This window comes from Triturus cristatus, chromosome 9 (assembly GCF_964204655.1).
Source record: "Triturus cristatus chromosome 9, aTriCri1.1, whole genome shotgun sequence".
Classification (NCBI taxonomy): Eukaryota; Metazoa; Chordata; class Amphibia; order Caudata; family Salamandridae; genus Triturus; species Triturus cristatus.
This window is the reverse complement of record NC_140592.1, coordinates 614933814-615077992: the sequence shown is the minus strand read 5'-3', so window position 1 is coordinate 615077992 and position 144179 is coordinate 614933814.

The following is a 144179-nucleotide window of genomic DNA, read 5'->3' as shown; positions in this document are numbered from 1 at the left end:
TGCATAAGGTGCTGTAAATATTAAAAGCAATGTTTCATTCTAAGCATATGCGTGTTTTGAAAAACGCCAACAAGAATGAATCATAAATATATACATTTGCTGAAAAATAAAGAAGAAAGGGCCCAAACCATTTCATATCAGGTTAATGCAAATCAAATGTTGATGTGACAAGGTGGCATAATGTCCCTGGAAGAATTTAAAAGAATTCTATTCTCTATGAATAGTTCTACTATAAGCAGATTACTGTGCCAAAAATGAAAAATACAAATTTGGGAAAAAAATTTATCATAGGAAAAAGTTCCAAAGTCAGTCGCTTGTTTGAAAAGAATGAAGGCCAAATTCAGAGTCTCTTCGGAACACTGTGTGCCTGAATCAAAAGTCAGTGTGTGGGCTTGGAGAAAACATGAAATCTTCTAATCCTGTAGACAAAAAGGCATCTAGCATTGTAAGGTGAAAGTTGGAATACCTCGTTTAGAAGATTAACTGCACATAGATGTGAACTATCGCCTTCAGCATTGGTCGCTTCAGCAATTGGAAGTTACCTGCGTGCCTGTTGTCTCCTCTCGTACCTCAGCAGTAGCAATTTGCGTCTGTGAGATCTCAATGAATGCCATCCTCAAGATTGGTAGCTGCTGGGGACAACACTGAGCATGGGCCGTTACTGGGTCTAGCGGACTATCGATATCCGTAGGCATGACTGATGGAAGTGTTAGACAGATGTCTAGCACGCATTCTTCACCGCAGAGCAGGCAGCATAGAACAGGTAAGATGCAATCTTGCCAGATTGGTCTGAATGACAGAAACCATGTGGTATTTAATTCTCGTAGATGAGGTAAACCCAAAATTTGGACGATGCGCTCACGACACTTCATCTCCAATGTGATGAGGCTTGCCATGTCGTAGCAAAAATAGGATCCCTGCAATGAGTGCTAAAAGGAGCGGCAGTCCGCCAAACACAGAGTGCACGAAGTTTGGAAATATGCCGAGGACTGCTTGAAAAGATGCTAACAGTTCTGCACATACGTTTTTAAATACAGGTATATTTTCGCTCGTATCATACATGTTTAAGATACAACCTAACATTTCTGAGAAATGTACAGGCCAGTTTGTACACAAAAGGGTATGTATCTCGGCAGAAGTCCTTGCACTGTTTTCTGTAAAAGAATGTCTTTCACTCTGCTTAGAGTATCAATTCGTATAGAAGAGATGTTCAGTGAAGGCCATAAAGGCGACTCCCTGACTGTTTCTATTTGTGGAAACAAGACTTGCATATTCAGAAGCTTCTATTTTGACCAATTTCAGACAGGAATATGACTCTAAACACCCCTTTTTGGTTGAAAAAGTAATAATTCACATCCAACAGTCATTTACATTCAAAAGATTAAATATTAAAAAACCAACATTACTGACCATCTGGGGAAAGTTTGAAAGGTCCGGGTTCATCATTTTTCATCAGAAAATTGATTTTTGGACTGTACAAAAAATGATTCAAAATGTCAATTGGATTGTGCCTCATGTTGAATAGCCACTATTTAAAGCCCCACAGTGACCAAAATTGCCATTTTTACAGACTTTTCCTACTATTCAGAAGCTTTTATTTTCACCGATTTAGGGCAGGAAAATGACTCTAAGCACACTTTTATCAGTTCCAAACTTGATATTTCTCATTCAATATTTATTTACAGTCAAAAGATTTAACATTAAAAAAATTATAATTCCTGACCATCTGGAGAATGTTCGGCAGGTCTGGGATAATCGTTTTTCATCAGAAAATTGATTTTTTAGATTGCACAAAAGATTATTCAAATTGTCAAGTGGATTGTGCCTCATGTTGAATACCGTTACAACAAACAAATGATGGACGGAATGCTGACAATGCAGACATTCTCCCCCAGTCAAGAGATCTGGGTTAAATCCATCGTTCTTTTGCCCACTCCGCCACCCCAGTTCAGACATGGCCATATGCAAATCAGTCTTGGCCCTGTGCCTCATGGGAACAGTCCAGCCCGAACTGCCAAGCCATGTCTTCCCTGGACCGGAATCAAGCATCCTAGGACCGGTTTCTGGCTATCAGCCGTCATCAGCCAGGATAGCTTGACTCCAGTGGCGTAGTGAGCACGGGTCCCACGTCTGGGAATACCCATCCCACTTAGGGCGAAAAGCGTTACAACAAACAAATGATGGACGGAATGCTGACAATGCAGACATTCTCCCCCAGTCAAGAGATCTGGGTTAAATCCATCGTTCTTTTGCCCACTCCGCCACCCCAGTTCAGACATGGCCATATGCAAATCAGTCTTGACCCTGTGCCTCATGGGAACAGTCCAGCCCGAACTGCCAAGCCATGTCTTCCCTGGACCGGAATCAAGCATCCTAGGACCGGTTTCTGGCTATCAGCCATCATCAGCCAGGATAGCTTGACTCCAGTGGCGTAGTGAGCACGGGTCCCACGTCTGGGAATACCCATCCCACTTAGGGCGAAAAGCGTTACAACAAACAAATGATGGATGGAATGCTGACAATGCAGACATTCTCCCCCAGTCAAGAGATCTGGGTTAAATCCATCGTTCTTTTGCCCACTCCGCCACCCCAGTTCAGACATGGCCATATGCAAATCAGTCTTGACCCTGTGCCTCATGGGAACAGTCCAGCCCGAACTGCCAAGCCATGTCTTCCCTGGACCGGAATCAAGCATCCTAGGACCGGTTTCTGGCTATCAGCCGTCATCAGCCAGGATAGCTTGACTCCAGTGGCGTAGTGAGCACGGGTCCCACGTCTGGGAATACCCATCCCACTTAGGGCGAAAAGCGTTACAACAAACAAATGATGGACGGAATGCTGACAATGCAGACATTCTCCCCCAGTCAAGAGACTGTTCCCATGGGGCACAGGGTCAAGACTGATTTGCATATGGCTGGGTTCAAACTGGAATGGCATGGTGAGCAAAAAAACGATGGATTTAGGCCCAGATCTCTGTACTGGGGTGAATGTATGACATTGTTCTGCATTCTGTCCATCAATTGTTATTTTTGCATTTGTCACCCCGAGTGGGAAGGGTATGCTCAGACGTGAGTCCCTTGCTCTCCATGCCACTGGAATCAAGCTATCCTGGCTGATGAGGGCTGAAAGCCCGAAACCGGTCCTAGGATGCTTGTTTCCAGTCCAGGGAGGACCTGGCTTGGCAGTTCGGGCTGGATTGTTCCCATGGGGCACAGGGTCAAGACTGATTTGCATATGGCTGGGTTCAAACTGGAATGGCATGGTGAGCAAAAAAACGATGGATTTAGGCCCAGATCTCTGTACTGGGGTGAATGTATGACATTGTTCTGCATTCTGTCCATCAATTGTTATTTTTGCATTTGTCACCCCGAGTGGGAAGGGTATGCTCAGACGTGAGTCCCTTGCTCTCCATGCCACTGGAATCAAGCTATCCTGGCTGATGAGGGCTGAAAGCCCGAAACCGGTCCTAGGATGCTTGTTTCCAGTCCAGGGAGGACCTGGCTTGGCAGTTCGGGCTGGACTGTTCCCATGGGGCACAGGGTCAAGACTGATTTGCATATGGCTGGGTTCAAACTGGAATGGCATGGTGAGCAAAAAAACGATGGATTTAGGCCCAGATCTCTGTACTGGGGTGAATGTATGACATTGTTCTGCATTCTGTCCATCAATTGTTATTTTTGCATTTGTCACCCCGAGTGGGAAGGGTATGCTCAGACGTGAGTCCCTTGCTCTCCATGCCACTGGAATCAAGCTATCCTGGCTGATGAGGGCTGAAAGCCCGAAACCGGTCCTAGGATGCTTGTTTCCAGTCCAGGGAGGACCTGGCTTGGCAGTTCGGGCTGGACTGTTCCCATGGGGCACAGGGTCAAGACTGATTTGCATATGGCTGGGTTCAAACTGGAATGGCATGGTGAGCAAAAAAACGATGGATTTAGGCCCAGATCTCTGTACTGGGGTGAATGTATGACATTGTTCTGCATTCTGTCCATCAATTGTTATTTTTGCATTTGTCACCCCGAGTGGGAAGGGTATGCTCAGACGTGAGTCCCTTGCTCTCCATGCCACTGGAATCAAGCTATCCTGGCTGATGAGGGCTGAAAGCCCGAAACCGGTCCTAGGATGCTTGTTTCCAGTCCAGGGAGGACCTGGCTTGGCAGTTCGGGCTGGACTGTTCCCATGGGGCACAGGGTCAAGACTGATTTGCATATGGCTGGGTTCAAACTGGAATGGCATGGTGAGCAAAAAAACGATGGATTTAGGCCCAGATCTCTGTACTGGGGTGAATGTATGACATTGTTCTGCATTCTGTCCATCAATTGTTATTTTTGCATTCATGTTGAATACCGGCTTTTTAAAGCCTCACAGTGACAAAAATTGCCATTTTTACAGACCTTTACTCCTAGTCAGAAGCTTTTATTTTCACCGATTTCGGACAGGAAAATGACTCTAAATACACTTATTTCAGTTCTAAAAGTGATATTTTATATGCAATATTTATTTACAGTCAAAAGATATACCATTAAAAAATTACCATCCCTGACCATCTTTAGAAGGTTCGACAGGTCTGGGATCATCGTTTTTCATCAGAAAATTGATTTTTTGGACTATAGAAATAATTAATCAAAATGTCAATTGGATTGTGCCTCATGTTGAATAGCCACTATTTAAAGCCCCACAGTGACCAAAATTGTCATTTTTACAGACCTTTCCTTCTCCTCGGAAGCTTCTATTTTGACTGATTTCGGGCAGGAAAATTACTCTAAACACTCTATTAGTTCCAAAAGTGATATTTCCCATGCACTATTTATTTATAGTCAAAAGATTTAACATAAAAAAAAATTATAATTCCTGAGCATCTAGAGAAGATTCGACAGGTCTGGGGTCTTCGTTTTTCATCCAAAAATTGCTTTTTTGGACTGCACAAAAAAATATTCAAATTTTCAATTGGATTCTGCCTCATGTTCAATAACCACTTTTTAAAGCTTCACAGTGACCAAAATTGCCATTTTTACAGACCTTGCCTCCTCCTCAGAAGCTTCTATTTTGACTGATTTTGGGCAGGAAAATGACTCTAAACACGCTTATTTTAGTTCCAAAAGTGATATTTCAAATGCAATATTTATTTACAGTCAAAAGATTTAACATTCAAAATTACCATTTCTGACCATCTGGAGAAAGTTTGACAGGTCATCGTTTTACATCAGAAAATTGATTCATTCGACTGTACAAAAAAATGAATCAAAATGTCAATTGGATTGCGCCTAATGTTGAATAACCACTTTTTAAAGCCTCACTAGGACCACAATTACCTTTTTTACAGATTTTTCTTTCTAGTAAGAAGCTTTTATTTTCACCGATTTCAGGCAGAAAAATGATTCTAAACCCACTTATTTTTGTTCCAAAAGTGATATTTTACATGCAATATGTATTCATAGTTAAAAGATTTAACATTAAAAAATTACCATATCAGGAGAAGGTTCGACAGGTCTGGGGTCATCGTTTTTCATTAGAAAATTTTTATTTATTGGACTGTACAGAAAATGTTTCAAAATGTCATTTGGATTGTACCTAAAGTTGAATAACCACTTTTTAAAGCCTCATTAGGACCACAATTACCATTTTTACAGACATTTCCTCCTAGGCAGAAGCTTTTATTTTCACATATTTCAGGCAGAAAAAGGACTCTAAGAACACTTATTTTTGTTCCAAAAGTGATATTTTACATGCAATATGTATTTAAGGTCTAAAGATTGAACATGAAAAAATTACCATTCCTGACCATCTGGAGAAGGTGCAACAGGTCTGGGGACATCGTTTTTCATCAGAAAATAGATTTTTTTGGAGTGTATTAACATTATTCAAAATGTCAATTGGATTGTGCCTCATTTTGTCTAACCACTTTTTAAAGCCTCACAGTGACCAAGATTGCCATTTTTACAGACTTTTCCTTCTAGTCAGAAGCTTTTATTTTCACCGTTTTAGGGCAGAAGAATGGCTCTAAACACTTTTAATTTACTTCCAAAACTGATATTTTACATGCAATATGCATTTACATTAAAAAAACTTGAACATTAAAAAATTACCATTCCTGACGATCTGGAGTAGGTTCCACAGGTCTGGGGTCATCGTTTTACATCAGAAAATTGATTTATTGGACTGTACAAAAAAATGAATCAAAATGTCAATTGGATTGTGCCTAATGTTTAAATAACCATTTTTAAAGCCTCACTAGGACTACAATTAACATTTTTACAGACCTTTCCTCCTAGTCACAAGCTTTTATTTTCACCGATTTCAGGCTGAAAAATTACTCTAACCATACTTATTTTTGTTCCAAAAGTGATATTTTACATGCAATAGGAACATGAAACAATTACCATTCCTAACCATCTGGAGAAGGTGCGACAGGTCTGGGGTCATCATTTTGCATCAGAAAATTGTTTTTTTGGACTGTAAAAAAAGCAATTATTCAATTTGTCAATTTGAGTGTTCCTCATGTTGAATAACACTTTTTAAAGCCTCACAGTGACCAAAATTGCCATTTTTACAGATTTTTCCTCCTGGTCAGAAGCTTTTATTTTCACTGATTTTGTGCAGAAAAATGACTCTGGGGGAGAGGAGTTGGCCTAACGGTTAGGGCGCTCGACCTCGGAACAGGGGAACTGGGTTCGAGTCTCGGTAACAACGCTAAAACATCCTGTGATTCTGGGCAAATCACTTAATCTCCCCGTGCTTAAATTTTTTTTTTAAAAGTTCATGTTTGTTCTCATGTAACGTAACTGGTGCTATGTAAAGAGCTCTGATACCTGATTGGATTCGGGTCAAGTTCGCGCTATATAAAACCATGTAAAAAAAAAAAAAAACCACTTATTTTAGTTCCAGAAGTGATATTTCACAACCAATATTTATTTACGGTCAAACGATTTAACATAAAAAAATTACCATTTCTTACAATCTGGAGAAAGTTTGACAGGTCTGGGGTCATCGTTTTAAATCAGAAAATTGATTTTTTGGACTGTATAAAAAAATATTCAAATTGTCAATTGGATTGTGCCTCATGTTGAATAACCACTTTTTAAAGCCTCACAGTGACCAAACTTGCCATTCTTGCAGAACTTTACTCCTCCTCAGAAGCTTCTATTTTGACTGATTTCGGGCAGGAAAATGACTCTAAACACACTTATTTCAGTTCCAAAAGTGATATTTCAAATGCAATATTAATTTACAGTCAAAAGATTTAACATTACAAAATTACCATTCCTGACCATCAGGAGAAGGTTCGACAGGTCTGGGGTCATCGTTTTTCATTAGCAATTTTTTATTTATTGGACTGTACAAAAAATGTTTCAAAATGTCATTTGGATTGTACCTAATGTTGAATAACCACTTTTTAAAGCCTCATTAGGACCACAATTACCATTTTTACAGACCTTTCCTCCTAGTCAGAAGGTTTTATTTTCACATATTTCAGGCAGAAAAATGACTCTAAGCACACTTATTTTTGTTCCAAAAGTGATATTTTACATGCAATATGTATTTACAGTCAAAAGATTGAACATGAAAAAATTACCATTCCTGACCATCTGGAGAAGGTGCAACAGGTCTGGGGACATCGTTTTTCATCAGAAAATAGATTTTTTTGGAGTGTATTAACATCATTCAAAATGTCAATTGGATTGTGCCTCATTTTGTCTAACCACTTTTTAAAGCCTCACAGTGACCAAAATTGCTATTTTTACAACTTTTCCTCCTAGTCAGAAGCTTTTATTTTCACCGTTTTAGGGCAGAAGAATGGCTCTAAACACTCTTAATTTACTCCCAAAAGGGATATTTTACATGCAATATGCATTTACATTAAAAAAACTTGAACATTAAAAAATTTCCATTCCTGACAATCTGGAGTAGGTTCCACAGGTCTGGGGTCATCGTTTTACATCAGAATATTGATTTATTGGACTGTACAAAAAAATGAATCAAAATGTCAATTGGATTGTGCCTAATGTATGAATTACCAGTTTTTTAAAGCCTCACTAGGACCACAATTAACATTTTTACAGACCTTTCCTCCTAGTCAGAAGCTTTTATTTTCACCGATTTCAGGCAGAAAAATTACTCTAACCACACTTATTTTTGTTCCAAAAGTGATATTTTACATGCAATATGTATTTACAGTCAAAAGATTGAACATGAAAAAATTACCATTCCTGACCATCTGGAGAAGGTGCAACAGGTCTGGGGACATCGTTTTTCATCAGAAAATAGATTTTTTGGAGTGTATTAACATTATTCAAAATGTCAATTGGATTGTGCCTCATTTTGTCTAACAACTTTTTAAAGCCTCACAGTGACCAAAATTGCCATTTTTACAGACTTTTCCTCCTAGTCAGAAGCTTTTATTTTCACCGTTTTAGGGCAGAAGAATGGCTCTAAACACTCTTAATTACTTCCAAAAGTGATATTTTACATGCAATAGGAACATGAAAAAATTACCAATCCTGACCATCTGGAGAAGGTGCGACAGGTCTGGGGTCATCATTTTGCATCAGAAAATTGTTTTTTTGGACTGTAAAAAAAGCAATTATTCAATTTGTCAATTTGAGTGTGCCTCATGTTGAATAACACTTTTTAAAGCCTCACAGTGACCGAAATTGCCATTTTTACAGATTTTTCCTCCTGGTCAGAAGCTTTTATTTTCACTTATTTTGTGCAGAAAAATGACTTTGGGGGAGAGGAGTTGGCCTAACGGTTAGGGCGCTCGACCTCGGAGCAGGGGAACTGGGTTCGAGTCTCGGTAACAACGCTAAAACATCCTGTGATTCTGGGCAAATCACTTTATCTCCCCGTGCTTAAATTTTTTTTTAAAAAGTTCATGTTTGTCCTCATGGAACGTAACTGGTGCTATGTAAAGCGCTCTGATACCTGATTGGATTCGGGTCAAGTTCGCGCTATATAAAACCCTGTAAAAAAAAAAAAAAACACTTATTTTAGTTCCAGAAGTGATATTTCACAAGCAATATTTATTTACAGTCAAACGATTTAACATAAAAAAATTACCATTTCTTACAATCTGGAGAAAGTTTGACAGGTCCGGGGTCATCGTTTTTCATCAGAGAATTGATTTTTTGGACTGTATAAAAAAATATTCAAATTGTCAATTGGATTGTGCCTCATGTTGAATAACCACTTTTTAAAGCCTCACAGTGACCAAACTTGCCATTCTTGCAGAACTTTACTCCTCCTCAGAAGCTTCTATTTTGACTGATTTCGGGCAGGAAAATGACTCTAAACACACTCATTTTAGTTCCAAAAGTGATATTTCAAATGCAATATTTATTTACAGCCAAAAGATTTAACATTAAAAATTACCATTTCTGACCATCTGGAGAAAGTTTGACAGGTCTGGGGAAATCGTTTTTCATCAGAAAATAGATTTTTTTGGAGTGTATTAACATTATTCAAAATGTCAATTGGATTGTACCTAACGTTGAATAACCACTTTTTAAAGCCTCATTAGGACCACAATTACCATTTTTACAGATCTTTCCTCCTAGTCAGAAGCTTTTATTTTCACATATTTCAGGCAGAAGAATGACTCTAAGCACACTTATTTTCGTTCCAAAAGTGATATTTTACATGCAATATGTATTTACAGTCAAAAGATTGAACATGACAAAATTACCATTCCTGACCATCTGGAGAAGGTGCAACAGGTCTGGGGACATCGTTTTTCATCAGAAAATAGATTTTTTGGAGTGTATTAACATTATTCAAAATGTCAATTGGATTATGCCTCATTTTGTCTAACCACTTTTTAAAGCCTCACAGTGACCAAAATTGCCATTTTTACAGACTTTTCCTCCTAGTCAGAAGCTTTTATTTTCACCGTTTTAGGGCAGAAGAATGGCTCTAAACACACTTAATTTACTTCCAAAAGTGATATTTTACATGCAATATGCATTTACATTAAAAAACATGAACATTAAAAAATTACCATTCCTGACGATCTGGAGTATGTTTGACAGGTCCGGGGTCATCGTTTTTCATCAGAAAATTGATTTTTTGGACTGTATAAAAAAATATTCAAATTGTCAATTGGATTGTGCCTCATGTTGAATAACCACTTTTTAAAGCCTCACAGTGACCAAATTTGCCATTCTTGCAGAACTTTACTCCTCCTCAGAAGCTTCTATTTTGACTGATTTCGGGCAGGAAAATGACTCTAAACACACACATTTTAGTTCCAAAAGTGATATTTCAAATGCAATATTTATTTACAGCCAAAAGATTTAACATTAAAAATTACCATTTCTGACCATCTGGAGAAAGTTTGACAGGTCCGGGGTCATCGTTTTTCATCAGAAAATTGATTTTTTGGACTGTATAAAAAAATATTCAAATTGTCAATTGGATTGTACCTCATGTTGAATAACCACTTTTTAAAGCCTCACAGTGACCAAACTTGCCATTCTTGCAGAACTTTACTCCTCCTCAGAAGCTTCTATTTTGACTGATTTCGGGGAGGAAAATGACTCTAAACACACTTATTTTAGTTCCAAAAGTGATATTTCAAATGCAATATTTATTTACAGTCAAAAGATTTAACATAAAAAAATTACCATTCCTGACCATCAGGAGAAGGTTCGACAGGTCTGGGGTCATCGTTTTTCATTAGAAATTTTTTATTTGACTGTACAAAAAATGTTTCAAAATGTCATTTGGATTGTACCTAATGTTGAATAGCCACTTTTTAAAGCCTCATTAGGACCACAATTACCATTTTTACACACCTTTCCTCCTAGTCAGAAGCTTTTATTTTCACATATTGCAGGCAGAAAAATGACTCTAAGCACACTTATTTTTGTTCCAAAAGTGATATTTAAATGCAATATGTATTTACAGTCAAAAGATTGAGCATGAAAAAATTACCATTCCTGACCATCTGGAGAAGGTGCAACAGGTCTGGGGACATCGTTTTTCATCAGAAAATAGATTTTTTTTGGAGTGTATTAACATTATTCAAAATGTCATTTGTATTTGTGCCTCATTTTGTCTAACCACTTTTTAAAGCCTCACAGTGACCAAAATTGCCATTTTTACAGACTTTTCCTCCTAGTCAAAAGCTTTTATTTTCACCATTTTAGGGCAGAAGAATGGCTCTAAACACACTTAATTTACTTCCAAAAGTGATATTTAACATGCAATATGCATTTACATTAAAAAACTTGATCATTAAAAAATTACCATTCCTGGTGATCTGGAGTATGTTTGACAGGTCCGGGATCATCGTTTTTCATCAGAAAATTGATTTTTTGGACTGTATAAAAAAATGTTCAAATTGTCAATTGGATTGTGCATCATGTTGAATAACCACTTTTTAAAGCCTCACAGTGACCAAACATGCCATTCTTGCAGAACTTTACTCTTAGCTTCTATTTTGACTGATTTCGGGCAGGAAAATGACTCTAAACACACTCATTTTAGTTCCAAAAGTGATATTTCAAATGCAATATTTATTTACAGCCAAAAGATTTAACATTAAAAATTACCGTTTCTGACCATCTGGAGAAAGTTTGACAGGTCCGGCGTAATCGTTTTTCATTAGAAATTTTTTATTTATTGGACTGTACAAAAAATGTTTCAAAATGTCATTTGGATTGTACCTAATGTTGAATAACCACTTTTTAAAGCCTCATTAGGACCACAATTACCATTTTTACAGACCTTTCCTCCAAGTCAGAAGCTTTTATTTTCACATATTTCAGGCAGAAAAATGACTCTAAGCACACTTATTTTTGTTCCAAAAGTGATATTTTACATGCAATAGGAATATGAAAAAATTACCATTCCTGACCATCTGGAGAAGGTGCAACAGGTCTGGGGACATCGTTTTTCATCAGAAAATACATTTTTTTGGAGTGTATTAACATTATTCAAAATGTCAATTGGATTGTGCCTCATTTTGTCTAACCACTTTTTAAAGCCTCACAGTGACCAAAATTGCCATTTTTACAGACTTTTCCTCCTAGTCAGAAGCTTTTATTTTCACCGTTTTAGGGCAGAAGAATGGCGCTAAACACTCTTAATTTACTTCCAAAAGTGATATTTTACATGCAATATGCATTTACATAAAAAAAACTTGAACATTAAAAAATTACCATTCCTGACAATCTGGAGTAGGTTCCACAGGTCTGGGGTCATCGTTTTACATCAGAAAATTGATTTATTGGACTGTACAAAAAAATGAATCAAAATGTCAATTGGATTGTGCCTAATGTTTGAATAATCATTTTTTAAAGCCTCACTAGGACCAAAATTACCATTTTTACAGACCTTTCCTCCTAGTCAGGAGCTTTTATTTTCACCGATTTCAGGCAGAAAAATTACTCTAACCACACTTATTTTTGTTCCAAAAGTGATATTTTACATGCAATAGGCATTTACAGTCAAAAGATTGAACATGAAAAAATTACCATTCCTGACCATCTGGAGAAGGTGCGACAGGTCTGGGGTCATCATTTTGCATTAGAAAATTGTTTTTTTGGACTGTAAAAAAAAGCAATTATTCAATTTGTCAATTTGAGTGTGCCTCATGTTGAATAACACTTTTTAAAGCCTCACAGTGTCCAAAATTGCCATTTTTACAGATTTTTCCTCCTGGTCAGAAGCTTTTATTTTCCCTGATTTTGTGCAGAAAAATGACTCTGGGTGAGAGGAGTTGGCCTAACGGTTAGGGCGCTCGACCTCGGAGCAGGGGAACTGGGTTTGAGTCTCGGTAACGACGCTAAAACATCCTGTGATTCTGGGCAAATCACTTAATCTCCCCGTGCTTAAATTTTTTTTTAAAAAATTCATGTTTGTCCTCATGTAACGTAACTGGTGCTATGTAAAGCGCTCTGATACCTGATTGGATTCGGGTCAAGTTCACGCTATATAAAACCCTGTGAAAAAAAAAAACCACTTACTTAATTTCCAGAAGTGATATTTCACAAGCAATATTTATTTACAGTCAAACGATTTAACATAAAAAAATTACCATTTCTTACAATCTGGAGAAAGTTTAAGAGGTCCGGGGTCATTGTTTTTCATCAGAAAATTGATTTTTTGGACTGTATAAAAAAACTATACAAATTGTCAATTGGATTGTGCCTCATGTTGAATAACCACTTTTTAAAGCCTCACAGTGACCAAACTTGCCATTCTTGCAGAACTTTACTCCTCCTCAGAAGCTTCTATTTTGACTGATTTCGGGCAGGAAAATTACTCTAAACACACTTACTTTAGTTCTAAAAGTGATATTTCAAATGCAATATTTATTTACAGTCAAAAGATTTAACATTACAAAATTACCATTCCTGACCATCAGGAGAAGGTTCGACAGCTCTGGGGTCATCGTTTTTCATTAGAAAATTTTTATTTATTGGACTGTACAAAAAATGTTTCAAAATGTCATTTGGATTGTACCTAATGTTGAATAACCACTTTTTAAAGCCTCATTAGGACCACAATTACCATTTTTACAGACCTTTCCTCCTAGTCAGAAGCTTTTATTTTCACATATTTCAGGCAGAAAAATGACTCTAAGCACACTTATTTTTGTTCCAAAAGTGATATTTAAATGCAATATGTATTTACAGTCAAAAGATTGAACATGAAAAAATTACCATTCCTGACCATCTGGAGAAGGTGCAACAGGTCTGGGGAAATCATTTTTCATCAGAAAATAGATTTTTTGGAGTGTATTAACATTATTCAAAATGTCAATTGGATTGTACCTAATGTTGAATAACCACTTTTTAAAGCCTCATTAGGACCACAATTACCATTTTTACAGATCTTTCCTCCTAGTCAGAAGCTTTTATTTTCACATATTTCAGGCAGAAGAATGACTCTAAGCACACTTATTTTCGTTCCAAAAGTGATATTTTACATGCAATATGTATTTACAGTCAAAAGATTGAACATGACAAAATTACCATTCCTGACCATCTGGAGAAGGTGCAACAGGTCTGGGGACATCGTTTTTCATCAGAAAATAGATTTTTTTGGAGTGTATTAACATTATTCAAAATGTCAATTTGATTGTGCCTCATTTTGTCTAACCACTTTTTAAAGCCTCACAGTGACCAAAATTGCAATTTTTACAGACTTTTCCTCCTAGTAAGAAGCTTTTTTTTCACCGTTTTAGGGCAGAAGAATGGCTCTAAACACTCTTAATTTACCTCCAAAAATGATATTTTACATGCAATATGCATTTACATTAAAAAAACTTGAACATTAAAAAATTACCATTCCTGACGATCTGGAGTAGGTTCCACAGGTCTGGGGTCATCGTTTTACATCAGAAATTTTTTATTTATTGGACTGTACAAAAAATGTTTCAAAATGTCATTTGGATTGTACCTCATGTTGAATAACCACTTTCTAAAGCCTCACAGTGACCAAACTTGCCATTCTTGCAGAACTTTACTCCTCCTCAGAAGCTTCTATTTTGACTGATTTCGGGCAGGAAAATGACTCTAAACACACTCATTTTAGTTCCAAAAGTGATATTTCAAATGCAATATTTATTTATAGTTAAAAGATTTAACATTAAAAAATTACCATTCCTGACCATCAGGAGAAGGTTCGACAGGTCTGGGGTCATCATTTTTCATTAGAAATTTTTTATTTATTGGACTGTACAAAAAATGTTTCAAAATGTCATTTGGATTGTACCTAATGTTGAATAACCACTTTTTAAAGCCTCATTAGGACCACAATTACCATTTTTACAGACCTTTCCTCCAAGTCAGAAGCCTTTATTTTCACATATTTCAGGCAGAAAAATTATTCTAAGCACACTTATTTTTGTTCCAAAAGTGATATTTAAATGCAATATGTATTTACAGTCAAAAGATTGAAAATGAAAAGATTACCATTCCTGACCATCTGGAGAAGGTGCAACAGGTCTGGGGACATCGTTTTTCATCAGAAAATAATTTTTTGGGGAGTGTATTAACATTATTCAAAATGTCAATTGGATTGTGCCTCATTTTGTCTAACCACTTTTTAAAGCCTCACAGTGACCAAAATTGCCATTTTTACAGACTTTTCCTCCTAGTAAGAAGCTTTTATTTTCACCGTTTTAGGGCAGAAGAATGGCTCTAAACACTCTTAATTTACTTCCAAAAGTGATATTTTACATGCAATATGCATTTACATTAAAAAAACTTGAACATTAAAAAATTACCATTCCTGACGATCTGGAGTAGGTTCCACAGGTCTGGGGTCATCGTTTTACATCAGAAAATTGATTTATTGGACTGTACAAAAAAATGAATCAAAATGTCAATTGGATTGTGCCTAATGTTTAATAACCATTTTTTAAAGCCTCACTAGGACCACAATTAACATTTTTACAGACCTTTCCTCCTAGTCAGAAGCTTTTATTTTCACCGTTTTAGGGCAGAAGAATGGCTCTAAACACACTTAATTTACTTCCAAAAGTGATATTTTACATGCAATATGCATTTACATTAAAAAACATGAACATTAAAAAATTACCATTCCTGACGATCTGGAGTATGTTTGACAGGTCCGGGGTCATCGTTTTTCATCAGAAAATTGATTTTTTGGACTGTATAAAAAAATATTCAAATTGTCAATTGGATTGTGCCTCATGTTGAATAACCACTTTTTAAAGCCTCACAGTGACCAAACTTGCCATTCTTGCAGAACTTTACTCCTCCTCAGAAGCTTCTAATTTGACTGATTTCGGGCAGGAAAATGACTCTAAACACACACATTTTAGTTCCAAAAGTGATATTTCAAATGCAATATTTATTTACAGCCAAAAGATTTAACATTAAAAATTACCATTTCTGACCATCTGGAGTATGTTTGACAGGTCTGGGGTCATCGTTTTTCATTAGAAATTTTTTATTTATTGGACTGTACAAAAAATGTTTCAAAATGTCATTTGGATTGTACCTAATGTTGAATAACCACTTTTTAAAGCCTCATTAGGACCACAATTACCATTTTTACAGACCATTCCTCCTAGTCAGAAGCTTTTATTTTCACATATTTCAGGCAGAATAATGACTCTAAGCACACTTATTTTTGTTCCAAAAGTGATATTTTACATGCAATAGGAACATGAAAAAATTACCATTCCTGACCATCTGGAGAAGGTGCAACAGGTCTGGGGACATCGTTTTTCATCAGAAAATACATTTTTTTGGAGTGTATTAACATTATTCAAAATGTCAATTGGATTGTGCCTCATTTTGTCTAACCACTTTTTAAAGCCTCACAGTGACCAAAATTGCCATTTTTACAAACTTTTCCTCCTAGTCAGAAGCTTTTATTTTCACCGTTTTAGGGCAGAAGAATGGCGCTAAACACTCTTAATTTACTTCCAAAAGTGATATTTTACATGCAATATGCATTTACATAAAAAAAACTTGAACATTAAAAAATTACCATTCCTGACGATCTGGAGTAGGTTCCACAGGTCTGGGGTCATCGTTTTACATCAGAAAATTGATTTATTGGACTGTACAAAAAAATGAATCAAAATGTCACTTGGATTGTGCCTAATGTTTGAATAATCATTTTTTAAAGCCTCACTAGGACCAAAATTACCATTTTTACAGACCTTTCCTCCTAGTCAGAAGCTTTTATTTTCACCGATTTCAGGCAGAAAAATTACTCTAACCACACTTATTTTTGTTCCAAAAGTGATATTTTACATGCAATAGGTATTTACAGTCAAAAGATTGAACATGAAAAAATTACCATTCCTGACCATCTGGAGAAGGTGCGACAGGTCTGGGGTCATCGTTTTGCATTAGAAAATTGTTTTTTTGGACTGTAAAAAAAAGCAATTATTCAATTTGTCAATTTGAGTGTGCCTCATGTTGAATAACACTTTTTAAAGCCTCACAGTGTACAAAATTGCCATTTTTACAGATTTTTCCTCCTGGTCAGAAGCTTTTATTTTCCCTGATTTTGTGCAGAAAAATGACTCTGGGTGAGAGGAGTTGGCCTAACGGTTAGGGCGCTCGACCTCGGAGCAGGGGAACTGGGTTCAAGTCTCGGTAACGACGCTAAAACATCCTGTGATTCTGGGCAAATCACTTAATCTCCCCGTGCTTAAATTTTTTTTTAAAAAATTCATGTTTGTCCTCATGTAACGTTACTGGTGCTATGTAAAGCGCTCTGATACCTGATTGGATTCGGGTCAAGTTCGCGCTATATAAAACCCTGTGAAAAAAAAAACCACTTACTTAATTTCCAGAAGTGATATTTCACAAGCAATATTTATTTACAGTAAAACGATTTAACATAAAAAAATTACCATTTCTTACAATCTGGAGAAAGTTTAAGAGGTCCGAGGTCATTGTTTTTCATCAGAAAATTGATTTTTTGGACTGTATAAAAAAACTATACAAATTGTCAATTGCATTGTGCCTCATGTTGAATAACCACTTTTTAAAGCCTCACAGTGACCAAACTTGCCATTCTTGCAGAACTTTACTCCTCCTCAGAAGCTTCTATTTTGACTGATTTCGGGCAGGAAAATTACTCTAAACACACTTACTTTAGTTCTAAAAGTGATATTTCAAATGCAATATTTATTTACAGTCAAAAGATTTAACATTACAAAATTACCATTCCTGACCATCAGGAGAAGGTTCGACAGCTCTGGGGTCACCGTTTTTCATTAGAAAATTTTTATTTATTGGACTGTACAAAAAATGTTTCAAAATGTCATTTGGATTGTACCTAATGTTGAATAACCACTTTTTAAAGCCTCATTAGGACCACAATTACCATTTTTACAGACCTTTCCTCCTAGTCAGAAGCTTTTATTTTCACATATTTCAGGCAGAAAAATGACTCTAAGCACACTTATTTTTGTTCCAAAAGTGATATTTAAATGCAATATGTATTTACAGTCAAAAGATTGAACATGAAAAAATTACCATTCCTGACCATCTGGAGAAGGTGCAACAGGTCTGGGGAAATCATTTTTCATCAGAAAATAGATTTTTTGGAGTGTATTAACATTATTCAAAATGTCAATTGGATTGTACCTAATGTTGAATAACCACTTTTTAAAGCCTCATTAGGACCACAATTACCATTTTTACAGATCTTTCCTCCTAGTCAGAAGCTTTTATTTTCACATATTTCAGGCAGAAGAATGACTAAGCACACTTATTTTTGTTCCAAAAGTGATATTTTACATGCAATATGTATTTACAGTCAAAAGATTGAACATGACAAAATTACCATTCCTGACCATCTGGAGAAGGTGCAACAGGTCTGGGGACATCGTTTTTCATCAGAAAATAGATTTTTTTGGAGTGTATTAACATTATTCAAAATGTCAATTTGATTGTGCCTCATTTTGTCTAACCACTTTTTAAAGCCTCACAGTGACCAAAATTGCAATTTTTACAGACTTTTCCTCCTAGTAAGAAGCTTTTTTTTCACCGTTTTAGGGCAGAAGAATGGCTCTAAACACTCTTAATTTACCTCCAAAAATGATATTTTACATGCACTATGCATTTACATTAAAAAAACTTGAACATTAAAAAATTACCATTCCTGACGATCTGGAGTAGGTTCCACAGGTCTGGGGTCATCGTTTTACATCCGAAATTTCTTATTTATTGGACTGTACAAAAAATGTTTCAAAATGTCATTTGGATTGTACCTCATGTTGAATAACCACTTTCTAAAGCCTCACAGTGACCAAACTTGCCATTCTTGCAGAACTTTACTCCTCCTCAGAAGCTTCTATTTTGACTGATTTCGGGCAGGAAAATGACTCTAAACACACTCATTTTAGTTCCAAAAGTGATATTTCAAATGCAATATTTATTTATAGTTAAAAGATTTAACATTAAAAAATTACCATTCCTGACCATCAGGAGAAGGTTCGACAGGTCTGGGGTCATCATTTTTCATTAGAAATTTTTTATTTATTGGACTGTACAAAATATGTTTCAAAATGTCATTTGGATTGTACCTAATGTTGAATAACCACTTTTTAAAGCCTCATTAGGACCACAATTACCATTTTTACAGACCTTTCCTCCAAGTCAGAAGCTTTTATTTTCACATATTTCAGGCAGAAAAATTATTCTAAGCACACTTATTTTTGTTCCAAAAGTGATATTTAAATGCAATATGTATTTACAGTCAAAAGATTGAAAATGAAAAATTTACCATTCCTGACCATCTGGAGAAGGTGCAACAGGTCTGGGGACATCGTTTTTCATCAGAAAATAATTTTTTGGGGAGTGTATTAACATTATTCAAAATGTCAATTGGATTGTGCCTCATTTTGTCTAACCACTTTTTAAAGCCTCACAGTGACCAAAATTGCCATTTTTACAGACTTTTCCTCCTAGTAAGAAGCTTTTATTTTCACCGTTTTAGGGCAGAAGAATGGCTCTAAACACACTTAATTTACTTCCAAAAGTGATATTTTACATGCAATATGCATTTACATTAAAAAAACTTGAACATTAAAAAATTACCATTCCTGACGATCTGGAGTAGGTTCCACAGGTGTGGGGTCATCGTTTTACATCCGAAATTTCTTATTTATTGGACTGTACAAAAAATGTTTCAAAATGTCATTTGGATTGTACCTCATGTTGAATAACCACTTTCTAAAGCCTCACAGTGACCAAACTTGCCATTCTTGCAGAACTTTACTCCTCCTCAGAAGCTTCTATTTTGACTGATTTCGGGCAGGAAAATGACTCTAAACACACTCATTTTAGTTCCAAAAGTGATATTTCAAATGCAATATTTATTTATAGTTAAAAGATTTAACATTAAAAAATTACCATTCCTGACCATCAGGAGAAGGTTCGACAGGTCTGGGGCCATCATTTTTCATTAGAAATTTTTTATTTATTGGACTGTACAAAAAATGTTTCAAAATGTCATTTGGATTGTACCTAATGTTGAATAACCACTTTTTAAAGCCTCATTAGGGCCACAATTAGCATTTTTACAGACCTTTCCTCCAAGTCAGAAGCTTTTATTTTCACATATTTCAGGCAGAAAAATTATTCTAAGCACACTTATTTTTGTTCCAAAAGTGATATTTAAATGCAATATGTATTTACAGTCAAAAGATTGAAAATGAAAAAATTACCATTCCTGACCATCTGGAGAAGGTGCAACAGGTCTGGGGACATCGTTTTTCATCAGAAAATAATTTTTTGGGGAGTGTATTAACATTATTCAAAATGTCAATTGGATTGTGCCTCATTTTGTCTAACCACTTTTTAAAGCCTCACAGTGACCAAAATTGCCATTTTTACAGACTTTTCCTCCTAGTCAGAAGCTTTTATTTTCACCGTTTTAGGGCAGAAGAATGGCGCTAAACACTCTTAATTTACTTCCAAAAGTGATATTTTACATGCAATATGCATTTACATAAAAAAAACTTGAACATTAAAAAATTACCATTCCTGACGATCTGGAGTAGGTTCCACAGGTCTGGGGTCATCGTTTTACATCAGAAAATTGATTTATTGGACTGTACAAAAAAATGAATCAAAATGTCAATTGGATTGTGCCTAATGTTTGAATAATCATTTTTTAAAGCCTCACTAGGACCAAAATTACCATTTTTACAGACCTTTCCTCCTAGTCAGAAGCTTTTATTTTCACCGATTTCAGGCAGAAAAATTACTCTAACCACACTTATTTTTGTTCCAAAAGTGATATTTTACATGCAATAGGTATTTACAGTCAAAAGATTGAACATGAAAAAATTACCATTCCTGACCATCTGGAGAAGGTGCGACAGGTCTGGGGTCATCGTTTTGCATTAGAAAATTGTTTTTTTGGACTGTAAAAAAAAGCAATTATTCAATTTGTCAATTTGAGTGTGCCTCATGTTGAATAACACTTTTTAAAGCCTCACAGTGTCCAAAATTGCCATTTTTACAGATTTTTCCTCCTGGTCAGAAGCTTTTATTTTCCCTGATTTTGTGCAGAAAAATGACTCTGGGTGAGAGGAGTTGGCCTAACGGTTAGGGCGCTCGACCTCGGAGCAGGGGAACTGGGTTCAAGTCTCGGTAACGACGCTAAAACATCCTGTGATTCTGGGCAAATCACTTAATCTCCCCGTGCTTAAATTTTTTTTAAAAAAATTCATGTTTGTCCTCATGTAACGTAACTGGTGCTATGTAAAGCGCTCTGATACCTGATTGGATTCGGGTCAAGTTCGCGCTATATAAAACCCTGTGAAAAAAAAAAACCACTTACTTAATTTCCAGAAGTGATATTTCACAAGCAATATTTATTTACAGTCAAACGATTTAACATAAAAAAATTACCATTTCTTACAATCTGGAGAAAGTTTAAGAGGTCCGGGGTCATTGTTTTTCATCAGAAAATTGATTTTTTGGACTGTATAAAAAAACTATAGAAATTGTCAATTGGATTGTGCCTCATGTTGAATAACCACTTTTTAAAGCCTCACAGTGACCAAACTTGCCATTCTTGCAGAACTTACTCCTCCTCAGAAGCTTCTATTTTGACTGATTTCGGGCAGGAAAATTACTCTAAACACACTTACTTTAGTTCTAAAAGTGATATTTCAAATGCAATATTTATTTACAGTCAAAAGATTTAACATTACAAAATTACCATTCCTGACCATCAGGAGAAGGTTCGACAGCTCTGGGGTCATCGTTTTTCATTAGAAAATTTTTATTTATTGGACTGTACAAAAAATGTTTCAAAATGTCATTTGGATTGTACCTAATGTTGAATAACCACTTTTTAAAGCCTCATTAGGACCACAATTACCATTTTTACAGACCTTTCCTCCTAGTCAGAAGCTTTTATTTTCACATATTTCAGGCAGAAAAATGACTCTAAGCACACTTATTTTTGTTCCAAAAGTGATATTTAAATGCAATATGTATTTACAGTCAAAAGATTGAACATGAAAAAATTACCATTCCTGACCATCTGGAGAAGGTGCAACAGGTCTGGGGAAATCATTTTTCATCAGAAAATAGATTTTTTGGAGTGTATTAACATTATTCAAAATGTCAATTGGATTGTACCTAATGTTGAATAACCACTTTTTAAAGCCTCATTAGGACCACAATTACCATTTTTACAGATCTTTCCTCCTAGTCAGAAGCTTTTATTTTCACATATTTCAGGCAGAAGAATGACTAAGCACACTTATTTTTGTTCCAAAAGTGATATTTTACATGCAATATGTGTTTACAGTCAAAAGATTGAACATGACAAAATTACCATTCCTGACCATCTGGAGAAGGTGCAACAGGTCTGGGGACATCGTTTTTCATCAGAAAATAGATTTTTTTGGAGTGTATTAACATTATTCAAAATGTCAATTTGATTGTGCCTCATTTTGTCTAACCACTTTTTAAAGCCTCACAGTGACCAAAATTGCAATTTTTACAGACTTTTCCTCCTAGTAAGAAGCTTTTTTTTCACCGTTTTAGGGCAGAAGAATGGCTCTAAACACTCTTAATTTACCTCCAAAAATGATATTTTACATGCAATATGCATTTACATTAAAAAAACTTGAACATTAAAAAATTACCATTCCTGACGATCTGGAGTAGGTTCCACAGGTCTGGGGTCATCGTTTTACATCAGAAATTTTTTATTTATTGGACTGTACAAAAAATGTTTCAAAATGTCATTTGGATTGTACCTCATGTTGAATAACCACTTTCTAAAGCCTCACAGTGACCAAACTTGCCATTCTTGCAGAACTTTACTCCTCCAGAAGCTTCTATTTTGAATGATTTCGGGCAGGAAAATGACTCTAAACACACTCATTTTAGTTCCAAAAGTGATATTTCAAATGCAATATTTATTTATAGTTAAAAGATTTAACATTAAAAAATTACCATTCCTGACCATCAGGAGAAGGTTCGACAGGTCTGGGGTCATCATTTTTCATTAGAAATTTTTTATTTATTGGACTGTACAAAAAATGTTTCAAAATGTCATTTGGATTGTACCTAATGTTGAATAACCACTTTTTAAAGCCTCATTAGGACCACAATTACCATTTTTACAGACCTTTCCTCCAAGTCAGAAGCTTTTATTTTCACATATTTCAGGCAGAAAAATTATTCTAAGCACACTTATTTTTGTTCCAAAAGTGATATTTAAATGCAATATGTATTTACAGTCAAAAGATTGAAAATGAAAAAATTACCATTCCTGACCATCTGGAGAAGGTGCAACAGGTCTGGGGACATCGTTTTTCATCAGAAAATAATTTTTTGGGGAGTGTATTAACATTATTCAAAATGTCAATTGGATTGTGCCTCATTTTGTCTAACCACTTTTTAAAGCCTCACAGTGACCAAAATTGCCATTTTTACAGACTTTTCCTCCTAGTAAGAAGCTTTTATTTTCACCGTTTTAGGGCAGAAGAATGGCTCTAAACACTCTTAATTTACTTCCAAAAGTGATATTTTACATGCAATATGCATTTACATTAAAAAAACTTGAACATTAAAAAATTACCATTCCTGACGATCTGGAGTAGGTTCCACAGGTCTGGGGTCATCGTTTTACATCAGAAAATTGATTTATTGGACTGTACAAAAAAAATGAATCAAAATGTCAATTGGATTGTGCCTAATGTTTAATAACCATTTTTTAAAGCCTCACTAGGACCACAATTAACATTTTTACAGCCCTTTCCTCCTAGTCAGAAGCTTTTATTTTCACCGTTTTAGGGCAGAAGAATGGCTCTAAACACACTTAATTTACTTCCAAAAGTGATATTTTACATGCAATATGCATTTACATTAAAAAATATGAACATTAAAAAATTACCATTCCTGACGATCTGGAGTATGTTTGACAGGTCCGGGGTCATCGTTTTTCATCAGAAAATTGATTTTTTGGACTGTATAAAAAAATATTCAAATTGTCAATTGGATTGTGCCTCATGTTGAATAACCACTTTTTAAAGCCTCACAGTGACCAAACTTGCCATTCTTGCAGAACTTTACTCCTCCTCAGAAGCTTCTAATTTGACTGATTTCGGGCAGGAAAATGACTCTAAACACACACATTTTAGTTCCAAAAGTGATATTTCAAATGCAATATTTATTTACAGCCAAAAGATTTAACATTAAAAATTACCATTTCTGACCATCTGGAGTATGTTTGACAGGTCTGGGGTCATCGTTTTTCATTAGAAATTTTTTATTTATTGGACTGTACAAAAAATGTTTCAAAATGTCATTTGGATTGTACCTAATGTTGAATAACCACTTTTTAAAGCCTCATTAGGACCACAATTACCATTTTTACAGACCATTCCTCCTAGTCAGAAGCTTTTATTTTCACATATTTCAGGCAGAATAATGACTCTAAGCACACTTATTTTTGTTCCAAAAGTGATATTTTACATGCAATAGGAACATGAAAAAATTACCATTCCTGACCATCTGGAGAAGGTGCAACAGGTCTGGGGACATCGTTTTTCATCAGAAAATACATTTTTTTGGAGTGTATTAACATTATTCAAAATGTCAATTGGATTGTGCCTCATTTTGTCTAACCACTTTTTAAAGCCTCACAGTGACCAAAATTGCCATTTTTACAGACTTTTCCTCCTAGTCAGAAGCTTTTATTTTCACCGTTTTAGGGCAGAAGAATGGCGCTAAACACTCTTAATTTACTTCCAAAAGTGATATTTTACATGCAATATGCATTTACATAAAAAAAACTTGAACATTAAAAAATTACCATTCCTGACGATCTGGAGTAGGTTCCACAGGTCTGGGGTCATCGTTTTACATCAGAAAATTGATTTATTGGACTGTACAAAAAAATGAATCAAAATGTCACTTGGATTGTGCCTAATGTTTGAATAATCATTTTTTAAAGCCTCACTAGGACCAAAATTACCATTTTTACAGACCTTTCCTCCTAGTCAGAAGCTTTTATTTTCCCCGATTTCAGGCAGAAAAATTACTCTAACCACACTTATTTTTGTTCCAAAAGTGATATTTTACATGCAATAGGTATTTACAGTCAAAAGATTGAACATGAAAAAATTACCATTCCTGACCATCTGGAGAAGGTGCGACAGGTCTGGGGTCATCGTTTTGCATTAGAAAATTGTTTTTTTGGACTGTAAAAAAAAGCAATTATTCAATTTGTCAATTTGAGTGTGCCTCATGTTGAATAACACTTTTTAAAGCCTCACAGTGTCCAAAATTGCCATTTTTACAGATTTTTCCTCCTGGTCAGAAGCTTTTATTTTCCCTGATTTTGTGCAGAAAAATGACTCTGGGTGAGAGGAGTTGGCCTAACGGTTAGGGCGCTCGACCTCGGAGCAGGGGAACTGGGTTCAAGTCTCGGTAACGACGCTAAAACATCCTGTGATTCTGGGCAAATCACTTAATCTCCCCGTGCTTAAATTTTTTTAAAAAAAATTCATGTTTGTCCTCATGTAACGTTACTGGTGCTATGTAAAGCGCTCTGATACCTGATTGGATTCGGGTCAAGTTCGCGCTATATAAAACCCTGTGAAAAAAAAAACCACTTACTTAATTTCCAGAAGTGATATTTCACAAGCAATATTTATTTACAGTAAAACGATTTAACATAAAAAAATTACCATTTCTTACAATCTGGAGAAAGTTTAAGAGGTCCGGGGTCATTGTTTTTCATCAGAAAATTGATTTTTTGGACTGTATAAAAAAACTATACAAATTGTCAATTGGATTGTGCCTCATGTTGAATAACCACTTTTTAAAGCCTCACAGTGACCAAACTTGCCATTCTTGCAGAACTTTACTCCTCCTCAGAAGCTTCTATTTTGACTGATTTCGGGCAGGAAAATTACTCTAAACACACTTACTTTAGTTCTAAAAGTGATATTTCAAATGCAATATTTATTTACAGTCAAAAGATTTAACATTACAAAATTACCATTCCTGACCATCAGGAGAAGGTTCGACAGCTCTGGGGTCACCGTTTTTCATTAGAAAATTTTTATTTATTGGACTGTACAAAAAATGTTTCAAAATGTCATTTGGATTGTACCTAATGTTGAATAACCACTTTTTAAAGCCTCATTAGGACCACAATTACCATTTTTACAGACCTTTCCTCCTAGTCAGAAGCTTTTATTTTCACATATTTCAGGCAGAAAAATGACTCTAAGCACACTTATTTTTGTTCCAAAAGTGATATTTTACATGCAATATGTATTTACAGTCAAAAGATTGAACATGAAAAAATTACCATTCCTGACCATCTGGAGAAGGTGCAACAGGTCTGGGGAAATCATTTTTCATCAGAAAATAGATTTTTTGGAGTGTATTAACATTATTCAAAATGTCAATTGGATTGTACCTAATGTTGAATAACCACTTTTTAAAGCCTCATTAGGACCACAATTACCATTTTTACAGATCTTTCCTCCTAGTCAGAAGCTTTTATTTTCACATATTTCAGGCAGAAGAATGACTAAGCACACTTATTTTTGTTCCAAAAGTGATATTTTACATGCAATATGTATTTACAGTCAAAAGATTGAACATGACAAAATTACCATTCCTGACGATCTGGAGTAGGTTCCACAGGTGTGGGGTCATCGTTTTACATCCGAAATTTCTTATTTATTGGACTGTACAAAAAATGTTTCAAAATGTCATTTGGATTGTACCTCATGTTGAATAACCACTTTCTAAAGCCTCACAGTGACCAAACTTGCCATTCTTGCAGAACTTTACTCCTCCTCAGAAGCTTCTATTTTGACTGATTTCGGGCAGGAAAATGACTCTAAACACACTCATTTTAGTTCCAAAAGTGATATTTCAAATGCAATATTTATTTATAGTTAAAAGATTTAACATTAAAAAATTACCATTCCTGACCATCAGGAGAAGGTTCGACAGGTCTGGGGTCATCATTTTTCATTAGAAATTTTTTATTTATTGGACTGTACAAAAAAGTGTTTCAAAATGTCATTTGGATTGTACCTAATGTTGAATAACCACTTTTTAAAGACTCATTAGGACCACAATTACCATTTTTACAGACCTTTCCTCCAAGTCAGAAGCTTTTATTTTCACATATTTCAGGCAGAAAAATTATTCTAAGCACACTTATTTTTGTTCCAAAAGTGATATTTAAATGCAATATGTATTTACAGTCAAAAGATTGAAAATGAAAAAATTACCATTCCTGACCATCTGGAGAAGGTGCAACAGGTCTGGGGACATCGTTTTTCATCAGAAAATAATTTTTTGGGGAGTGTATTAACATTATTCAAAATGTCAATTGGATTGTGCCTCATTTTGTCTAACCACTTTTTAAAGCCTCACAGTGACCAAAATTGCCATTTTTACAGACTTTTCCTCCTAGTAAGAAGCTTTTATTTTCACCGTTTTAGGGCAGAAGAATGGCTCTAAACACTCTTAATTTACTTCCAAAAGTGATATTTTACATGCAATATGCATTTACATTAAAAAAACTTGAACATTAAAAAATTACCATTCCTGACGATCTGGAGTAGGTTCCACAGGTCTGGGGTCATCGTTTTACATCAGAAAATTGATTTATTGGACTGTACAAAAAAAATGAATCAAAATGTCAATTGGATTGTGCCTAATGTTTAATAACCATTTTTTAAAGCCTCACTAGGACCACAATTACCATTTTTACAGACCTTTCCTGCTAGTCAGAAGCTTTTATTTTCACCGATTTCAGGCAGAAAAATTACTCTAACCACACTTATTTTTGTTCCAAAAGTGATATTTTACATGCAATAGGAACATGAAAAAATTACCATTCCTGACCATCTGGAGAAGGTGCGACAGGTCTGGGGTCATCATTTTGCATCAGAAAATTGTTTTTTTGGACTGTAAAAACAGCAATTATTCAATTTATCAATTTGAGTGTGCCTCATGTTGAATAACACTTTTTAAAGCCTCACAGTGACCAAAATTGCCATTTTTACAGATTTTTCCTCCTGGTCAGAAGCTTTTATTTTCACTGATTTTGTGCAGAAAAATGACTCTGGGGGAGAGGAGTTGGCCTAACGGTTAGGGCGCTTGACTTTGGAGCAGGGCAACTGGGTTCGAGTCTCGGTAACAACGCTAAAACATCCTGTGATTCTGGGCAAATCACTTAATCTCCCCGTGCTTAAATTTTTTTTTAAAAAGTTCATGTTTGTCCTCATGTAACGTAACTGGTGCTATGTAAAGCGCTCTGATACCTGATTGGATTCGGGTCAAGTTCGCGCTATATAAAACCCTGTAAAAAAAAAAAAAGAAAAACACTTATTTTAGTTCCAGAAGTGATATTTCATAAGGAATATTTATTTACAGTCAAACGATTTAACATAAAAAAATTACCATTTCTTACAATCTGGAGAAAGTTTGACAAGTCCGGGGTCATCGTTTTTCATCAGAAAATTGATTTTTTGGACTGTATAAAAAAATATTCAAATTGTCAATTGGATTGTGCCTCATGTTGAATAACCACTTTTTAAAGCCTCACAGTGACCAAACTTGCCATTCTTGCAGAACTTTACTCCTCCTCAGAAGCTTCTATTTTGACTGATTTCGGGCAGGAAAATGACTCTAAACACACTTATTTCAGTTCCAAAAGTGATATTTCAAATGCAATATTTATTTACAGTCAAAAGATTTAACATTACAAAATTACCATTCCTGACCATCAGGAGAAGGTTCGACAGGTCTGGGGTCATCGTTTTTCATTAGAACATTTTTATTTATTGGACTGTACAAAAAATGTTTCACAATGTCATTTGGATTGTACCTAATGTTGAATAACCACTTTTTAAAGCCTCATTAGGACCACAATTACCATTTTTACAGACCTTTCCTCCTAGTCAGAAGCTTTTATTTTCACATATTTCAGGCAGAAAAATGACTCTAAGCACACTTATTTTTGTGCCAAAAGTGATATTTTACATGCAATATGTATTTACAGTCAAATGATTGAACATGAAAAAATTACCATTCCTGACCATCTGGAGAAGGTGCAACAGGTCTGGGGACATCGTTTTTCATAAGAAAATAGATTTTTGGGAGTGTATTAACATTATTCAAAATGTCAATTGGATTGTACCTAATGTTGAATAACCACTTTTTAAAGCCTCATTAGGACCACAATTACCATTTTTACAGATCTTTCCTCCTAGTCAGAAGCTTTTATTTTCACATATTTCAGGCAGAAGAATGACTCTAAGCACACTTATTTTTGTTCCAAAAGTGATATTTTACATGCAATATGTATTTACAGTCAAAAGATTGAACATGACAAAGTTACCATTCCTGACCATCTGGAGAAGGTGCAACAGGTCTGGGGACATCGTTTTTCATAAGAAAATAGATTTTTTGGGAGTGTATTAACATTATTCAAAATGTCAATTGGATTGTGCCTCATTTTGTCTAACCACTTTTTAAAGCCTCACAGTGACCAAAATTGCCATTTTTACAGACTTTTCCTCCTAGTCAGAAGCTTTTATTTTCACCATTTTAGGGCAGAAGAATGGCTCTAAACACACTTAATTTACTTCCAAAAGTGATATTTTACATGCAATATGCATTTACATTAAAAAACTTGAACATTAAAAAATTACCATTCCTGACCATCAGGAGAAGGTTCGACAGGTCTGGGGTCATCATTTTTCATTAGAAATTTTTTATTTATTGGACTGTACAAAAAATGTTTCAAAATGTCATTTGGATTGTACCTAATGTTGAATAACCACTTTTTAAAGCCTCATTAGGACCACAATTACCATTTTTACAGACCTTTCCTCCAAGTCAGAAGCCTTTATTTTCACATATTTCAGGCAGAAAAAATATTCTAAGCACACTTATTTTTGTTCCAAAAGTGATATTTAAATGCAATATGTATTTACAGTCAAAAGATTGAAAATGAAAAGATTACCATTCCTGACCATCTGGAGAAGGTGCAACAGGTCTGGGGACATCGTTTTTCATCAGAAAATAATTTTTTGGGGAGTGTATTAACATTATTCAAAATGTCAATTGGATTGTGCCTCATTTTGTCTAACCACTTTTTAAAGCCTCACAGTGACCAAAATTGCCATTTTTACAGACTTTTCCTCCTAGTAAGAAGCTTTTATTTTCACCGTTTTAGGGCAGAAGAATGGCTCTAAACACTCTTAATTTACTTCCAAAAGTGATATTTTACATGCAATATGCATTTACATTAAAAAAACTTGAACATTAAAAAAATTACCATTCCTGACGATCTGGAGTAGGTTCCACAGGTCTGGGGTCATCGTTTTACATCAGAAAATTGATTTATTGGACTGTACAAAAAAATGAATCAAAATGTCAATTGGATTGTGCCTAATGTTTAATAACCATTTTTTAAAGCCTCACTAGGACCACAATTAACATTTTTACAGACCTTTCCTCCTAGTCAGAAGCTTTTATTTTCACCATTTTAGGGCAGAAGAATGGCTCTAAACACACTTAATTTACTTCCAAAAGTGATATTTTACATGCAATATGCATTTACATTAAAAAACATGAACATTAAAAAATTACCATTCCTGACGATCTGGAGTATGTTTGACAGGTCCGGGGTCATCGTTTTTCATCAGAAAATTGATTTTTTGGACTGTATAAAAAAATATTCAAATTGTCAATTGGATTGTGCCTCATGTTGAATAACCACTTTTTAAAGCCTCACAGTGACCAAACTTGCCATTCTTGCAGAACTTTACTCCTCCTTAGAAGCTTCTAATTTGACTGATTTCGGGCAGGAAAATGACTCTAAACACACACATTTTAGTTCCAAAAGTGATATTTCAAATGCAATATTTATTTACAGCCAAAAGATTTAACATTAAAAATTACCATTTCTGACCATCTGGAGTATGTTTGACAGGTCTGGGGTCATCGTTTTTCATTAGAAATGTTTTATTTATTGGACTGTACAAAAAATGTTTCAAAATGTCATTTGGATTGTACCTAATGTTGAATAACCACTTTTTAAAGCCTCATTAGGACCACAATTACCATTTTTACAGACCATTCCTCCTAGTCAGAAGCTTTTATTTTCACATATTTCAGGCAGAATAATGACTCTAAGCACACTTATTTTTGTTCCAAAAGTGATATTTTACATGCAATAGGAACATGAAAAAATTACCATTCCTGACCATCTGGAGAAGGTGCAACAGGTCTGGGGACATCGTTTTTCATCAGAAAATACATTTTTTTGGAGTGTATTAACATTATTCAAAATGTCAATTGGATTGTGCCTCATTTTGTCTAACCACTTTTTAAAGCCTCACAGTGACCAAAATTGCCATTTTTACAGACTTTTCCTCCTAGTCAGAAGCTTTTATTTTCACCGTTTTAGGGCAGAAGAATGGCGCTAAACACTCTTAATTTACTTCCAAAAGTGATATTTTACATGCAATATGCATTTACATAAAAAAAACTTGAACATTAAAAAATTACCATTCCTGACGATCTGGAGTAGGTTCCACAGGTCTGGGGTCATCGTTTTACATCAGAAAATTGATTTATTGGACTGTACAAAAAAATGAATCAAAATGTCAATTGGATTGTGCCTAATGTTTGAATAATCATTTTTTAAAGCCTCACTAGGACCAAAATTACCATTTTTACAGACCTTTCCTCCTAGTCAGAAGCTTTTATTTTCACCGATTTCAGGCAGAAAAATTACTCTAACCACACTTATTTTTGTTCCAAAAGTGATATTTTACATGCAATAGGTATTTACAGTCAAAAGATTGAACATGAAAAAATTACCATTCCTGACCATCTGGAGAAGGTGCGACAGGTCTGGGGTCATCGTTTTGCATTAGAAAATTGTTTTTTTGGACTGTAAAAAAAAGCAATTATTCAATTTGTCAATTTGAGTGTGCCTCATGTTGAATAACACTTTTTAAAGCCTCACAGTGTCCAAAATTGCCATTTTTACAGATTTTTCCTCCTGGTCAGAAGCTTTTATTTTCCCTGATTTTGTGCAGAAAAATGACTCTGGGTGAGAGGAGTTGGCCTAACGGTTAGGGCGCTCGACCTCGGAGCAGGGGAACTGGGTTCAAGTCTCGGTAACGACGCTAAAACATCCTGTGATTCTGGGCAAATCACTTAATCTCCCCGTGCTTAAATTTTTTTAAAAAAAATTCATGTTTGTCCTCATGTAACGTAACTGGTGCTATGTAAAGCGCTCTGATACCTGATTGGATTCGGGTCAAGTTCGCGCTATATAAAACCCTGTGAAAAAAAAAAACCACTTACTTAATTTCCAGAAGTGATATTTCACAAGCAATATTTATTTACAGTCAAACGATTTAACATTAAAAATTACCATTTCTGACCATCTGGAGTATGTTTGACAGGTCTGGGGTCATCGTTTTTCATTAGAAATGTTTTATTTATTGGACTGTACAAAAAATGTTTCAAAATGTCATTTGGATTGTACCTAATGTTGAATAACCACTTTTTAAAGCCTCATTAGGACCAGAATTACCATTTTTACAGACCATTCCTCCTAGTCAGAAGCTTTTATTTTCACATATTTCAGGCAGAATAATGACTCTAAGCACACTTATTTTTGTTCCAAAAGTGATATTTTACATGCAATAGGAACATGAAAAAATTACCATTCCTGACCATCTGGAGAAGGTGCAACAGGTCTGGGGACATCGTTTTTCATCAGAAAATACATTTTTTTGGAGTGTATTAACATTATTCAAAATGTCAATTGGATTGTGCTTCATTTTGTCTAACCACTTTTTAAAGCCTCACAGTGACCAAAATTGCCATTTTTACAGACTTTTCCTCCTAGTCAGAAGCTTTTATTTTCACCGTTTTAGGGCAGAAGAATGGCGCTAAACACTCTTAATTTACTTCCAAAAGTGATATTTGCCATGCAATATGCATTTACATAAAAAAAACTTGAACATTAAAAAATTACCATTCCTGACGATCTGGAGTAGGTTCCACAGGTCTGGGGTCATCGTTTTACATCAGAAAATTGATTTATTGGACTGTACAAAAAAATGAATCAAAATGTCAATTGGATTGTGCCTAATGTTTGAATAATCATTTTTTAAAGCCTCACTAGGACCAAAATTACCATTTTTACAGACCTTTCCTCCTAGTCAGAAGCTTTTATTTTCACCGATTTCAGGCAGAAAAATTACTCTAACCACACTTATTTTTGTTCCAAAAGTGATATTTTACATGCAATAGGTATTTACAGTCAAAAGATTGAACATGAAAAAATTACCATTCCTGACCATCTGGAGAAGGTGCGACAGGTCTGGGGTCATCGTTTTGCATTAGAAAATTGTTTTTTTGGACTGTAAAAAAAAGCAATTATTCAATTTGTCAATTTGAGTGTGCCTCATGTTGAATAACACTTTTTAAAGCCTCACAGTGTCCAAAATTGCCATTTTTACAGATTTTTCCTCCTGGTCAGAAGCTTTTATTTTCCCTGATTTTGTGCAGAAAAATGACTCTGGGTGAGAGGAGTTGGCCTAACGGTTAGGGCGCTCGACCTCGGAGCAGGGGAACTGGGTTCAAGTCTCGGTAACGACGCTAAAACATCCTGTGATTCTGGGCAAATCACTTAATCTCCCCGTGATTAAATTTTTTTTAAAAAAATTCATGTTTGTCCTCATGTAACGTAACTGGTGCTATGTAAAGCGCTCTGATACCTGATTGGATTCGGGTCAAGTTCGCGCTATATAAAACCCTGTGAAAAAAAAACCACTTACTTAATTTCCAGAAGTGATATTTCACAAGCAATATTTATTTACAGTCAAACGATTTAACATAAAAAAATTACCATTTCTTACAATCTGGAGAAAGTTTAAGAGGTCCGGGGTCATTGTTTTTCATCAGAAAATTGATTTTTTGGACTGTATAAAAAAACTATACAAATTGTCAATTGGATTGTGCCTCATGTTGAATAACCACTTTTTAAAGCCTCACAGTGACCAAACTTGCCATTCTTGCAGAACTTTACTCCTCCTCAGAAGCTTCTATTTTGACTGATTTCGGGCAGGAAAATTACTCTAAACACACTTACTTTAGTTCTAAAAGTGATATTTCAAATGCAATATTTATTTACAGTCAAAAGATTTAACATTACAAAATTACCATTCCTGACCATCAGGAGAAGGTTCGACAGCTCTGGGGTCATCGTTTTTCATTAGAAAATTTTAATTTATTGGACTGTACAAAAAATGTTTCAAAATGTCATTTGGATTGTACCTAATGTTGAATAACCACTTTTTAAAGCCTCATTAGGACCACAATTACCATTTTTACAGACCTTTCCTCCTAGTCAGAAGCTTTTATTTTCACATATTTCAGGCAGAAAAATGACTCTAAGCACACTTATTTTTGTTCCAAAAGTGATATTTAAATGCAATATGTATTTACAGTCAAAAGATTGAACATGAAAAAATTACCATTCCTGACCATCTGGAGAAGGTGCAACAGGTCTGGGGAAATCATTTTTCATCAGAAAATAGATTTTTTGGAGTGTATTAACATTATTCAAAATGTCAATTGGATTGTACCTAATGTTGAATAACCACTTTTTAAAGCCTCATTAGGACCACAATTACCATTTTTACAGATCTTTCCTCCTAGTCAGAAGCTTTTATTTTCACATATTTCAGGCAGAAGAATGACTAAGCACACTTATTTTTGTTCCAAAAGTGATATTTTACATGCAATATGTGTTTACAGTCAAAAGATTGAACATGACAAAATTACCATTCCTGACCATCTGGAGAAGGTGCAACAGGTCTGGGGACATCGTTTTTCATCAGAAAATAGATTTTTTTGGAGTGTATTAACATTATTCAAAATGTCAATTTGATTGTGCCTCATTTTGTCTAACCACTTTTTAAAGCCTCACAGTGACCAAAATTGCAATTTTTACAGACTTTTCCTCCTAGCAAGAAGCTTTTTTTTCACCGTTTTAGGGCAGAAGAATGGCTCTAAACACTCTTAATTTACCTCCAAAAATGATATTTTACATGCAATATGCATTTACATTAAAAAAACTTGAACATTAAAAAATTACCATTCCTGACGATCTGGAGTAGGTTCCACAGGTCTGGGGTCATCGTTTTACATCAGAAATTTTTTATTTATTGGACTGTACAAAAAATGTTTCAAAATGTCATTTGGATTGTACCTCATGTTGAATAACCACTTTCTAAAGCCTCACAGTGACCAAACTTGCCATTCTTGCAGAACTTTACTCCTCCAGAAGCTTCTATTTTGACTGATTTCGGGCAGGAAAATGACTCTAAACACACTCATTTTAGTTCCAAAAGTGATATTTCAAATGCAATATTTATTTATAGTTAAAAGATTTAACATTAAAAAATTACCATTCCTGACCATCAGGAGAAGGTTCGACAGGTCTGGGGTCATCATTTTTCATTAGAAATTTTTTATTTATTGGACTGTACAAAAAATGTTTCAAAATGTCATTTGGATTGTACCTAATGTTGAATAACCACTTTTTAAAGCCTCATTAGGACCACAATTACCATTTTTACAGACCTTTCCTCCAAGTCAGAAGCTTTTATTTTCACATATTTCAGGCAGAAAAATTATTCTAAGCACACCTATTTTTGTTCCAAAAGTGATATTTAAATGCAATATGTATTTACAGTCAAAAGATTGAAAATGAAAAAATTACCATTCCTGACCATCTGGAGAAGGTGCAACAGGTCTGGGGACATCGTTTTTCATCAGAAAAAATTTTTGGGGGGAGTGTATTAACATTATTCAAAATGTCAATTGGATTGTGCCTCATTTTGTCTAACCACTTTTTAAAGCCTCACAGTGACCAAAATTGCCATTTTTACAGACTTTTCCTCCTAGTAAGAAGCTTTTATTTTCACCGTTTTAGGGCAGAAGAATGGCTCTAAACACTCTTAATTTACTTCCAAAAGTGATATTTTACATGCAATATGCATTTACATTAAAAAAACTTGAACATTAAAAAATTACCATTCCTGACGATCTGGAGTAGGTTCCACAGGTCTGGGGTCATCGTTTTACATCAGAAAATTGATTTATTGGACTGTACAAAAAAAATGAATCAAAATGTCAATTGGATTGTGCCTAATGTTTAATAACCATTTTTTAAAGCCTCACTAGGACCACAATTACCATTTTTACAGACCTTTCCTGCTAGTCAGAAGCTTTTATTTTCACCGATTTCAGGCAGAAAAATTACTCTAACCACACTTATTTTTGTTCCAAAAGTGATATTTTACATGCAATAGGAACATGAAAAAATTACCATTCCTGACCATCTGGAGAAGGTGCGACAGGTCTGGGGTCATCATTTTGCATCAGAAAATTGTTTTTTTGGACTGTAAAAACAGCAATTATTCAATTTATCAATTTGAGTGTGCCTCATGTTGAATAACACTTTTTAAAGCCTCACAGTGACCAAAATTGCCATTTTTACAGATTTTTCCTCCTGGTCAGAAGCTTTTATTTTCACTGATTTTGTGCAGAAAAATGACTCTGGGGGAGAGGAGTTGGCCTAACGGTTAGGGCGCTTGACTTCGGAGCAGGGCAACTGGGTTCGAGTCTCGGTAACAACGCTAAAACATCCTGTGATTCTGGGCAAATCACTTAATCTCCCCGTGCTTAAATTTTTTTTTAAAAAGTTCATGTTTGTCCTCATGTAACGTAACTGGTGCTATGTAAAGCGCTCTGATACCTGATTGGATTCGGGTCAAGTTCGCGCTATATAAAACCCTGTAAAAAAAAAAAAGAAAAACACTTATTTTAGTTCCAGAAGTGATATTTCATAAGGAATATTTATTTACAGTCAAACGATTTAACATAAAAAAATTACCATTTCTTACAATCTGGAGAAAGTTTGACAAGTCCGGGGTCATCGTTTTTCATCAGAAAATTGATTTTTTGGACTGTATAAAAAAATATTCAAATTGTCAATTGGATTGTGCCTCATGTTGAATAACCACTTTTTAAAGCCTCACAGTGACCAAACTTGCCATTCTTGCAGAACTTTACTCCTCCTCAGAAGCTTCTATTTTGACTGATTTCGGGCAGGAAAATGACTCTAAACACACTTATTTCAGTTCCAAAAGTGATATTTCAAATGCAATATTTATTTACAGTCAAAAGATTTAACATTACAAAATTACCATTCCTGACCATCAGGAGAAGGTTCGACAGGTCTGGGGTCATCGTTTTTCATTAGAACATTTTTATTTATTGGACTGTACAAAAAATGTTTCACAATGTCATTTGGATTGTACCTAATGTTGAATAACCACTTTTTAAAGCCTCATTAGGACCACAATTACCATTTTTACAGACCTTTCCTCCTAGTCAGAAGCTTTTATTTTCACATATTTCAGGCAGAAAAATGACTCTAAGCACACTTATTTTTGTGCCAAAAGTGATATTTTACACGCAATATGTATTTACAGTCAAATGATTGAACATGAAAAAATTAGCATTCCTGACCATCTGGAGAAGGTGCAACAGGTCTGGGGACATCGTTTTTCATAAGAAAATAGATTTTTGGGAGTGTATTAACATTATTCAAAATGTCAATTGGATTGTACCTAATGTTGAATAACCACTTTTTAAAGCCTCATTAGGACCACAATTACCATTTTTACAGATCTTTCCTCCTAGTCAGAAGCTTTTATTTTCACATATTTCAGGCAGAAGAATGACTCTAAGCACACTTATTTTTGTTCCAAAAGTGATATTGTACATGCAATATGTATTTACAGTCAAAAGATTGAACATGACAAAGTTACCATTCCTGACCATCTGGAGAAGGTGCAACAGGTCTGGGGACATCGTTTTTCATAAGAAAATAGATTTTTTGGGAGTGTATTAACATTATTCAAAATGTCAATTGGATTGTGCCTCATTTTGTCTAACCACTTTTTAAAGCCTCACAGTGACCAAAATTGCCATTTTTACAGACTTTTCCTCCTAGTCAGAAGCTTTTATTTTCACCATTTTAGGGCAGAACAATGGCTCTAAACACACTTAATTTACTTCCAAAAGTGATATTTTACATGCAATATGCATTTACATTAAAAAACTTGAACATTAAAAAATTACCATTCCTGACCATCAGGAGAAGGTTCGACAGGTCTGGGGTCATCATTTTTCATTAGAAATTTTTTATTTATTGGACTGTACAAAAAATGTTTCAAAATGTCATTTGGATTGTACCTAATGTTGAATAACCACTTTTTAAAGCCTCATTAGGACCACAATTACCATTTTTACAGACCTTTCCTCCAAGTCAGAAGCCTTTATTTTCACATATTTCAGGCAGAAAAATTATTCTAAGCACACTTATTTTTGTTCCAAAAGTGATATTTAAATGCAATATGTATTTACAGTCAAAAGATTGAAAATGAAAAGATTACCATTCCTGACCATCTGGAGAAGGTGCAACAGGTCTGGGGACATCGTTTTTCATCAGAAAATAATTTTTTGGGGAGTGTATTAACATTATTCAAAATGTGAATTGGATTGTGCCTCATTTTGTCTAACCACTTTTTAAAGCCTCACAGTGACCAAAATCGCCATTTTTACAGACTTTTCCTCCTAGTAAGAAGCTTTTATTTTCACCGTTTTAGGGCAGAAGAATGGCTCTAAACACTCTTAATTTACTTCCAAAAGTGATATTTTACATGCAATATGCATTTACATTAAAAAAACTTGAACATTAAAAAATTACCATTCCTGACGATCTGGAGTAGGTTCCACAGGTCTGGGGTCATCGTTTTACATCAGAAAATTGATTTATTGGACTGTACAAAAAAATGAATCAAAATGTCAATTGGATTGTGCCTAATGTTTAATAACCATTTTTTAAAGCCTCACTAGGACCACAATTAACATTTTTACAGACCTTTCCTCCTAGTCAGAAGCTTTTATTTTCACCGTTTTAGGGCAGAAGAATGGCTCTAAACACACTTAATTTACTTCCAAAAGTGATATTTTACATGCAATATGCATTTACATTAAAAAACATGAACATTAAAAAATTACCATTCCTGACGATCTGGAGTATGTTTGACAGGTTCGGGGTCATCGTTTTTCATCAGAAAATTGATTTTTTGGACTGTATAAAAAAATATTCAAATTGTCAATTGGATTGTGCCTCATGTTGAATAACCACTTTTTAAAGCCTCACAGTGACCAAACTTGCCATTCTTGCAGAACTTTACTCCTCCTCAGAAGCTTCTATTTTGACTGATTTCGGGCAGGAAAATGACTCTAAACACACACATTTTAGTTCCAAAAGTGATATTTCAAATGCAATATTTATTTACAGCCAAAAGATTTAACATTAAAAATTACCATTTCTGACCATCTGGAGTATGTTTGACAGGTCTGGGGTCATCGTTTTTCATTAGAAATTTTTTATTTATTGGACTGTACAAAAAATGTTTCAAAATGTCATTTGGATTGTACCTAATGTTGAATAACCACTTTTTAAAGCCTCATTAGGACCACAATTACCATTTTTACAGACCATTCCTCCTAGTCAGAAGCTTTTATTTTCACATATTTCAGGCAGAATAATGACTCTAAGCACACTTATTTTTGTTCCAAAAGTGATATTTTACATGCAATAGGAACATGAAAAAATTACCATTCCTGACCATCTGGAGAAGGTGCAACAGGTCTGGGGACATCGTTTTTCATCAGAAAATACATTTTTTTGGAGTGTATTAACATTATTCAAAATGTCAATTGGATTGTGCCTCATTTTGTCTAACCACTTTTTAAAGCCTCACAGTGACCAACATTGCCATTTTTACAGACTTTTCCTCCTAGTCAGAAGCTTTTATTTTCACCGTTTTAGGGCAGAAGAATGGCGCTAAACACTCTTAATTTACTTCCAAAAGTGATATTTTATATGCAATATGCATTTACATAAAAAAAACTTGAACATTAAAAAATTACCATTCCTGACGATCTGGAGTAGGTTCCACAGGTCTGGGGTCATCGTTTTACATCAGAAAATTGATTTATTGGACTGTACAAAAAAATGAATCAAAATGTCAATTGGATTGTGCCTAATGTTTGAATAATCATTTTTTAAAGCCTCACTAGGACCACAATTACCATTTTTACAGACCTTTCCTCCTAGTCAGAAGCTTTTATTTTCACATATTTCAGGCAGAAAAATGACTCTAAGCACACTTATTTTTGTTCCAAAAGTGATATTTTACATGCAATATGTATTTACAGTCAAAAGATTGAACATGAAAAAATTACCATTCCTGACCATCTGGAGAAGGTGCAACAGGTCTGGGGACATCGTTTTTCATCAGAAAATAGATTTGTTTGGCGTGTATTAACATTATTCAAAATGTCAATTGGATTGTGCCTCATTTTGTCTAACCACTTTTTAAAGCCTCACAGTGACCAAAATTGCCATTTTTACAGACTTTTCCTCCTAGTCAGAAGCTTTTATTTTCACCGTTTTAGGGCAGAAGAATGGCTCTAAACACTCTTAATTTACTTCCAAAAGTGATATTTTACATGCAATATGCATTTACATTAAAAAAACTTGAACATTAAAAAATTACCATTCCTGACGATCTGGAGTAGGTTCCACAGGTCTAGGGTCATCGTTTTACATCAGAAAATTGATTTATTGGACTGTACAAAAAAATGTTTCAAAATGTCATTTGGATTGTACCTAATGTTGAATAACCCCTTTTTAAAGCCTCATTAGGACCACAATTACCATTTTTACAGACCTTTCCTCCTAGTCAGAAGCTTCTATTTTCACATATTTCAGGCAGAAAAATGACTCTAAGCACACTTATTTTTGTTCCAAAAGTGATATTTAAATGCAATATGTATTTACAGTCAAAAGATTGAACATGAAAAAATTACCATTCCTGACCACCTGGAGAAGGTGCGACATGTCTGGGGTCATCGTTTTGCATCAGAAGATTGTTTTTTTGGACTGTAAAAAAAAGCAATTATTCAATTTGTCAATTTGAGGGTGCCTCATGTTGAATAACACTTTTTAAAGCCTCACAGTGTCCAAAATTGCCATTTTTACAGATTTTTCCTCCTGGTCAGAAGCTTTTATTTTCACTGATTTTGTGCAGAAAAATGACTCTGGGGGAGCGGAGTTGGCCTAACGGTTAGTGTGCTCGACCTCGGAGCAGGGGAACTGGGTTTGAGTCTCGGTAACAACGCTAAAACATCCTGTGATTCTGGGCAAATCACTTAATCTCCCCGTGCTTACATTTTTTTTTTTTGAATTCATGTTTGTCCTCATGTAACGTAACTGGTGCTATGTAAAGCGCTCTGATACCTGATTGGATTCGGGTCAAGTTCGCGCTCTATAAAACCCTGTTAAAAAAAACCCCACTTATTTTAGTTCCAGAAGTGATATTTCACACGCAATATTTATTTACAGTCAAACGATTTAACATAAAAAAATGACCATTTCTTACAATCTGGAGAAAGTTTGACAGGTCCGGAATCATCGTTTTTCATCAGAAAATAGATTTTTTGGACTGTATAAAAAAATATTCAAATTGTCAATTGGATTGTGCCTCATGTTGAATAACCACTTTTTAAAGCCTCACAGTGACCAAACTTGCCATTCTTGCAGAACTTTACTCCTCCTCAGAAGCTTCTATTTTGACTGATTTCGGGCAGGAAAATGACTCTAAACACACTTATTTTAATTCCAAAAGTGATATTTCAAATGCAATATTTATTTACAGTCAAAAGATTTAACATTAAAAAATTACCATTCCTGACCATCAGGAGAAGGTTCTACAGGTCTGGGGTCATCGTTTTTCATTAGAAATTTTTTATTTATTGGACTGTACAAAAAATGTTTCAAAATGTCCTTTGGATTGTACCTAATGTTGAATAACCACTTTTTAAAGCCTCATTAGCACCACAATTACCATTTTTACAGACCTTTCCTCCTAGTCAGAAGCTTTTATTTTCACATATTTCAGGCAGAAAAATGACTCTAAGCACACTTATTTTTGTTCCAAAAGTGATATTTTACATGCAATATGTATTTACAGTCAAAAGATTGAACATGAAAAAATTACCATTCCTGACCATCTGGAGAAGGTGCAACAGGTCTGGGGACATCGTTTTTCATCAGAAAATAGATTTGTTTGGCGTGTATTAACATTATTCAAAATGTCAATTGGATTGTGCCTCATTTTGCCTAACCACTTTTTAAAGCCTCACAGTGACCAAAATTGCCATTTTTACAGACTTTTCCTCCTAGTCAGAATCTTTTATTTTCACCGTTTTAGGGCAGAAGAATGGCTCTAAACACACTTAATTTACTTCCAAAAGTGATATTTTACATGCAATATGCATTTACATTAAAAAACTTGAACATTAAAAAATTACCATTCCTGACGATCTGGAGTAGGTTCCACAGGTCTAGGGTCATCGTTTTACATCAGAAAATTGATTTATTGGACTGTACAAAAAAATGTTTCAAAATGTCATTTGGATTGTACCTAATGTTGAATAACCACTTTTTAAAGCCTCATTAGGACCACAATTACCATTTTTACAGACCTTTCCTCCTAGTCAGAAGCTTTTATTTTCACATATTTCAGGCAGAAAAATGACTCTAAGCACACTTATTTTTGTTCCAAAAGTGATATTTAAATGCAATATGTATTTACAGTCAAAAGATTGAACATGAAAAAATGACCATTCCTGACCACCTGGAGATGGTGCGACAGGTCTGGGGTCATCGTTTTGCATCAGAAGATTGTTTTTTTGGACTGTAAAAAAAAGCAAATATTCAATTTGTCAATTTGAGTGTGCCTCATGTTGAATAACACTTTTTAAAGCCTCACAGTGTCCAAAATTGCCATTTTTACAGATTTTTCCTGCTGGTCAGAAGCTTTTATTTTCACTGATTTTGTGCAGAAAAATGACTCTGGGGGAGAGGAGTTGGCCTAACGGTTAGGGCGCTCAACCTCGGAGCAGGGGAACTGGGTTTGAGTCTCGGTAACAACGCTAAAACATCCTGTGATTCTGGGCAAATCACTTAATCTCCCCGTGCTTAAAGTTTTTTTTTTTTTTAAATCCATGTTTGTCCTCATGTAACGTAACTGGTGCTATGTAAAGCGCTCTGATACCTGATTGGATTCGGGTCAAGTTCGCGCTATATAAAACCCAGTAAAAAAAAAAACCCACCTATTTTAGTTCCAGAAGTGATATTTCACACGCAATATTTATTTACAGTCAAACGATTTAACATAAAAAAATTACCATTTCTTACAATCTGGAGAAAGTTTGACAGGTCCGGGGTCATCGTTTTTCATCAGAAAATTGATATTTTGGACTGTATAAAAAAATATTCAAATTGTCCATTGGATTGTGCCTAATGTTGAATAACCACTTTTTAAAGCCTCACAGTGACCAAACTTGCCATTCTTGCAGAACTTTACTCCTCCTCAGAAGCTTCTATTTTGACTGATTTCGGGCAGGAAAATGACTCTAAACACACTGATTTGAGTTCCAAAAGTGATATTTCAAATGCAATATTTATTTACAGTCAAAAGATTTAACATTAAAAAATTACCATTCCTGACCATCAGGAGAAGGTTCGACAGGTCTGGGGTCATCGTTTTTCATTAGAAAATTTTTATTGATTGGACTGTACAAAAAATGTTTCAAAATGTCATTTGGATTGTACCTAATGTTGAATAACCACTTTTTAAAGCCTCATTAGGACCACAATTACCATTTTTACAGACCTTTCCTCCAAGTCAGAAGCTTTTATTTTCACATATTTCAGGCAGAAAAATGACTCTAAGCACACTTATTTTTGTTCCAAAAGTGATATTTAAATGTAATATGTATTTACAGTCAAAAGATTGAACATGAAAAAATTACCATTCCTGACCATCTGGAGAAGGTGCAACAGGTCTGGGGAAATCGTTTTTCATCAGAAAATAGATTTTTTGGAGTGTATTAACATTATTCAAAATGTCAATTGGGTTGTACCTAATGTTGAATAACCACTTTTTAAAGCCTCATTAGGACCACAATTACCATTTTTACAGATCTTTCCTCCTAGTCAGAAGCTTTTATTTTCACATATTTCAGGCAGAAAAATGACTCTAAGCACACTTATTTTTGTTCCAAAAGTGATATTTTACATGCAATATGTATTTACAGTCAAAAGATTGAACATGAAAAAATTACCATTCCTGACCATCTGGAGAAGGTGCAACAGGTCTGGGGACATCGTTTTTCATCAGAAAATAGATTTTTTTGGAGTGTATTAACATTATTCAAAATGTCAATTGGATTGTGCCTCATTTTGTCTAACCACTTTACCACTTTTTAAAGCCTCACAGTGACCAAAATTGCCATTTTTACAGACTTTCCTCCTAGTCAGAAGCTTTTATTTTCACCGTTTTAGGGCAGAAGAATGGCTCTAAACACACTTAATTTACTTCCAAAAGTGATATTTTACATGCAATATGCATTTACATTAAAAAACTTAAACATTAAAAAATTACCATTCCTGACGATCTGGAGTAGGTTTGACAGGTCCGGGGTCATAGTTTTTCATCAGAAAATTGATTTTTTGGACTGTATAAAAAAATATTCAAATTGTCAATTGGATTGTGCCTCATGTTGAATAACCAATTTTTAAAGCCTCACAGTGACCAAACTTGCCATTCTTGCAGAACTTTACTCCTCCTCAGAAGCTTCTATTTTGACTGATTTCGGGCAGGAAAATGACTCTAAACACACTTATTTGAGTTCCAAAAGTGATATTTCAAATGCAATATTTATTTACAGTCAAAAGATTTAACATTAAAAAATTACCATTCCTGACCATCAGGAGAAGGTTCGACAGGTCTGGGGTCATCGTTTTTCATTAGAATTTTTTTATTTATTGGACTGTACAAAAAATGTTTCAAAATGTCATTTGGATTGTACCTAATGTTGAATAACCACTTTTTAAAGCCTCATTAGGACCACAATTACCATTTTTACAGACCTTTCCTCCAAGTCAGAAGCTTTTATTTTCACATATTTCAGGCAGAAAAATGACTCTAAGCACACTTATTTTTGTTCCAAAAGTGATATTTAAATGCAATATGTATTTACAGTCAAAAGATTGAACATGAAAAAATTACCATTCCTGACCATCTGGAGAAGGTGCAACAGGTCTGGGGACATCGTTTTTCATCAGAAAATAGATTTGTTTGGCGTGTATTAACATTATTCAAAATGTCAATTGGATTGTGCCTCATTTTGTCTAACCACTTTTTAAAGCCTCACAGTGACCAAAATTGCCATTTTTACAGACTTTTCCTCCTAGTCAGAAGCTTTTATTTTCACCGTTTTAGGGCAGAAGAATGGCTCTAAACACTCTTAATTTACTTCCAAAAGTGATATTTTACATGCAATATGCATTTACATTAAAAAAACTTGAACATTAAAAAATTACCATTCCTGACGATCTGGAGTAGGTTCCACAGGTCTAGGGTCATCGTTTTACATCAGAAAATTGATTTATTGGACTGTACAAAAAAATGTTTCAAAATGTCATTTGGATTGTACCTAATGTTGAATAACCACTTTTTAAAGCCTCATTAGGACCACAATTACCATTTTTACAGACCTTTCCTCCAAGTCAGAAGCTTTTATTTTCACATATTTCAGGCAGAAAAATGACTCTAAGCACACTTATTTTTGTTCCAAAAGTGATATTTAAATGCAATATGTATTTACAGTCAAAAGATTGAACATGAAAAAATTACCATTCCTGACCATCTGGAGAAGGTGCAACAGGTCTGGGGACATCGTTTTTCATCAGAAAATAGATTTGTTTGGCGTGTATTAACATTATTCAAAATGTCAATTGGATTGTGCCTCATTTTGTCTAACCACTTTTTAAAGCCTCACAGTGACCAAAATTGCCATTTTTACAGACTTTTCCTCCTAGTCAGAAGCTTTTATTTTCACCATTTTAGGGCAGAAGAATGGCTCTAAACACTCTTAATTTACTTCCAAAAGTGATATTTTACATGCAATATGCATTTACATTAAAAAAACTTGAACATTAAAAAATTACCATTCCTGACGATCTGGAGTAGGTTCCACAGGTCTAGGGTCATCGTTTTACATCAGAAAATTGATTTATTGGACTGTACAAAAAAATGTTTCAAAATGTCATTTGGATTGTACCTAATGTTGAATAACCACTTTTTAAAGCCTCATTAGGACCACAATTACCATTTTTACAGACCTTTCCTCCTAGTCAGAAGCTTTTATTTTCACATATTTCAGGCAGAAAAATGACTCTAAGCACACTTATTTTTGTTCCAAAAGTGATATTTAAATGCAATATGTATTTACAGTCAAAAGATTGAACATGAAAAAATTACCATTCCTGACCACCTGGAGATGGTGCGACAGGTCTGGGGTCATCGTTTTGCATCAGAAGATTGTTTTTTTGGACTGTAAAAAAAAGCAATTATTCAATTTGTCAATTTGAGTGTGCCTCATGTTGAATAATACTTTTTAAAGCCTCACAGTGTCCAAAATTGCCATTTTTACAGATTTTTCCTCCTGGTCAGATGCTTTTATTTTCACTGATTTTGTGCAGAAAAATGACTCTGGGGGAGAGGAGTTGGCCTAACGGTTAGTGCGCTCGACCTCGGAGCAGGGGAACTGGGTTTGAGTCTCGGTAACAACGCTAAAACATCCTGTGATTCTGGGCAAATCACTTAATCTCCCCGTGCTTACATTTTTTTTTTAAATTCGTGTTTGTCCTCATGTAACGTAACTGGTGCTATGTAAAGCGCTCTGATACCTGATTGGATTCGGGTCAAGTTCGCGCTATATAAAACCCTGTTAAAAAAAACCCCACTTATTTTAGTTCCAGAAGTGATATTTCACACGCAATATTTATTTACAGTCAACCGATTTAACATAAAAAAATGACCATTTCTTACAATCTGGAGAAAGTTTGACAGGTCCGGAATCATCGTTTTTCATCAGAAAATAGATTTTTTGGACTGTATAAAAAAATATTCAAATTGTCAATTGGATTGTGCCTCATGTTGAATAACCACTTTTTAAAGCCTCACAGTGACCAAACTTGCCATTCTTGCAGAACTTTACTCCTCCTCAGAAGCTTCTATTTTGACTGATTTCGGGCAGGAAAATGACTCTAAACACACTTATTTTAGTTCCAAAAGTGATATTTCAAATGCAATATTTATTTACAGTCAAAAGATTTAACATTAAAAAATTACAATTCCTGACCATCAGGAGAAGGTTCGACAGGTCTGGGGTCATCGTTTTTCATTAGAAATTTTTTATTTATTGAACTGTACAAAAAATGTTTCAAAATGTCATTTGGATTGTACCTAATGTTGAATAACCACTTTTTAAAGCCTCATTAGGACCACAATTACCATTTTTACAGACCGTTCCTCCTAGTCAGAAGCTTTTATTTTCACCGATTTCAGGCAGAAAAATTACTCTAACCACACTTATTTTTGTTCCAAAAGTGATATTTTACATGCAATAGGTATTTACAGTCAAAAGATTGAACATGAAAAAATTACCATTCCTGACCACCTGGAGAAGGTGCGACAGGTCTGGGGTCATCGTTTTGCATCAGAAGATTGCTTTTTTGGACTGTAAAAAAAAGCAAATATTCAATTTGTCAATTTGAGTGTGCCTCATGTTGAATAACACTTTTTAAAGCCTCACAGTGTCCAAAATTGCCATTTTTACAGATTTTTCCTGCTGGTCAGAAGCTTTTATTTTCACTGATTTTGTGCAGAAAAATGACTCTGGGGGAGAGGAGTTGGCCTAACGGTTAGGGCGCTCAACCTCGGAGCAGGGGAACTGGGTTTGAGTCTCGGTAACAACGCTAAAACATCCTGTGATTCTGGGCAAATCACTTAATCTCCCCGTGCTTAAAGTTTTTTTTTTTTTTAAATCCATGTTTGTCCTCATGTAACGTAACTGGTGCTATGTAAAGCGCTCTGATACCTGATTGGATTCGGGTCAAGTTCGCGCTATATAAAACCCAGTAAAAAAAAAAACCCACCTATTTTAGTTCCAGAAGTGATATTTCACACGCAATATTTATTTACAGTCAAACGATTTAACATAAAAAAATTACCATTTCTTACAATCTGGAGAAAGTTTGACAGGTCCGGGGTCATCGTTTTTCATCAGAAAATTGATATTTTGGACTGTATAAAAAAATATTCAAATTGTCCATTGGATTGTGCCTCATGTTGAATAACCACTTTTTAAAGCCTCACAGTGACCAAACTTGCCATTCTTGCAGAACTTTACTCCTCCTCAGAAGCTTCTATTTTGACTGATTTCGGGCAGGAAAATGACTCTAAACACACTGATTTGAGTTCCAAAAGTGATATTTCAAATGCAATATTTATTTACAGTCAAAAGATTTAACATTAAAAAATTACCATTCCTGACCATCAGGAGAAGGTTCGACAGGTCTGGGGTCATCGTTTTTCATTAGAAAATTTTTATTGATTGGACTGTACAAAAAATGTTTCAAAATGTCATTTGGATTGTACCTAATGTTGAATAACCACTTTTTAAAGCCTCATTAGGACCACAATTACCATTTTTACAGACCTTTCCTCCAAGTCAGAAGCTTTTATTTTCACATATTTCAGGCAGAAAAATGACTCTAAGCACACTTATTTTTGTTCCAAAAGTGATATTTAAATGTAATATGTATTTACAGTCAAAAGATTGAACATGAAAAAATTACCATTCCTGACCATCTGGAGAAGGTGCAACAGGTCTGGGGAAATCGTTTTTCATCAGAAAATAGATTTTTTGGAGTGTATTAACATTATTCAAAATGTCAATTGGGTTGTACCTAATGTTGAATAACCACTTTTTAAAGCCTCATTAGGACCACAATTACCATTTTTACAGATCTTTCCTCCTAGTCAGAAGCTTTTATTTTCACATATTTCAGGCAGAAAAATGACTCTAAGCACACTTATTTTTTTTCCAAAAGTGATATTTTACATGCAATATGTATTTACAGTCAAAAGATTGAACATGAAAAAATTACCATTCCTGACCATCTGGAGAAGGTGCAACAGGTCTGGGGACATCGTTTTTCATCAGAAAATAGATTTTTTTTGGAGTGTATTAACATTATTCAAAATGTCAATTGGATTGTGCCTCATTTTGTCTAACCACTTTACCACTTTTTAAAGCCTCACAGTGACCAAAATTGCCATTTTTACAGACTTTCCTCCTAGTCAGAAGCTTTTATTTTCACCGTTTTAGGGCAGAAGAATGGCTCTAAACACACTTAATTTACTTCCAAAAGTGATATTTTACATGCAATATGCATTTACATTAAAAAACTTAAACATTAAAAAATTACCATTCCTGACGATCTGGAGTAGGTTTGACAGGTCCGGGGTCATAGTTTTTCATCAGAAAATTGATTTTTTGGACTGTATAAAAAAATATTCAAATTGTCAATTGGATTGTGCCTCATGTTGAATAACCAATTTTTAAAGCCTCACAGTGACCAAACTTGCCATTCTTGCAGAACTTTACTCCTCCTCAGAAGCTTCTATTTTGACTGATTTCGGGCAGGAAAATGACTCTAAACACACTTATTTGAGTTCCAAAAGTGATATTTCAAATGCAATATTTATTTACAGTCAAAAGATTTAACATTAAAAAATTACCATTCCTGACCATCAGAAGAAGGTTCGACAGGTCTGGGGTCATCGTTTTTCATTAGAATTTTTTTATTTATTGGACTGTACAAAAAATGTTTCAAAATGTCATTTGGATTGTACCTAATGTTGAATAACCACTTTTTAAAGCCTCATTAGGACCACAATTACCATTTTTACAGACCTTTCCTCCAAGTCAGAAGCTTTTATTTTCACATATTTCAGGCAGAAAAATGACTCTAAGCACACTTATTTTTGTTCCAAAAGTGATATTTAAATGCAATATGTATTTACAGTCAAAAGATTGAACATGAAAAAATTACCATTCCTGACCATCTGGAGAAGGTGCAACAGGTCTGGGGACATCGTTTTTCATCAGAAAATAGATTTGTTTGGCGTGTATTAACATTATTCAAAATGTCAATTGGATTGTGCCTCATTTTGTCTAACCACTTTTTAAAGCCTCACAGTGACCAAAATTGCCATTTTTACAGACTTTTCCTCCTAGTCAGAAGCTTTTATTTTCACCGTTTTAGGGCAGAAGAATGGCTCTAAACACTCTTAATTTACTTCCAAAAGTGATATTTTACATGCAATATGCATTTACATTAAAAAAACTTGAACATTAAAAAATTACCATTCCTGACGATCTGGAGTAGGTTCCACAGGTCTAGGGTCATCGTTTTACATCAGAAAATTGATTTATTGGACTGTACAAAAAAATGTTTCAAAATGTCATTTGGATTGTACCTAATGTTGAATAACCACTTTTTAAAGCCTCATTAGGACCACAATTACCATTTTTACAGACCTTTCCTCCAAGTCAGAAGCTTTTATTTTCACATATTTCAGGCAGAAAAATGACTCTAAGCACACTTATTTTTGTTCCAAAAGTGATATTTAAATGCAATATGTATTTACAGTCAAAAGATTGAACATGAAAAAATTACCATTCCTGACCATCTGGAGAAGGTGCAACAGGTCTGGGGACATCGTTTTTCATCAGAAAATAGATTTGTTTGGCGTGTATTAACATTATTCAAAATGTCAATTGGATTGTGCCTCATTTTGTCTAACCACTTTTTAAAGCCTCACAGTGACCAAAATTGCCATTTTTACAGACTTTTCCTCCTAGTCAGAAGCTTTTATTTTCACCGTTTTAGGGCAGAAGAATGGCTCTAAACACTCTTAATTTACTTCCAAAAGTGATATTTTACATGCAATATGCATTTACATTAAAAAAACTTGAACATTAAAAAATTACCATTCCTGACGATCTGGAGTAGGTTCCACAGGTCTAGGGTCATCGTTTTACATCAGAAAATTGATTTATTGGACTGTACAAAAAAATGTTTCAAAATGTCATTTGGATTGTACCTAATGTTGAATAACCACTTTTTAAAGCCTCATTAGGACCACAATTACCATTTTTACAGACCTTTCCTCCTAGTCAGAAGCTTTTATTTTCACATATTTCAGGCAGAAAAATGACTCTAAGCACACTTATTTTTGTTCCAAAAGTGATATTTAAATGCAATATGTATTTACAGTCAAAAGATTGAACATGAAAAAATTACCATTCCTGACCATCTGGAGAAGGTGCAACAGGTCTGGGGACATCGTTTTTCATCAGAAAATAGATTTGTTTGGCGTGTATTAACATTATTCAAAATGTCAATTGGATTGTGCCTCATTTTGTCTAACCACTTTTTAAAGCCTCACAGTGACCAAAATTGCCATTTTTACAGACTTTTCCTCCTAGTCAGAAGCTTTTATTTTCACCGTTTTAGGGCAGAAGAATGGCTCTAAACACTCTTAATTTACTTCCAAAAGTGATATTTTACATGCAATATGCATTTACATTAAAAAAACTTGAACATTAAAAAATTACCATTCCTGACGATCTGGAGTAGGTTCCACAGGTCTAGGGTCATCGTTTACCTTCAGAAAATTGATTTATTGGACTGTACAAAAAAATGTTTCAAAATGTCATTTGGATTGTACCTAATGTTGAATAACCACTTTTTAAAGCCTCATTAGGACCACAATTACCATTTTTACAGACCTTTCCTCCTAGTCAGAAGCTTTTATTTTCACATATTTCAGGCAGAAAAATGACTCTAAGCACACTTATTTTTGTTCCAAAAGTGATATTTAAATGCAATATGTATTTACAGTCAAAAGATTGAACATGAAAAAATTACCATTCCTGACCACCTGGAGATGGTGCGACAGGTCTGGGGTCATCGTTTTGCATCAGAAGATTGTTTTTTTGGACTGTAAAAAAAAGCAATTATTCAATTTGTCAATTTGAGTGTGCCTCATGTTGAATAATACTTTTTAAAGCCTCACAGTGTCCAAAATTGCCATTTTTACAGATTTTTCCTCCTGGTCAGATGCTTTTATTTTCACTGATTTTGTGCAGAAAAATGACTCTGGGGGAGAGGAGTTGGCCTAACGGTTAGTGCGCTCGACCTCGGAGCAGGGGAACTGGGTTTGAGTCTCGGTAACAACGCTAAAACATCCTGTGATTCTGGGCAAATCACTTAATCTCCCCGTGCTTACATTTTTTTTTTAAATTCGTGTTTGTCCTCATGTAACGTAACTGGTGCTATGTAAAGCGCTCTGATACCTGATTGGATTCGGGTCAAGTTCGCGCTATATAAAACCCTGTTAAAAAAAACCCCACTTATTTTAGTTCCAGAAGTGATATTTCACACGCAATATTTATTTACAGTCAACCGATTTAACATAAAAAAATGACCATTTCTTACAATCTGGAGAAAGTTTGACAGGTCCGGAATCATCGTTTTTCATCAGAAAATAGATTTTTTGGACTGTATAAAAAAATATTCAAATTGTCAATTGGATTGTGCCTCATGTTGAATAACCACTTTTTAAAGCCTCACAGTGACCAAACTTGCCATTCTTGCAGAACTTTACTCCTCCTCAGAAGCTTCTATTTTGACTGATTTCGGGCAGGAAAATGACTCTAAACACACTTATTTTAGTTCCAAAAGTGATATTTCAAATGCAATATTTATTTACAGTCAAAAGATTTAACATTAAAAAATTACAATTCCTGACCATCAGGAGAAGGTTCGACAGGTCTGGGGTCATCGTTTTTCATTAGAAATTTTTTATTTATTGAACTGTACAAAAAATGTTTCAAAATGTCATTTGGATTGTACCTAATGTTGAATAACCACTTTTTAAAGCCTCATTAGGACCACAATTACCATTTTTACAGACCGTTCCTCCTAGTCAGAAGCTTTTATTTTCACATATTTCAGGCAGAAGAATGACTCTAAGCACACTTATTTTTGTTCCAAAAGTGATATTTTACATGCAATATGTATTTACAGTCAAAAGATTGAACATGAAAAAATTACCATTCCTGACCATCTGGAGAAGGTGCAACAGGTCTGGGGAAATCGTTTTTCATCAGAAAATAGATTTTTTTGGAGTGTATTAACATTATTCAAAATGTCAATTGGATTGTGCCTCATTTTGTCTAACCACTTTTTAAAGCCTCACAGTGACCAAAATTGCCATTTTTACAGACTTTCCTCCTAGTCAGAAGCTTTTATTTTCACCGTTTTAGGGCAGAAGAATGGCTCTAAACACACTTAATTTACTTCCAAAAGTGATATTTTACATGCAATATGCATTTACATTAAAAAAACTTGAACATTAAAAAATTACCATTCCTGACGATCTGGAGTAGGTTCCACAGGTCTAGGGTCATCGTTTTACATCAGAAAATTGATTTATTGGACTGTACAAAAAAATGAATCAAAATGTCAATTGGATTGTGCCTAATGTTTGAATAACCATTTTTTAAAGCCTCACTAGGACCACAATTACCATTTTTACAGACCTTTCCTCCTAGTCAGAAGCTTTTATTTTCACGATTTCAGGCAGAAAAATTACTCTAACCACACTTATTTTTGTTCCAAAAGTGATATTTTACATGCAATAGGTATTTACAGTCAAAAGATTGAACATGAAAAAATTACCATTCCTGACCACCTGGAGAAGGTGCGACAGGTCTGGGGTCATCGTTTTGCATCAGAAGATTGCTTTTTTGGACTGTAAAAAAAAGCAAATATTCAATTTGTCAATTTGAGTGTGCCTCATGTTGAATAACACTTTTTAAAGCCTCACAGTGTCCAAAATTGCCATTTTTACAGATTTTTCCTGCTGGTCAGAAGCTTTTATTTTCACTGATTTTGTGCAGAAAAATGACTCTGGGGGAGAGGAGTTGGCCTAACGGTTAGGGCGCTCAACCTCGGAGCAGGGGAACTGGGTTTGAGTCTCGGTAACAACGCTAAAACATCCTGTGATTCTGGGCAAATCACTTAATCTCCCCGTGCTTAAAGTTTTTTTTTTTTTTAAATCCATGTTTGTCCTCATGTAACGTAACTGGTGCTATGTAAAGCGCTCTGATACCTGATTGGATTCGGGTCAAGTTCGCGCTATATAAAACCCAGTAAAAAAAAAACCCACCTATTTTAGTTCCAGAAGTGATATTTCACACGCAATATTTATTTACAGTCAAACGATTTAACATAAAAAAATTACCATTTCTTACAATCTGGAGAAAGTTTGACAGGTCCGGGGTCATCGTTTTTCATCAGAAAATTGATATTTTGGACTGTATAAAAAAATATTCAAATTGTCCATTGGATTGTGCCTCATGTTGAATAACCACTTTTTAAAGCCTCACAGTGACCAAACTTGCCATTCTTGCAGAACTTTACTCCTCCTCAGAAGCTTCTATTTTGACTGATTTCGGGCAGGAAAATGACTCTAAACACACTGATTTGAGTTCCAAAAGTGATATTTCAAATGCCATATTTATTTACAGTCAAAAGATTTAACATTAAAAAATTACCATTCCTGACCATCAGGAGAAGGTTCGACAGGTCTGGGGTCATCGTTTTTCATTAGAAAATTTTTATTGATTGGACTGTACAAAAAATGTTTCAAAATGTCATTTGGATTGTACCTAATGTTGAATAACCACTTTTTAAAGCCTCATTAGGACCACAATTACCATTTTTACAGACCTTTCCTCCAAGTCAGAAGCTTTTATTTTCACATATTTCAGGCAGAAAAATGACTCTAAGCACACTTATTTTTGTTCCAAAAGTGATATTTAAATGTAATATGTATTTACAGTCAAAAGATTGAACATGAAAAAATTACCATTCCTGACCATCTGGAGAAGGTGCAACAGGTCTGGGGAAATCGTTTTTCATCAGAAAATAGATTTTTTGGAGTGTATTAACATTATTCAAAATGTCAATTGGGTTGTACCTAATGTTGAATAACCACTTTTTAAAGCCTCATTAGGACCACAATTACCATTTTTACAGATCTTTCCTCCTAGTCAGAAGCTTTTATTTTCACATATTTCAGGCAGAAAAATGACTCTAAGCACACTTATTTTTGTTCCAAAAGTGATATTTTACATGCAATATGTATTTACAGTCAAAAGATTGAACATGAAAAAATTACCATTCCTGACCATCTGGAGAAGGTGCAACAGGTCTGGGGACATCGTTTTTCATCAGAAAATAGATTTTTTTGGAGTGTATTAACATTATTCAAAATGTCAATTGGATTGTGCCTCATTTTGTCTAACCACTTTACCACTTTTTAAAGCCTCACAGTGACCAAAATTGCCATTTTTACAGACTTTCCTCCTAGTCAGAAGCTTTTATTTTCACCGTTTTAGGGCAGAAGAATGGCTCTAAACACACTTAATTTACTTCCAAAAGTGATATTTTACATGCAATATGCATTTACATTAAAAAACTTGAACATTAAAAAATTACCATTCCTGACGATCTGGAGTAGGTTTGACAGGTCCGGGGTCATAGTTTTTCATCAGAAAATTGATTTTTTGGACTGTATAAAAAAATATTCAAATTGTCAATTGGATTGTGCCTCATGTTGAATAACCAATTTTTAAAGCCTCACAGTGACCAAACTTGCCATTCTTGCAGAACTTTACTCCTCCTCAGAAGCTTCTATTTTGACTGATTTCGGGCAGGAAAATGACTCTAAACACACTTATTTGAGTTCCAAAAGTGATATTTCAAATGCAATATTTATTTACAGTCAAAAGATTTAACATTAAAAAATTACCATTCCTGACCATCAGGAGAAGGTTCGACAGGTCTGGGGTCATCGTTTTTCATTAGAATTTTTTTATTTATTGGACTGTACAAAAAATGTTTCAAAATGTCATTTGGATTGTACCTAATGTTGAATAACCACTTTTTAAAGCCTCATTAGGACCACAATTACCATTTTTACAGACCTTTCCTCCAAGTCAGAAGCTTTTATTTTCACATATTTCAGGCAGAAAAATGACTCTAAGCACACTTATTTTTGTTCCAAAAGTGATATTTAAATGCAATATGTATTTACAGTCAAAAGATTGAACATGAAAAAATTACCATTCCTGACCATCTGGAGAAGGTGCAACAGGTCTGGGGACATCGTTTTTCATCAGAAAATAGATTTGTTTGGCGTGTATTAACATTATTCAAAATGTCAATTGGATTGTGCCTCATTTTGTCTAACCACTTTTTAAAGCCTCACAGTGACCAAAATTGCCATTTTTACAGACTTTTCCTCCTAGTCAGAAGCTTTTATTTTCACCGTTTTAGGGCAGAAGAATGGCTCTAAACACTCTTAATTTACTTCCAAAAGTGATATTTTACATGCAATATGCATTTACATTAAAAAAACTTGAACATTAAAAAATTACCATTCCTGACGATCTGGAGTAGGTTCCACAGGTCTAGGGTCATCGTTTTACATCAGAAAATTGATTTATTGGACTGTACAAAAAAATGTTTCAAAATGTCATTTGGATTGTACCTAATGTTGAATAACCACTTTTTAAAGCCTCATTAGGACCACATTACCATTTTTACAGACCTTTCCTCCTAGTCAGAAGGTTTTATTTTCACATATTTCAGGCAGAAAAATGACTCTAAGCACACTTATTTTTGTTCCAAAAGTGATATTTAAATGCAATATGTATTTACAGTCAAAAGATTGAACATGAAAAAATTACCATTCCTGACCACCTGGAGATGGTGCGACAGGTCTGGGGTCATCGTTTTGCATCAGAAGATTGTTTTTTTGGACTGTAAAAAAAAGCAATTATTCAATTTGTCAATTTGAGTGTGCCTCATGTTGAATAACACTTTTTAAAGCCTCACAGTGTCCAAAATTGCCATTTTTACAGATTTTTCCTCCTGGTCAGAAGCTTTTATTTTCACTGATTTTGTGCAGAAAAATGACTCTGGGGGAGAGGAGTTGGCCTAACGGTTAGTGCGCTCGACCTCGGAGCAGGGGAACTGGGTTTGAGTCTCGGTAACAACGCTAAAACATCCTGTGATTCTGGGCAAATCACTTAATCTCCCCGTGCTTACATTTTATTTTTTTAAATTCGTGTTTGTCCTCATGTAACGTAACTGGTGCTATGTAAAGCGCTCTGATACCTGATTGGATTCGGGTCAAGTTCGCTCTATATAAAACCCTGTTAAAAAAAACCCCACTTATTTTAGTTCCAGAAGTGATATTTCACACGCAATATTTATTTACAGTCAAACGATTTAACATAAAAAAATGACCATTTCTTACAATCTGGAGAAAGTTTGACAGGTCCGGAATCATCGTTTTTCATCAGAAAATAGATTTTTTGGACTGTATAAAAAAATATTCAAATTGTCAATTGGATTGTGCCTCATGTTGAATAACCACTTTTTAAAGCCTCACAGTGACCAAACTTGCCATTCTTGCAGAACTTTACTCCTCCTCAGAAGCTTCTATTTTGACTGATTTCGGGCAGGAAAATGACTCTAAACACACTTATTTTAGTTCCAAAAGTGATATTTCAAATGCAATATTTATTTACAGTCAAAAGATTTAACATTAAAAAATTACAATTCCTAGGGGAGGAGCCAAGATGGCGACCGGAGCAGACGCTTGAGCGCCCGGCTCCGTCGGCCCTTGGCCTCGGACTATCATCCTGATTCCTATCCTTGCCGATTTTCGAGGTGCAACGTGTGCGACGACGCGCTGACCGCGCCGCCGCTTTTCCGGAGTCTTAGCCCGCCCGGATGCCGGAGTTCTTGGTGCCCTTGTTCTCCGCACTGGACCCCTGCTCTACTGTGGCCTCGGCCGGCCCCCTGGAAGCGTCGCAGTCACCGGACCCGCTGGTGCAAATCTGAGCCCCGCGGTCCCGATCCCGCCTCACGCCACGGACTGTCGCCAGAAGAGCCGGGGAAGAGACGCCCGGACACCCCCTGCACCCTGCACCTTACGGGCTGGAGCTAGAGGGTAAGCCCCGGCGTGGCGGGTCTCCTACCCCGCTCTGTGGACCACGCTGTGGAAGGCTACGGACCCCCCTTCTTCTATGGCCTAGTCGGCTGCAAAGAGAGCCCGAGGGAGGGGGAGCGACTGTTGGCTTTCACCTGTTGCGGCGCAGACCTGTTGGGAATTGCCTCCTTGTCACGACCCCCCCCCTGGCCACGGTACCGTTCAGCGGTAAAACATGGCGCTGATTGCCTGCTCGCTGCTGGGGGGTGATGCTCCGGTCTCGCCCGCTGCCCGCTTCGCCCTCCCTCTACCAGACTCCAGCTCCCCAGTGCCGTCCCGGATTGCTGCCGCTGTGGGGGCGCAGCTTCCGCTGACATACGGCTCCGTTCTGGCTGCCCTGCGGGACTTTCGTCTGCAATTGTGTGACGGCTTGCAAACGCTGAGTGAGCGGTTCGACTCTATACTCTCTGCTGCGGGTCGTGAGCGCCCCGTTTGTGATCAACAAGACGTGAGTCTGCCAGTGCTTTGGTCCTCCCGCGGGGAAGCAACGACTGGGTATAACGGTGCTACACTGGTGTCTGCATCTGGCTTTCCCGGCACCCAGGATCAATCGCTCTCCTGCTTAATGGCGGATACTTTGTTTCCCCGGTCATTGCTGCCTACCTTGTTGTTGCCTGCCTCACCGTGCCCGCAGGAGTCTCCAGCTGAGCTACACCTGACGTCCTCGAGGAACCGTTCACGGTGGCCTACGGCTCCTTTTATGTGGAACTCATGTACTTTACAAGCCAGGTCTGGATTTTATTTAGTGTGCAAGGGGACCTCAATAGATGATCGGCGGCCATTTTGTGACTCTACTTCTCCATCTTCTTCTAAGCGGCCATATTGTCTTTGTCTGTTCGGGATGCGAGGCCTTCACGAGGGGGCGGGTCTAATCGTAAGCCCGCGATCGGGCCAGGGCTAAATTACTTTCTATCATCATGGTTTCACGGACGGGCTGGACTGGGACTGGAATTGTTTGCATATGTTGTGCGCACTCGTCGCGATCTGTCTGCCTTCATTTCCTTGTTGTTACATGCTATCTTCACACGACCGCCTTTGGGTGTAGTGGGGTTTCAGTGTGTGGAGGCTCGGTTGGCCGGTGGTGTCGGGCGCTCCGAGTTTACGTGGGCTCCTCCCCGCCTTCTCTCTTCTTTCTTCTCTTAGTTTCTTTACTCTATTCCTACTTTCTCTCTCGTCTATATTTCGGGTTCATTGGGCGACAGGCACTATGCTGGGGGGGGGCAGGCCGTAGCCTCCGCATTGGTGTAGGGTGGGGGGTAATTTACTGTTTCTTTTTAGTTCTATGGGCCTCTTTCTTTCATGTCTCTGCGCTATACTTGTTTCGATTCGGGGTCCGGGTGTGGGGTGGATTGAGTGGGGGCGGCTTTTAGGGGGTGCGTATTTACTAATGTGACGATCCTGTTATCTAACTGCATCGCCTTACTGTATGAGATTTTCTATGGCTGTTTTAATGATGCTGCTGCTCTCCAGTGTATGAAGCCATCTCGCGGACTCGAATCTCCTTGTTTCTATCCTTTACTGACTTTTTTCTCGATAAAATTATTTTGAAAACCTTAAAATTAATCTTCACTTCTCCTTCCCCTGGTGTCAAGGATCCCTCCAGTGTATGAATCCTGAATCGTTGCTAATCTTGACCATTGACGCGCAGGGGATGTACTGTTTGTTTCTGTGCTCAACCGTATTGTGGCCGGCCTGATGGTTGTAGGCCCGTATTTGTTCTTTTATTATGCACAAATAAAAGTTTTAAAAAAAAAAAAAAAAAAAAAAAAAAATTACAATTCCTGACCATCAGGAGAAGGTTCGACAGGTCTGGGGTCATCGTTTTTCATTAGAAATTTTTTATTTATTGAACTGTACAAAAAATGTTTCAAAATGTCATTTGGATTGTACCTAATGTTGAATAACCACTTTTTAAAGCCTCATTAGGACCACAATTACCATTTTTACAGACCTTTCCTCCTAGTCAGAAGCTTTTATTTTCACATATTTCAGGCAGAAGAATGACTCTAAGCACACTTATTTTTGTTCCAAAAGTGATATTTTACATGCAATATGTATTTACAGTCAAAAGATTGAACATGAAAAAATTACCATTCCTGACCATCTGGAGAAGGTGCAACAGGTCTGGGGAAATCGTTTTTCATCAGAAAATAGATTTTTTTGGAGTGTATTAACATTATTCAAAATGTCAATTGGATTGTGCCTCATTTTGTCTAACCACTTTTTAAAGCCTCACAGTGACCAAAATTGCCATTTTTACAGACTTTCCTCCTAGTCAGAAGCTTTTATTTTCACCGTTTTAGGGCAGAAGAATGGCTCTAAACACACTTAATTTACTTCCAAAAGTGATATTTTACATGCAATATGCATTTACATTAAAAAAACTTGAACATTAAAAAATTACCATTCCTGACGATCTGGAGTAGGTTCCACAGGTCTAGGGTCATCGTTTTACATCAGAAAATTGATTTATTGGACTGTACAAAAAAATGAATCAAAATGTCAATTGGATTGTGCCTAATGTTTGAATAACCATTTTTTAAAGCCTCACTAGGACCACAATTACCATTTTTACAGACCTTTCCTCCTAGTCAGAAGCTTTTATTTTCACCGATTTCAGGCAGAAAAATTACTCTAACCACACTTATTTTTGTTCCAAAAGTGATATTTTACATGCAATAGGTATTTACAGTCAAAAGATTGAACATGAACAAATTACCATTCCTGACCACCTGGAGAAGGTGCGACAGGTCTGGGGTCATCGTTTTGCATCAGAAGATTGCTTTTTTGGACTGTAAAAAAAAGCAAATATTCAATTTGTCAATTTGAGTGTGCCTCATGTTGAATAACACTTTTTAAAGCCTCACAGTGTCCAAAATTGCCATTTTTACAGATTTTTCCTGCTGGCCAGAAGCTTTTATTTTCACTGATTTTGTGCAGAAAAATGACTCTGGGGGAGAGGAGTTGGCCTAACGGTTAGGGCGCTCAACCTCGGAGCAGGGGAACTGGGTTTGAGTCTCGGTAACAACGCTAAAACATCCTGTGATTCTGGGCAAATCACTTAATCTCCCCTCTGCTTAAAGTTTTTTTTTTTTTAAATCCATGTTTGTCCTCATGTAACGTAACTGGTGCTATGTAAAGCGCTCTGATACCTGATTGGATTCGGGTCAAGTTCGTGCTATATAAAACCCAGTAAAAAAAAAAACCCACCTATTTTAGTTCCAGAAGTGATATTTCACACGCAATATTTATTTACAGTCAAACGATTTAACATAAAAAAATTACCATTTCTTACAATCTGGAGAAAGTTTGACAGGTCCGGGGTCATCGTTTTTCATCAGAAAATTGATATTTTGGACTGTATAAAAAAATATTCAAATTGTCCATTGGATTGTGCCTCATGTTGAATAACCACTTTTTAAAGCCTCACAGTGACCAAACTTGCCATTCTTGCAGAACTTTACTCCTCCTCAGAAGCTTCTATTTTGACTGATTTCGGGCAGGAAAATGACTCTAAACACACTTATTTGAGTTCCAAAAGTGATATTTCAAATGCAATATTTATTTACAGTCAAAAGATTTAACATTAAAAAATTACCATTCCTGACCATCAGGAGAAGGTTCGACAGGTCTGGGGTCATCGTTTTTCATTAGAAAATTTTTATTGATTGGACTGTACAAAAAGTGTTTCAAAATGTCATTTGGATTGTACCTAATGTTGAATAACCACTTTTTAAAGCCTCATTAGGACCACAATTACCATTTTTACAGACCTTTCCTCCAAGTCAGAAGCTTTTATTTTCACATATTTCAGGCAGAAAAATGACTCTAAGCACACTTATTTTTGTTCCAAAAGTGATATTTAAATGTAATATGTATTTACAGTCAAAAGATTGAACATGAAAAAATTACCATTCCTGACCATCTGGAGAAGGTGCAACAGGTCTGGGGAAATCGTTTTTCATCAGAAAATAGATTTTTTGGAGTGTATTAACATTATTCAAAATGTCAATTGGGTTGTACCTAATGTTGAATAACCACTTTTTAAAGCCTCATTAGGACCACAATTACCATTTTTACAGATCTTTCCTCCTAGTCAGAAGCTTTTATTTTCACATATTTCAGGCAGAAAAATGACTCTAAGCACACTTATTTTTGTTCCAAAAGTGATATTTTACATGCAATATGTATTTACAGTCAAAAGATTGAACATGAAAAAATTACCATTCCTGACCATCTGGAGAAGGTGCAACAGGTCTGGGGACATCGTTTTTCATCAGAAAATAGATTTTTTTGGAGTGTATTAACATTATTCAAAATGTCAATTGGATTGTGCCGCATTTTGTCTAACCACTTTACCACTTTTTAAAGCCTCACAGTGACCAAAATTGCCATTTTTACAGACTTTCCTCCTAGTCAGAAGCTTTTATTTTCACCGTTTTAGGGCAGAAGAATGGCTCTAAACACACTTAATTTACTTCCAAAAGTGATATTTTACATGCAATATGCATTTACATTAAAAAACTTGAACATTAAAAAATTACCATTCCTGACGATCTGGAGTAGGTTTGACAGGTCCGGGGTCATAGTTTTTCATCAGAAAATTGATTTTTTGGACTGTATAAAAAAATATTCAAATTGTCAATTGGATTGTGCCTCATGTTGAATAACCAATTTTTAGAGCCTCACAGTGACCAAACTTGCCATTCTTGCAGAACTTTACTCCTCCTCAGAAGCTTCTATTTTGACTGATTTCGGGCAGGAAAATGACTCTAAACACACTTATTTGAGTTCCAAAAGTGATATTTCAAATGCAATATTTATTTACAGTCAAAAGATTTAACATTAAAAAATTACCATTCCTGACCATCAGGAGAAGGTTCGACAGGTCTGGGGTCATCGTTTTTCATTAGAATTTTTTTATTTATTGGACTGTACAAAAAATGTTTCAAAATGTCATTTGGATTGTACCTAATGTTGAATAACCACTTTTTAAAGCCTCATTAGGACCACAATTACCATTTTTACAGACCTTTCCTCCAAGTCAGAAGCTTTTATTTTCACATATTTCAGGCAGAAAAATGACTCTAAGCACACTTATTTTTGTTCCAAAAGTGATATTTAAATGCAATATGTATTTACAGTCAAAAGATTGAACATGAAAAAATTACCATTCCTGACCATCTGGAGAAGGTGCAACAGGTCTGGGGAAATCGTTTTTCATCAGAAAATAGATTTTTTTGGAGTGTATTAACATTATTCAAAATGTCAATTGGATTGTGCCTCATTTTGTCTAACCACTTTTTAAAGCCTCACAGTGACCAAAATTGCCATTTTTACAGACTTTCCTCCTAGTCAGAAGCTTTTATTTTCACCGTTTTAGGGCAGAAGAATGGCTCTAAACACACTTAATTTACTTCCAAAAGTGATATTTTACATGCAATATGCATTTACATTAAAAAAACTTGAACATTAAAAAATTACCATTCCTGACGATCTGGAGTAGGTTCCACAGGTCTAGGGTCATCGTTTTACATCAGAAAATTGATTTATTGGACTGTACAAAAAAATGAATCAAAATGTCAATTGGATTGTGCCTAATGTTTGAATAACCATTTTTTAAAGCCTCACTAGGACCACAATTACCATTTTTACAGACCTTTCCTCCTAGTCAGAAGCTTTTATTTTCACATATTTCAGGCAGAAAAATTACTCTAAGCACACTTATTTTTGTTCCAAAAGTGATATTTAAATGCAATATGTATTTACAGTCAAAAGATTGAACATGAAAAAATTACCATTCCTGACCACCTGGAGATGGTGCGACAGGTCTGGGGTCATCGTTTTGCATCAGAAGATTGTTTTTTTGGACTGTAAAAAAAAGCAATTATTCAATTTGTCAATTTGAGTGTGCCTCATGTTGAATAACACTTTTTAAAGCCTCACAGTGTCCAAAATTGCCATTTTTACAGATTTTTCCTCCTGGTCAGAAGCTTTTATTTTCACTGATTTTGTGCAGAAAAATGACTCTGGGGGAGAGGAGTTGGCCTAACGGTTAGTGCGCTCGACCTCGGAGCAGGGGAACTGGGTTTGAGTCTCGGTAACAACGCTAAAACATCCTGTGATTCTGGGCAAATCACTTAATCTCCCCGTGCTTACATTTTTTTTTTTAAATTCGTGTTTGTCCTCATGTAACGTAACTGGTGCTATGTAAAGCGCTCTGATACCTGATTGGATTCGGGTCAAGTTCGCGCTATATAAAACCCTGTTAAAAAAAACCCCACTTATTTTAGTTCCAGAAGTGATATTTCACACGCAATATTTATTTACAGTCAAACGATTTAACATAAAAAAATGACCATTTCTTACAATCTGGAGAAAGTTTGACAGGTCCGGAATCATCGTTTTTCATCAGAAAATAGATTTTTTGGACTGTATAAAAAAATATTCAAATTGTCAATTGGATTGTGCTTCATGTTGAATAACCACTTTTTAAAGCCTCACAGTGACCAAACTTGCCATTCTTGCAGAACTTTACTCCTCCTCAGAAGCTTCTATTTTGACTGATTTCGGGCAGGAAAATGACTCTAAACACACTTATTTTAGTTCCAAAAGTGATATTTCAAATGCAATATTTATTTACAGTCAAAAGATTTAACATTAAAAAATTACAATTCCTGACCATCAGGAGAAGGTTCGACAGGTCTGGGGTCATCGTTTTTCATTAGAAATTTTTTATTTATTGAACTGTACAAAAAATGTTTCAAAATGTCATTTGGATTGTACCTAATGTTGAATAACCACTTTTTAAAGCCTCATTAGGACCACAATTACCATTTTTACAGACCTTTCCTCCTAGTCAGAAGCTTTTATTTTCACATATTTCAGGCAGAAAAATGACTCTAAGCACACTTATTTTTGTTCCAAAAGTGATATTTAAATGCAATATGTATTTACAGTCAAAAGATTGAACATGAAAAAATTACCATTCCTGACCACCTGGAGATGGTGCGACAGGTCTGGGGTCATCGTTTTGCATCAGAAGATTGTTTTTTTGGACTGTAAAAAAAAGCAATTATTCAATTTGTCAATTTGAGTGTGCCTCATGTTGAATAACACTTTTTAAAGCCTCACAGTGTCCAAAATTGCCATTTTTACAGATTTTTCCTCCTGGTCAGAAGCTTTTATTTTCACTGATTTTGTGCAGAAAAATGACTCTGGGGGAGAGGAGTTGGCCTAACGGTTAGTGCGCTCGACCTCGGAGCAGGGGAACTGGGTTTGAGTCTCGGTAACAACGCTAAAACATCCTGTGATTCTGGGCAAATCACTTAATCTCCCCGTGCTTACTTTTTTTTTTTTAAATTCGTGTTTGTCCTCATGTAACGTAACTGGTGCTATGTAAAGCGCTCTGATACCTGATTGGATTCGGGTCAAGTTCGCGCTATATAAAACCCTGTTAAAAAAACCCCCACCTATTTTAGTTCCAGAAGTGATATTTCACACGCAATATTTATTTACAGTCAAACGATTTAACATAAAAAAATGACCATTTCTTACAATCTGGAGAAAGTTTGACAGGTCCGGAATCATCGTTTTTCATCAGAAAATAGATTTTTTGGACTGTATAAAAAAATATTCAAATTGTCAATTGGATTGTGCCTCATGTTGAATAACCACTTTTTAAAGCCTCACAGTGACCAAACTTGCCATTCTTGCAGAACTTTACTCCTCCTCAGAAGCTTCTATTTTGACTGATTTCGGGCAGGAAAATGACTCTAAACACACTTATTTTAGTTCCAAAAGTGATATTTCAAATGCAATATTTATTTACAGTCAAAAGATTTAACATTAAAAAATTACAATTCCTGACGATCTGGAGTAGGTTCCACAGGTCTAGGGTCATCGTTTTACATCAGAAAATTGATTTATTGGACTGTACAAAAAAATGAATCAAAATGTCAATTGGATTGTGCCTAATGTTTGAATAACCATTTTTTAAAGCCTCACTAGGACCACAATTACCATTTTTACAGACCTTTCCTCCTAGTCAGAAGCTTTTATTTTCACCGATTTCAGGCAGAAAAATTACTCTAACCACACTTATTTTTGTTCCAAAAGTGATATTTTACATGCAATAGGTATTTACAGTCAAAAGATTGAACATGAACAAATTACCATTCCTGACCACCTGGAGAAGGTGCGACAGGTCTGGGGTCATCGTTTTGCATCAGAAGATTGCTTTTTTGGACTGTAAAAAAAAGCAAATATTCAATTTGTCAATTTGAGTGTGCCTCATGTTGAATAACACTTTTTAAAGCCTCACAGTGTCCAAAATTGCCATTTTTACAGATTTTTCCTGCTGGCCAGAAGCTTTTATTTTCACTGATTTTGTGCAGAAAAATGACTCTGGGGGAGAGGAGTTGGCCTAACGGTTAGGGCGCTCAACCTCGGAGCAGGGGAACTGGGTTTGAGTCTCGGTAACAACGCTAAAACATCCTGTGATTCTGGGCAAATCACTTAATCTCCCCTCTGCTTAAAGTTTTTTTTTTTTTAAATCCATGTTTGTCCTCATGTAACGTAACTGGTGCTATGTAGAGCGCTCTGATACCTGATTGGATTCGGGTCAAGTTCGCGCTATATAAAACCCAGTAAAAAAAAAAACCCACCTATTTTAGTTCCAGAAGTGATATTTCACACGCAATATTTATTTACAGTCAAACGATTTAACATAAAAAAATTACCATTTCTTACAATCTGGAGAAAGTTTGACAGGTCCGGGGTCATCGTTTTTCATCAGAAAATTGATATTTTGGACTGTATAAAAAAATATTCAAATTGTCCATTGGATTGTGCCTCATGTTGAATAACCACTTTTTAAAGCCTCACAGTGACCAAACTTGCCATTCTTGCAGAACTTTACTCCTCCTCAGAAGCTTCTATTTTGACTGATTTCGGGCAGGAAAATGACTCTAAACACACTTATTTGAGTTCCAAAAGTGATATTTCAAATGCAATATTTATTTACAGTCAAAAGATTTAACATTAAAAAATTACCATTCCTGACCATCAGGAGAAGGTTCGACAGGTCTGGGGTCATCGTTTTTCATTAGAAAATTTTTATTGATTGGACTGTACAAAAAATGTTTCAAAATGTCATTTGGATTGTACCTAATGTTGAATAACCACTTTTTAAAGCCTCATTAGGACCACAATTACCATTTTTACAGACCTTTCCTCCAAGTCAGAAGCTTTTATTTTCACATATTTCAGGCAGAAAAATGACTCTAAGCACACTTATTTTTGTTCCAAAAGTGATATTTAAATGTAATATGTATTTACAGTCAAAAGATTGAACATGAAAAAATTACCATTCCTGACCATCTGGAGAAGGTGCAACAGGTCTGGGGAAATCGTTTTTCATCAGAAAATAGATTTTTTGGAGTGTATTAACATTATTCAAAATGTCAATTGGGTTGTACCTAATGTTGAATAACCACTTTTTAAAGCCTCATTAGGACCACAATTACCATTTTTACAGATCTTTCCTCCTAGTCAGAAGCTTTTATTTTCACATATTTCAGGCAGAAAAATGACTCTAAGCACACTTATTTTTGTTCCAAAAGTGATATTTTACATGCAATATGTATTTACAGTCAAAAGATTGAACATGAAAAAATTACCATTCCTGACCATCTGGAGAAGGTGCAACAGGTCTGGGGACATCGTTTTTCATCAGAAAATAGATTTTTTTGGAGTGTATTAACATTATTCAAAATGTCAATTGGATTGTGCCTCATTTTGTCTAACCACTTTACCACTTTTTAAAGCCTCACAGTGACCAAAATTGCCATTTTTACAGACTTTCCTCCTAGTCAGAAGCTTTTATTTTCACCGTTTTAGGGCAGAAGAATGGCTCTAAACACACTTAATTTACTTCCAAAAGTGATATTTTACATGCAATATGCATTTACATTAAAAAACTTGAACATTAAAAAATTACCATTCCTGACGATCTGGAGTAGGTTTGACAGGTCCGGGGTCATAGTTTTTCATCAGAAAATTGATTTTTTGGACTGTATAAAAAAATATTCAAATTGTCAATTGGATTGTGCCTCATGTTGAATAACCAATTTTTAAAGCCTCACAGTGACCAAACTTGCCATTCTTGCAGAACTTTACTCCTCCTCAGAAGCTTCTATTTTGACTGATTTCGGGCAGGAAAATGACTCTAAACACACTTATTTGAGTTCCAAAAGTGATATTTCAAATGCAATATTTATTTACAGTCAAAAGATTTAACATTAAAAAATTACCATTCCTGACCATCAGGAGAAGGTTCGACAGGTCTGGGGTCATCGTTTTTCATTAGAATTTTTTTATTTATTGGACTGTACAAAAAATGTTTCAAAATGTCATTTGGATTGTACCTAATGTTGAATAACCACTTTTTAAAGCCTCATTAGGACCACAATTACCATTTTTACAGACCTTTCCTCCAAGTCAGAAGCTTTTATTTTCACATATTTCAGGCAGAAAAATGACTCTAAGCACACTTATTTTTGTTCCAAAAGTGATATTTAAATGCAATATGTATTTACAGTCAAAAGATTGAACATGAAAAAATTACCATTCCTGACCATCTGGAGAAGGTGCAACAGGTCTGGGGACATCGTTTTTCATCAGAAAATAGATTTGTTTGGCGTGTATTAACATTATTCAAAATGTCAATTGGATTGTGCCTCATTTTGTCTAACCACTTTTTAAAGCCTCACAGTGACCAAAATTGCCATTTTTACAGACTTTTCCTCCTAGTCAGAAGCTTTTATTTTCACCGTTTTAGGGCAGAAGAATGGCTCTAAATACTCTTAATTTACTTCCAAAAGTGATATTTTACATGCAATATGCATTTACATTAAAAAACTTGAACATTAAAAAATTACCATTCCTGACGATCTGGAGTAGGTTCCACAGGTCTAGGGTCATCGTTTTACATCAGAAAATTGATTTATTGGACTGTACAAAAAAATGTTTCAAAATGTCATTTGGATTGTACCTAATGTTGAATAACCACTTTTTAAAGCCTCATTAGGACCACAATTACCATTTTTACAGACCTTTCCTCCTAGTCAGAAGCTTTTATTTTCACATATTTCAGGCAGAAAAATGACTCTAAGCACACTTATTTTTGTTCCAAAAGTGATATTTAAATGCAATATGTATTTACAGTCAAAAGATTGAACATGAAAAAATTACCATTCCTGACCACCTGGAGATGGTGCGACAGGTCTGGGGTCATCGTTTTGCATCAGAAGATTGTTTTTTTGGACTGTAAAAAAAAGCAATTATTCAATTTGTCAATTTGAGTGTGCCTCATGTTGAATAACACTTTTTAAAGCCTCACAGTGTCCAAAATTGCCATTTTTACAGATTTTTCCTCCTGGTCAGAAGCTTTTATTTTCACTGATTTTGTGCAGAAAAATGACTCTGGGGGAGAGGAGTTGGCCTAACGGTTAGTGCGCTCGACCTCGGAGCAGGGGAACTGGGTTTGAGTCTCGGTAACAACGCTAAAACATCCTGTGATTCTGGGCAAATCACTTAATCTCCCCGTGCTTACATTTTTTTTTTTAAATTCGTGTTTGTCCTCATGTAACGTAACTGGTGCTATGTAAAGCGCTCTGATACCTGATTGGATTCGGGTCAAGTTCGCGCTATATAAAACCCTGTTAAAAAAAACCCCACTTATTTTAGTTCCAGAAGTGATATTTCACACGCAATATTTATTTACAGTCAAACGATTTAACATAAAAAAATGACCATTTCTTACAATCTGGAGAAAGTTTGACAGGTCCGGAATCATCGTTTTTCATCAGAAAATAGATTTTTTGGACTGTATAAAAAAATATTCAAATTGTCAATTGGATTGTGCTTCATGTTGAATAACCACTTTTTAAAGCCTCACAGTGACCAAACTTGCCATTCTTGCAGAACTTTACTCCTCCTCAGAAGCTTCTATTTTGACTGATTTCGGGCAGGAAAATGACTCTAAACACACTTATTTTAGTTCCAAAAGTGATATTTCAAATGCAATATTTATTTACAGTCAAAAGATTTAACATTAAAAAATTACAATTCCTGACCATCAGGAGAAGGTTCGACAGGTCTGGGGTCATCGTTTTTCATTAGAAATTTTTTATTTATTGAACTGTACAAAAAATGTTTCAAAATGTCATTTGGATTGTACCTAATGTTGAATAACCACTTTTTAAAGCCTCATTAGGACCACAATTACCATTTTTACAGACCTTTCCTCCTAGTCAGAAGCTTTTATTTTCACATATTTCAGGCAGAAAAATGACTCTAAGCACACTTATTTTTGTTCCAAAAGTGATATTTAAATGCAATATGTATTTACAGTCAAAAGATTGAACATGAAAAAATTACCATTCCTGACCACCTGGAGATGGTGCGACAGGTCTGGGGTCATCGTTTTGCATCAGAAGATTGTTTTTTTGGACTGTAAAAAAAAGCAATTATTCAATTTGTCAATTTGAGTGTGCCTCATGTTGAATAACACTTTTTAAAGCCTCACAGTGTCCAAAATTGCCATTTTTACAGATTTTTCCTCCTGGTCAGAAGCTTTTATTTTCACTGATTTTGTGCAGAAAAATGACTCTGGGGGAGAGGAGTTGGCCTAACGGTTAGTGCGCTCGACCTCGGAGCAGGGGAACTGGGTTTGAGTCTCGGTAACAACGCTAAAACATCCTGTGATTCTGGGCAAATCACTTAATCTCCCCGTGCTTACTTTTTTTTTTTTAAATTCGTGTTTGTCCTCATGTAACGTAACTGGTGCTATGTAAAGCGCTCTGATACCTGATTGGATTCGGGTCAAGTTCGCGCTATATAAAACCCTGTTAAAAAAACCCCCACCTATTTTAGTTCCAGAAGTGATATTTCACACGCAATATTTATTTACAGTCAAACGATTTAACATAAAAAAATTACCATTTCTTACAATCTGGAGAAAGTTTGACAGGTCCGGAATCATCGTTTTTCATCAGAAAATAGATTTTTTGGACTGTATAAAAAAATATTCAAATTGTCAATTGGATTGTGCCTCATGTTGAATAACCACTTTTTAAAGCCTCACAGTGACCAAACTTGCCATTCTTGCAGAACTTTACTCCTCCTCAGAAGCTTCTATTTTGACTGATTTCGGGCAGGAAAATGACTCTAAACACACTTATTTTAGTTCCAAAAGTGATATTTCAAATGCAATATTTATTTACAGTCAAAAGATTTAACATTAAAAAATTACAATTCCTGACCATCAGGAGAAGGTTCGACAGGTCTGGGGTCATCGTTTTTCATTAGAAATTTTTTATTTATTGAACTGTACAAAAAATGTTTCAAAATGTCATTTGGATTGTACCTAATGTTGAATAACCACTTTTTAAAGCCTCATTAGGACCACAATTACCATTTTTACAGACCTTTCCTCCTAGTCAGAAGCTTTTATTTTCACATATTTCAGGCAGAAGAATGACTCTAAGCACACTTATTTTTGTTCCAAAAGTGATATTTTACATGCAATATGTATTTACAGTCAAAAGATTGAACATGAAAAAATTACCATTCCTGACCATCTGGAGAAGGTGCAACAGGTCTGGGGAAATCGTTTTTCATCAGAAAATAGATTTTTTTGGAGTGTATTAACATTATTCAAAATGTCAATTGGATTGTGCCTCATTTTGTCTAACCACTTTTTAAAGCCTCACAGTGACCAAAATTGCCATTTTTACAGACTTTCCTCCTAGTCAGAAGCTTTTATTTTCACCGTTTTAGGGCAGAAGAATGGCTCTAAACACACTTAATTTACTTCCAAAAGTGATATTTTACATGCAAAATGCATTTACATTAAAAAAACTTGAACATTAAAAAATTACCATTCCTGACGATCTGGAGTAGGTTCCACAGGTCTAGGGTCATCGTTTTACATCAGAAAATTGATTTATTGGACTGTACAAAAAAATGAATCAAAATGTCAATTGGATTGTGCCTAATGTTTGAATAACCATTTTTTAAAGCCTCACTAGGACCACAATTACCATTTTTACAGACCTTTCCTCCTAGTCAGAAGCTTTTATTTTCACCGATTTCAGGCAGAAAAATTACTCTAACCACACTTATTTTTGTTCCAAAAGTGATATTTTACATGCAATAGGTATTTACAGTCAAAAGATTGAACATGAAAAAATTACCATTCCTGACCACCTGGAGAAGGTGCGACAGGTCTGGGGTCATCGTTTTGCATCAGAAGATTGCTTTTTTGGACTGTAAAAAAAAGCAAATATTCAATTTGTCAATTTGAGTGTGCCTCATGTTGAATAACACTTTTTAAAGCCTCACAGTGTCCAAAATTGCCATTTTTACAGATTTTTCCTGCTGGTCAGAAGCTTTTATTTTCACTGATTTTGTGCAGAAAAATGACTCTGGGGGAGAGGAGTTGGCCTAACGGTTAGGGCGCTCAACCTCGGAGCAGGGGAACTGGGTTTGAGTCTCGGTAACAACGCTAAAACATCCTGTGATTCTGGGCAAATCACTTAATCTCCCCGTGCTTAAAGTTTTTTTTTTTTTTAAATCCATGTTTGTCCTCATGTAACGTAACTGGTGCTATGTAAAGTGCTCTGATACCTGATTGAATTCGGGTCAAGTTCGCGCTATATAAAACCCAGTAAAAAAAAAAAAACACCTATTTTAGTTCCAGAAGTGATATTTCACACGCAATATTTATTTACAGTCAAACGATTTAACATAAAAAAATTACCATTTCTTACAATCTGGAGAAAGTTTGACAGGTCCGGGGTCATCGTTTTTCATCAGAAAATTGATATTTTGGACTGTATAAAAAAATATTCAAATTGTCCATTGGATTGTGCCTCATGTTGAATAACCACTTTTTAAAGCCTCACAGTGACCAAACTTGCCATTCTTGCAGAACTTTACTCCTCCTCAGAAGCTTCTATTTTGACTGATTTCGGGCAGGAAAATGACTCTAAACACACTTATTTGAGTTCCAAAAGTGATATTTCAAATGCAATATTTATTTACAGTCAAAAGATTTAACATAAAAAAATTTACCATTCCTGACCATCAGGAGAAGGTTCGACAGGTCTGGGGTCATCGTTTTTCATTAGAAATTTTTTATTGATTGGACTGTACAAAAAATGTTTCAAAATGTCATTTGGATTGTACCTAATGTTGAATAACCACTTTTTAAAGCCTCATTAGGACCACAATTACCATTTTTACAGACCTTTCCTCCAAGTCAGAAGCTTTTATTTTCACATATTTCAGGCAGAAAAATGACTCTAAGCACACTTATTTTTGTTCCAAAAGTGATATTTAAATGTAATATGTATTTACAGTCAAAAGATTGAACATGAAAAAATTACCATTCCTGACCATCTGGAGAAGGTGCAACAGGTCTGGGGAAATCGTTTTTCATCAGAAAATAGATTTTTTGGAGTGTATTAACATTATTCAAAATGTCAATTGGGTTGTACCTAATGTTGAATAACCACTTTTTAAAGCCTCATTAGGACCACAATTACCATTTTTACAGATCTTTCCTCCTAGTCAGAAGCTTTTATTTTCACATATTTCAGGCAGAAAAATGACTCTAAGCACACTTATTTTTGTTCCAAAAGTGATATTTTACATGCAATATGTATTTACAGTCAAAAGATTGAACATGAAAAAATTACCATTCCTGACCATCTGGAGAAGGTGCAACAGGTCTGGGGACATCGTTTTTCATCAGAAAATAGATTTTTTTGGAGTGTATTAACATTATTCAAAATGTCAATTGGATTGTGCCTCATTTTGTCTAACCACTTTACCACTTTTTAAAGCCTCACAGTGACCAAAATTGCCATTTTTACAGACTTTCCTCCTAGTCAGAAGCTTTTATTTTCACCGTTTTAGGGCAGAAGAATGGCTCTAAACACACTTAATTTACTTCCAAAAGTGATATTTTACATGCAATATGCATTTACATTAAAAAACTTGAACATTAAAAAATTACCATTCCTGACGATCTGGAGTAGGTTTGACAGGTCCGGGGTCATAGTTTTTCATCAGAAAATTGATTTTTTGGACTGTATAAAAAAATATTCAAATTGTCAATTGGATTGTGCCTCATGTTGAATAACCAATTTTTAAAGCCTCACAGTGACCAAACTTGCCATTCTTGCAGAACTTTACTCCTCCTCAGAAGCTTCTATTTTGACTGATTTCGGGCAGGAAAATGACTCTAAACACACTTATTTGAGTTCCAAAAGTGATATTTCAAATGCAATATTTATTTACAGTCAAAAGATTTAACATTAAAAAATTACCATTCCTGACCATCAGGAGAAGGTTCGACAGGTCTGGGGTCATCGTTTTTCATTAGAATTTTTTTATTTATTGGACTGTACAAAAAATGTTTCAAAATGTCATTTGGATTGTACCTAATGTTGAATAACCACTTTTTAAAGCCTCATTAGGACCACAATTACCATTTTTACAGACCTTTCCTCCAAGTCAGAAGCTTTTATTTTCACATATTTCAGGCAGAAAAATGACTCTAAGCACACTTATTTTTGTTCCAAAAGTGATATTTAAATGCAATATGTATTTACAGTCAAAAGATTGAACATGAAAAAATTACCATTCCTGACCATCTGGAGAAGGTGCAACAGGTCTGGGGACATCGTTTTTCATCAGAAAATAGATTTGTTTGGCGTGTATTAACATTATTCAAAATGTCAATTGGATTGTGCCTCATTTTGTCTAACCACTTTTTAAAGCCTCACAGTGACCAAAATTGCCATTTTTACAGACTTTTCCTCCTAGTCAGAAGCTTTTATTTTCACCGTTTTAGGGCAGAAGAATGGCTCTAAACACTCTTAATTTACTTCCAAAAGTGATATTTTACATGCAATATGCATTTACATTAAAAAACTTGAACATTAAAAAATTACCATTCCTGACGATCTGGAGTAGGTTCCACAGGTCTAGGGTCATCGTTTTACATCAGAAAATTGATTTATTGGACTGTACAAAAAAATGTTTCAAAATGTCATTTGGATTGTACCTAATGTTGAATAACCACTTTTTAAAGCCTCATTAGGACCACAATTACCATTTTTACAGACCTTTCCTCCTAGTCAGAAGCTTTTATTTTCACATATTTCAGGCAGAAAAATGACTCTAAGCACACTTATTTTTGTTCCAAAAGTGATATTTAAATGCAATATGTATTTACAGTCAAAAGATTGAACATGAAAAAATTACCATTCCTGACCACCTGGAGATGGTGCGACAGGTCTGGGGTCATCGTTTTGCATCAGAAGATTGTTTTTTTGGACTGTAAAAAAAAGCAATTATTCAATTTGTCAATTTGAGTGTGCCTCATGTTGAATAACACTTTTTAAAGCCTCACAGTGTCCAAAATTGCCATTTTTACAGATTTTTCCTCCTGGTCAGAAGCTTTTATTTTCACTGATTTTGTGCAGAAAAATGACTCTGGGGGAGAGGAGTTGGCCTAACGGTTAGTGCGCTCGACCTCGGAGCAGGGGAACTGGGTTTGAGTCTCGGTAACAACGCTAAAACATCCTGTGATTCTGGGCAAATCACTTAATCTCCCCGTGCTTACATTTTTTTTTTTTAATTCGTGTTTGTCCTCATGTAACGTAACTGGTGCTATGTAAAGCGCTCTGATACCTGATTGGATTCGGGTCAAGTTCGCGCTATATAAAACCCTGTTAAAAAAACCCCCACTTATTTTAGTTCCAGAAGTGATATTTCACACGCAATATTTATTTACAGTCAAACGATTTAACATAAAAAAATGACCATTTCTTACAATCTGGAGAAAGTTTGACAGGTCCGGAATCATCGTTTTTCATCAGAAAATAGATTTTTTGGACTGTATAAAAAAATATTCAAATTGTCAATTGGATTGTGCTTCATGTTGAATAACCACTTTTTAAAGCCTCACAGTGACCAAACTTGCCATTCTTGCAGAACTTTACTCCTCCTCAGAAGCTTCTATTTTGACTGATTTCGGGCAGGAAAATGACTCTAAACACACTTATTTTAGTTCCAAAAGTGATATTTCAAATGCAATATTTATTTACAGTCAAAAGATTTAACATTAAAAAATTACAATTCCTGACCATCAGGAGAAGGTTCGACAGGTCTGGGGTCATCGTTTTTCATTAGAAATTTTTTATTTATTGAACTGTACAAAAAATGTTTCAAAATGTCATTTGGATTGTACCTAATGTTGAATAACCACTTTTTAAAGCCTCATTAGGACCACAATTACCATTTTTACAGACCTTTCCTCCTAGTCAGAAGCTTTTATTTTCACATATTTCAGGCAGAAAAATGACTCTAAGCACACTTATTTTTGTTCCAAAAGTGATATTTAAATGCAATATGTATTTACAGTCAAAAGATTGAACATGAAAAAATTACCATTCCTGACCACCTGGAGATGGTGCGACAGGTCTGGGGTCATCGTTTTGCATCAGAAGATTGTTTTTTTGGACTGTAAAAAAAAGCAATTATTCAATTTGTCAATTTGAGTGTGCCTCATGTTGAATAACACTTTTTAAAGCCTCACAGTGTCCAAAATTGCCATTTTTACAGATTTTTCCTCCTGGTCAGAAGCTTTTATTTTCACTGATTTTGTGCAGAAAAATGACTCTGGGGGAGAGGAGTTGGCCTAACGGTTAGTGCGCTCGACCTCGGAGCAGGGGAACTGGGTTTGAGTCTCGGTAACAACGCTAAAACATCCTGTGATTCTGGGCAAATCACTTAATCTCCCCGTGCTTACTTTTTTTTTTTTAAATTCGTGTTTGTCCTCATGTAACGTAACTGGTGCTATGTAAAGCGCTCTGATACCTGATTGGATTCGGGTCAAGTTCGCGCTATATAAAACCCTGTTAAAAAAACCCCCACCTATTTTAGTTCCAGAAGTGATATTTCACACGCAATATTTATTTACAGTCAAACGATTTAACATAAAAAAATGACCATTTCTTACAATCTGGAGAAAGTTTGACAGGTCCGGAATCATCGTTTTTCATCAGAAAATAGATTTTTTGGACTGTATAAAAAAATATTCAAATTGTCAATTGGATTGTGCCTCATGTTGAATAACCACTTTTTAAAGCCTCACAGTGACCAAACTTGCCATTCTTGCAGAACTTTACTCCTCCTCAGAAGCTTCTATTTTGACTGATTTCGGGCAGGAAAATGACTCTAAACACACTTATTTTAGTTCCAAAAGTGATATTTCAAATGCAATATTTATTTACAGTCAAAAGATTTAACATTAAAAAATTACAATTCCTGACCATCAGGAGAAGGTTCGACAGGTCTGGGGTCATCGTTTTTCATTAGAAATTTTTTATTTATTGAACTGTACAAAAAATGTTTCAAAATGTCATTTGGATTGTACCTAATGTTGAATAACCACTTTTTAAAGCCTCATTAGGACCACAATTACCATTTTTACAGACCTTTCCTCCTAGTCAGAAGCTTTTATTTTCACATATTTCAGGCAGAAGAATGACTCTAAGCACACTTATTTTTGTTCCAAAAGTGATATTTTACATGCAATATGTATTTACAGTCAAAAGATTGAACATGAAAAAATTACCATTCCTGACCATCTGGAGAAGGTGCAACAGGTCTGGGGAAATCGTTTTTCATCAGAAAATAGATTTTTTTGGAGTGTATTAACATTATTCAAAATGTCAATTGGATTGTGCCTCATTTTGTCTAGCCACTTTTTAAAGCCTCACAGTGACCAAAATTGCCATTTTTACAGACTTTCCTCCTAGTCAGAAGCTTTTATTTTCACCGTTTTAGGGCAGAAGAATGGCTCTAAACACACTTAATTTACTTCCAAAAGTGATATTTTACATGCAATATGCATTTACATTAAAAAAACTTGAACATTAAAAAATTACCATTCCTGACGATCTGGAGTAGGTTCCACAGGTCTAGGGTCATCGTTTTACATCAGAAAATTGATTTATTGGACTGTACAAAAAAATGAATCAAAATGTCAATTGGATTGTGCCTAATGTTTGAATAACCATTTTTTAAAGCCTCACTAGGACCACAATTACCATTTTTACAGACCTTTCCTCCTAGTCAGAAGCTTTTATTTTCACCGATTTCAGGCAGAAAAATTACTCTAACCACACTTATTTTTGTTCCAAAAGTGATATTTTACATGCAATAGGTATTTACAGTCAAAAGATTGAACATGAAAAAATTACCATTCCTGACCACCTGGAGAAGGTGCGACAGGTCTGGGGTCATCGTTTTGCATCAGAAGATTGCTTTTTTGGACTGTAAAAAAAAGCAAATATTCAATTTGTCAATTTGAGTGTGCCTCATGTTGAATAACACTTTTTAAAGCCTCACAGTGTCCAAAATTGCCATTTTTACAGATTTTTCCTGCTGGTCAGAAGCTTTTATTTTCACTGATTTTGTGCAGAAAAATGACTCTGGGGGAGAGGAGTTGGCCTAACGGTTAGGGCGCTCAACCTCGGAGCAGGGGAACTGGGTTTGAGTCTCGGTAACAACGCTAAAACATCCTGTGATTCTGGGCAAATCACTTAATCTCCCCGTGCTTAAAGTTTTTTTTTTTTTAAATCCATGTTTGTCCTCATGTAACGTAACTGGTGCTATGTAAAGTGCTCTGATACCTGATTGGATTCGGGTCAAGTTCGCGCTATATAAAACCCAGTAAAAAAAAAAAACCACCTATTTTAGTTCCAGAAGTGATATTTCACACGCAATATTTATTTACAGTCAAACGATTTAACATAAAAAAATTACCATTTCTTACAATCTGGAGAAAGTTTGACAGGTCCGGGGTCATCGTTTTTCATCAGAAAATTGATATTTTGGACTGTATAAAAAAATATTCAAATTGTCCATTGGATTGTGCCTCATGTTGAATAACCACTTTTTAAAGCCTCACAGTGACCAAACTTGCCATTCTTGCAGAACTTTACTCCTCCTCAGAAGCTTCTATTTTGACTGATTTTGGGCAGGAAAATGACTCTAAACACACTTATTTGAGTTCCAAAAGTGATATTTCAAATGCAATATTTATTTACAGTCAAAAGATTTAACATAAAAAAATTTACCATTCCTGACCATCAGGAGAAGGTTCGACAGGTCTGGGGTCATCGTTTTTCATTAGAAAATTTTTATTGATTGGACTGTACAAAAAATGTTTCAAAATGTCATTTGGATTGTACCTAATGTTGAATAACCACTTTTTAAAGCCTCATTAGGACCACAATTACCATTTTTACAGACCTTTCCTCCAAGTCAGAAGCTTTTATTTTCACATATTTCAGGCAGAAAAATGACTCTAAGCACACTTATTTTTGTTCCAAAAGTGATATTTAAATGTAATATGTATTTACAGTCAAAAGATTGAACATGAAAAAATTACCATTCCTGACCATCTGGAGAAGGTGCAACAGGTCTGGGGAAATCGTTTTTCATCAGAAAATAGATTTTTTGGAGTGTATTAACATTATTCAAAATGTCAATTGGGTTGTACCTAATGTTGAATAACCACTTTTTAAAGCCTCATTAGGACCACAATTACCATTTTTACAGATCTTTCCTCCTAGTCAGAAGCTTTTATTTTCACATATTTCAGGCAGAAAAATGACTCTAAGCACACTTATTTTTGTTCCAAAAGTGATATTTTACATGCAATATGTATTTACAGTCAAAAGATTGAACATGAAAAAATTACCATTCCTGACCATCTGGAGAAGGTGCAACAGGTCTGGGGACATCGTTTTTCATCAGAAAATAGATTTTTTTGGAGTGTATTAACATTATTCAAAATGTCAATTGGATTGTGCCTCATTTTGTCTAACCACTTTACCACTTTTTAAAGCCTCACAGTGACCAAAATTGCCATTTTTACAGACTTTCCTCCTAGTCAGAAGCTTTTATTTTCACCGTTTTAGGGCAGAAGAATGGCTCTAAACACACTTAATTTACTTCCAAAAGTGATATTTTACATGCAATATGCATTTACATTAAAAAACTTGAACATTAAAAAATTACCATTCCTGACGATCTGGAGTAGGTTTGACAGGTCCGGGGTCATAGTTTTTCATCAGAAAATTGATTTTTTGGACTGTATAAAAAAATATTCAAATTGTCAATTGGATTGTGCCTCATGTTGAATAACCAATTTTTAAAGCCTCACAGTGACCAAACTTGCCATTCTTGCAGAACTTTACTCCTCCTCAGAAGCTTCTATTTTGACTGATTTCGGGCAGGAAAATGACTCTAAACACACTTATTTGAGTTCCAAAAGTGATATTTCAAATGCAATATTTATTTACAGTCAAAAGATTTAACATTAAAAAATTACAATTCCTGACCATCAGGAGAAGGTTCGACAGGTCTGGGGTCATCGTTTTTCATTAGAAATTTTTTATTTATTGAACTGTACAAAAAATGTTTCAAAATGTCATTTGGATTGTACCTAATGTTGAATAACCACTTTTTAAAGCCTCATTAGGACCACAATTACCATTTTTACAGACCTTTCCTCCTAGTCAGAAGCTTTTATTTTCACATATTTCAGGCAGAAAAATGACTCTAAGCACACTTATTTTTGTTCCAAAAGTGATATTTAAATGCAATATGTATTTACAGTCAAAAGATTGAACATGAAAAAATTACCATTCCTGACCACCTGGAGATGGTGCGACAGGTCTGGGGTCATCGTTTTGCATCAGAAGATTGTTTTTTTGGACTGTAAAAAAAAGCAATTATTCAATTTGTCAATTTGAGTGTGCCTCATGTTGAATAACACTTTTTAAAGCCTCACAGTGTCCAAAATTGCCATTTTTACAGATTTTTCCTCCTGGTCAGAAGCTTTTATTTTCACTGATTTTGTGCAGAAAAATGACTCTGGGGGAGAGGAGTTGGCCTAACGGTTAGTGCGCTCGACCTCGGAGCAGGGGAACTGGGTTTGAGTCTCGGTAACAACGCTAAAACATCCTGTGATTCTGGGCAAATCACTTAATCTCCCCGTGCTTACTTTTTTTTTTTTAAATTCGTGTTTGTCCTCATGTAACGTAACTGGTGCTATGTAAAGCGCTCTGATACCTGATTGGATTCGGGTCAAGTTCGCGCTATATAAAACCCTGTTAAAAAAACCCCCACCTATTTTAGTTCCAGAAGTGATATTTCACACGCAATATTTATTTACAGTCAAACGATTTAACATAAAAAAATGACCATTTCTTACAATCTGGAGAAAGTTTGACAGGTCCGGAATCATCGTTTTTCATCAGAAAATAGATTTTTTGGACTGTATAAAAAAATATTCAAATTGTCAATTGGATTGTGCCTCATGTTGAATAACCACTTTTTAAAGCCTCACAGTGACCAAACTTGCCATTCTTGCAGAACTTTACTCCTCCTCAGAAGCTTCTATTTTGACTGATTTCGGGCAGGAAAATGACTCTAAACACACTTATTTTAGTTCCAAAAGTGATATTTCAAATGCAATATTTATTTACAGTCAAAAGATTTAACATTAAAAAATTACAATTCCTGACCATCAGGAGAAGGTTCGACAGGTCTGGGGTCATCGTTTTTCATTAGAAATTTTTTATTTATTGAACTGTACAAAAAATGTTTCAAAATGTCATTTGGATTGTACCTAATGTTGAATAACCACTTTTTAAAGCCTCATTAGGACCACAATTACCATTTTTACAGACCTTTCCTCCTAGTCAGAAGCTTTTATTTTCACATATTTCAGGCAGAAGAATGACTCTAAGCACACTTATTTTTGTTCCAAAAGTGATATTTTACATGCAATATGTATTTACAGTCAAAAGATTGAACATGAAAAAATTACCATTCCTGACCATCTGGAGAAGGTGCAACAGGTCTGGGGAAATCGTTTTTCATCAGAAAATAGATTTTTTTGGAGTGTATTAACATTATTCAAAATGTCAATTGGATTGTGCCTCATTTTGTCTAACCACTTTTTAAAGCCTCACAGTGACCAAAATTGCCATTTTTACAGACTTTCCTCCTAGTCAGAAGCTTTTATTTTCACCGTTTTAGGGCAGAAGAATGGCTCTAAACACACTTAATTTACTTCCAAAAGTGATATTTTACATGCAATATGCATTTACATTAAAAAAACTTGAACATTAAAAAATTACCATTCCTGACGATCTGGAGTAGGTTCCACAGGTCTAGGGTCATCGTTTTACATCAGAAAATTGATTTATTGGACTGTACAAAAAAATGAATCAAAATGTCAATTGGATTGTGCCTAATGTTTGAATAACCATTTTTTAAAGCCTCACTAGGACCACAATTACCATTTTTACAGACCTTTCCTCCTAGTCAGAAGCTTTTATTTTCACCGATTTCAGGCAGAAAAATTACTCTAACCACACTTATTTTTGTTCCAAAAGTGATATTTTACATGCAATAGGTATTTACAGTCAAAAGATTGAACATGAAAAAATTACCATTCCTGACCACCTGGAGAAGGTGCGACAGGTCTGGGGTCATCGTTTTGCATCAGAAGATTGCTTTTTTGGACTGTAAAAAAAAGCAAATATTCAATTTGTCAATTTGAGTGTGCCTCATGTTGAATAACACTTTTTAAAGCCTCACAGTGTCCAAAATTGCCATTTTTACAGATTTTTCCTGCTGGTCAGAAGCTTTTATTTTCACTGATTTTGTGCAGAAAAATGACTCTGGGGGAGAGGAGTTGGCCTAACGGTTAGGGCGCTCAACCTCGGAGCAGGGGAACTGGGTTTGAGTCTCGGTAACAACGCTAAAACATCCTGTGATTCTGGGCAAATCACTTAATCTCCCCGTGCTTAAAGTTTTTTTTTTTTTTAAATCCATGTTTGTCCTCATGTAACGTAACTGGTGCTATGTAAAGTGCTCTGATACCTGATTGGATTCGGGTCAAGTTCGCGCTATATAAAACCCAGTAAAAAAAAAAACCCACCTATTTTAGTTCCAGAAGTGATATTTCACACGCAATATTTATTTACAGTCAAACGATTTAACATAAAAAAATTACCATTTCTTACAATCTGGAGAAAGTTTGACAGGTCCGGGGTCATCGTTTTTCATCAGAAAATTGATATTTTGGACTGTATAAAAAAATATTCAAATTGTCCATTGGATTGTGCCTCATGTTGAATAACCACTTTTTAAAGCCTCACAGTGACCAAACTTGCCATTCTTGCAGAACTTTACTCCTCCTCAGAAGCTTCTATTTTGACTGATTTCGGGCAGGAAAATGACTCTAAACACACTTATTTGAGTTCCAAAAGTGATATTTCAAATGCAATATTTATTTACAGTCAAAAGATTTAACATAAAAAAATTTACCATTCCTGACCATCAGGAGAAGGTTCGACAGGTCTGGGGTCATCGTTTTTCATTAGAAAATTTTTATTGATTGGACTGTACAAAAAATGTTTCAAAATGTCATTTGGATTGTACCTAATGTTGAATAACCACTTTTTAAAGCCTCATTAGGACCACAATTACCATTTTTACAGACCTTTCCTCCAAGTCAGAAGCTTTTATTTTCACATATTTCAGGCAGAAAAATGACTCTAAGCACACTTATTTTTGTTCCAAAAGTGATATTTAAATGTAATATGTATTTACAGTCAAAAGATTGAACATGAAAAAATTACCATTCCTGACCATCTGGAGAAGGTGCAACAGGTCTGGGGAAATCGTTTTTCATCAGAAAATAGATTTTTTGGAGTGTATTAACATTATTCAAAATGTCAATTGGGTTGTACCTAATGTTGAATAACCACTTTTTAAAGCCTCATTAGGACCACAATTACCATTTTTACAGATCTTTCCTCCTAGTCAGAAGCTTTTATTTTCACATATTTCAGGCAGAAAAATGACTCTAAGCACACTTATTTTTGTTCCAAAAGTGATATTTTACATGCAATATGTATTTACAGTCAAAAGATTGAACATGAAAAAATTACCATTCCTGACCATCTGGAGAAGGTGCAACAGGTCTGGGGACATCGTTTTTCATCAGAAAATAGATTTTTTTGGAGTGTATTAACATTATTCAAAATGTCAATTGGATTGTGCCTCATTTTGTCTAACCACTTTACCACTTTTTAAAGCCTCACAGTGACCAAAATTGCCATTTTTACAGACTTTCCTCCTAGTCAGAAGCTTTTATTTTCACCGTTTTAGGGCAGAAGAATGGCTCTAAACACACTTAATTTACTTCCAAAAGTGATATTTTACATGCAATATGCATTTACATTAAAAAACTTGAACATTAAAAAATTACCATTCCTGACGATCTGGAGTAGGTTTGACAGGTCCGGGGTCATAGTTTTTCATCAGAAAATTGATTTTTTGGACTGTATAAAAAAATATTCAAATTGTCAATTGGATTGTGCCTCATGTTGAATAACCAATTTTTAAAGCCTCACAGTGACCAAACTTGCCATTCTTGCAGAACTTTACTCCTCCTCAGAAGCTTCTATTTTGACTGATTTCGGGCAGGAAAATGACTCTAAACACACTTATTTGAGTTCCAAAAGTGATATTTCAAATGCAATATTTATTTACAGTCAAAAGATTTAACATTAAAAAATTACCATTCCTGACCATCAGGAGAAGGTTCGACAGGTCTGGGGTCATCGTTTTTCATTAGAATTTTTTTATTTATTGGACTGTACAAAAAATGTTTCAAAATGTCATTTGGATTGTACCTAATGTTGAATAACCACTTTTTAAAGCCTCATTAGGACCACAATTACCATTTTTACAGACCTTTCCTCCAAGTCAGAAGCTTTTATTTTCACATATTTCAGGCAGAAAAATGACTCTAAGCACACTTACTTTTGTTCCAAAAGTGATATTTAAATGCAATATGTATTTACAGTCAAAAGATTGAACATGAAAAAATTACCATTCCTGACCATCTGGAGAAGGTGCAACAGGTCTGGGGACATCGTTTTTCATCAGAAAATAGATTTGTTTGGCGTGTATTAACATTATTCAAAATGTCAATTGGATTGTGCCTCATTTTGTCTAACCACTTTTTAAAGCCTCACAGTGACCAAAATTGCCATTTTTACAGACTTTTCCTCCTAGTCAGAAGCTTTTATTTTCACCGTTTTAGGGCAGAAGAATGGCTCTAAACACTCTTAATTTACTTCCAAAAGTGATATTTTACATGCAATATGCATTTACATTAAAAAAACTTGAACATTAAAAAATTACCATTCCTGACGATCTGGAGTAGGTTCCACAGGTCTAGGGTCATCGTTTTACATCAGAAAATTGATTTATTGGACTGTACAAAAAAATGTTTCAAAATGTCATTTGGATTGTACCTAATGTTGAATAACCACTTTTTAAAGCCTCATTAGGACCACAATTACCATTTTTACAGACCTTTCCTCCTAGTCAGAAGCTTTTATTTTCACATATTTCAGGCAGAAAAATGACTCTAAGCACACTTATTTTTGTTCCAAAAGTGATATTTAAATGCAATATGTATTTACAGTCAAAAGATTGAACATGAAAAAATTACCATTCCTGACCACCTGGAGATGGTGCGACAGGTCTGGGGTCATCGTTTTGCATCAGAAGATTGTTTTTTTGGACTGTAAAAAAAAGCAATTATTCAATTTGTCAATTTGAGTGTGCCTCATGTTGAATAACACTTTTTAAAGCCTCACAGTGTCCAAAATTGCCATTTTTACAGATTTTTCCTCCTGGTCAGAAGCTTTTATTTTCACTGATTTTGTGCAGAAAAATGACTCTGGGGGAGAGGAGTTGGCCTAACGGTTAGTGCGCTCGACCTCGGAGCAGGGGAACTGGGTTTGAGTCTCGGTAACAACGCTAAAACATCCTGTGATTCTGGGCAAATCACTTAATCTCCCCGTGCTTACATTTTTTTTTTTAAATTCGTGTTTGTCCTCATGTAACGTAACTGGTGCTATGTAAAGCGCTCTGATACCTGATTGGATTCGGGTCAAGTTCGCGCTATATAAAACCCTGTTAAAAAAAACCCCACTTATTTTAGTTCCAGAAGTGATATTTCACACGCAATATTTATTTACAGTCAAACGATTTAACATAAAAAAATGACCATTTCTTACAATCTGGAGAAAGTTTGACAGGTCCGGAATCATCGTTTTTCATCAGAAAATAGATTTTTTGGACTGTAGAAAAAAATATTCAAATTGTCAATTGGATTGTGCCTCATGTTGAATAACCACTTTTTAAAGCCTCACAGTGACCAAACTTGCCATTCTTGCAGAACTTTACTCCTCCTCAGAAGCTTCTATTTTGACTGATTTCGGGCAGGAAAATGACTCTAAACACACTTATTTTAGTTCCAAAAGTGATATTTCAAATGCAATATTTATTTACAGTCAAAAGATTTAACATTAAAAAATTACAATTCCGGACCATCAGGAGAAGGTTCGACAGGTCTGGGGTCATCGTTTTTCATTAGAAATTTTTTATTTATTGAACTGTACAAAAAATGTTTCAAAATGTCATTTGGATTGTACCTAATGTTGAATAACCACTTTTTAAAGCCTCATTAGGACCACAATTACCATTTTTACAGACCTTTCCTCCTAGTCAGAAGCTTTTATTTTCACATATTTCAGGCAGAAGAATGACTCTAAGCACACTTATTTTTGTTCCAAAAGTGATATTTTACATGCAATATGTATTTACAGTCAAAAGATTGAACATGAAAAAATTACCATTCCTGACCATCTGGAGAAGGTGCAACAGGTCTGGGGAAATCGTTTTTCATCAGAAAATAGATTTTTTTGGAGTGTATTAACATTATTCAAAATGTCAATTGGATTGTGCCTCATTTTGTCTAACCACTTTTTAAAGCCTCACAGTGACCAAAATTGCCATTTTTACAGACTTTCCTCCTAGTCAGAAGCTTTTATTTTCACCGTTTTAGGGCAGAAGAATGGCTCTAAACACACTTAATTTACTTCCAAAAGTGATATTTTACATGCAATATGCATTTACATTAAAAAAACTTGAACATTAAAAAATTACCATTCCTGACGATCTGGAGTAGGTTCCACAGGTCTAGGGTCATCGTTTTACATCAGAAAATTGATTTATTGGACTGTACAAAAAAATGAATCAAAATGTCAATTGGATTGTGCCTAATGTTTGAATAACCATTTTTTAAAGCCTCACTAGGACCACAATTACCATTTTTACAGACCTTTCCTCCTAGTCAGAAGCTTTTATTTTCACCGATTTCAGGCAGAAAAATTACTCTAACCACACTTATTTTTGTTCCAAAAGTGATATTTTACATGCAATAGGTATTTACAGTCAAAAGATTGAACATGAAAAAATTACCATTCCTGACCACCTGGAGAAGGTGCGACAGGTCTGGGGTCATCATTTTGCATCAGAAGATTGCTTTTTTGGACTGTAAAAAAAAGCAAATATTCAATTTGTCAATTTGAGTGTGCCTCATGTTGAATAACACTTTTTAAAGCCTCACAGTGTCCAAAATTGCCATTTTTACAGATTTTTCCTGCTGGTCAGAAGCTTTTATTTTCACTGATTTTGTGCAGAAAAATGACTCTGGGGGAGAGGAGTTGGCCTAACGGTTAGGGCGCTCAACCTCGGAGCAGGGGAACTGGGTTTGAGTCTCGGTAACAACGCTAAAACATCCTGTGATTCTGGGCAAATCACTTAATCTCCCCGTGCTTAAAGTTTTTTTTTTTTTTAAATCCATGTTTGTCCTCATGTAACGTAACTGGTGCTATGTAAAGCGCTCTGATACCTGATTGGATTCGGGTCAAGTTCGCGCTATATAAAACCCAGTAAAAAAAAAAACCCACCTATTTTAGTTCCAGAAGTGATATTTCACACGCAATATTTATTTACAGTCAAACGATTTAACATAAAAAAATTACCATTTCTTACAATCTGGAGAAAGTTTGACAGGTCCGGGGTCATCGTTTTTCATCAGAAAATTGATATTTTGGACTGTATAAAAAAATATTCAAATTGTCCATTGGATTGTGCCTCATGTTGAATAACCACTTTTTAAAGCCTCACAGTGACCAAACTTGCCATTCTTGCAGAACTTTACTCCTCCTCAGAAGCTTCTATTTTGACTGATTTCGGGCAGGAAAATGACTCTAAACACACTTATTTGAGTTCCAAAAGTGGTATTTCAAATGCAATATTTATTTACAGTCAAAAGATTTAACATTAAAAAATTACCATTCCTGACCATCAGGAGAAGGTTCGACAGGTCTGGGGTCATCGTTTTTCATTAGAAAATTTTTATTGATTGGACTGTACAAAAAATGTTTCAAAATGTCATTTGGATTGTACCTAATGTTGAATAACCACTTTTTAAAGCCTCATTAGGACCACAATTACCATTTTTACAGACCTTTCCTCCAAGTCAGAAGCTTTTATTTTCACATATTTCAGGCAGAAAAATGACTCTAAGCACACTTATTTTTGTTCCAAAAGTGATATTTAAATGTAATATGTATTTACAGTCAAAAGATTGAACATGAAAAAATTACCATTCCTGACCATCTGGAGAAGGTGCAACAGGTCTGGGGAAATCGTTTTTCATCAGAAAATAGATTTTTTGGAGTGTATTAACATTATTCAAAATGTCAATTGGGTTGTACCTAATGTTGAATAACCACTTTTTAAAGCCTCATTAGGACCACAATTACCATTTTTACAGATCTTTCCTCCTAGTCAGAAGCTTTTATTTTCACATATTTCAGGCAGAAAAATGACTCTAAGCACACTTATTTTTGTTCCAAAAGTGATATTTTACATGCAATATGTATTTACAGTCAAAAGATTGAACATGAAAAAATTACCATTCCTGACCATCTGGAGAAGGTGCAACAGGTCTGGGGACATCGTTTTTCATCAGAAAATAGATTTTTTTGGAGTGTATTAACATTATTCAAAATGTCAATTGGATTGTGCCTCATTTTGTCTAACCACTTTTTAAAGCCTCACAGTGACCAAAATTGCCATTTTTACAGATCTTTCCTCCTAGTCAGAAGCTTTTATTTTCACCGTTTTAGGGTAGAAGAATGGCTCTAAACACTCTTAATTTACTTCCAAAAGTGATATTTTACATGCAATATGCATTTACATTAAAAAAACTTGAACATTAAAAAATTACCATTCCTGACGATCTGGAGTAGGTTCCACAGGTCTAGGGTCATCGTTTTACATCAGAAAATTGATTTATTGGACTGTACAAAAAATGTTTCAAAATGTCATTTGGATTGTACCTAATGTTGAATAACCACTTTTTAAAGCCTCATTAGGACCACAATTACCATTTTTACAGACCTTTCCTCCTAGTCAGAAGCTTTTATTTTCACATATTTCAGGCAGAAAAATGACTCTAAGCACACTTATTTTTGTTCCAAAAGTGATATTTAAATGCAATATGTATTTACAGTCAAAAGATTGAACATGAAAAAATTACCATTCCTGACCACCTGGAGATGGTGCGACAGGTCTGGGGTCATCGTTTTGCATCAGAAGATTGTTTTTTTGGACTGTAAAAAAAAGCAATTATTCAATTTGTCAATTTGAGTGTGCCTCATGTTGAATAACACTTTTTAAAGCCTCACAGTGTCCAAAATTGCCATTTTTACAGATTTTTCCTCCTGGTCAGAAGCTTTTATTTTCACTGATTTTGTGCAGAAAAATGACTCTGGGGGAGAGGAGTTGGCCTAACGGTTGGTGCGCTCGACCTCGGAGCAGGGGAACTGGGTTTGAGTCTCGGTAACAACGCTAAAACATCCTGTGATTCTGGGCAAATCACTTAATCTCCCCGTGCTTACATTTTTTTTTTAAATTCGTGTTTGTCCTCATGTAACGTAACTGGTGCTATGTAAAGCGCTCTGATACCTGATTGGATTCGGGTCAAGTTCGCGCTATATAAAACCCTGTTAAAAAAACCCCCACTTATTTTAGTTCCAGAAGTGATATTTCACACGCAATATTTATTTACAGTCAAACGATTTAACATAAAAAAATGACCATTTCTTACAATCTGGAGAAAGTTTGACAGGTCCGGAATCATCGTTTTTCATCAGAAAATAGATTTTTTGGACTGTATAAAAAAATATTCAAATTGTCAATTGGATTGTGCCTCATGTTGAATAACCACTTTTTAAAGCCTCACAGTGACCAAACTTGCCATTCTTGCAGAACTTTACTCCTCCTCAGAAGCTTCTATTTTGACTGATTTCGGGCAGGAAAATGACTCTAAACACACTTATTTTAGTTCCAAAAGTGATATTTCAAATGCAATATTTATTTACAGTCAAAAGATTTAACATTAAAAAATTACAATTCCTGACCATCAGGAGAAGGTTCGACAGGTCTGGGGTCATCGTTTTTCATTAGAAATTTTTTATTTATTGAACTGTACAAAAAATGTTTCAAAATGTCATTTGGATTGTACCTAATGTTGAATAACCACTTTTTAAAGCCTCATTAGGACCACAATTACCATTTTTATAGACCTTTCCTCCTAGTCAGAAGCTTTTATTTTCACATATTTCAGGCAGAAGAATGACTCTAAGCACACTTATTTTTGTTCCAAAAGTGATATTTTACATGCAATATGTATTTACAGTCAAAAGATTGAACATGAAAAAATTACCATTCCTGACCATCTGGAGAAGGTGCAACAGGTCTGGGGAAATCGTTTTTCATCAGAAAATAGATTTTTTTGGAGTGTATTAACATTATTCAAAATGTCAATTGGATTGTGCCTCATTTTGTCTAACCACTTTTTAAAGCCTCACAGTGACCAAAATTGCCATTTTTACAGACTTTCCTCCTAGTCAGAAGCTTTTATTTTCACCGTTTTAGGGCAGAAGAATGGCTCTAAACACACTTAATTTACTTCCAAAAGTGATATTTTACATGCAATATGCATTTACATTAAAAAAACTTGAACATTAAAAAATTACCATTCCTGACGATCTGGAGTAGGTTCCACAGGTCTAGGGTCATCGTTTTACATCAGAAAATTGATTTATTGGACTGTACAAAAAAATGAATCAAAATGTCAATTGGATTGTGCCTAATGTTTGAATAACCATTTTTTAAAGCCTCACTAGGACCACAATTACCATTTTTACAGACCTTTCCTCCTAGTCAGAAGCTTTTATTTTCACCGATTTCAGGCAGAAAAATTACTCTAACCACACTTATTTTTGTTCCAAAAGTGATATTTTACATGCAATAGGTATTTACAGTCAAAAGATTGAACATGAAAAAATTACCATTCCTGACCACCTGGAGAAGGTGCGACAGGTCTGGGGTCATCGTTTTGCATCAGAAGATTGCTTTTTTGGACTGTAAAAAAAAGCAAATATTCAATTTGTCAATTTGAGTGTGCCTCATGTTGAATAACACTTTTTAAAGCCTCACAGTGTCCAAAATTGCCATTTTTACAGATTTTTCCTGCTGGTCAGAAGCTTTTATTTTCACTGATTTTGTGCAGAAAAATGACTCTGGGGAGAGGAGTTGGCCTAACGGTTAGGGCGCTCAACCTCGGAGCAGGGGAACTGGGTTTGAGTCTCGGTAACAACGCTAAAACATCCTGTGATTCTGGGCAAATCACTTAATCTCCCCGTGCTTAAAGTTTTTTTTTTTTTTAAATCCATGTTTGTCCTCATGTAACGTAACTGGTGCTATGTAAAGCGCTCTGATACCTGATTGGATTCGGGTCAAGTTCGCGCTATATAAAACCCAGTAAAAAAAAAACCCACCTATTTTAGTTCCAGAAGTGATATTTCACACGCAATATTTATTTACAGTCAAACGATTTAACATAAAAAAATTACCATTTCTTACAATCTGGAGAAAGTTTGACAGGTCCGGGGTCATCGTTTTTCATCAGAAAATTGATATTTTGGACTGTATAAAAAAATATTCAAATTGTCCATTGGATTGTGCCTCATGTTGAATAACCACTTTTTAAAGCCTCACAGTGACCAAACTTGCCATTCTTGCAGAACTTTACTCCTCCTCAGAAGCTTCTATTTTGACTGATTTCGGGCAGGAAAATGACTCTAAACACACTTATTTGAGTTCCAAAAGTGATATTTCAAATGCAATATTTATTTACAGTCAAAAGATTTAACATAAAAAAATTTACCATTCCTGACCATCAGGAGAAGGTTCGACAGGTCTGGGGTCATCGTTTTTCATTAGAAAATTTTTATTGATTGGACTGTACAAAAAATGTTTCAAAATGTCATTTGGATTGTACCTAATGTTGAATAACCACTTTTTAAAGCCTCATTAGGACCACAATTACCATTTTTACAGACCTTTCCTCCAAGTCAGAAGCTTTTATTTTCACATATTTCAGGCAGAAAAATGACTCTAAGCACACTTATTTTTGTTCCAAAAGTGATATTTAAATGTAATATGTATTTACAGTCAAAAGATTGAACATGAAAAAATTACCATTCCTGACCATCTGGAGAAGGTGCAACAGGTCTGGGGAAATCGTTTTTCATCAGAAAATAGATTTTTTGGAGTGTATTAACATTATTCAAAATGTCAGTTGGGTTGTACCTAATGTTGAATAACCACTTTTTAAAGCCTCATTAGGACCACAATTACCATTTTTACAGATCTTTCCTCCTAGTCAGAAGCTTTTATTTTCACATATTTCAGGCAGAAAAATGACTCTAAGCACACTTATTTTTGTTCCAAAAGTGATATTTTACATGCAATATGTATTTACAGTCAAAAGATTGAACATGAAAAAATTACCATTCCTGACCATCTGGAGAAGGTGCAACAGGTCTGGGGACATCGTTTTTCATCAGAAAATAGATTTTTTTTGAGTGTATTAACATTATTCAAAATGTCAATTGGATTGTGCCTCATTTTGTCTAACCACTTTACCACTTTTTAAAGCCTCACAGTGACCAAAATTGCCATTTTTACAGACTTTCCTCCTAGTCAGAAGCTTTTATTTTCACCGTTTTAGGGCAGAAGAATGGCTCTAAACACACTTAATTTACTTCCAAAAGTGATATTTTACATGCAATATGCATTTACATTAAAAAACTTGAACATTAAAAAATTACCATTCCTGACGATCTGGAGTAGGTTTGACAGGTCCGGGGTCATAGTTTTTCATCAGAAAATTGATTTTTTGGACTGTATAAAAAAATATTCAAATTGTCAATTGGATTGTGCCTCATGTTGAATAACCAATTTTTAAAGCCTCACAGTGACCAAACTTGCCATTCTTGCAGAACTTTACTCCTCCTCAGAAGCTTCTATTTTGACTGATTTCGGGCAGGAAAATGACTCTAAACACACTTATTTGAGTTCCAAAAGTGATATTTCAAATGCAATATTTATTTACAGTCAAAAGATTTAACATTAAAAAATTACCATTCCTGACCATCAGGAGAAGGTTCGACAGGTCTGGGGTCATCGTTTTTCATTAGAATTTTTTTATTTATTGGACTGTACAAAAAATGTTTCAAAATGTCATTTGGATTGTACCTAATGTTGAATAACCACTTTTTAAAGCCTCATTAGGACCACAATTACCATTTTTACAGACCTTTCCTCCAAGTCAGAAGCTTTTATTTTCACATATTTCAGGCAGAAAAATGACTCTAAGCACACTTACTTTTGTTCCAAAAGTGATATTTAAATGCAATATGTATTTACAGTCAAAAGATTGAACATGAAAAAATTACCATTCCTGACCATCTGGAGAAGGTGCAACAGGTCTGGGGACATCGTTTTTCATCAGAAAATAGATTTGTTTGGCGTGTATTAACATTATTCAAAATGTCAATTGGATTGTGCCTCATTTTGTCTAACCACTTTTTAAAGCCTCACAGTGACCAAAATTGCCATTTTTACAGACTTTTCCTCCTAGTCAGAAGCTTTTATTTTCACCGTTTTAGGGCAGAAGAATGGCTCTAAACACTCTTAATTTACTTCCAAAAGTGATATTTTACATGCAATATGCATTTACATTAAAAAAACTTGAACATTAAAAAATTACCATTCCTGACGATCTGGAGTAGGTTCCACAGGTCTAGGGTCATCGTTTTACATCAGAAAATTGATTTATTGGACTGTACAAAAAAATGTTTCAAAATGTCATTTGGATTGTACCTAATGTTGAATAACCACTTTTTAAAGCCTCATTAGGACCACAATTACCATTTTTACAGACCTTTCCTCCTAGTCAGAAGCTTTTATTTTCACATATTTCAGGCAGAAAAATGACTCTAAGCACACTTATTTTTGTTCCAAAAGTGATATTTAAATGCAATATGTATTTACAGTCAAAAGATTGAACATGAAAAAATTACCATTCCTGACCACCTGGAGATGGTGCGACAGGTCTGGGGTCATCGTTTTGCATCAGAAGATTGTTTTTTTGGACTGTAAAAAAAAGCAATTATTCAATTTGTCAATTTGAGTGTGCCTCATGTTGAATAACACTTTTTAAAGCCTCACAGTGTCCAAAATTGCCATTTTTACAGATTTTTCCTCCTGGTCAGAAGCTGTTATTTTCACTGATTTTGTGCAGAAAAATGACTCTGGGGGAGAGGAGTTGGCCTAACGGTTAGTGCGCTCGACCTCGGAGCAGGGGAACTGGGTTTGAGTCTCGGTAACAACGCTAAAACATCCTGTGATTCTGGGCAAATCACTTAATCTCCCCGTGCTTACATTTTTTTTTTTTAATTCGTGTTTGTCCTCATGTAACGTAACTGGTGCTATGTAAAGCGCTCTGATACCTGATTGGATTCGGGTCAAGTTCGCGCTATATAAAACCCTGTTAAAAAAAACCCCACTTATTTTAGTTCCAGAAGTGATATTTCACACGCAATATTTATTTACAGTCAAACAATTTAACATAAAAAAATGACCATTTCTTACAATCTGGAGAAAGTTTGACAGGTCCGGAATCATCGTTTTTCATCAGAAAATAGATTTTTTGGACTGTATAAAAAAATATTCAAATTGTCAATTGGATTGTGCCTCATGTTGAATAACCACTTTTTAAAGCCTCACAGTGACCAAACTTGCCATTCTTGCAGAACTTTACTCCTCCTCAGAAGCTTCTATTTTGACTGATTTCGGGCAGGAAAATGACTCTAAACACACTTATTTTAGTTCCAAAAGTGATATTTCAAATGCAATATTTATTTACAGTCAAAAGATTTAACATTAAAAAATTACAATTCCTGACCATCAGGAGAAGGTTCGACAGGTCTGGGGTCATCGTTTTTCATTAGAAATTTTTTATTTATTGAACTGTACAAAAAATGTTTCAAAATGTCATTTGGATTGTACCTAATGTTGAATAACCACTTTTTAAAGCCTCATTAGGACCACAATTACCATTTTTACAGACCTTTCCTCCTAGTCAGAAGCTTTTATTTTCACATATTTCAGGCAGAAGAATGACTCTAAGCACACTTATTTTTGTTCCAAAAGTGATATTTTACATGCAATATGTATTTACAGTCAAAAGATTGAACATGAAAAAATTACCATTCCTGACCATCTGGAGAAGGTGCAACAGGTCTGGGGAAATCGTTTTTCATCAGAAAATAGATTTTTTTGGAGTGTATTAACATTATTCAAAATGTCAATTGGATTGTGCCTCATTTTGTCTAACCACTTTTTAAAGCCTCACAGTGACCAAAATTGCCATTTTTACAGACTTTCCTCCTAGTCAGAAGCTTTTATTTTCACCGTTTTAGGGCAGAAGAATGGCTCTAAACACACTTAATTTACTTCCAAAAGTGATATTTTACATGCAATATGCATTTACATTAAAAAAACTTGAACATTAAAAAATTACCATTCCTGACGATCTGGAGTAGGTTCCACAGGTCTAGGGTCATCGTTTTACATCAGAAAATTGATTTATTGGACTGTACAAAAAAATGAATCAAAATGTCAATTGGATTGTGCCTAATGTTTGAATAACCATTTTTTAAAGCCTCACTAGGACCACAATTACCATTTTTACAGACCTTTCCTCCTAGTCAGAAGCTTTTATTTTCACCGATTTCAGGCAGAAAAATTACTCTAACCACACTTATTTTTGTTCCAAAAGTGATATTTTACATGCAATAGGTATTTACAGTCAAAAGATTGAACATGAAAAAATTACCATTCCTGACCACCTGGAGAAGGTGCGACAGGTCTGGGGTCATCGTTTTGCATCAGAAGATTGCTTTTTTGGACTGTAAAAAAAAGCAAATATTCAATTTGTCAATTTGAGTGTGCCTCATGTTGAATAACACTTTTTAAAGCCTCACAGTGTCCAAAATTGCCATTTTTACAGATTTTTCCTGCTGGTCAGAAGCTTTTATTTTCACTGATTTTGTGCAGAAAAATGACTCTGGGGAGAGGAGTTGGCCTAACGGTTAGGGCGCTCAACCTCGGAGCAGGGGAACTGGGTTTGAGTCTCGGTAACAACGCTAAAACATCCTGTGATTCTGGGCAAATCACTTAATCTCCCCGTGCTTAAAGTTTTTTTTTTTTTTAAATCCATGTTTGTCCTCATGTAACGTAACTGGTGCTATGTAAAGCGCTCTGATACCTGATTGGATTCGGGTCAAGTTCGCGCTATATAAAACCCAGTAAAAAAAAAACCCACCTATTTTAGTTCCAGAAGTGATATTTCACACGCAATATTTATTTACAGTCAAACGATTTAACATAAAAAAATTACCATTTCTTACAATCTGGAGAAAGTTTGACAGGTCCGGGGTCATCGTTTTTCATCAGAAAATTGATATTTTGGACTGTATAAAAAAATATTCAAATTGTCCATTGGATTGTGCCTCATGTTGAATAACCACTTTTTAAAGCCTCACAGTGACCAAACTTGCCATTCTTGCAGAACTTTACTCCTCCTCAGAAGCTTCTATTTTGACTGATTTCGGGCAGGAAAATGACTCTAAACACACTTATTTGAGTTCCAAAAGTGATATTTCAAATGCAATATTTATTTACAGTCAAAAGATTTAACATAAAAAAATTTACCATTCCTGACCATCAGGAGAAGGTTCGACAGGTCTGGGGTCATCGTTTTTCATTAGAAAATTTTTATTGATTGGACTGTACAAAAAATGTTTCAAAATGTCATTTGGATTGTACCTAATGTTGAATAACCACTTTTTAAAGCCTCATTAGGACCACAATTACCATTTTTACAGACCTTTCCTCCAAGTCAGAAGCTTTTATTTTCACATATTTCAGGCAGAAAAATGACTCTAAGCACACTTATTTTTGTTCCAAAAGTGATATTTAAATGTAATATGTATTTACAGTCAAAAGATTGAACATGAAAAAATTACCATTCCTGACCATCTGGAGAAGGTGCAACAGGTCTGGGGAAATCGTTTTTCATCAGAAAATAGATTTTTTGGAGTGTATTAACATTATTCAAAATGTCAGTTGGGTTGTACCTAATGTTGAATAACCACTTTTTAAAGCCTCATTAGGACCACAATTACCATTTTTACAGATCTTTCCTCCTAGTCAGAAGCTTTTATTTTCACATATTTCAGGCAGAAAAATGACTCTAAGCACACTTATTTTTGTTCCAAAAGTGATATTTTACATGCAATATGTATTTACAGTCAAAAGATTGAACATGAAAAAATTACCATTCCTGACCATCTGGAGAAGGTGCAACAGGTCTGGGGACATCGTTTTTCATCAGAAAATAGATTTTTTTTGAGTGTATTAACATTATTCAAAATGTCAATTGGATTGTGCCTCATTTTGTCTAACCACTTTACCACTTTTTAAAGCCTCACAGTGACCAAAATTGCCATTTTTACAGACTTTCCTCCTAGTCAGAAGCTTTTATTTTCACCGTTTTAGGGCAGAAGAATGGCTCTAAACACACTTAATTTACTTCCAAAAGTGATATTTTACATGCAATATGCATTTACATTAAAAAACTTGAACATTAAAAAATTACCATTCCTGACGATCTGGAGTAGGTTTGACAGGTCCGGGGTCATAGTTTTTCATCAGAAAATTGATTTTTTGGACTGTATAAAAAAATATTCAAATTGTCAATTGGATTGTGCCTCATGTTGAATAACCAATTTTTAAAGCCTCACAGTGACCAAACTTGCCATTCTTGCAGAACTTTACTCCTCCTCAGAAGCTTCTATTTTGACTGATTTCGGGCAGGAAAATGACTCTAAACACACTTATTTGAGTTCCAAAAGTGATATTTCAAATGCAATATTTATTTACAGTCAAAAGATTTAACATTAAAAAATTACCATTCCTGACCATCAGGAGAAGGTTCGACAGGTCTGGGGTCATCGTTTTTCATTAGAATTTTTTTATTTATTGGACTGTACAAAAAATGTTTCAAAATGTCATTTGGATTGTACCTAATGTTGAATAACCACTTTTTAAAGCCTCATTAGGACCACAATTACCATTTTTACAGACCTTTCCTCCAAGTCAGAAGCTTTTATTTTCACATATTTCAGGCAGAAAAATGACTCTAAGCACACTTACTTTTGTTCCAAAAGTGATATTTAAATGCAATATGTATTTACAGTCAAAAGATTGAACATGAAAAAATTACCATTCCTGACCATCTGGAGAAGGTGCAACAGGTCTGGGGACATCGTTTTTCATCAGAAAATAGATTTGTTTGGCGTGTATTAACATTATTCAAAATGTCAATTGGATTGTGCCTCATTTTGTCTAACCACTTTTTAAAGCCTCACAGTGACCAAAATTGCCATTTTTACAGACTTTTCCTCCTAGTCAGAAGCTTTTATTTTCACCGTTTTAGGGCAGAAGAATGGCTCTAAACACTCTTAATTTACTTCCAAAAGTGATATTTTACATGCAATATGCATTTACATTAAAAAAACTTGAACATTAAAAAATTACCATTCCTGACGATCTGGAGTAGGTTCCACAGGTCTAGGGTCATCGTTTTACATCAGAAAATTGATTTATTGGACTGTACAAAAAAATGTTTCAAAATGTCATTTGGATTGTACCTAATGTTGAATAACCACTTTTTAAAGCCTCATTAGGACCACAATTACCATTTTTACAGACCTTTCCTCCTAGTCAGAAGCTTTTATTTTCACATATTTCAGGCAGAAAAATGACTCTAAGCACACTTATTTTTGTTCCAAAAGTGATATTTAAATGCAATATGTATTTACAGTCAAAAGATTGAACATGAAAAAATTACCATTCCTGACCACCTGGAGATGGTGCGACAGGTCTGGGGTCATCGTTTTGCATCAGAAGATTGTTTTTTTGGACTGTAAAAAAAAGCAATTATTCAATTTGTCAATTTGAGTGTGCCTCATGTTGAATAACACTTTTTAAAGCCTCACAGTGTCCAAAATTGCCATTTTTACAGATTTTTCCTCCTGGTCAGAAGCTGTTATTTTCACTGATTTTGTGCAGAAAAATGACTCTGGGGGAGAGGAGTTGGCCTAACGGTTAGTGCGCTCGACCTCGGAGCAGGGGAACTGGGTTTGAGTCTCGGTAACAACGCTAAAACATCCTGTGATTCTGGGCAAATCACTTAATCTCCCCGTGCTTACATTTTTTTTTTTAATTCGTGTTTGTCCTCATGTAACGTAACTGGTGCTATGTAAAGCGCTCTGATACCTGATTGGATTCGGGTCAAGTTCGCGCTATATAAAACCCTGTTAAAAAAAACCCCACTTATTTTAGTTCCAGAAGTGATATTTCACACGCAATATTTATTTACAGTCAAACGATTTAACATAAAAAAATGACCATTTCTTACAATCTGGAGAAAGTTTGACAGGTCCGGAATCATCGTTTTTCATCAGAAAATAGATTTTTTGGACTGTATAAAAAAATATTCAAATTGTCAATTGGATTGTGCCTCATGTTGAATAACCACTTTTTAAAGCCTCACAGTGACCAAACTTGCCATTCTTGCAGAACTTTACTCCTCCTCAGAAGCTTCTATTTTGACTGATTTCGGGCAGGAAAATGACTCTAAACACACTTATTTTAGTTCCAAAAGTGATATTTCAAATGCAATATTTATTTACAGTCAAAAGATTTAACATTAAAAAATTACAATTCCTGACCATCAGGAGAAGGTTCGACAGGTCTGGGGTCATCGTTTTTCATTAGAAATTTTTTATTTATTGAACTGTACAAAAAATGTTTCAAAATGTCATTTGGATTGTACCTAATGTTGAATAACCACTTTTTAAAGCCTCATTAGGACCACAATTACCATTTTTACAGACCTTTCCTCCTAGTCAGAAGCTTTTATTTTCACATATTTCAGGCAGAAGAATGACTCTAAGCACACTTATTTTTGTTCCAAAAGTGATATTTTACATGCAATATGTATTTACAGTCAAAAGATTGAACATGAAAAAATTACCATTCCTGACCATCTGGAGAAGGTGCAACAGGTCTGGGGAAATCGTTTTTCATCAGAAAATAGATTTTTTTGGAGTGTATTAACATTATTCAAAATGTCAATTGGATTGTGCCTCATTTTGTCTAACCACTTTTTAAAGCCTCACAGTGACCAAAATTGCCATTTTTACAGACTTTCCTCCTAGTCAGAAGCTTTTATTTTCACCGTTTTAGGGCAGAAGAATGGCTCTAAACACACTTAATTTACTTCCAAAAGTGATATTTTACATGCAATATGCATTTACATTAAAAAAACTTGAACATTAAAAAATTACCATTCCTGACGATCTGGAGTAGGTTCCACAGGTCTAGGGTCATCGTTTTACATCAGAAAATTGATTTATTGGACTGTACAAAAAAATGAATCAAAATGTCAATTGGATTGTGCCTAATGTTTGAATAACCATTTTTTAAAGCCTCACTAGGACCACAATTACCATTTTTACAGACCTTTCCTCCTAGTCAGAAGCTTTTATTTTCACCGATTTCAGGCAGAAAAATTACTCTAACCACACTTATTTTTGTTCCAAAAGTGATATTTTACATGCAATAGGTATTTACAGTCAAAAGATTGAACATGAAAAAATTACCATTCCTGACCACCTGGAGAAGGTGCGACAGGTCTGGGGTCATCGTTTTGCATCAGAAGATTGCTTTTTTGGACTGTAAAAAAAAGCAAATATTCAATTTGTCAATTTGACTGTGCCTCATGTTGAATAACACTTTTTAAAGCCTCACAGTGTCCAAAATTGCCATTTTTACAGATTTTTCCTGCTGGTCAGAAGCTTTTATTTTCACTGATTTTGTGCAGAAAAATGACTCTGGGGGAGAGGAGTTGGCCTAACGGTTAGGGCGCTCAACCTCGGACCAGGGGAACTGGGTTTGAGTCTCGGTAACAACGCTAAAACATCCTGTGATTCTGGGCAAATCACTTAATCTCCCCGTGCTTAAAGTTTTTTTTTTTTTTAAATCCATGTTTGTCCTCATGTAACGTAACTGGTGCTATGTAAAGCGCTCTGATACCTGTATGGATTCGGGTCAAGTTCGCGCTATATAAAACCCAGTAAAAAAAAAAACCCACCTATTTTAGTTCCAGAAGTGATATTTCACACGCAATATTTATTTACAGTCAAACGATTTAACATAAAAAAATTACCATTTCTTACAATCTGGAGAAAGTTTGACAGGTCCGGGGTCATCGTTTTTCATCAGAAAATTGATATTTTGGACTGTATAAAAAAATATTCAAATTGTCCATTGGATTGTGCCTCATGTTGAATAACCACTTTTTAAAGCCTCACAGTGACCCAACTTGCCATTCTTGCAGAATTTTACTCCTCCTCAGAAGCTTCTATTTTGACTGATTTCGGGCAGGAAAATGACTCTAAACACACTTATTTGAGTTCCAAAAGTGATATTTCAAATGCAATATTTATTTACAGTCAAAAGATTTAACATTAAAAAATTACCATTCCTGACCATCAGGAGAAGGTTCGACAGGTCTGGGGTCATCGTTTTTCATTAGAAAATTTTTATTGATTGGACTGTACAAAAAATGTTTCAAAATGTCATTTGGATTGTACCTAATGTTGAATAACCACTTTTTAAAGCCTCATTAGGACCACAATTACCATTTTTACAGACCTTTCCTCCAAGTCAGAAGCTTTTATTTTCACATATTTCAGGCAGAAAAATGACTCTAAGCACACTTATTTTTGTTCCAAAAGTGATATTTAAATGTAATATGTATTTACAGTCAAAAGATTGAACATGAAAAAATTACCATTCCTGACCATCTGGAGAAGGTGCAACAGGTCTGGGGAAATCGTTTTTCATCAGAAAATAGATTTTTTGGAGTGTATTAACATTATTCAAAATGTCAATTGGGTTGTACCTAATGTTGAATAACCACTTTTTAAAGCCTCATTAGGACCACAATTACCATTTTTACAGATCTTTCCTCCTAGTCAGAAGCTTTTATTTTCACATATTTCAGGCAGAAAAATGACTCTAAGCACACTTATTTTTGTTCCAAAAGTGATATTTTACATGCAATATGTATTTACAGTCAAAAGATTGAACATGAAAAAATTACCATTCCTGACCATCTGGAGAAGGTGCAACAGGTCTGGGGACATCGTTTTTCATCAGAAAATAGATTTTTTGGGAGTGTATTAACATTATTCAAAATGTCAATTGGATTGTGCCTCATTTTGTCTAACCACTTTACCACTTTTTAAAGCCTCACAGTGACCAAAATTGCCATTTTTACAGACTTTCCTCCTAGTCAGAAGCTTTTATTTTCACCGTTTTAGGGCAGAAGAATGGCTCTAAACACACTTAATTTACTTCCAAAAGTGATATTTTACATGCAATATGCATTTACATTAAAAAACTTGAACATTAAAAAATTACCATTCCTGACGATCTGGAGTAGGTTTGACAGGTCCGGGGTCATAGTTTTTCATCAGAAAATTGATTTTTTTGGACTGTATAAAAAAATATTCAAATTGTCAATTGGATTGTGCCTCATGTTGAATAACCAATTTTTAAAGCCTCACAGTGACCAAACTTGCCATTCTTGCAGAACTTTACTCCTCCTCAGAAGCTTCTATTTTGACTGATTTCGGGCAGGAAAATGACTCTAAGCACACTTATTTGAGTTCCAAAAGTGATATTTCAAATGCAATATTTATTTACAGTCAAAAGATTTAACATTAAAAAATTACCATTCCTGACCATCAGGAGAAGGTTCGACAGGTCTGGGGTCATCGTTTTTCATTAGAATTTTTTTATTTATTGGACTGTACAAAAAATGTTTCAAAATGTCATTTGGATTGTACCTAATGTTGAATAACCACTTTTTAAAGCCTCATTAGGACCACAATTACCATTTTTACAGACCTTTCCTCCAAGTCAGAAGCTTTTATTTTCACATATTTCAGGCAGAAAAATGACTCTAAGCACACTTATTTTTGTTCCAAAAGTGATATTTAAATGCAATATGTATTTACAGTCAAAAGATTGAACATGAAAAAATTACCATTCCTGACCATCCGGAGAAGGTGCAACAGGTCTGGGGACATCGTTTTTCATCAGAAAATAGATTTGTTTGGCGTGTATTAACATTATTCAAAATGTCAATTGGATTGTGCCTCATTTTGTCTAACCACTTTTTAAAGCCTCACAGTGACCAAAATTGCCATTTTTACAGACTTTTCCTCCTAGTCAGAAGCTTTTATTTTCACCGTTTTAGGGCAGAAGAATGGCTCTAAACACTCTTAATTTACTTCCAAAAGTGATATTTTACATGCAATATGCATTTACATTAAAAAAACTTGAACATTAAAAAATTACCATTCCTGACGATCTGGAGTAGGTTCCACAGGTCTAGGGTCATCGTTTTACATCAGAAAATTGATTTATTGGACTGTACAAAAAAATGTTTCAAAATGTCATTTGGATTGTACCTAATGTTGAATAACCACTTTTTAAAGCCTCATTAGGACCACAATTACCATTTTTACAGACCTTTCCTCCTAGTCAGAAGCTTTTATTTTCACATATTTCAGGCAGAAAAATGACTCTAAGCACACTTATTTTTGTTCCAAAAGTGATATTTAAATGCAATATGTATTTACAGTCAAAAGATTGAACATGAAAAAATTACCATTCCTGACCACCTGGAGATGGTGCGACAGGTCTGGGGTCATCGTTTTGCATCAGAAGATTGTTTTTTTGGACTGTAAAAAAAAGCAATTATTCAATTTGTCAATTTGAGTGTGCCTCATGTTGAATAACACTTTTTAAAGCCTCACAGTGTCCAAAATTGCCATTTTTACAGATTTTTCCTCCTGGTCAGAAGCTTTTATTTTCACTGATTTTGTGCAGAAAAATGACTCTGGGGGAGAGGAGTTGGCCTAACGGTTAGTGCGCTCGACCTCGGAGCAGGGGAACTGGGTTTGAGTCTCGGTAACAACGCTAAAACATCCTGTGATTCTGGGCAAATCACTTAATCTCCCCGTGCTTACAGTTTTTTTTTTTAAATTCGTGTTTGTCCTCATGTAACGTAACTGGTGCTATGTAAAGCGCTCTGATACCTGATTGGATTCGGGTCAAGTTCGCGCTATATAAAACCCTGTTAAAAAAACCCCACTTATTTTAGTTCCAGAAGTGATATTTCACACGCAATATTTATTTACAGTCAAACGATTTAACATAAAAAAATGACCATTTCTTACAATCTGGAGAAAGTTTGACAGGTCCGGAATCATCGTTTTTCATCAGAAAATAGATTTTTTGGACTGTATAAAAAAATATTCAAATTGTCAATTGGATTGTGCCTCATGTTGAATAACCACTTTTTAAAGCCTCACAGTGACCAAACTTGCCATTCTTGCAGAACTTTACTCCTCCTCAGAAGCTTCTATTTTGACTGATTTCGGGCAGGAAAATGACTCTAAACACACTTATTTTAGTTCCAAAAGTGATATTTCAAATGCAATATTTATTTACAGTCAAAAGATTTAACATTAAAAAATTACAATTCCTGACCATCAGGAGAAGGTTCGACAGGTCTGGGGTCATCGTTTTTCATTAGAAATTTTTTATTTATTGAACTGTACAACAAATGTTTCAAAATGTCATTTGGATTGTACCTAATGTTGAATAACCACTTTTTAAAGCCTCATTAGGACCACAATTACCATTTTTACAGACCTTTCCTCCTAGTCAGAAGCTTTTATTTTCACATATTTCAGGCAGAAGAATGACTCTAAGCACACTTATTTTTGTTCCAAAAGTGATATTTTACATGCAATATGTATTTACAGTCAAAAGATTGAACATGAAAAAATTACCATTCCTGACCATCTGGAGAAGGTGCAACAGGTCTGGGGAAATCGTTTTTCATCAGAAAATAGATTTTTTTGGAGTGTATTAACATTATTCAAAATGTCAATTGGATTGTGCCTCATTTGGTCTAACCACTTTTTAAAGCCTCACAGTGACCAAAATTGCCATTTTTACAGACTTTCCTCCTAGTCAGAAGCTTTTATTTTCACCGTTTTAGGGCAGAAGAATGGCTCTAAACACACTTAATTTACTTCCAAAAGTGATATTTTACATGCAATATGCATTTACATTAAAAAAACTTGAACATTAAAAAATTACCATTCCTGACGATCTGGAGTAGGTTCCACAGGTCTAGGGTCATCGTTTTACATCAGAAAATTGATTTATTGGACTGTACAAAAAAATGAATCAAAATGTCAATTGGATTGTGCCTAATGTTTGAATAACCATTTTTTAAAGCCTCACTAGGACCACAATTACCATTTTTACAGACCTTTCCTCCTAGTCAGAAGCTTTTATTTTCACCGATTTCAGGCAGAAAAATTACTCTAACCACACTTATTTTAGTTCCAAAAGTAATATTTTACATGCAATAGGTATTTACAGTCAAAAGATTGAACATGAAAAAATTACCATTCCTGACCACCTGGAGAAGGTGCGACAGGTCTGGGGTCATCGTTTTGCATCAGAAGATTGCTTTTTTGGACTGTAAAAAAAAGCAAATATTCAATTTGTCAATTTGAGTGTGCCTCATGTTGAATAACACTTTTTAAAGCCTCACAGTGTCCAAAATTGCCATTTTTACAGATTTTTCCTGCTGGTCAGAAGCTTTTATTTTCACTGATTTTGTGCAGAAAAATGACTCTGGGGGAGAGGAGTTGGCCTAACGGTTAGGGCGCTCAACCTCGGAGCAGGGGAACTGGGTTTGAGTCTCGGTAACAACGCTAAAACATCCTGTGATTCTGGGCAAATCACTTAATCTCCCCGTGCTTAAAGGTTTTTTTTTTTTTAAATCCATGTTTGTCCTCATGTAACGTAACTGGTGCTATGTAAAGCGCTCTGATACCTGATTGGATTCGGGTCAAGTTCGCGCTATATAAAACCCAGTAAAAAAAAAAAAACCACCTATTTTAGTTCCAGAAGTGATATTTCACACGCAATATTTATTTACAGTCAAACGATTTAACATAAAAAAATTACCATTTCTTACAATCTGGAGAAAGTTTGACAGGTCCGGGGTCATCGTTTTTCATCAGAAAATTGATATTTTGGACTGTATAAAAAAATATTCAAATTGTCCATTGGATTGTGCCTCATGTTGAATAACCACTTTTTAAAGCCTCACAGTGACCAAACTTGCCATTCTTGCAGAACTTTACTCCTCCTCAGAAGCTTCTATTTTGACTGATTTCGGGCAGGAAAATGACTCTAAACACACTTATTTGAGTTCCAAAAGTGATATTTCAAATGCAATATTTATTTACAGTCAAAAGATTTAACATTAAAAAATTACCATTCCTGACCATCAGGAGAAGGTTCGACAGGTCTGGGGTCATCGTTTTTCATTAGAAAATTTTTATTGATTGGACTGTACAAAAAATGTTTCAAAATGTCATTTGGATTGTACCTAATGTTGAATAACCACTTTTTAAAGCCTCATTAGGACCACAATTACCATTTTTACAGACCTTTCCTCCAAGTCAGAAGCTTTTATTTTCACATATTTCAGGCAGAAAAATGACTCTAAGCACACTTATTTTTGTTCCAAAAGTGATATTTAAATGTAATATGTATTTACACTCAAAAGATTGAACATGAAAAAATTACCATTCCTGACCATCTGGAGAAGGTGCAACAGGTCTGGGGAAATCGTTTTTCATCAGAAAATAGATTTTTTGGAGTGTATTAACATTATTCAAAATGTCAATTGGGTTGTACCTAATGTTGAATAACCACTTTTTAAAGCCTCATTAGGACCACAATTACCATTTTTACAGATCTTTCCTCCTAGTCAGAAGCTTTTATTTTTACATATTTCAGGCAGAAAAATGACTCTAAGCACACTTATTTTTGTTCCAAAAGTGATATTTTACATGCAATATGTATTTACAGTCAAAAGATTGAACATGAAAAAATTACCATTCCTGACCATCTGGAGAAGGTGCAACAGGTCTGGGGACATCGTTTTTCATCAGAAAATAGATTTTTTTGGAGTGTATTAACATTATTCAAAATGTCAATTGGATTGTGCCTCATTTTGTCTAACCACTTTACCACTTTTTAAAGCCTCACAGTGACCAAAATTGCCATTTTTACAGACTTTCCTCCTAGTCAGAAGCTTTTATTTTCACCGTTTTAGGGCAGAAGAATGGCTCTAAACACACTTAATTTACTTCCAAAAGTGATATTTTACATGCAATATGCATTTACATTAAAAAACTTGAACATTAAAAAATTACCATTCCTGACGATCTGGAGTAGGTTTGACAGGTCCGGGGTCATAGTTTTTCATCAGAAAATTGATTTTTTGGACTGTATAAAAAAATATTCAAATTGTCAATTGGATTGTGCCTCATGTTGAATAACCAATTTTTAAAGCCTCACAGTGACCAAACTTGCCATTCTTGCAGAACTTTACTCCTCCTCAGAAGCTTCTATTTTGACTGATTTCGGGCAGGAAAATGACTCTAAACACACTTATTTGAGTTCCAAAAGTGATATTTCAAATGCAATATTTATTTACAGTCAAAAGATTTAACATTAAAAAATTACCATTCCTGACCATCAGGAGAAGGTTCGACAGGTCTGGGGTCATCGTTTTTCATTAGAATTTTTTTATTTATTGGACTGTACAAAAAATGTTTCAAAATGTCATTTGGATTGTACCTAATGTTGAATAACCACTTTTTAAAGCCTCATTAGGACCACAATTACCATTTTTACAGACCTTTCCTCCAAGTCAGAAGCTTTTATTTTCACATATTTCAGGCAGAAAAATGACTCTAAGCACACTTATTTTTGTTCCAAAAGTGATATTTAAATGTAATATGTATTTACAGTCAAAAGATTGAACATGAAAAAATTACCATTCCTGACCATCTGGAGAAGGTGCAACAGGTCTGGGGAAATCGTTTTTCATCAGAAAATAGATTTTTTGGAGTGTATTAACATTATTCAAAATGTCAATTGGGTTGTACCTAATGTTGAATAACCACTTTTTAAAGCCTCATTAGGACCACAATTACCATTTTTACAGATCTTTCCTCCTAGTCAGAAGCTTTTATTTTCACATATTTCAGGCAGAAAAATGACTCTAAGCACACTTATTTTTGTTCCAAAAGTGATATTTTACATGCAATATGTATTTACAGTCAAAAGATTGAACATGAAAAAATTACCATTCCTGACCATCTGGAGAAGGTGCAACAGGTCTGGGGACATCGTTTTTCATCAGAAAATAGATTTTTTTGGAGTGTATTAACATTATTCAAAATGTCAATTGGATTGTGCCTCATTTTGTCTAACCACTTTACCACTTTTTAAAGCCTCACAGTGACCAAAATTGCCATTTTTACAGACTTTCCTCCTAGTCAGAAGCTTTTATTTTCACCGTTTTAGGGCAGAAGAATGGCTCTAAACACACTTAATTTACTTCCAAAAGTGATATTTTACATGCAATATGCATTTACATTAAAAAACTTGAACATTAAAAAATTACCATTCCTGACGATCTGGAGTAGGTTTGACAGGTCCGGGGTCATAGTTTTTCATCAGAAAATTGATTTTTTGGACTGTATAAAAAAATATTCAAATTGTCAATTGGATTGTGCCTCATGTTGAATAACCAATTTTTAAAGCCTCACAGTGACCAAACTTGCCATTCTTGCAGAACTTTACTCCTCCTCAGAAGCTTCTATTTTGACTGATTTCGGGCAGGAAAATGACTCTAAACACACTTATTTGAGTTCCAAAAGTGATATTTCAAATGCAATATTTATTTACAGTCAAAAGATTTAACATTAAAAAATTACCATTCCTGACCATCAGGAGAAGGTTCGACAGGTCTGGGGTCATCGTTTTTCATTAGAATTTTTTTATTTATTGGACTGTACAAAAAATGTTTCAAAATGTCATTTGGATTGTACCTAATGTTGAATAACCACTTTTTAAAGCCTCATTAGGACCACAATTACCATTTTTACAGACCTTTCCTCCAAGTCAGAAGCTTTTATTTTCACATATTTCAGGCAGAAAAATGACTCTAAGCACACTTATTTTTGTTCCAAAAGTGATATTTAAATGCAATATGTATTTACAGTCAAAAGATTGAACATGAAAAAATTACCATTCCTGACCATCTGGAGAAGGTGCAACAGGTCTGGGGACATCGTTTTTCATCAGAAAATAGATTTGTTTGGCGTGTATTAACATTATTCAAAATGTCAATTGGATTGTGCCTCATTTTGTCTAACCACTTTTTAAAGCCTCACAGTGACCAAAATTGCCATTTTTACAGACTTTTCCTCCTAGTCAGAAGCTTTTATTTTCACCGTTTTAGGGCAGAAGAATGGCTCTAAACACTCTTAATTTACTTCCAAAAGTGATATTTTACATGCAATATGCATTTACATTAAAAAAACTTGAACATTAAAAAATTACCATTCCTGACGATCTGGAGTAGGTTCCACAGGTCTAGGGTCATCGTTTTACATCAGAAAATTGATTTATTGGACTGTTCAAAAAAATGTTTCAAAATGTCATTTGGATTGTACCTAATGTTGAATAACCACTTTTTAAAGCCTCATTAGGACCACAATTACCATTTTTACAGACCTTTCCTCCTAGTCAGAAGCTTTTATTTTCACATATTTCAGGCAGAAAAATGACTCTAAGCACACTTATTTTTGTTCCAAAAGTGATATTTAAATGCAATATGTATTTACAGTCAAAAGATTGAACATGAAAAAATTACCATTCCTGACCACCTGGAGATGGTGCGACAGGTCTGGGGTCATCGTTTTGCATCAGAAGATTGTTTTTTTGGACTGTAAAAAAAAGCAATTATTCAATTTGTCAATTTGAGTGTGCCTCATGTTGAATAACACTTTTTAAAGCCTCACAGTGTCCAAAATTTCCATTTTTACAGATTTTTCCTCCTGGTCAGAAGCTTTTATTTTCACTGATTTTGTGCAGAAAAATGACTCTGGGGGAGAGGAGTTGGCCTAACGGTTAGTGCGCTCGACCTCGGAGCAGGGGAACTGGGTTTGAGTCTCGGTAACAACGCTAAAACATCCTGTGATTCTGGGCAAATCACTTAATCTCCCCGTGCTTACATTTTTTTTTTTAAATTCATGTTTGTCCTCATGTAACGTAACTGGTGCTATGTAAAGCGCTCTGATACCTGATTGGATTCGGGTCAAGTTCGCGCTATATAAAACCCTGTTAAAAAAAAACCCACTTATTTTAGTTCCAGAAGTGATATTTCACACGCAATATTTATTTACAGTCAAACGATTTAACATAAAAAAATGACCATTTCTTACAATCTGGAGAAAGTTTGACAGGTCCGGAATCATCGTTTTTCATCAGAAAATAGATTTTTTGGACTGTATAAAAAAATATTCAAATTGTCAATTGGATTGTGCCTCATGTTGAATAACCACTTTTTAAAGCCTCACAGTGACCAAACTTGCCATTCTTGCAGAACTTTACTCCTCCTCAGAAGCTTCTATTTTGACTGATTTCGGGCAGGAAAATGACTCTAAACACACTTATTTTAGTTCCAAAAGTGATATTTCAAATGCAATATTTATTTACAGTCAAAAGATTTAACATTAAAAAATTACAATTCCTGACCATCAGGAGAAGGTTCGACAGGTCTGGGGTCATCGTTTTTCATTAGAAATTTTTTATTTATTGAACTGTACAAAAAATGTTTCAAAATGTCATTTGGATTGTACCTAATGTTGAATAACCACTTTTTAAAGCCTCATTAGGACCACAATTACCATTTTTACAGATCTTTCCTCCTAGTCAGAAGCTTTTATTTTCACATATTTCAGGCAGAAAAATGACTCTAAGCACACTTATTTTTGTTCCAAAAGTGATATTTAAATGCAATATGTATTTACAGTCAAAAGATTGAACATGAAAAAATTACCATTCCTGACCACCTGGAGATGGTGCGACAGGTCTGGGGTCATCGTTTTGCATCAGAAGATTGTTTTTTTGGACTGTAAAAAAAAGCAATTATTCAATTTGTCAATTTGAGTGTGCCTCATGTTGAATAACACTTTTTAAAGCCTCACAGTGTCCAAAATTTCCATTTTTACAGATTTTTCCTCCTGGTCAGAAGCTTTTATTTTCACTGATTTTGTGCAGAAAAATGACTCTGGGGGAGAGGAGTTGGCCTAACGGTTAGTGCGCTCGACCTCGGAGCAGGGGAACTGGGTTTGAGTCTCGGTAACAACGCTAAAACATCCTGTGATTCTGGGCAAATCACTTAATCTCCCCGTGCTTACATTTTTTTTTTTAAATTCATGTTTGTCCTCATGTAACGTAACTGGTGCTATGTAAAGCGCTCTGATACCTGATTGGATTCGGGTCAAGTTCGCGCTATATAAAACCCTGTTAAAAAAAAACCCACTTATTTTAGTTCCAGAAGTGATATTTCACACGCAATATTTATTTACAGTCAAACGATTTAACATAAAAAAATGACCATTTCTTACAATCTGGAGAAAGTTTGACAGGTCCGGAATCATCGTTTTTCATCAGAAAATAGATTTTTTGGACTGTATAAAAAAATATTCAAATTGTCAATTGGATTGTGCCTCATGTTGAATAACCACTTTTTAAAGCCTCACAGTGACCAAACTTGCCATTCTTGCAGAACTTTACTCCTCCTCAGAAGCTTCTATTTTGACTGATTTCGGGCAGGAAAATGACTCTAAACACACTTATTTTAGTTCCAAAAGTGATATTTCAAATGCAATATTTATTTACAGTCAAAAGATTTAACATTAAAAAATTACAATTCCTGACCATCAGGAGAAGGTTCGACAGGTCTGGGGTCATCGTTTTTCATTAGAAATTTTTTATTTATTGAACTGTACAAAAAATGTTTCAAAATGTCATTTGGATTGTACCTAATGTTGAATAACCACTTTTTAAAGCCTCATTAGGACCACAATTACCATTTTTACAGATCTTTCCTCCTAGTCAGAAGCTTTTATTTTCACATATTTCAGGCAGAAAAATGACTCTAAGCACACTTATTTTTGTTCCAAAAGTGATATTTTACATGCAATATGTATTTACAGTCAAAAGATTGAACATGAAAAAATTACCATTCCTGACCATCTGGAGAAGGTGCAACAGGTCTGGGGAAATCGTTTTTCATCAGAAAATAGATTTTTTTGGAGTGTATTAACATTATTCAAAATGTCAATTGGATTGTGCCTCATTTTGTCTAACCACTTTTTAAAGCCTCACAGTGACCAAAATTGCCATTTTTACAGACTTTCCTCCTAGTCAGAAGCTTTTATTTTCACCGTTTTAGGGCAGAAGAATGGCTCTAAACACACTTAATTTACTTCCAAAAGTGATATTTTACATGCAATATGCATTTACATTAAAAAAACTTGAACATTAAAAAATTACCATTCCTGACGATCTGGAGTAGGTTCCACAGGTCTAGGGTCATCGTTTTACATCAGAAAATTGATTTATTGGACTGTACAAAAAAATGAATCAAAATGTCAATTGGATTGTGCCTAATGTTTGAATAACCATTTTTTAAAGCCTCACTAGGACCACAATTACCATTTTTACAGACCTTTCCTCCTAGTCAGAAGCTTTTATTTTCACCGATTTCAGGCAGAAAAATTACTCTAACCACACTTATTTTTGTTCCAAAAGTGATATTTTACATGCAATAGGTATTTACAGTCAAAAGATTGAACATTAAAAAATTACCATTCCTGACCACCTGGAGAAGGTGCGACAGGTCTGGGGTCATCGTTTTGCATCAGAAGATTGCTTTTTTGGACTGTAAAAAAAAGCAAATATTCAATTTGTCAATTTGAGTGTGCCTCATGTTGAATAACACTTTTTAAAGCCTCACAGTGTCCAAAATTGCCATTTTTACAGATTTTTCCTGCTGGTCAGAAGCTTTTATTTTCACTGATTTTGTGCAGAAAAATGACTCTGGGGGAGAGGAGTTGGCCTAACGGTTAGGGCGCTCAACCTCGGAGCAGGGGAACTGGGTTTGAGTCTCGGTAACAACGCTAAAACATCCTGTGATTCTGGGCAAATCACTTAATCTCCCCGTGCTTAAAGTTTTTTTTTTTTTTAAATCCATGTTTGTCCTCATGTAACGTAACTGGTGCTATGTAAAGCGCTCTGATACCTGATTGGATTCGGGTCAAGTTCGCGCTATATAAAACCCAGTAAAAAAAAAAACCCACCTATTTTAGTTCCAGAAGTGATATTTCACACGCAATATTTATTTACAGTCAAACGATTTAACATAAAAAAATTACCATTTCTTACAATCTGGAGAAAGTTTGACAGGTCCGGGGTCATCGTTTTTCATCAGAAAATTGATATTTTGGACTGTATAAAAAAATATTCAAATTGTCCATTGGATTGTGCCTCATGTTGAATAACCACTTTTTAAAGCCTCACAGTGACCAAACTTGCCATTCTTGCAGAACTTTACTCCTCCTCAGAAGCTTCTATTTTGACTGATTTCGGGCAGGAAAATGACTCTAAACACACTTATTTGAGTTCCAAAAGTGATATTTCAAATGCAATATTTATTTACAGTCAAAAGATTTAACATTAAAAAATTACCATTCCTGACCATCAGGAGAAGGTTCGACAGGTCTGGGGTCATCGTTTTTCATTAGAAATTTTTTATTGATTGGACTGTACAAAAAATGTTTCAAAATGTCATTTGGATTGTACCTAATGTTGAATAACCACTTTTTAAAGCCTCATTAGGACCACAATTACCATTTTTACAGACCTTTCCTCCAAGTCAGAAGCTTTTATTTTCACATATTTCAGGCAGAAAAATGACTCTAAGCACACTTATTTTTGTTCCAAAAGTGATATTTAAATGTAATATGTATTTACAGTCAAAAGATTGAACATGAAAAAATTACCATTCCTGACCATCTGGAGAAGGTGCAACAGGTCTGGGGAAATCGTTTTTCATCAGAAAATAGATTTTTTGGAGTGTATTAACATTATTCAAAATGTCAATTGGGTTGTACCTAATGTTGAATAACCACTTTTTAAAGCCTCATTAGGACCACAATTACCATTTTTACAGATCTTTCCTCCTAGTCAGAAGCTTTTATTTTCACATATTTCAGGCAGAAAAATGACTCTAAGCACACTTATTGTTGTTCCAAAAGTGATATTTTACATGCAATATGTTTTTACAGTGAAAAGATTGAACATGAAAAAATTACCATTCCTGACCATCTGGAGAAGGTGCAACAGGTCTGGGGACATCGTTTTTCAACAGAAAATAGATTTTTTTGGAGTGTATTAACATTATTCAAAATGTCAATTGGATTGTGCCTCATTTTGTCTAACCACTTTACCACTTTTTAAAGCCTCACAGTGACCAAAATTGCCATTTTTACAGACTTTCCTCCTAGTCAGAAGCTTTTATTTTCACCGTTTTAGGGCAGAAGAATGGCTCTAAACACACTTAATTTACTTCCAAAAGTGATATTTTACATGCAATATGCATTTACATTAAAAAACTTGAACATTAAAAAATTACCATTCCTGACGATCTGGAGTAGGTTTGACAGGTCCGGGGTCATAGTTTTTCATCAGAAAATTGATTTTTTGGACTGTATAAAAAAATATTCAAATTGTCAATTGGATTGTGACTCATGTTGAATAACCAATTTTTAAAGCCTCACAGTGACCAAACTTGCCATTCTTGCAGAACTTTACTCCTCCTCAGAAGCTTCTATTTTGACTGATTTCGGGCAGGAAAATGACTCTAAACACACTTATTTGAGTTCCAAAAGTGATATTTCAAATGCAATATTTATTTACAGTCAAAAGATTTAACATTAAAAAATTACCATTCCTGACCATCAGGAGAAGGATCGACAGGTCTGGGGTCATCGTTTTTCATTAGAATTTTTTTATTTATTGGACTGTACAAAAAATGTTTCAAAATGTCATTTGGATTGTACCTAATGTTGAATAACCACTTTTTAAAGCCTCATTAGGACCACAATTACCATTTTTACAGACCTTTCCTCCAAGTCAGAAGCTTTTATTTTCACATATTTCAGGCAGAAAAATGACTCTAAGCACACTTATTTTTGTTCCAAAAGTGATATTTAAATGCAATATGTATTTACAGTCAAAAGATTGAACATGAAAAAATTACCATTCCTGACCATCTGGAGAAGGTGCAACAGGTCTGGGGACATCGTTTTTCATCAGAAAATAGATTTGTTTGGCGTGTATTAACATTATTCAAAATGTCAATTGGATTGTGCCTCATTTTGTCTAACCACTTTTTAAAGCCTCACAGTGACCAAAATTGCCATTTTTACAGACTTTTCCTCCTAGTCAGAAGCTTTTATTTTCACCGTTTTAGGGCAGAAGAATGGCTCTAAACACTCTTAATTTACTTCCAAAAGTGATATTTTACATGCAATATGCATTTACATTAAAAAAACTTGAACATTAAAAAATTACCATTCCTGACGATCTGGAGTAGGTTCCACAGGTCTAGGGTCATCGTTTTACATCAGAAAATTGATTTATTGGACTGTACAAAAAAATGTTTCAAAATGTCATTTGGATTGTACCTAATGTTGAATAACCACTTTTTAAAGCCTCATTAGGACCACAATTACCATTTTTACAGACCTTTCCTCCTAGTCAGAAGCTTTTATTTTCACATATTTCAGGCAGAAAAATGACTCTAAGCACACTTATTTTTGTTCCAAAAGTGATATTTAAATGCAATATGTATTTACAGTCAAAAGATTGAACATGAAAAAATTACCATTCCTGACCACCTGGAGATGGTGCGACAGGTCTGGGGTCATCGTTTTGCATCAGAAGATTGTTTTTTTGGACTGTAAAAAAAAGCAATTATTCAATTTGTCAATTTGAGTGTGCCTCATGTTGAATAACACTTTATAAAGCCTCACAGTGTCCAAAATTGCCATTTTTACAGATTTTTCCTCCTGGTCAGAAGCTTTTATTTTCACTGATTTTGTGCAGAAAAATGACTCTGGGGGAGAGGAGTTGGCCTAACGGTTAGTGCGCTCGACCTCGGAGCAGGGGAACTGGGTTTGAGTCTCGGTAACAACGCTAAAACATCCTGTGATTCTGGGCAAATCACTTAATCTCCCCGTGCTTACATTTTTTTTTTTTAATTCGTGTTTGTCCTCATGTAACGTAACTGGTGCTATGTAAAGCGCTCTGATACCTGATTGGATTCGGGTCAAGTTCGCGCTATATAAAACCCTGTTAAAAAAAAACCCACTTATTTTAGTTCCAGAAGTGATATTTCACACGCAATATTTATTTACAGTCAAACGATTTAACATAAAAAAATGACCATTTCTTACAATCTGGAGAAAGTTTGACAGGTCCGGAATCATCGTTTTTCATCAGAAAATAGATTTTTTGGACTGTATAAAAAAATATTCAAATTGTCAATTGGATTGTGCCTCATGTTGAATAACCACTTTTTAAAGCCTCACAGTGACCAAACTTGCCATTCTTGCAGAACTTTACTCCTCCTCAGAAGCTTCTATTTTGACTGATTTCGGGCAGGAAAATGACTCTAAACACACTTATTTTAGTTCCAAAAGTGATATTTCAAATGCAATATTTATTTACAGTCAAAAGATTTAACATTAAACAATTACAATTCCTGACCATCAGGAGAAGGTTCGACAGGTCTGGGGTCATCGTTTTTCATTAGAAATTTTTTATTTATTGAACTGTACAAAAAATGTTTCAAAATGTCATTTGGATTGTACCTAATGTTGAATAACCACTTTTTAAAGCCTCATTAGGACCACAATTACCATTTTTACAGACCTTTCCTCCTAGTCAGAAGCTTTTATTTTCACATATTTCAGGCAGAAGAATGACTCTAAGCACACTTATTTTTGTTCCAAAAGTGATATTTTACATGCAATATGTATTTACAGTCAAAAGATTGAACATGAAAAAATTACCATTCCTGACCATCTGGAGAAGGTGCAACAGGTCTGGGGAAATCGTTTTTCATCAGAAAATAGATTTTTTTGGAGTGTATTAACATTATTCAAAATGTCAATTGGATTGTGCCTCATTTTGTCTAACCACTTTTTAAAGCCTCACAGTGACCAAAATTGCCATTTTTACAGACTTTCCTCCTAGTCAGAAGCTTTTATTTTCACCGTTTTAGGGCAGAAGAATGGCTCTAAACACACTTAATTTACTTCCAAAAGTGATATTTTACATGCAATATGCATTTACATTAAAAAAACTTGAACATTAAAAAATTACCATTCCTGACGATCTGGAGTAGGTTCCACAGGTCTAGGGTCATCGTTTTACATCAGAAAATTGATTTATTGGACTGTACAAAAAAATGAATCAAAATGTCAATTGGATTGTGCCTAATGTTTGAATAACCATTTTTTAAAGCCTCACTAGGACCACAATTACCATTTTTACAGACCTTTCCTCCTAGTCAGAAGCTTTTATTTTCACCGATTTCAGGCAGAAAAATTACTCTAACCACACTTATTTTTGTTCCAAAAGTGATATTTTACATGCATTAGGTATTTACAGTCAAAAGATTGAACATGAAAAAATTACCATTCCTGACCACCTGGAGAAGGTGCGACAGGTCTGGGGTCATCGTTTTGCATCAGAAGATTGCTTTTTTGGACTGTAAAAAAAAGCAAATATTCAATTTGTCAATTTGAGTGTGCCTCATGTTGAATAACACTTTTTAAAGCCTCACAGTGTCCAAAATTGCCATTTTTACAGATTTTTCCTGCTGGTCAGAAGCTTTTATTTTCACTGATTTTGTGCAGAAAAATGACTCTGGGGGAGAGGAGTTGGCCTAACGGTTAGGGCGCTCAACCTCGGAGCAGGGGAACTGGGTTTGAGTCTCGGTAACAACGCTAAAACATCCTGTGATTCTGGGCAAATCACTTAATCTCCCCGTGCTTAAAGTTTTTTTTTTTTTTAAATCCATGTTTGTCCTCATGTAACGTAACTGGTGCTATGTAAAGCGCTCTGATACCTGATTGGATTCGGATCAAGTTCGCGCTATATAAAACCCAGTAAAAAAAAAAACCCACCTATTTTAGTTCCAGAAGTGATATTTCACACGCAATATTTATTTACAGTCAAACGATTTAACATAAAAAAATGACCATTTCTTACAATCTGGAGAAAGTTTGACAGGTCCGGGGTCATCGTTTTTCATCAGAAAATTGATATTTTGGACTGTATAAAAAAATATTCAAATTGTCCATTGGATTGTGCCTCATGTTGAATAACCACTTTTTAAAGCCTCACAGTGACCAAACTTGCCATTCTTGCAGAACTTTACTCCTCCTCAGAAGCTTCTATTTTGACTGATTTCGGGCAGGAAAATGACTCTAAACACACTTATTTGAGTTCCAAAAGTGATATTTCAAATGCAATATTTATTTACAGTCAAAAGATTTAACATTAAAAAATTACCATTCCTGACCATCAGGAGAAGGTTCGACAGGTCTGGGGTCATCGTTTTTCATTAGAAAATTTTTATTGAGTGGACTGTACAAAAAATGTTTCAAAATGTCATTTGGATTGTACCTAATGTTGAATAACCACTTTTTAAAGCCTCATTAGGACCACAATTACCATTTTTACAGACCTTTCCTCCAAGTCAGAAGCTTTTATTTTCACATATTTCAGGCAGAAAAATGACTCTAAGCACACTTATTTTTGTTCCAAAAGTGATATTTAAATGTAATATGTATTTACAGTCAAAAGATTGAACATGAAAAAATTACCATTCCTGACCATCTGGAGAAGGTGCAACAGGTCTGGGGAAATCGTTTTTCATCAGAAAATAGATTTTTTGGAGTGTATTAACATTATTCAAAATGTCAATTGGGTTGTACCTAATGTTGAATAACCACTTTTTAAAGCCTCATTAGGACCACAATTACCATTTTTACAGATCTTTCCTCCTAGTCAGAAGCTTTTATTTTCACATATTTCAGGCAGAAAAATGACTCTAAGCACACTTATTTTTGTTCCAAAAGTGATATTTTACATGCAATATGTATTTACAGTCAAAAGATTGAACATGAAAAAATTACCATTCCTGACCATCTGGAGAAGGTGCAACAGGTCTGGGGAAATCGTTTTTCATCAGAAAATAGATTTTTTTGGAGTGTATTAACATTCTTCAAAATGTCAATTGGATTGTGCCTCATTTTGTCTAACCACTTTTTAAAGCCTCACAGTGACCAAAATTGCCATTTTTACAGACTTTCCTCCTAGTCAGAAGCTTTTATTTTCACCGTTTTAGGGCAGAAGAATGGCTCTAAACACACTTAATTTACTTCCAAAAGTGATATTTTACATGCAATATGCATTTACATTAAAAAAACTTGAACATTAAAAAATTACCATTCCTGACGATCTGGAGTAGGTTCCACAGGTCTAGGGTCATCGTTTTACATCAGAAAATTGATTTATTGGACTGTACAAAAAAATGAATCAAAATGTCAATTGGATTGTGCCTAATGTTTGAATAACCATTTTTTAAAGCCTCACTAGGACCACAATTACCATTTTTACAGACCTTTCCTCCTAGTCAGAAGCTTTTATTTTCACCGATTTCAGGCAGAAAAATTACTCTAACCACACTTATTTTTGTTCCAAAAGTGATATTTTACATGCAATAGGTATTTACAGTCAAAAGATTGAACATGAAAAAATTACCATTCCTGACCACCTGGAGAAGGTGCGACAGGTCTGGGGTCATCGTTTTGCATCAGAAGATTGCTTTTTTGGACTGTAAAAAAAAGCAAATATTCAATTTGTCAATTTGAGTGTGCCTCATGTTGAATAACACTTTTTAAAGCCTCACAGTGTCCAAAATTGCCATTTTTACAGATTTTTCCTGCTGGTCAGAAGCTTTTATTTTCACTGATTTTGTGCAGAAAAATGACTCTGGGGGAGAGGAGTTGGCCTAACGGTTAGGGCGCTCAACCTCGGAGCAGGGGAACTGGGTTTGAGTCTCGGTAACAACGCTAAAACATCCTGTGATTCTGGGCAAATCACTTAATCTCCCCGTGCTTAAAGTTTTTTTTTTTTTTAAATCCATGTTTGTCCTCATGTAACGTAACTGGTGCTATGTAAAGCGCTCTGATACCTGATTGGATTCGGGTCAAGTTCGCGCTATATAAAACCCAGTAAAAAAAAAAACCCACCTATTTTAGTTCCAGAAGTGATATTTCACACGCAATATTTATTTACAGTCAAACGATTTAACATAAAAAAATTACCATTTCTTACAATCTGGAGAAAGTTTGACAGGTCCGGGGTCATCGTTTTTCATCAGAAAATTGATATTTTGGACTGTATAAAAAAATATTCAAATTGTCCATTGGATTGTGCCTCATGTTGAATAACCACTTTTTAAAGCCTCACAGTGACCAAACTTGCCATTCTTGCAGAACTTTACTCCTCCTCAGAAGCTTCTATTTTGACTGATTTCGGGCAGGAAAATGACTCTAAACACACTTATTTGAGTTCCAAAAGTGATATTTCAAATGCAATATTTATTTACAGTCAAAAGATTTAACATTAAAAAATTACCATTCCTGACCATCAGGAGAAGGTTCGACAGGTCTGGGGTCATCGTTTTTCATTAGAAATGTTTTATTGATTGGACTGTACAAAAAATGTTTCAAAATGTCATTTGGATTGTACCTAATGTTGAATAACCACTTTTTAAAGCCTCATTAGGACCACAATTACCATTTTTACAGACCTTTCCTCCAAGTCAGAAGCTTTTATTTTCACATATTTCAGGCAGAAAAATGACTCTAAGCACACTTATTTTTGTTCCAAAAGTGATATTTAAATGTAATATGTATTTACAGTCAAAAGATTGAACATGAAAAAATTACCATTCCTGACCATCTGGAGAAGGTGCAACAGGTCTGGGGAAATCGTTTTTCATCAGAAAATAGATTTTTTGGAGTGTATTAACATTATTCAAAATGTCAATTGGGTTGTACCTAATGTTGAATAACCACTTTTTAAAGCCTCATTAGGACCACAATTACCATTTTTACAGATCTTTCCTCCTAGTCAGAAGCTTTTATTTTCACATATTTCAGGCAGAAAAATGACTCTAAGCACACTTATTGTTGTTCCAAAAGTGATATTTTACATGCAATATGTTTTTACAGTGAAAAGATTGAACATGAAAAAATTACCATTCCTGACCATCTGGAGAAGGTGCAACAGGTCTGGGGACATCGTTTTTCAACAGAAAATAGATTTTTTTGGAGTGTATTAACATTATTCAAAATGTCAATTGGATTGCGCCTCATTTTGTCTAACCACTTTACCACTTTTTAAAGCCTCACAGTGACCAAAATTGCCATTTTTACAGACTTTCCTCCTAGTCAGAAGCTTTTATTTTCACCGTTTTAGGGCAGAAGAATGGCTCTAAACACACTTAATTTACTTCCAAAAGTGATATTTTACATGCAATATGCATTTACATTAAAAAACTTGAACATTAAAAAATTACCATTCCTGACGATCTGGAGTAGGTTTGACAGGTCCGGGGTCATAGTTTTTCATCAGAAAATTGATTTTTTGGACTGTATAAAAAAATATTCAAATTGTCAATTGGATTGTGACTCATGTTGAATAACCAATTTTTAAAGCCTCACAGTGACCAAACTTGCCATTCTTGCAGAACTTTACTCCTCCTCAGAAGCTTCTATTTTGACTGATTTCGGGCAGGAAAATGACTCTAAACACACTTATTTTAGTTCCAAAAGTGATATTTCAAATGCAATATGTATTTACAGTCAAAAGATTGAACATGAAAAAATTACCATTCCTGACCACCTGGAGATGGTGCGACAGGTCTGGGGTCATCGTTTTGCATCAGAAGATTGTTTTTTTGGACTGTAAAAAAAAGCAATTATTCAATTTGTCAATTTGAGTGTGCCTCATGTTGAATAACACTTTATAAAGCCTCACAGTGTCCAAAATTGCCATTTTTACAGATTTTTCCTCCTGGTCAGAAGCTTTTATTTTCACTGATTTTGTGCAGAAAAATGACTCTGGGGGAGAGGAGTTGGCCTAACGGTTAGTGCGCTCGACCTCGGAGCAGGGGAACTGGGTTTGAGTCTCGGTAACAACGCTAAAACATCCTGTGATTCTGGGCAAATCACTTAATCTCCCCGTGCTTACATTTTTTTTTTTTAATTCGTGTTTGTCCTCATGTAACGTAACTGGTGCTATGTAAAGCGCTCTGATACCTGATTGGATTCGGGTCAAGTTCGCGCTATATAAAACCCTGTTAAAAAAAAACCCACTTATTTTAGTTCCAGAAGTGATATTTCACACGCAATATTTATTTACAGTCAAACGATTTAACATAAAAAAATGACCATTTCTTACAATCTGGAGAAAGTTTGACAGGTCCGGAATCATCGTTTTTCATCAGAAAATAGATTTTTTGGACTGTATAAAAAAATATTCAAATTGTCAATTGGATTGTGCCTCATGTTGAATAACCACTTTTTAAAGCCTCACAGTGACCAAACTTGCCATTCTTGCAGAACTTTACTCCTCCTCAGAAGCTTCTATTTTGACTGATTTCGGGCAGGAAAATGACTCTAAACACACTTATTTTAGTTCCAAAAGTGATATTTCAAATGCAATATTTATTTACAGTCAAAAGATTTAACATTAAACAATTACAATTCCTGACCATCAGGAGAAGGTTCGACAGGTCTGGGGTCATCGTTTTTCATTAGAAATTTTTTATTTATTGAACTGTACAAAAAATGTTTCAAAATGTCATTTGGATTGTACCTAATGTTGAATAACCACTTTTTAAAGCCTCATTAGGACCACAATTACCATTTTTACAGACCTTTCCTCCTAGTCAGAAGCTTTTATTTTCACATATTTCAGGCAGAAGAATGACTCTAAGCACACTTATTTTTGTTCCAAAAGTGATATTTTACATGCAATATGTATTTACAGTCAAAAGATTGAACATGAAAAAATTACCATTCCTGACCATCTGGAGAAGGTGCAACAGGTCTGGGGAAATCGTTTTTCATCAGAAAATAGATTTTTTTGGAGTGTATTAACATTATTCAAAATGTCAATTGGATTGTGCCTCATTTTGTCTAACCACTTTTTAAAGCCTCACAGTGACCAAAATTGCCATTTTTACAGACTTTCCTCCTAGTCAGAAGCTTTTATTTTCACCGTTTTAGGGCAGAAGAATGGCTCTAAACACACTTAATTTACTTCCAAAAGTGATATTTTACATGCAATATGCATTTACATTAAAAAAACTTGAACATTAAAAAATTACCATTCCTGACGATCTGGAGTAGGTTCCACAGGTCTAGGGTCATCGTTTTACATCAGAAAATTGATTTATTGGACTGTACAAAAAAATGAATCAAAATGTCAATTGGATTGTGCCTAATGTTTGAATAACCATTTTTTAAAGCCTCACTAGGACCACAATTACCATTTTTACAGACCTTTCCTCCTAGTCAGAAGCTTTTATTTTCACCGATTTCAGGCAGAAAAATTACTCTAACCACACTTATTTTTGTTCCAAAAGTGATATTTTACATGCAATAGGTATTTACAGTCAAAAGATTGAACATGAAAAAATTACCATTCCTGACCACCTGGAGAAGGTGCGACAGGTCTGGGGTCATCGTTTTGCATCAGAAGATTGCTTTTTTGGACTGTAAAAAAAAGCAAATATTCAATTTGTCAATTTGAGTGTGCCTCATGTTGAATAACACTTTTTAAAGCCTCACAGTGTCCAAAATTGCCATTTTTACAGATTTTTCCTGCTGGTCAGAAGCTTTTATTTTCACTGATTTTGTGCAGAAAAATGACTCTGGGGGAGAGGAGTTGGCCTAACGGTTAGGGCGCTCAACCTCGGAGCAGGGGAACTGGGTTTGAGTCTCGGTAACAACGCTAAAACATCCTGTGATTCTGGGCAAATCACTTAATCTCCCCGTGCTTAAAGTTTTTTTTTTTTTTAAATCCATGTTTGTCCTCATGTAACGTAACTGGTGCTATGTAAAGCGCTCTGATACCTGATTGGATTCGGATCAAGTTCGCGCTATATAAAACCCAGTAAAAAAAAAAACCCACCTATTTTAGTTCCAGAAGTGATATTTCACACGCAATATTTATTTACAGTCAAACGATTTAACATAAAAAAATGACCATTTCTTACAATCTGGAGAAAGTTTGACAGGTCCGGGGTCATCGTTTTTCATCAGAAAATTGATATTTTGGACTGTATAAAAAAATATTCAAATTGTCCATTGGATTGTGCCTCATGTTGAATAACCACTTTTTAAAGCCTCACAGTGACCAAACTTGCCATTCTTGCAGAACTTTACTCCTCCTCAGAAGCTTCTATTTTGACTGATTTCGGGCAGGAAAATGACTCTAAACACACTTATTTGAGTTCCAAAAGTGATATTTCAAATGCAATATTTATTTACAGTCAAAAGATTTAACATTAAAAAATTACCATTCCTGACCATCAGGAGAAGGTTCGACAGGTCTGGGGTCATCGTTTTTCATTAGAAAATTTTTATTGAGTGGACTGTACAAAAAATGTTTCAAAATGTCATTTGGATTGTACCTAATGTTGAATAACCACTTTTTAAAGCCTCATTAGGACCACAATTACCATTTTTACAGACCTTTCCTCCAAGTCAGAAGCTTTTATTTTCACATATTTCAGGCAGAAAAATGACTCTAAGCACACTTATTTTTGTTCCAAAAGTGATATTTAAATGTAATATGTATTTACAGTCAAAAGATTGAACATGAAAAAATTACCATTCCTGACCATCTGGAGAAGGTGCAACAGGTCTGGGGAAATCGTTTTTCATCAGAAAATAGATTTTTTGGAGTGTATTAACATTATTCAAAATGTCAATTGGGTTGTACCTAATGTTGAATAACCACTTTTTAAAGCCTCATTAGGACCACAATTACCATTTTTACAGATCTTTCCTCCTAGTCAGAAGCTTTTATTTTCACATATTTCAGGCAGAAAAATGACTCTAAGCACACTTATTTTTGTTCCAAAAGTGATATTTTACATGCAATATGTATTTACAGTCAAAAGATTGAACATGAAAAAATTACCATTCCTGACCATCTGGAGAAGGTGCAACAGGTCTGGGGAAATCGTTTTTCATCAGAAAATAGATTTTTTTGGAGTGTATTAACATTCTTCAAAATGTCAATTGGATTGTGCCTCATTTTGTCTAACCACTTTTTAAAGCCTCACAGTGACCAAAATTGCCATTTTTACAGACTTTCCTCCTAGTCAGAAGCTTTTATTTTCACCGTTTTAGGGCAGAAGAATGGCTCTAAACACACTTAATTTACTTCCAAAAGTGATATTTTACATGCAATATGCATTTACATTAAAAAAACTTGAACATTAAAAAATTACCATTCCTGACGATCTGGAGTAGGTTCCACAGGTCTAGGGTCATCGTTTTACATCAGAAAATTGATTTATTGGACTGTACAAAAAAATGAATCAAAATGTCAATTGGATTGTGCCTAATGTTTGAATAACCATTTTTTAAAGCCTCACTAGGACCACAATTACCATTTTTACAGACCTTTCCTCCTAGTCAGAAGCTTTTATTTTCACCGATTTCAGGCAGAAAAATTACTCTAACCACACTTATTTTTGTTCCAAAAGTGATATTTTACATGCAATAGGTATTTACAGTCAAAAGATTGAACATGAAAAAATTACCATTCCTGACCACCTGGAGAAGGTGCGACAGGTCTGGGGTCATCGTTTTGCATCAGAAGATTGCTTTTTTGGACTGTAAAAAAAAGCAAATATTCAATTTGTCAATTTGAGTGTGCCTCATGTTGAATAACACTTTTTAAAGCCTCACAGTGTCCAAAATTGCCATTTTTACAGATTTTTCCTGCTGGTCAGAAGCTTTTATTTTCACTGATTTTGTGCAGAAAAATGACTCTGGGGGAGAGGAGTTGGCCTAACGGTTAGGGCGCTCAACCTCGGAGCAGGGGAACTGGGTTTGAGTCTCGGTAACAACGCTAAAACATCCTGTGATTCTGGGCAAATCACTTAATCTCCCCGTGCTTAAAGTTTTTTTTTTTTTTAAATCCATGTTTGTCCTCATGTAACGTAACTGGTGCTATGTAAAGCGCTCTGATACCTGATTGGATTCGGGTCAAGTTCGCGCTATATAAAACCCAGTAAAAAAAAAACCCCACCTATTTTAGTTCCAGAAGTGATATTTCACACGCAATATTTATTTACAGTCAAACGATTTAACATAAAAAAATTACCATTTCTTACAATCTGGAGAAAGTTTGACAGGTCCGGGGTCATCGTTTTTCATCAGAAAATTGATATTTTGGACTGTATAAAAAAATATTCAAATTGTCCATTGGATTGTGCCTCATGTTGAATAACCACTTTTTAAAGCCTCACAGTGACCAAACTTGCCATTCTTGCAGAACTTTACTCCTCCTCAGAAGCTTCTATTTTGACTGATTTCGGGCAGGAAAATGACTCTAAACACACTTATTTGAGTTCCAAAAGTGATATTTCAAATGCAATATTTATTTACAGTCAAAAGATTTAACATTAAAAAATTACCATTCCTGACCATCAGGAGAAGGTTCGACAGGTCTGGGGTCATCGTTTTTCATTAGAAAATTTTTATTGATTGGACTGTACAAAAAATGTTTCAAAATGTCATTTGGATTGTACCTAATGTTGAATAACCACTTTTTAAAGCCTCATTAGGACCACAATTACCATTTTTACAGACCTTTCCTCCAAGTCAGAAGCTTTTATTTTCACATATTTCAGGCAGAAAAATGACTCTAAGCACACTTATTTTTGTTCCAAAAGTGATATTTAAATGTAATATGTATTTACAGTCAAAAGATTGAACATGAAAAAATTACCATTCCTGACCATCTGGAGAAGGTGCAACAGGTCTGGGGAAATCGTTTTTCATCAGAAAATAGATTTTTTGGAGTGTATTAACATTATTCAAAATGTCAATTGGGTTGTACCCAATGTTGAATAACCACTTTTTAAAGCCTCATTAGGACCACAATTACCATTTTTACAGATCTTTCCTCCTAGTCAGAAGCTTTTATTTTCACATATTTCAGGCAGAAAAATGACTCTAAGCACACTTATTTTTGTTCCAAAAGTGATATTTTACATGCAATATGTATTTACAGTCAAAAGATTGAACATGAAAAAATTACCATTCCTGACCATCTGGAGAAGGTGCAACAGGTCTGGGGACATCGTTTTTCATCAGAAAATAGATTTTTTTGGAGTGTATTAACATTATTCAAAATGTCAATTGGATTGTGCCTCATTTTGTCTAACCACTTTACCACTTTTTAAAGCCTCACAGTGACCAAAATTGCCATTTTTACAGACTTTCCTCCTAGTCAGAAGCTTTTATTTTCACCGTTTTAGGGCAGAAGAATGGCTCTAAACACACTTAATTTACTTCCAAAAGTGATATTTTACATGCAATATGCATTTACATTAAAAAACTTGAACATTAAAAAATTACCATTCCTGACGATCTGGAGTAGGTTTGACAGGTCCGGGGTCATAGTTTTTCATCAGAAAATTGATTTTTTGGACTGTATAAAAAAATATTCAAATTGTCAATTGGATTGTGCCTCATGTTGAATAACCAATTTTTAAAGCCTCACAGTGACCAAACTTGCCATTCTTGCAGAACTTTACTCCTCCTCAGAAGCTTCTATTTTGACTGATTTCGGGCAGGAAAATGACTCTAAACACACTTATTTGAGTTCCAAAAGTGATATTTCAAATGCAATATTTATTTACAGTCAAAAGATTTAACATTAAAAAATTACCATTCCTGACCATCAGGAGAAGGTTCGACAGGTCTGGGGTCATCGTTTTTCATTAGAATTTTTTTATTTATTGGACTGTACAAAAAATGTTTCAAAATGTCATTTGGATTGTACCTAATGTTGAATAACCACTTTTTAAAGCCTCATTAGGACCACAATTACCATTTTTACAGACCTTTCCTCCAAGTCAGACGCTTTTATTTTCACATATTTCAGGCAGAAAAATGACTCTAAGCACCCTTATTTTTGTTCCAAAAGTGATATTTAAATGCAATATGTATTTACAGTCAAAAGATTGAACATGAAAAAATTACCATTCCTGACCACCTGGAGATGGTGCGACAGGTCTGGGGTCATCGTTTTGCATCAGAAGATTGTTTTTTTGGACTGTAAAAAAAAGCAATTATTCAATTTGTCAATTTGAGTGTGCCTCATGTTGAATAACACTTTTTAAAGCCTCACAGTGTCCAAAATTGCCATTTTTACAGATTTTTCCTCCTGGTCAGAAGCTTTTATTTTCACTGATTTTGTGCAGAAAAATGACTCTGGGGGAGAGGAGTTGGCCTAACGGTTAGTGCGCTCGACCTCGGAGCAGGGGAACTGGGTTTGAGTCTCAGTAACAACGCTAAAACATCCTGTGATTCTGGGCAAATCACTTAATCTCCCCGTGCTTACATTTTTTTTTTTAAATTCGTGTTTGTCCTCATGTAACGTAACTGGTGCTATGTAAAGCGCTCTGATACCTGATTGGATTCGGGTCAAGTTCGCGCTATATAAAACCCTGTTAAAAAAAACCCCACTTATTTTAGTTCCAGAAGTGATATTTCACACGCAATATTTATTTACAGTCAAACGATTTAACATAAAAAAATGACCATTTCTTACAATCTGGAGAAAGTTTGACAGGTCCGGAATCATCGTTTTTCATCCGAAAATAGATTTTTTGGACTGTATAAAAAAATATTCAAATTGTCAATTGGATTGTGCCTCATGTTAAATAACCACTTTTTAAAGCCTCACAGTGACCAAACTTGCCATTCTTGCAGAACTTTACTCCTCCTCAGAAGCTTCTATTTTGACTGATTTCGGGCAGGAAAATGACTCTAAACACACTTATTTTAGTTCCAAAAGTGATATTTCAAATGCAATATTTATTTACAGTCAAAAGATTTAACATTAAAAAATTACAATTCCTGACCATCAGGAGAAGGTTCGACAGGTCTGGGGTCATCGTTTTTCATTAGAAATTTTTTATTTATTGAACTGTACAAAAAATGTTTCAAAATGTCATTTGGATTGTACCTAATGTTGAATAACCACTTTTTAAAGCCTCATTAGGACCACAATTACCATTTTTACAGACCTTTCCTCCTAGTCAGAAGCTTTTATTTTCACATATTTCAGGCAGAAGAATGACTCTAAGCACACTTATTTTTGTTCCAAAAGTGATATTTTACATGCAATATGTATTTACAGTCAAAAGATTGAACATGAAAAAATTACCATTCCTGACCATCTGGAGAAGGTGCAACAGGTCTGGGGAAATCGTTTTTCATCAGAAAATAGATTTTTTTGGAGTGTATTAACATTATTCAAAATGTCAATTGGATTGTGCCTCATTTTGTCTAACCACTTTTTAAAGCCTCACAGTGAACAAAATTGCCATTTTTACAGACTTTCCTCCTAGTCAGAAGCTTTTATTTTCACCGTTTTAGGGCAGAAGAATGGCTCTAAACACACTTAATTTACTTCCAAAAGTGATATTTTACATGCAATATGCATTTACATTAAAAAAACTTGAACATTAAAAAATTACCATTCCTGACGATCTGGAGTAGGTTCCACAGGTCTAGGGTCATCGTTTTACATCAGAAAATTGATTTATTGGACTGTACAAAAAAATGAATCAAAATGTCAATTGGATTGTGCCTAATGTTTGAATAACCATTTTTTAAAGCCTCACTAGGACCACAATTACCATTTTTACAGACCTTTCCTCCTAGTCAGAAGCTTTTATTTTCACCGATTTCAGGCAGAAAAATTACTCTAACCACACTTATTTTTGTTCCAAAAGTGATATTTTACATGCAATAGGTATTTACAGTCAAAAGATTGAACATGAAAAAATTACCATTCCTGACCACCTGGAGAAGGTGCGACAGGTCTGGGGTCATCGTTTTGCATCAGAAGATTGCTTTTTTGGACTGTAAAAAAAAGCAAATATTCAATTTGTCAATTTGAGTGTGCCTCATGTTGAATAACACTTTTTAAAGCCTCACAGTGTCCAAAATTGCCATTTTTACAGATTTTTCCTGCTGGTCAGAAGCTTTTATTTTCACTGATTTTGTGCAGAAAAATGACTCTGGGGGAGAGGAGTTGGCCTAACGGTTAGGGCGCTCAACCTCGGAGCAGGGGAACTGGGTTTGAGTCTCGGTAACAACGCTAAAACATCCTGTGATTCTGGGCAAATCACTTAATCTCCCCGTGCTTAAAGTTTTTTTTTTTTTTAAATCCATGTTTGTCCTCATGTAACGTAACTGGTGCTATGTAAAGCGCTCTGATACCTGATTGGATTCGGGTCAAGTTCGCGCTATATAAAACCCAGTAAAAAAAAAACCCCACCTATTTTAGTTCCAGAAGTGATATTTCACACGCAATATTTATTTACAGTCAAACGATTTAACATAAAAAAATTACCATTTCTTACAATCTGGAGAAAGTTTGACAGGTCCGGGGTCATCGTTTTTCATCAGAAAATTGATATTTTGGACTGTATAAAAAAGTATTCAAATTGTCCATTGGATTGTGCCTCATGTTGAATAACCACTTTTTAAAGCCTCACAGTGACCAAACTTGCCATTCTTGCAGAACTTTACTCCTCCTCAGAAGCTTCTATTTTGACTGATTTCGGGCAGGAAAATGACTCTAAACACACTTATTTGAGTTCCAAAAGTGATATTTCAAATGCAATATTTATTTACAGTCAAAAGATTTAACATTAAAAAATTACCATTCCTGACCATCAGGAGAAGGTTCGACAGGTCTGGGGTCATCGTTTTTCATTAGAAAATTTTTATTGATTGGACTGTACAAAAAATGTTTCAAAATGTCATTTGGATTGTACCTAATGTTGAATAACCACTTTTTAAAGCCTCATTAGGACCACAATTACCATTTTTACAGACCTTTCCTCCAAGTCAGAAGCTTTTATTTTCACATATTTCAGGCAGAAAAATGACTCTAAGCACACTTATTTTTGTTCCAAAAGTGATATTTAAATGTAATATGTATTTACAGTCAAAAGATTGAACATGAAAAAATTACCATTCCTGACCATCTGGAGAAGGTGCAACAGGTCTGGGGAAATCGTTTTTCATCAGAAAATAGATTTTTTGGAGTGTATTAACATTATTCAAAATGTCAATTGGGTTGTACCCAATGTTGAATAACCACTTTTTAAAGCCTCATTAGGACCACAATTACCATTTTTACAGATCTTTCCTCCTAGTCAGAAGCTTTTATTTTCACATATTTCAGGCAGAAAAATGACTCTAAGCACACTTATTTTTGTTCCAAAAGTGATATTTTACATGCAATATGTATTTACAGTCAAAAGATTGAACATGAAAAAATTACCATTCCTGACCATCTGGAGAAGGTGCAACAGGTCTGGGGACATCGTTTTTCATCAGAAAATAGATTTTTTTGGAGTGTATTAACATTATTCAAAATGTCAATTGGATTGTGCCTCATTTTGTCTAACCACTTTACCACTTTTTAAAGCCTCACAGTGACCAAAATTGCCATTTTTACAGACTTTCCTCCTAGTCAGAAGCTTTTATTTTCACCGTTTTAGGGCAGAAGAATGGCTCTAAACACACTTAATTTACTTCCAAAAGTGATATTTTACATGCAATATGCATTTACATTAAAAAACTTGAACATTAAAAAATTACCATTCCTGACGATCTGGAGTAGGTTTGACAGGTCCGGGGTCATAGTTTTTCATCAGAAAATTGATTTTTTGGACTGTATAAAAAAATATTCAAATTGTCAATTGGATTGTGCCTCATGTTGAATAACCAATTTTTAAAGCCTCACAGTGACCAAACTTGCCATTCTTGCAGAACTTTACTCCTCCTCAGAAGCTTCTATTTTGACTGATTTCGGGCAGGAAAATGACTCTAAACACACTTATTTGAGTTCCAAAAGTGATATTTCAAATGCAATATTTATTTACAGTCAAAAGATTTAACATTAAAAAATTACCATTCCTGACCATCAGGAGAAGGTTCGACAGGTCTGGGGTCATCGTTTTTCATTAGAATTTTTTTATTTATTGGACTGTACAAAAAATGTTTCAAAATGTCATTTGGATTGTACCTAATGTTGAATAACCACTTTTTAAAGCCTCATTAGGACCACAATTACCATTTTTACAGACCTTTCCTCCAAGTCAGAAGCTTTTATTTTCACATATTTCAGGCAGAAAAATGACTCTAAGCACACTTATTTTTGTTCCAAAAGTGATATTTAAATGCAATATGTATTTACAGTCAAAAGATTGAACATGAAAAAATTACCATTCCTGACCATCTGGAGAAGGTGCAACAGGTCTGGGGACATCGTTTTTCATCAGAAAATAGATTTGTTTGGCGTGTATTAACATTATTCAAAATGTCAATTGGATTGTGCCTCATTTTGTCTAACCACTTTTTAAAGCCTCACAGTGACCAAAATTGCCATTTTTACAGACTTTTCCTCCTAGTCAGAAGCTTTTATTTTCACCGTTTTAGGGCAGAAGAATGGCTCTAAACACTCTTAATTTACTTCCAAAAGTGATATTTTACATGCAATATGCATTTACATTAAAAAAACTTGAACATTAAAAAATTACCATTCCTGACGATCTGGAGTAGGTTCCACAGGTCTAGGGTCATCGTTTTACATCAGAAAATTGATTTATTGGACTGTACAAAAAAATGTTTCAAAATGTCATTTGGATTGTACCTAATGTTGAATAACCACTTTTTAAAGCCTCATTAGGACCACAATTACCATTTTTACAGACCTTTCCTCCTAGTCAGAAGCTTTTATTTTCACATATTTCAGGCAGAAAAATGACTCTAAGCACACTTATTTTTGTTCCAAAAGTGATATTTAAATGCAATATGTATTTACAGTCAAAAGATTGAACATGAAAAAATTACCATTCCTGACCACCTGGAGATGGTGCGACAGGTCTGGGGTCATCGTTTTGCATCAGAAGATTGTTTTTTTGGACTGTAAAAAAAAGCAATTATTCAATTTGTCAATTTGAGTGTGCCTCATGTTGAATAACACTTTTTAAAGCCTCACAGTGTCCAAAATTGCCATTTTTACAGATTTTTCCTCCTGGTCAGAAGCTTTTATTTTCACTGATTTTGTGCAGAAAAATGACTCTGGGGGAGAGGAGTTGGCCTAACTGTTAGTGCGCTCGACCTCGGAGCAGGGGAACTGGGTTTGAGTCTCGGTAACAACGCTAAAACATCCTGTGATTCTGGGCAAATCACTTAATCTCCCCGTGCTTAAATTTTTTTTTTTTAATTCGTGTTTGTCCTCATGTAACGTAACTGGTGCTATGTAAAGCGCTCTGATACCTGATTGGATTCGGGTCAAGTTCGCGCTATATAAAACCCTGTTAAAAAAAACCCCACTTATTTTAGTTCCAGAAGTGATATTTCACACGCAATATTTATTTACAGTCAAACGATTTAACATAAAAAAATGACCATTTCTTACAATCTGGAGAAAGTTTGACAGGTCCGGAATCATCGTTTTTCATCAGAAAATAGATTTTTTGGGCTGTATAACAAAATATTCAAATTGTCAATTGGATTGTGCCTCATGTTGAATAACCACTTTTTAAAGCCTCACAGTGACCAAACTTGCCATTCTTGCAGAACTTTACTCCTCCTCAGAAGCTTCTATTTTGACTGATTTCGGGCAGGAAAATGACTCTAAACACACTTATTTTAGTTCCAAAAGTGATATTTCAAATGCAATATTTATTTACAGTCAAAAGATTTAACATTAAAAAATTACAATTCCTGACCATCAGGAGAAGGTTCGACAGGTCTGGGGTCATCGTTTTTCATTAGAAATTTTTTATTTATTGAACTGTACAAAAAATGTTTCAAAATGTCATTTGGATTGTACCTAATGTTGAATAACCACTTTTTAAAGCCTCATTAGGACCACAATTACCATTTTTACAGACCTTTCCTCCTAGTCAGAAGCTTTTATTTTCACATATTTCAGGCAGAAGAATGACTCTAAGCACACTTATTTTTGTTCCAAAAGTGATATTTTACATGCAATATGTATTTACAGTCAAAAGATTGAACATGAAAAAATTACCATTCCTGACCATCTGGAGAAGGTGCAACAGGTCTGGGGAAATCGTTTTTCATCAGAAAATAGATTTTTTTGGAGTGTATTAACATTATTCAAAATGTCAATTGGATTGTGCCTCATTTTGTCTAACCACTTTTTAAAGCCTCACAGTGACCAAAATTGCCATTTTTACAGACTTTCCTCCTAGTCAGAAGCTTTTATTTTCACCGTTTTAGGGCAGAAGAATGGCTCTAAACACACTTAATTTACTTCCAAAAGTGATATTTTACATGCAATATGCATTTACATTAAAAAAACTTGAACATTAAAAAATTACCATTCCTGACGATCTGGAGTAGGTTCCACAGGTCTAGGGTCATCGTTTTACATCAGAAAATTGATTTATTGGACTGTACAAAAAAATGAATCAAAATGTCAATTGGATTGTGCCTAATGTTTGAATAACCATTTTTTAAAGCCTCACTAGGACCACAATTACCATTTTTACAGACCTTTCCTCCTAGTCAGAAGCTTTTATTTTCACCGATTTCAGGCAGAAAAATTACTCTAACCACACTTATTTTTGTTCCAAAAGTGATATTTTACATGCAATAGGTATTTACAGTCAAAAGATTGAACATGAAAAAATTACCATTCCTGACCACCTGGAGAAGGTGCGACAGGTCTGGGGTCATCGTTTTGCATCAGAAGATTGCTTTTTTGGACTGTAAAAAAAAAGCAAATATTCAATTTGTCAATTTGAGTGTGCCTCATGTTGAATAACACTTTTTAAAGCCTCACAGTGTCCAAAATTGCCATTTTTACAGATTTTTCCTGCTGGTCAGAAGCTTTTATTTTCACTGATTTTGTGCAGAAAAATGACTCTGGGGGAGAGGAGTTGGCCTAACGGTTAGGGCGCTCAACCTCGGAGCAGGGGAACTGGGTTTGAGTCTCGGTAACAACGCTAAAACATCCTGTGATTCTGGGCAAATCACTTAATCTCCCCGTGCTTAAAGTTTTTTTTTTTTTTAAATCCATGTTTGTCCTCATGTAACGTAACTGGTGCTATGTAAAGCGCTCTGATACCTGATTGGATTCGGGTCAAGTTCGCGCTATATAAAACCCAGTAAAAAAAAAAACCCACCTATTTTAGTTCCAGAAGTGATATTTCACACGCAATATTTATTTACAGTCAAACGATTTAACATAAAAAAATTACCATTTCTTACAATCTGGAGAAAGTTTGACAGGTCCGGGGTCATCGTTTTTCATCAGAAAATTGATATTTTGGACTGTATAAAAAAATATTCAAATTGTCCATTGGATTGTGCCTCATGTTGAATAACCACTTTTTAAAGCCTCACAGTGACCAAACTTGCCATTCTTGCAGAACTTTACTCCTCCTCAGAAGCTTCTATTTTGACTGATTTCGGGCAGGAAAATGACTCTAAACACACTTATTTGAGTTCCAAAAGTGATATTTCAAATGCAATATTTATTTACAGTCAAAAGATTTAACATTAAAAAATTACCATTCCTGACCATCAGGAGAAGGTTCGACAGGTCTGGGGTCATCGTTTTTCATTAGAAAATTTTTATTGATTGGACTGTACAAAAAATGTTTCAAAATGTCATTTGGATTGTACCTAATGTTGAATAACCACTTTTTAAAGCCTCATTAGGACCACAATTACCATTTTTACAGACCTTTCCTCCAAGTCAGAAGCTTTTATTTTCACATATTTCAGGCAGAAAAATGACTCTAAGCACACTTATTTTTGTTCCAAAAGTGATATTTAAATGTAATATGTATTTACAGTCAAAAGATTGAACATGAAAAAAATTACCATTCCTGACCATCTGGAGAAGGTGCAACAGGTCTGGGGAAATCGTTTTTCATCAGAAAATAGATTTTTTGGAGTGTATTAACATTATTCAAAATGTCAATTGGGTTGTACCTAATGTTGAATAACCACTTTTTAAAGCCTCATTAGGACCACAATTACCATTTTTACAGATCTTTCCTCCTAGTCAGAAGCTTTTATTTTCACATATTTCAGGCAGAAAAATGACTCTAAGCACACTTATTTTTGTTCCAAAAGTGATATTTTACATGCAATATGTATTTACAGTCAAAAGATTGAACATGAAAAAATTACCATTCCTGACCATCTGGAGAAGGTGCAACAGGTCTGGGGACATCGTTTTTCATCAGAAAATAGATTTTTTTGGAGTGTATTAACATTATTCAAAATGTCAATTGGATTGTGCCTCATTTTGTCTAACCACTTTACCACTTTTTAAAGCCTCACAGTGACCAAAATTGCCATTTTTACAGACTTTCCTCCTAGTCAGAAGCTTTTATTTTCACCGTTTTAGGGCAGAAGAATGGCTCTAAACACACTTAATTTACTTCCAAAAGTGATATTTTACATGCAATATGCATTTACATTAAAAAACTTGAACATTAAAAAATTACCATTCCTGACGATCTGGAGTAGGTTTGACAGGTCCGGGGTCATAGTTTTTCATCAGAAAATTGATTTTTTGGACTGTATAAAAAAATATTCAAATTGTCAATTGGATTGTGCCTCATGTTGAATAACCAATTTTTAAAGCCTCACAGTGACCAAACTTGCCATTCTTGCAGAACTTTACTCCTCCTCAGAAGCTTCTATTTTGACTGATTTCGGGCAGGAAAATGACTCTAAACACACTTATTTGAGTTCCAAAAGTGATATTTCAAATGCAATATTTATTTACAGTCAAAAGATTTAACATTAAAAAATTACCATTCCTGACCATCAGGAGAAGGTTCGACAGGTCTGGGGTCATCGTTTTTCATTAGAATTTTTTTATTTATTGGACTGTACAAAAAATGTTTCAAAATGTCATTTGGATTGTACCTAATGTTGAATAACCACTTTTTAAAGCCTCATTAGGACCACAATTACCATTTTTACAGACCTTTCCTCCAAGTCAGAAGCTTTTATTTTCACATATTTCAGGCAGAAAAATGACTCTAAGCACACTTATTTTTGTTCCAAAAGTGATATTTAAATGCAATATGTATTTACAGTCAAAAGATTGAACATGAAAAAATTACCATTCCTGACCATCTGGAGAAGGTGCAACAGGTCTGGGGACATCGTTTTTCATCAGAAAATAGATTTGTTTGGCGTGTATTAACATTATTCAAAATGTCAATTGGATTGTGCCTCATTTTGTCTAACCACTTTTTAAAGCCTCACAGTGACCAAAATTGCCATTTTTACAGACTTTTCCTCCTAGTCAGAAGCTTTTATTTTCACCGTTTTAGGGCAGAAGAATGGCTCTAAACACTCTTAATTTACTTCCAAAAGTGATATTTTACATGCAATATGCATTTACATTAAAAAAACTTGAACATTAAAAAATTACCATTCCTGACGATCTGGAGTAGGTTCCACAGGTCTAGGGTCATCGTTTTACATCAGAAAATTGATTTATTGGACTGTACAAAAAAATGTTTCAAAATGTCATTTGGATTGTACCTAATGTTGAATAACCACTTTTTAAAGCCTCATTAGGACCACAATTACCATTTTTACAGACCTTTCCTCCTAGTCAGAAGCTTTTATTTTCACATATTTCAGGCAGAAAAATGACTCTAAGCAGACTTATTTTTGTTCCAAAAGTGATATTTAAATGCAATATGTATTTACAGTCAAAAGATTGAACATGAAAAAATTACCATTCCTGACCACCTGGAGATGGTGCGACAGGTCTGGGGTCATCGTTTTGCATCAGAAGATTGTTTTTTTGGACTGTAAAAAAAGCAATTATTCAATTTGTCAATTTGAGTGTGCCTCATGTTGAATAACACTTTTTAAAGCCTCACAGTGTCCAAAATTGCCATTTTTACAGATTTTTCCTCCTGGTCAGAAGCTTTTATTTTCACTGATTTTGTGCAGAAAAATGACTCTGGGGGAGAGGAGTTGGCCTAACGGTTAGTGCGCTCGACCTCGGAGCAGGGGAACTGGGTTTGAGTCTCGGTAACAATGCTAAAACATCCTGTGATTCTGGGCAAATCACTTAATCTCCCCGTGCTTACATTTTTTTTTTTAAATTCGTGTTTGTCCTCATGTAACGTAACTGGTGCTATGTAAAGCGCTCTGATACCTGATTGGATTCGGGTCAAGTTCGCGCTATATAAAACCCTGTTAAAAAAAAACCCACTTATTTTAGTTCCAGAAGTGATATTTCACACACAATATTTATTTACAGTCAAACGATTTAACATAAAAAAATGACCATTTCTTACAATCTGGAGAAAGTTTGACAGGTCCGGAATCATCGTTTTTCATCAGAAAATAGATTTTTTGGACTGTATAAAAAAATATTCAAATTGTCAATTGGATTGTGCCTCATGTTGAATAACCACTTTTTAAAGCCTCACAGTGACCAAACTTGCCATTCTTGCAGAACTTTACTCCTCCTCAGAAGCTTCTATTTTGACTGATTTCGGGCAGGAAAATGACTCTAAACACACTTATTTTAGTTCCAAAAGTGATATTTCAAATGCAATATTTATTTACAGTCAAAAGATTTAACATTAAAAAATTACAATTCCTGACCATCAGGAGAAGGTTCGACAGGTCTGGGGTCATCGTTTTTCATTAGAAAATTTTTATTGATTGGACTGTACAAAAAATGTTTCAAAATGTCATTTGGATTGTACCTAATGTTGAATAACCACTTTTTAAAGCCTCATTAGGACCACAATTACCATTTTTACAGACCTTTCCTCCAAGTCAGAAGCTTTTATTTTCACATATTTCAGGCAGAAAAATGACTCTAAGCACACTTATTTTTGTTCCAAAAGTGATATTTTACATGCAATATGTATTTACAGTCAAAAGATTGAACATGAAAAAATTACCATTCCTGACCATCTGGAGAAGGTGCAACAGGTCTGGGGAAATCGTTTTTCATCAGAAAATAGATTTTTTTGGAGTGTATTAACATTATTCAAAATGTCAATTGGATTGTGCCTCATTTTGTCTAACCACTTTTTAAAGCCTCACAGTGACCAAAATTGCCATTTTTACAGACTTTCCTCCTAGTCAGAAGCTTTTATTTTCACCGTTTTAGGGCAGAAGAATGGCTCTAAACACACTTAATTTACTTCCAAAAGTGATATTTTACATGCAATATGCATTTACATTAAAAAAACTTGAACATTAAAAAATTACCATTCCTGACGATCTGGAGTAGGTTCCACAGGTCTAGGGTCATCGTTTTACATCAGAAAATTGATTTATTGGACTGTACAAAAAAATGAATCAAAATGTCAATTGGATTGTGCCTAATGTTTGAATAACCATTTTTTAAAGCCTCACTAGGACCACAATTACCATTTTTACAGACCTTTCCTCCTAGTCAGAAGCTTTTATTTTCACCGATTTCAGGCAGAAAAATTACTCTAACCACACTTATTTTTGTTCCAAAAGTGATATTTTACATGCAATAGGTATTTACAGTCAAAAGATTGAACATGAAAAAATTACCATTCCTGACCACCTGGAGAAGGTGCGACAGGTCTGGGGTCATCGTTTTGCATCAGAAGATTGCTTTTTTGGACTGTAAAAAAAAGCAAATATTCAATTTGTCAATTTGAGTGTGCCTCATGTTGAATAACACTTTTTAAAGCCTCACAGTGTCCAAAATTGCCATTTTTACAGATTTTTCCTGCTGGTCAGAAGCTTTTATTTTCACTGATTTTGTGCAGAAAAATGACTCTGGGGGAGAGGAGTTGGCCTAACGGTTAGGGCGCTCAACCTCGGAGCAGGGGAACTGGGTTTGAGTCTCGGTAACAACGCTAAAACATCCTGTGATTCTGGGCAAATCACTTAATCTCCCCGTGCTTAAAGTTTTTTTTTTTTTTAAATCCATGTTTGTCCTCATGTAACGTAACTGGTGCTATGTAAAGCGCTCTGATACCTGATTGGATTCGGGTCAAGTTCGCGCTATATAAAACCCAGTAAAAAAAAAAACCCACCTATTTTAGTTCCAGAAGTGATATTTCACACGCAATATTTATTTACAGTCAAACGATTTAACATAAAAAAATTACCATTTCTTACAATCTGGAGAAAGTTTGACAGGTCCGGGGTCATCGTTTTTCATCAGAAAATTGATATTTTGGACTGTATAAAAAAATATTCAAATTGTCCATTGGATTGTGCCTCATGTTGGATAACCACTTTTTAAAGCCTCACAGTGACCAAACTTACCATTCTTGCAGAACTTTACTCCTCCTCAGAAGCTTCTATTTTGACTGATTTCGGGCAGGAAAATGACTCTAAACACACTTATTTGAGTTCCAAAAGTGATATTTCAAATGCAATATTTATTTACAGTCAAAAGATTTAACATTAAAAAATTACCATTCCTGACCATCAGGAGAAGGTTCGACAGGTCTGGGGTCATCGTTTTTCATTAGAAAATTTTTATTGATTGGACTGTACAAAAAATGTTTCAAAATGTCATTTGGATTGTACCTAATGTTGAATAACCACTTTTTAAAGCCTCATTAGGACCACAATTACCATTTTTACAGACCTTTCCTCCAAGTCAGAAGCTTTTATTTTCACATATTTCAGGCAGAAAAATGACTCTAAGCACACTTATTTTTGTTCCAAAAGTGATATTTAAATGTAATATGTATTTACAGTCAAAAGATTGAACATGAAAAAATTACCATTCCTGACCATCTGGAGAAGGTGCAACAGGTCTGGGGAAATCGTTTTTCATCAGAAAATAGATTTTTTGGAGTGTATTAACATTATTCAAAATGTCAATTGGGTTGTACCTAATGTTGAATAACCACTTTTTAAAGCCTCATTAGGACCACAATTACCATTTTTACAGATCTTTCCTCCTAGTCAGAAGCTTTTATTTTCACATATTTCAGGCAGAAAAATGACTCTAAGCACACTTATTTTTGTTCCAAAAGTGATATTTTACATGCAATATGTATTTACAGTCAAAAGATTGAACATGAAAAAATTACCATTCCTGACCATCTGGAGAAGGTGCAACAGGTCTGGGGACATCGTTTTTCATCAGAAAATAGATTTTTTTGGAGTGTATTAACATTATTCAAAATGTCAATTGGATTGTGCCTCATTTTGTCTAACCACTTTACCACTTTTTAAAGCCTCACAGTGACCAAAATTGCCATTTTTACAGACTTTCCTCCTAGTCAGAAGCTTTTATTTTCACCGTTTTAGGGCAGAAGAATGGCTCTAAACACACTTAATTTACTTCCAAAAGTGATATTTTACATGCAATATGCATTTACATTAAAAAACTTGAACATTAAAAAATTACCATTCCTGACGATCTGGAGTAGGTTTGACAGGTCCGGGGTCATAGTTTTTCATCAGAAAATTTATTTTTTGGACTGTATAAAAAAATATTCAAATTGTCAATTGGATTGTGCCTCATGTTGAATAACCAATTTTTAAAGCCTCACAGTGACCAAACTTGCCATTCTTGCAGAACTTTACTCCTCCTCAGAAGCTTCTATTTTGACTGATTTCGGGCAGGAAAATGACTCTAAACACACTTATTTGAGTTCCAAAAGTGATATTTCAAATGCAATATTTATTTACAGTCAAAAGATTTAACATTAAAAAATTACCATTCCTGACCATCAGGAGAAGGTTCGACAGGTCTGGGGTCATCGTTTTTCATTAGAATTTTTTTATTTATTGGACTGTACAAAAAATGTTTCAAAATGTCATTTGGATTGTACCTAATGTTGAATAACCACTTTTTAAAGCCTCATTAGGACCACAATTACCATTTTTACAGACCTTTCCTCCAAGTCAGAAGCTTTTATTTTCACATATTTCAGGCAGAAAAATGACTCTAAGCACACTTATTTTTGTTCCAAAAGTGATATTTAAATGCAATATGTATTTACAGTCAAAAGATTGAACATGAAAAAATTACCATTCCTGACCATCTGGAGAAGGTGCAACAGGTCTGGGGACATCGTTTTTCATCAGAAAATAGATTTGTTTGGCGTGTATTAACATTATTCAAAATGTCAATTGGATTGTGCCTCATTTTGTCTAACCACTTTTTAAAGCCTCACAGTGACCAAAATTGCCATTTTTACAGACTTTTCCTCCTAGTCAGAAGCTTTTATTTTCACCGTTTTAGGGCAGAAGAATGGCTCTAAACACTCTTAATTTACTTCCAAAAGTGATATTTTACATGCAATATGCATTTACATTAAAAAAACTTGAACATTAAAAAATTACCATTCCTGACGATCTGGAGTAGGTTCCACAGGTCTAGGGTCATCGTTTTACATCAGAAAATTGATTTATTGGACTGTACAAAAAAATGTTTCAAAATGTCATTTGGATTGTACCTAATGTTGAATAACCACTTTTTAAAGCCTCATTAGGACCACAATTACCATTTTTACAGACCTTTCCTCCTAGTCAGAAGCTTTTATTTTCACATATTTCAGGCAGAAAAATGACTCTAAGCAGACTTATTTTTGTTCCAAAAGTGATATTTAAATGCAATATGTATTTACAGTCAAAAGATTGAACATGAAAAAATTACCATTCCTGACCACCTGGAGATGGTGCGACAGGTCTGGGGTCATCGTTTTGCATCAGAAGATTGTTTTTTTGGACTGTAAAAAAAGCAATTATTCAATTTGTCAATTTGAGTGTGCCTCATGTTGAATAACACTTTTTAAAGCCTCACAGTGTCCAAAATTGCCATTTTTACAGATTTTTCCTCCTGGTCAGAA